The sequence below is a fragment of the Agelaius tricolor genome, unplaced genomic scaffold (genome assembly GCF_023055355.1).
Source record: "Agelaius tricolor isolate 1412-34295 unplaced genomic scaffold, bAgeTri1.0.p SCAF_7, whole genome shotgun sequence".
In the NCBI taxonomy this organism is placed as follows: domain Eukaryota; kingdom Metazoa; phylum Chordata; class Aves; order Passeriformes; family Icteridae; genus Agelaius; species Agelaius tricolor.
In genome coordinates, this window is record NW_027269267.1 from 13,987,091 (window position 1) to 14,108,986 (window position 121,896).

The 121,896-nt window shown below is 42.0% G+C and overlaps 4 protein-coding genes across 7 annotated transcripts in view; 1 reads left to right on the plus strand and 3 right to left on the minus strand.

The window, feature by feature from the left end:
- Positions 1-36,313, minus strand: part of PDK3 (pyruvate dehydrogenase kinase 3) — a 54,722-nt gene extending 18,409 nt beyond the window's left edge. The window contains exons 1-5 of the mRNA XM_071430370.1: positions 36,084-36,313; positions 17,602-17,743; positions 10,402-10,473; positions 2,689-2,873; positions 506-595 (exon numbers count right to left, since the gene is read on the minus strand). Of these exons, the coding sequence (XP_071286471.1) occupies positions 506-595; positions 2,689-2,873; positions 10,402-10,473; positions 17,602-17,743; positions 36,084-36,189 (595 nt within the window). The 5' untranslated portion in view covers positions 36,190-36,313. The remainder of the gene's footprint in view (positions 1-505; positions 596-2,688; positions 2,874-10,401; positions 10,474-17,601; positions 17,744-36,083) is intronic.
- Positions 36,314-60,337: 24,024 nt separating this feature from the next.
- On the minus strand, positions 60,338-71,846 carry LOC139591914 (organic solute transporter subunit alpha-like). Its single transcript, XM_071431139.1, has 8 exons — positions 71,630-71,846; positions 70,046-70,197; positions 69,853-69,926; positions 68,347-68,505; positions 65,647-65,758; positions 64,595-64,741; positions 63,151-63,256; positions 60,338-62,652 (listed from the first exon to the last, which is right to left on the minus strand). The coding sequence occupies exons 1-8, from the start codon at positions 71,706-71,708 to the stop codon at positions 62,465-62,467; spliced, it is 1,017 nt and encodes a 338-aa protein (XP_071287240.1). The 5' UTR covers positions 71,709-71,846; the 3' UTR covers positions 60,338-62,464.
- A 21,348-nt stretch (positions 71,847-93,194) lies between these two features.
- Positions 93,195-116,753, minus strand: ZFX (zinc finger protein X-linked). 4 transcript variants are annotated; one of them, XM_071430374.1, is made up of 8 exons: positions 116,616-116,753; positions 110,796-110,884; positions 109,786-110,352; positions 101,248-101,397; positions 100,911-101,054; positions 100,687-100,821; positions 98,344-98,484; positions 93,195-97,022 (listed from the first exon to the last, which is right to left on the minus strand). In XM_071430374.1, exons 2-8 carry the CDS (start codon positions 110,854-110,856, stop codon positions 95,836-95,838), a joined length of 2,385 nt encoding a protein of 794 aa, XP_071286475.1. In that variant the 5' UTR covers positions 110,857-110,884; positions 116,616-116,753; the 3' UTR covers positions 93,195-95,835. The 4 variants fall into 4 exon arrangements, with proteins under 4 accessions (XP_071286475.1, XP_071286476.1, XP_071286477.1 ...); XM_071430375.1 differs by lacking the exon at positions 116,616-116,753 and adding an exon at positions 116,407-116,544; XM_071430376.1 differs by lacking the exon at positions 116,616-116,753 and adding an exon at positions 115,949-116,055.
- LOC139591893 (spidroin-2-like) lies at positions 114,092-120,684 on the plus strand. The gene is made up of 3 exons (XM_071431119.1): positions 114,092-114,232; positions 115,980-117,646; positions 118,336-120,684. Exons 1-2 carry the CDS (start codon positions 114,092-114,094, stop codon positions 117,555-117,557), a joined length of 1,719 nt encoding a protein of 572 aa, XP_071287220.1. The 3' UTR covers positions 117,558-117,646; positions 118,336-120,684.
- The last annotated feature ends 1,212 nt before the right edge of the window (positions 120,685-121,896 follow it).

The window sequence follows — 121,896 nt, forward strand, 5'->3', positions numbered from 1 at the left end:
GGAGACAGAACAGGCTGTGTATGATCAGGTGACAGAGCAATGTGGAGCTTCACTGGGATAGCTGCACACCTGAGGACATTTTACTAAAAGGCCTAGCTAAACAAAATTGGAATTTCACTTACTCTTAGTTTCCTGTAGTACCTCATGTGATACAAAAGCAGCACATGAGAACCTGCTTCTAAGTATTTCAGGAAGAAAACACCTAAAGTTTAACAAAACATTTAGACACTTCATCTGATATTTCAAAGTACAGGTTAAAGCTATTAAAAATCAAATTGTGTTCTTAGTTCTGTTAACAAACTAAAAGTTTCTCTCTTTTCAATAATGAAAACATTAGAAAGGCTCAATAAGACCCAGGCTTTATTGTGAGCAGAACTTTCATTTAATAAAATAAGAAAAGAAGAAAAGGATTTAAATCACCTTCAGTTGCTTGTATGTCAATAAATTATTTCTGAATATTTTAAGTTAGGGGATTTCAGTAACAAAAATATTAACTTCATCTTACCTTTAACCACCTCTGCCACATCACAATTTGGATCAATACTTCCAATATGTTTGGGATGAGCAGGATTAATATCTCCACCAAACAGAAGTGCTAAAATAAAAAAGAAATGGTAGTAAATTATTTATTACCCTTGAGGCAGGCCAGAAAGTTGGAATCTGATGGTATCTGAGATTTACTGGATACTGCATCATTTTGTAAAAAGATACTCCAGCAAGTTGCCAGAATTCTCCTTTAAGGAGACTACTTGTCTAACTGCTCATCTTCCCTTCCTTTTCTTTATTTTCAGTTTTTACAGTCAAGACTAGTTAAAACAGAATTCATGATGTGGGAGGGTTAAGGTGAAAACCTACATTTCAAAGCAGATCACAAAAATTAGATAAAATTAAAATATAACACACTCCATTCATACTGTTATGTCAGAACAGAAGCACTCACAACAATGAAAACATTACAGTAAAAAGGACTGTGGAGCTGTAAGGCATCATTAGAAGCCTTTAACACTCACCTAAGCTGCAATTTCACAGCAGGCACAGAGGTCTCACTCACTCCACTCCCTGGATCTCAGCAGTATGATCCCCACTCCCTCTCTGTACAAGGGTCTGCTACTCACCAGACCCTGCACCAAGAGTTTAAAGACAACTCCCAAAGTAGAAAGGTTTTGTACTTTATTTCAGGAGTGATTTTCTGCCATTTTAGCAAGTTAGTGAGCTCTGACATGAAGCAGGTGCAGCATGAGGTGAGCAAAAGTCTAAATCTGAAAGCTTTTCCTACCCTGGGCACAGCAAGCTCACACCCTGGGCACTGTGTCCTGCAGAACAGTTCTGGAGGAAACAAACAGTCTGCCAGGAATGTAGGAACAGAAATGCAAACCATGCAAAAACCTGGATTTGCATTCTGCTTTCCAATTATCTTTTTCTTCAGTGCTTCAAGATTAATATTTGCCATTACAGACAGACCACACACTGCTAACACACAGACATTATACAAGGTTAACTAAACTTTAAGCATCTACAAGCAGTTCTAAGCTCTAAACAATTAAAGAGGAGGATCCATAGGAAAAGCTAGTTCATTTGAATGACTCAAGTTTAATATTTTAGGATTACTGCAAATTACAGTAGCACTCAGCCCAAGAATTATACTAGGACAATGTTTGTACTCTATTGCTAGAACTCTTCTTTGAAAGCCTTTTAACTTGGTTTTATGTCTGTCACTTCTCTGCCCAGGTGCAAGTAAAGAAAAAGCCGTACATTTCTCTCATTTTCTGTGCTTTGCCACACTCAAGTTATCTGTACACACACAGCAAGGCATTTGGTTAGTCACATGAAAGGTTACTGGAAAGACACACAACTTGTAGTAAAACACCTCATACTCCAGCATTTGCATTATCTGCAGCATACAACAACTTCTAAGAGCTCAGAAAAGCAAAACACTGAGCAGAGAATGAAGTTCTAGAGCTAAAAGGCACAAGACACACTACAGCAGATCAGAAGACTGTCCTTAACTTTACACAGATCACTTTCTGCATGGTTACACATACTGGTTAATAGGAGCTGTGCAAGTAACTCCCTTCACTCTGTAATATGAATATAAAAAGCAAGTTTATTAGTAACAACAAATGAAACAGAACCTAATGACAAAGGATGACTAATTCCAGCATTTATTCATAAATAGGAAATAGGAAGTAAGGGAAGACGAGATGTAATTTAAAACTTCAGTTAGAAATACTCAACCTTCTTTAGAAGGCAAGAAAGCCTAGATAACTTGCTGGAAAAAACAGGATGTATAGTACCTAACCTATTCAAAATGTATGGCATCTTTGCATTTCATTATGAAATAAATGAGCTCTACAAACTATGTTGAAAACTTTGTGAGCAGAAGATACAGCTACTCTACTACTACCTAAAAATACTTTATGTATCACTTCACAAGCCATCTCAGCCAGTAAGACTAAAAAGCAACAGCCACACTAACAAAGACTGACAATTCTAAAAGAAAGCAAACTGGTGTTTTGGATTCATTTCTGATCATTGCAAAGTACCAAATCAACAGCTGCCAGTATCTCTTTTGCCACAATTAGCACAGAACAGTCATGAGTAAGGAAAAAAAAAATATAAAACAAAGCTTCATCTTCAGGTTTACAAGCAATAACTGAGTTTCCAAGGAAGAGAAAAGCAATTACTTACTGTGTTGGTTAATAAGCATACGGAAAGAGATGCGGTTGGTGTAGAATCTATCTAGGAAATACTGGATGTTACTGCTAACAAATGGATCAAAGCCATATTTTTCCTTGTATTCAATCACCCCTTGTGCCATGGTTGGAACCACGTCATTGTGTCTGTTCCTAACTTTAATTAAAACATCTAAAAAGCTGGAGGAAACAAAATTAGAAACAGATTGTTAGAAATAAAATTAAACTCAACAACAGCATAATCATATTATCTGTTTACTATGCCTCCCAGTCAGTAACAAATATCAGAGGGAAAATACAAAAATATAGTACCTAAACAAGCCTATTTAAAGACAAGTATTTGATCAACCTCTCACTCACAAGACCTGTGAAGCATTTAGAGCTCTAAATAAGTTATTTCTCCCACAAATATTCATTGAAATTAAATTAATCTCTTTTCAACACTGATGGATAGCAGAAGATTCTCTTTCACCACAATCATATGTACTACCATAACTGTCATCCCCTGTAACTCCTAACAGTAGCTGAGAGACTGGAAAGGAAACTCAGGGAAAAAAACTGACCCCCCTTTATTATTTCCTTAGAAAAAATTGTGTTTTCTTCCCAACACCTCAACCCATGCAGTGAATTTTGAATGCATTTCCTTCACCTTCCATCTCGTGGGCTAAGTTAGAATCTCAGGACAGGTAATGGTGTGTGCGACTCGTGTTCAGTTTCCTCTGCCACCACTGGATGGCAGAGCGAATACAACGGAGCTCTCGTCCGGAGCTCGGCAGCTTTTAGACAAAACTCCCATTGCTTTTAACGAGCATTTCCTTTCAAACGGCTCAGAGGATTTCTGTTTCTCCTGCGAAGGCTGCTCAACACCTATGATCTTCAATGTGCTCATCCTTTATTCCCCCCCATGCAAACCCATACATACTTGAAATATCAATTAATAATAGCTTTCTAAAGAGGAAACATGGAAAATCAGTACTACTTAATCCTGCTACATTCTCCAATGTTAAATTAATGTTAATACCACAATGTTTATATAATGCTGTTATAGAAAGTACAAATGGTGAAATGCAGCTTTCCAAAGAAAGCAGAGCTGGAACACTTGTTCAACTATGCCTGCATCTGCAACTCTACAGATCCTTTTCCAAAAAACATCAATAGAACATTCTTGGTAGATTTATAACAAATACTGAAAATAAATGTATTTTATTTTTATCAAAAGCAGAATATACATTAGCTAATGAAAGAATCACAGAAATCATTGAAAGGTCATCTAGTCCAATCCCCCTGCAAATGAACAAGGGAAAGAACCAAGACCACAAAAAGTAAAAAAAACCCAGCCATTGGTCACCACATATAAATAAGATGTTTTCTTCCTTTTCAGTGCCACTTAGTCAAGACAGCAATTTTTTATACCATTTTTAACAAGTGATACACTTTTAAAATAATTGCTCCCACTCTACACTGCCATCTGCAAAGGAATGTAGGATCCCTTTTTACTACTTTTTTCCTGATCCTAAGTCTAGCTAGCAGTTTTTGCCTGTGTGTTAACAAACAGTTCAGCAGTCTTTCAACACTACTCTGTTGCATAAAAAAGGGGAAGTTTTAACTACCTAATTCCCCATTCTAAATACTATCACAGTACAGAATGACTGTTCTCTTACTTACCAGTCTTGCTGACTGGGCAGCTTAGAACATTTAATGCTTAAAAGGTTTATGGACCTGATGTGTTTATGGAGCCTTGGCTCTGTGGGATCTGTTACCTCAGAGAGGCGATGTCAGAGTGCCCAGCTGTACTTGTGCTGCTTCTCTGTTTCTGAGCACAAGGCCCTGGCAAAGAGCAGAGCTGGAAGCAATGTTTACAGTCACATCTGAAACACAACTGACAACACTCTCTCCTAGCTGTTGTTTGCTCTGCTATTTGTTTTTAAATACCTCCACTATCCAAAATATATACCTGATGCCAAGAGGGCAAATTGTTCACTGATATCCCACTACAAAAGTGCTTCAATGCACAGACCATGCCAAAGGGCAAAGGACTTAGGTTTATCTGCTGCAGACCAGCAAAATCATAGCTGAAGCTTAGTCAGCATAAACCTAAATATGTAATAAAGGAATGCCTGATTATTGCACTGATATGACAAAACTCCTGCTCCATCTTCCAAGATAACTGAGTTCACTCATGTGTTTCCATTAAGCAGATGTTTTTAAAGGAGCAAACACAAGAGGAATACAGGCACATTTCAAAGTAGCAGAGCAGAAATCAGAATACAACTCCTTAACCTTAACACTCATTCCTTACAGTCCCTCTACCTGTTACACCCCCGAAAGCCACAAAGCTTTAACTGTGCTCAAACTGTGGGAGACCATATCAAGGAATTTTTAAACTGTGTATGGGATTAACTAGGAATACTCCAGAACAGCTCTGAAAATTTTTTACCAGTTACATTTTTTTATCCACAAGTCTGTGTATTTTCAAAACCATGAAGAATAAATAATGCAGTTGGTTTGACAAATGAGAGATATTAATAAGAAGCTACTTTAGTTCACAGTGAGCTTCAATGGTTTCTGCATTAACAGAAGAATACTTAAGGCATTACCACAGGTGTTAAATAAATGAAGGCTAAAAAATTCTGCAAATACAAGAAATAACTTGTGTTGTGACAACCATTAATTAACTTCCTAATAACCTATATATATAACTCTGTTTTGATCCATCATTACAGTACAAGAAAACAAGCATAAGAAAGTCAATATAAAGACAAAGGGATTTTTTTAGTGTCTCTTATGGATATTATTACCTGAAACATGAAAAGCACAAAAGTGATGAGAAGAGTAAAAACCCTTTTAAATGCAACGGTCTGAGGTTTTTCTCAATGGCTGCTGCTTTTTGAATCAGTGCTAACTGGCAGCTGAATATCACAAGAAAGAGAGGTGAAAGTTCACACTCTGAAAGATTTCTCTACTAGAAAGTATATCTACTTCCAAAGTTCAAAACTAATTAAAGTAGCATTTCACTTTACGTAAAAGTAACAAAACGGCACCTTCTTAATCAGATGTACTCCAACATTTACTTAGCTCAAACTGCTTACAGAGCCACTATTTTAACTGCAACTCTGCAGAAAGGAAGGCTCTTGTTTACCAAGTTCCTTGTGCACCTTATCTCAGACATGCTGGCAGCTGACAGCCTCAGTGGCTGCCAGCTCCAGGACACTCCCCCACACCCTCCCTTGAGAGGGCCGCAAAGAGAAACTCGGGGGTGTAGAGGCTGCACTAAATGTCCTTTGAGAGCACATGTGAACAGCAGTTTTTACAAACCCTTCAATTTTGAAACACAGCTTAAACCCATGTGTTTACTGGATAGTGACATCTTGGGAAATTTCCAACACTTCTGCCCGTTGCACCCTTCACCGAGCGTGGACACCTTATCTTGGGGCTCCCTGTTATCACACTGTTTGGCAGAACTGCAGAAAAACTTCCACCTCACCCCTCTACAGCTAAAGAAGATATCTGTGTTATCAAAAAGGTAAAAGTAACCTACCATTTTACAAATGCCCATGCTACTGACAGTGACAGGAATGTGGCAATGCTGCACTGGGGCTTCATGAGGTCTGCTAACCAACAGAAGGCAACAGAGAAACTGAAACACTTCTGAAATGCTTCATTAGAACAATGCCAATGGAAAAAAATCTCTTCAAAGGATTTTGTCCAACATTCACAAAAAAGATAAAACTCACGAACATCCATCTTCCCAATTCATTCACTAGGAGCAGAGAGAAATTGGGCCACTCTGACAATCAGCTTTAGTTTAGTCTCTGCACCAACTCCTATAACCACTCACCCTCTCCACTGCAGGGGCACTACTGCCTTTGTTGGCCACACACTAACATTTTAGGGAGCACAGAGCTCAAAGTGGGCTACTCTTCCACTACATCCATTTCCCAGTTCACTTCACTGTGTGGCCTCACACAGAGCTGTGCCAGTACATGGATGACATCTACAGTACCATAACATTAATACAGAAAATGGTTTCCCCAGAAAGAGAGCCCAAACTCTGAGAACACTACAGCAGGCTCCCCAGACAAGCAGCAATAAAACCACAAATAGTCAGGGGACAGTCTTCTGTTCAACTGATAAAAGCATTGCACCATTTCAGAAAACAGTAATTGAAGAACTACTGCCAACATTGATAGAGGACATCTGTGGATATCCAACCTCCTTGAATGATCAGTTTAGCTCCCCTTCTCTCCTCTGCTACTGTTACCCTGATTAGCCACAACAGAAACGTTCACCTCAGCTGACAGAAAGTCCAACATGGCTCTTTAATTTCTAAAAATCAACTGCCCTGTTATTCTTCATGTTTTTTGAGTGCCTGAGGTGGACAGGCATGGACCATGCTCAGCTCCAAACAGAAGCTGCTAGGATGGTACTGGAACAAAGGCACTTCTACCCAGGCAAGATTCACATCCTGTGACACTAGTTAAGGGAGAAGGGATGGGGGCCATCATGAAATGCCTAAATCACCTGACATCCTTGGACAAGGATGGGCATTCAGTGACCAAAGGATGCAAGGCTGGGTCTTGTGCACGATGAGCCATATACCCTGTAACATTAACAAGTAAAGTGTGCATGTTCCACACAGGAACAGGACAGCAGAAAGGAGCCAAGAGATGAAGCTGCTCCAACCCCTCACAGGTTGGTAAGGTACTCAGAGATACCCCACAGCTACTGCCTGCAAAAAGGGCTTTGGTCCAAAGGACCAGACATACCTTATAATCTTCCAGGTTTTTCTTTAAGCAAATCAATCTGGTTAAAGAAAAGAACTATTTCTATTTATGCATCCCTAAAGACACTTAAACAAAGTGTCTTCTAGGACTTAAACAAAGTCCTAGATAAAGACTAAAATTCCACACGCAATGATACATGTAGTCAGAAGAGAACAGAAAACTTTTATGCAAACTTAAATTAACTCAGAAATGTGGAGGTTTTCCCCAGTGAAAAGCAGCATTCCTGATACTTCCTGACTATACTGATGGGCTTCTGACCACAAAACATGAAATTAGGATATGGCTAGGTAGCAGCAACATGGAATACTGACACAGGAGCTGAGAAATTTGTTAGATTATTCTGTATAATCCTAAGATAAATATGGACATAGTCAAGACTATTTTTGAAAGACATAGTTTGTAAAGAATATTTTAAAAGGTCTAATTACAGCTCAATATGCAATTAAATGGCATAGGCTTCAGTAAGTTAGGAATAGATGACATCCCAGAGCAGGAAAGTAAATCTGACTTTCTAATCTTAGACAGTCTATCCAATACTGCCAAAAAGAACAAATCTGCTTTTTAATCAGACAATACAGTTTTAATGTCTTTTCAAAGGTCAGATGTGGTATAGAAGACAGGTCTTACTGTCAAAGACCCCAGTTGAACTTCACCTCAACAGGTAGCAATAAATTCCATGCATACTTATTTTATCTACTTAATTACACAGAATACAATAAGTGCAAGATTTCAAAGCTTTTAACAAACAGTTATCCTGAATGATATTGATATTTGCTTCATTATGAAATATTTGTTCTCATACTCATTTAGAGCATCGCAAACAATATTTGCAGTTGCCATGAAACAGTATCAGGAATGCCGTACCCATATGGTAGAATCAGATAATTGATGTGTTAATTATGAGACTCTAAACTAGATCTCCAAGAGAACTACTCATCAGCCTTTATTTATTATACTGTGATCTACCTTGAACCTCTCAAGTTCATAAAAAGCTGAAATTCAGCTACCTAAATACTGAAAGATGGTTTCAGAAGTTACAAAACCACAACCTCAACCCACACATCCTGGACATGACAGGCTTAAAAGGACCTGTGTTTCATTTGCCAAGCTCACTCAGGTGCTTAGGACAGCTCATGCCATCTCAGAAGGCAACAGACACCTAAGTTTTGGTAACTTAACCCCATAAAGGAAAGCCTGCTGATAAACTAGTCACAAACAGAAATTCCTGTGTCATCAGCAAACATGCTGATGATGTAAATACAGAATCACAAAATGTGACAGCTAGAGGTGGTTGAAAAATTGATTTGATTTATCCTCTACAGAATAAGCACGCCTAGAATGTCACTAAATCTATCTAATCTACTTATAAAAGCTTTTAAAATGGATGCTCTACAGCCTCAGTCTGTTCTCATTAATATTACAATCTTTACTTTTTGCCCTGCACATTCTCAACTTTAATAAAAAAACAGACATTTTTTAATGCTCCAGTTCTTCAGTTAGAGCAACCCATTATTCCTTATTACAGTGACCTTACTTTTTGGCACATGCAGACTTCCAGTGTCTCCAGTATCTTTTTTTGCCAGTCTAGACAAATGCCTTCAGCATTATTCAGAGGTGGAAATATCCAAGGCTCTAAATCTTGTTCCCTTCACATCAGTATTGCCCGTGAGTGTTTTAATTTCTTAAAAGGCAGTACCCAGAACTGCAGGCAGCATTCCAGCATAGAACTCACTCTGTGTAAATGGTTACTTCCCACTTGTTCAATAGCACTCCAATTCAGTCAGTCTTTAATCCATATGGCTCCTTCTACAGCTCTGCCACGCAGGCAACTTTGTACTCCTGCACCTGAGTTTCTCCTACGTGTATTGGTTGAAACACAAAAGCTAAAGTGTCAAGATCTCAGGTAACATGCTCACAACCAAAAGTGCACAACACTTGAAATGCAGCACCTCCCAAAGCCCTTATTTAACCTAATGTAACAAGACAATGTATGTATATGAAGTTTGCTGAAGGCAAAACACCATTTTTGCACAACACAGGCTGCATGGTGCACAAACAGAGCAAGGCATTTGATGAAGCTCTCTTTAAAGCACTTCTTGATCATGCAGGATTTCAGAACTTAAAAAGGACTCCAAAAGACAAACTACCCTAAGAAAGCTAATTAATGGAACAAAATCCTGTAAGAAGTAATATCCTGAAACAAAGCTGACTGCTATAGGTACAGGGTAACAACAGACCCCAGTAATGGACAGCTGTCTGTATGAGTATGTGTGTGTTCGTGTTTTAGTTATTTTGTTTTCAAGTCTCTGATGCATATGTTGCACCTGCTGTTCTCACATGTGGGGTTCTTCTCTGTTTTATGCACACACATTTCAAGGAAACATTCTAATAGCAATTTCAATGTGATTTTGTTGATAAAGAAAACTGGCTAAGTTTTCCTTTCTTTTCAAGTAATGTTACTCATTAGGTAGGTGAACACCACTAATTGAAGTCCATTAAAAAAGCTTTTAGATAAAAACAATGACTGACACATCAGAATGCTTTCAAACTGAAAAAACCCCAAACTACGAATGTATTAACATACTTTATTTACAATAGAGCACTAAGCCCAATGTATACTAAAACAACACTTTAGTCTTAAGTATCTGATATGCAAGTATAGTCTCCCATCCATGTTGTTTTCTCAATACAGTCTTGAAGGAAGCATTTCATGCCATTTCTTAAACTACCAGTCTGCATAAATACAAAATAGACTGTTCAAAAGCACTTAAGATACCTACATTCTACTCCAGATTACAATTTTAGCTTTTGCCATATACATTCTAACTTACAATTAAGGTAACTGTTTTCCTAGAGTATAAAACCACTTGGTATTTGAGACAGATTAACTTATTTTTCCTAACAGTTCATTTTTAGATACTCACTCATCCAGAACATGAGGATCCTCAGGACTTTTATTTTCATATTCTAAAAGCTCAAGGAAACTCTGCATGTACCTGAAATAAGCAAAAATTATAAAAAGAGAATTAAAATACTTAAACATAAAATACTTTTTAATTTCTTTAGTTTTAAGACTACAGGGTCATGTAAAAGTAACAGATGCACAGTACACCGTTCTCTTCAAAGACTAAAAGTAGGTGGGATGCTGCAACAAAGGGAAAGAAAGCAACTACAATATATTATATTAATTGAAAAAGTATTACTTATGACCTTACAGTCTGCAATTCAGGAAAATTGCTATATAAATGAAACTGGAGTCAACAGGAGCAAAATCTCTCTATGGGTACACCTGTAATTTCAGGTAGTTTGTCCCTGTATTTTGATTTTTCCGCTCATCTACTCTGTACTAACTAACTAACTAACTCTGATGTTAGTTTTTTCCCATATTCCTCAAGAGCAATCCAAGCTTTCTTTCAAAAGAAAGCTCAGGGGAACACTCCATAAAAGGCACAATAACAGGACTGGACCAAGCTGGTCCTACCAGCGTCCTCCAGGAGAGCACAGCCATTCACACGCTCCAGAGCTCCTCTGTGTGACACAGCCCTCGGTTTCAAATAAACCCCTCTTGCACAACACAGCTCTCTCCTGCTCAGACTTTTGGTTCACAGGAGATTAACTGAGGCTCAGAGCCCCAGAGGTACCACAGAGGACCCAAACCAGAAGCCCTCAACATGAACATGGCCAGTCTGCTCTGTAGGACCTTGGCACCACCAGTACAAATGTGCCACTCATGCACAGCGCCGTGCCTCAGGACCAGCCATCACCCCTGGAGCAGACACATTCATCACACATGGAGCTTTAAGGACCACAGAACCAGGACCTATTTCCTGAGGTAAATAATCACACAAGCAATCAATCACACACATAAAAGGCAGGGTTTCAACATTACTCTCCCTTCATTCCTGGTTAAGTGTCACAGACATATTTTATGAAAAATCTTTTCCTTAGGATTTTTTCTCCTGAGAAGCTGAGAGGCCTCAGGAAAAAAATGTAAACAATGGTTATCTGCTGCTGTGGAATGCAACAGGTGGATCTGTGATTGGTCTCATGTGGTTGTTTCTAATTAATGGCCAATCACAGTCCAGCTGTCCAGACTGTCTCGGTTAGTCACAAGCCTTTGTTATTCATTCCTTTTCTATTCTTAGCTAGCCTTCTGATGAAATCCTTTCTTCTATTCTCTTAGTGTAGTTTTAATATAATATATATCATAACATAATAAATCAAGCCTTCTGAAACATGGAGTCAACATTCTCGTCTCTTCCCTCATCCTAAGACCCCTGCCAACACCACCACATTTAAGCACTACTGCTCAAACTACAGCATCAACACTAATCAGGTGTTAATCACAGGTGTGTGTCAACAGCTCCAACTCCCAGCAGCGGTGAAATAGACAGAAGAAAAACCAAACAAACCTTTTTCTTTTTTGCACATGAAAACAACTAATTGAAAGGTGTAAACAGCTAAAGCTAACACAAGAGAGAAGAGACAACCACAGAGCCTACACAAGGAAAAAGCAAAACACACAACCAAGCCTCTCCCTTTTCAGTAGCAGCTACCCAGTAGATTAGGTCAGCTCAACAAAATGACCTATGCACAAGCTCTTTTGGTAGCAATTCTATGTTAAGAGCAGCTTAATAAGGCTATGAAACTTCATCCTGCATCTTCAAGCAACAGTGAAGCTTGGGCCAGCACTGCTGTCTATGTGACTCGCTCCAGAACCACATGGCACCTGGTCCACCTCCTTTTCAAGCTTCAGCCACAGGTCACTGTGACATTCCTCAGGAACACTGACATTTTCACCATGTTCAGTACAGGAACAGCAGCTCCTGTCCCTCAGTGCATCTGTGCCCTCCTGTAAACATCAGGAACCATTACAGAAATCCCCCAAACATTTGTTACTTACAAGAAGGGCATGTAGCTCATACCTCTGGTAGTGCTTATTTTAAAAGATGTTATTTTATGCTGCTAAGAAATGTCACCAGTTCACAACCATCACACTCTGAACTTGGCTGATTCACATGCAACAATTAAATCATGATCATGCTCACTCATAGAGGTACATGTTCTTCAACCCCCACCTGTCATCATATAATACTATCAAAGTCCTGGTTCTGAAACTTCACCACACTTGAGAAGCAACACAAAGGTTGTTTTTAATACAGACCTCCTACCATGAATGTCAAACTACAGCAATCCAGTGCACACACAAAGATAAAACAGGAATGAAGGCTGCTGGTACTGAAGGCAGCTGATATCTGATTTTTGTACTGTGTGGATTTGACTGGTTGCCTGCCATTACTGGAGAAATTAGGGAAATAGGCAATGCTTTTCCTTTAGAGTTCTCTCCTTCTGATTCTAAAGTAAAGGAAATGCTACTCTAGAAGTCAAGTTCATTAGCAAAAGCATGCTATCCAGAAATTAGCTCGAGAAAAGGTGAACTTCAAACCAAAGTCACTCAAATTTCTTCCAAGCCCACAATTAAACCAAGCTAGAAAAAAGTCACTTACTGTCAAATGACCCTAACCCACTGCTCAGTGCCTACACTGTCCATCACCCAGTCTGGGGTGTTGTAATACCCTGTCTCTTAAGTCTCTGAACAGAAACTCAGCGGTGCAAATGCTGAACACCTTTTTCTTTTATGCAGGTGTGATTTCCAGTTTGTACACCAAATTCAGCCCCCCACCCCACTCCCTCTCTCCCAAACAGCTCAAAATTAGAAATTAAGAAAAAATATGTTTAAAAGGAAGCTCATAACTCTGGTCTTAATGACCACCACCACCATTACACTCTGAGGACTGGTGAGCAGCCAGCAATACAGTCCATTCCTGTAAAAGTGTGTGTGAAAATGTCATTCCCTTTTCATATAATCCATCTACTTCCTTGCATTTTGTTTTAATTTGAATTGTAGGTGCAGAGAGGGATAAATGAAGATGTTAACTACAGGATTTGTAAAGCAAAAAAAAGCAAGACCTTGTGATGTTTAAGCATAGTTCACATACAATTATCAGCCAGAAAGAACAAAAAAGTACCAGAATAATGCATGAATTACTGTATCATTAATAAATCAATACAACTATACAGAATACAAATCTAAAAGAAAAATTCCAGCATATGTGAGAAAAAGAATGTCAATTATATTTTGCTATATTTGGTGAGTCATCAAAAGCAGAAATCAAAATCCATGCCCTTCAAACATATTGTCTTTCTGGTGTTTAATTTTTTATCACAATACACTCCAATTCATTGGGCAAGCTCTTTGGTTTCAAGCACCTTTTTGCCTTGTTCTTCTGTTAATTACTGCTACATAGATTGAATTCTTCTTAGTCTGCCAAATGCAATAATTTTAGAATGGCACATTTCATACATGAAAGCACTGCAAAAGCCCATAATGGCAGCTCTGGGTTTTCTTTTCGTAAAAAAATTACGCAAGATACTTCTGCTTTTTTTCCTGATGTGTATTTCACTAAGATTTTCCTTTACAATCATTTTAATACCAAAGCACTAAAATGATAAAACAAATCTCCATGGTAACACAATCTTGCTAGCATAGTCTCAATGTAGAAAATAGGAAAAAAACCAATTATTAATCCCCAAACTGTACATATTTCTCTAATGCATCTTTCCCAAGAGAGAAATGGAAATTTATAGCATTTTCTAAGGAAAAGCCCTCGAAAAAAATAGAGAAATTTGTCTAGGGCTAAAAAAAAAAAAGTGAATTTTACATATAACTGAGTAATATACTGTGCAAACCTCATGCTTACTTTTGATATTTTATAAGCTCTAACCTTATCCATTGTAAGGTTTTATTGTAACTATTTTCCCTCATCACATTAGTGACCATATCCTTCATTAAACAATTCTGCTATATATTCAGTATCCTACCTGCAGTTTAGCTATAGTGCCCTCTCAAAGCTGGCCAAAAACAAGCCCACTTCTTTGGGCTGAGCAAGCTGCCCATTGATTTTAGAAGCTGAAAACAAGGTGCTGATTGTTGATCTGTGTGCTGTTTGGAATCATTGCAGTCCACAGCCAGAACATATTAACTCTGTTTCAGTCTAGAGTCACTTTATTCCTTCCCTACTCCTTGCAAAAGATACACACAAATTAAGCTATGACCTCAAACTGGAACAGAGCTGATGTTTTACCTTTACTGAAATGCAAAACTATTATTTTTGGTTTGTTCAGAGTTCACTCTCTGGCTAATTCCAGCTTTATTATTCAGGAAAGTGTAGCTGAGGAGTACAAAAGAAGGAGAGTGGTCTTGCTCAGTGCTGCACACATCAGGCTGAGGAGCCCAGAAAGGAAGGAGAAAAAAACCAACAGAGCACCTTTCCCAAGAGCAATCAAGCAATCAGTTGTAAAATCAGATAGGCAGCAAAGCACAGGAAGCAAAGTGCCTCCAGCATGGCCATGGAGATGGATGGGAGAAGGAGAGAACAGGCCTTGCCTGCAGCAGGGAGCAGCAAAACCAGGCTGCCTCCCAAGGGAACCTCAAGGGTGAGAAAACTGAGCAACCCAGAATGTTTGATGGCTGGAAGCAGAGGGGACTGATGGGAAAGGATCCATGCTGCACTGTAGGCAGGCCTGATTTCTTATTCCTCTATTTACAGAGACACTTGAAATTAGAAGTCTAATAAAACCCATCTTAAAGATTAGGACCGTTTTGTATTAATTTTTGGCATGCTGGCATTAATGAATAGATTGAGAACTTGAATGTTAAAGCTCCAGCTAATTTGGAGTCTCACCAAAAGCACACAAAAACATAGGTTTTCTAGAGTAAAATAATAGCAAAAATGAAACAAACATGCTTGTGACTAGATAAATTACTGAATATTAGCAAATAAATATATTAAAGTGAGTAGGGAATTAAATGTCTTTCTAACTTGTGGCAAATGTACAATAGATTTTTGCTTGCCTATTAATGAACTGACAAGCTTTCTGAACCTATGGCATAGCAAAAACAAAGGATTGTGAAATCTGACCCTCAAAAAATATTTTCTTGAAGTAGTTTTGAACTGCATTAAGAAGAGGGTTTTTTTTCATTTTACAAGCTCACAAAACAGCTGAAAAACTAAATTTATATTTATTTATTCTACTACATAAAACCCAGGAATCTCACTCTGATAGTATCTCTAAACTTTAGGTTAAGAAAGTATAAATGTGTTTCAAAACCTGTTATCAACAGAGCTACATAACACTCAAGGTCATTCACACTGAAGTTAATAAAACCTTTGGTTTGGTCTTTTTAAAAGATAAATTTAAAAGTAAATTTTTCCCAAGGGTTATCATCAGGACTTACAAACTACAGGTAAATGTTTAATTAAGCAATTTAAAACCTCTGAACAGAAAAATAAGGACTAAGCTCTTTAAAATCCACACCTATAATCAGGGGGGAAAAATGCTACAATTACTTTTATTATTTTGACATAAGATGATAATAGTATTATCACATAATCTCAATGAAGATACTCCTTTCCACAAAAACTCTTAGTTAACTACAGATCACAATCAGAAGAAAATTACAGAAAACATTTTGATTTCAAACTTCCATCTCTGGGCTTGATGTCCATTGCAACTTCTTCAGCACATTACATCTGGTGTTTTAGCCTGTCCAACAGACAACTACTGGTCTACAGCTGTGATGGTGCAAATCACATTGTCATATAACACATGCTGCTGCTTTTTCTCATTTGGAGTTTTGGGGTTTTTTTCCTTTTTTTTTAATCAGTAATTATCTATTGTGGCCATATAAATCATCATGAGTCCTCAAATCTCTTCAGCAAAAATTCTGAAGGGGCCTCCCGTCTGAACACCCACTCAGTTCCTTTGCCAGAGGGATCCAAATGGTGCTTAGCTCTGTAGAGGCAGGGCAGAAGCACAGCACAGACATTTGGACTAGAAATATTATGCTGCAGTCACTACAGAAAAATGATTTCCTTTTCTTCATTCACCTATGCGTCCACATTTCATTAAAGACAGCTCAGAAGCTCAACCAGATTAGAAAAGCCGAGAAGGCTTGCATATTATCTACTCTTTTCTACCAGCATAACAACTTCCTGTGACATCAGACAGACCGACAAGCCTTCAAACCTTGCAAGCTGCCACCTAACCACAAAGTGATTGTGTGGCTCCACAGCATTTACACTCACCTGAAGCACTTTATCACTGTACTTGAAGTGGTCATCAAGACATCCACTGTTACCTTGCAAAGACAAACACAATTCCATACTTCCTAATTTATATTTTCCAAGTCTGAAGCTTGATAAATAGGAGACCCAAGCCAGCAGTCCACATACAGTCAGCACAGAAGCTCTTGACTCAAGGGCTATGACTGAATTTAACACAAGCCTACAACATTAGCTGCTTTTACTGTTAAATAAGCTGCTACTCACAAAGAGACTTCTGTTGTATACTGCAAAAATATTTTTACAAAAAGTATTTGGAAAATATTAACAGGCAAATGAACAATAAATACCCCATGAACAACGATATTTTTGTGCTTATACATCCAAGGCAGCAGTCTCTAAATCTCACCAAACATGCAATTAGGCTAGAAATTAATTACTGTGGAAAAGAAGGCAGGACTTGGAATCACTTTAGATCCACGCTAGTTATTACAATGGAGAAGGTTGTTTACTAGATGACACCAGATTTTGACCCATTCCACACCAGATTTTTGACCCATTCCATAACTTCCACTGAATACCAGGTTGTTTTTAAAGATTTAGCAGTGAGAAAAACAGATGAGGTTTTAACTTTCTCTCAGTGTTTTTGACAAAGGAAGAATAAGGAGAAAAACCAGCTGTTTCAAGAAGCCATGAATGCAACACAGTAAGGAATGTTTAAAAAGCTTGTTCTTGGAAGTTATGGACTCATTTTAATTACCTGGGAGACAACAGCATGTTTTTACTAACTTACAAATCCTTAGCTAGGATCCAGATTAGGATATATACTCAACATCAGAAGAAAATGAAACTTCACTTGACAAGAAACACTATGAACAATTCAAGGCAGAAAACTGACCAATTCAGAAGAACTCAATGATTCTCTGTTGCAAGCAGAACAATACAAACAGTGTTAGCTTTACAATAACTTTCCAATCCACATTTTTTTTTAAAACTTACCAGCTCTGTACCAGCCCAACTGAAGGCCTGTTCAGTAAATTGTCAGGCAGCAAATTGACTTCCCTCATGGTGTTCGCCAGTCGCACAGGAAGCTCCTTCCGCAGGAACATGTACGAGGTCTTCTCACAGGCATTGTCACGACCTGGCAGAAGGAAGGAAAAACATTGCAGCAGATCCAATTTTAGACTTCTTAATGTTAGAAGCTTTAAAAAAAACACTTGTGAAAATAAAAAGTTTTAAAGCCATTTCAGTACTCACCTTTACTTTCTTCTCACTCATGAGACCTATTCTAAACTTTTACCTTCCTAAAGCTTAAACCTTTTTGTTTGACATTCTTCCACATTTCACATCATCTCATTTTCACTCCCATAAACAAAAATCCAAAAATCTCTCATCATATAAATAAAATTCATCAAATATCAAATACTTGATATTACCTGGAAATAAGACCCCAAAATACTAGCTTTTATCAATACAAGTTCAGTATAAAAGTGAGCTTTTAAAAAGTAAATGCTGCACACCTAAGAGAGGGTGAGCAGTGCAAACAAAAGGACAAAACAATGACAACAGTTTGCTGATGTTTCATGTCACAAGTTCTTCAACCTTTAGTACTTTAATATTTGAGCAGCACCTGGTGAGATCAGCACAGGCCATCATCCCTCCTAGCACTGTAAGATTATCACTAGAGACCTGGAAGGAAAGTCCAGTGCTTATCACCACACTCTCATTTGGAAAGGCCTCAGTTAAGATTATCTTTAACTTTCACTTTTTAAACACTTTTTTTTCAAGGCTAGTATTTTGAAAATAAAACATACAAAAAATCCCAACCATACAATCAGAAAGCAAATAAATGGATCCAGGAAAATAACAATACCTTCCTGCAGACCTAGAGGCAACAGCATTCATTCTCTGAAGCCATCCTATACAAATTGAAAGACTGACATGACTAATTGCAATCTTTAGCTAAAGTAGTTAATTAGGATACTGCAAATATTCAAAAGCACAAGATATTAAGTCATTTGCCCAAGATGGAAAATCAGACTTTACTTAACACAGACTTTTGTGTTTTGCATCCTTTAACAAGTGGAGAAAGTCCTATCATAACTAATCTCTAAAGATTACAGGTAAATTAATTTTTTTTAAAGTCCATGTTTTACTTGTAATGAACAGCCAGGATTCTGCTTTCATCTAGAAAGAGAGCAAAGGTCTTTTGTGATGATAACCAGATCAACCATCTGCAAAATTTCTGAGTGAAGGCATAATGTGAGAGATAGAAATTATGTTCAAGCAAACCAGAAAGTGTTAAAAGCACTGCTAGGCACATAATCACTGAGATTTACAATTTGCAAGATTCAAGTACAATGCAACCAGCACAATCAAGGAGATACTTTTTAAGACAGTCCCATTATAATCACAGAGTTTTCACCTTCTTTGCATAGGTAACGTGCATTGATGGATTAGTTCCCAAACCCTAACATTACCTTGGGGAATATGCAGGAAGGATTAGGATTTCCCTTTTTTCCTTGCTCATTTAGGTTTCATCAATCTGGGGTATCATCAATCATTAAATTCTGATAGTGCTACCAATTCCATTGTAGTTCTTCCAGTAAACATTTGGACCTATTTTACTTGCTCCCATTTTCACACCTCAATTACAAATACACACATCCTGTCAAAATTAGACAAAGGAAACAAGACATCATACTGTTTTATGTGAAGCACAGTAATGACTTCAGAGTTCAAGCTTTCAAATAACTAGATACCAATTCACCTTCAAGAGAGGACAGACACTTGTTTGTTCACAAGTCACTGTATACAGCAGGTCTTTAAAGACTGAGGCTGGACAGCAGGAAAGACTTTGACTCAGCTCAGCCTAAACCTTCTGAGCAGGAAAGGACAAAAACAACTGCTTCTTCCCAAGAGTGACTGAGAGCAAGTGCAGTGATTCTCTAGGTGATAAAAAGCAAAATGAATGAAAGACAGCCCATGCAGAAAATCAGAAAATTTTGAGCAAGAAGCCACAGCTCATGGGTTTGCGCAATGAAAACAAAAGCTGCTACAGGCAAGCTTGACTGGCTGAAGAGACCCACATCCTCTCTTCCCACATGCAAGGGCACATCTCTATTCAAACTATCCCACCCCAGCAGCTCTAAGCCATCTCTTTTTAAGGAGCTGCCTTGCCCGGTTGTACAGTTCCATTTTAGGTACCTACATTTAGAGCCCTTTGGGGTCCCTTTGCATCTTCAGTGCAGGAAGAGGAAAGGAAGCTCTGGTTTTTAAGACTTCCCTGCTTGCAAGCTTACTTCAGCCTAAGTTCAGCTCATCTGTTTGGTTTGGAGCACATGTCCTTGTATCAGCTCCTTAGGTGCACTCAGTTTACCTGAGAGCCTCCACAGAGCTGCTTCAGCACTGAGCACCAACAGCACGTGCATGGCCAGAGAGGACGGCTGCCCACTGGGAGCAGCAGTAACTAGAGACCCTCCAGCTTTCCAAGCAAAAGCAAACTGTGTCCTAACACTGCTCCTGGGCTGCTGGTCTCACAGCAACACCTGTACAACCACTGCCATCAAAAAAGGGACATCACACTAAGTAAGAAAATCCCTTAGTCTGTATGTTAGGTATTTTCTTAAGGTACATTATTATAAATTATATTATAATTACATGTATGATGACGTCAGTCTAAGTTCTAAAGATATTTCCAGAAACAGCATTCTAATAAGTTGCAATGAAACTTCTGCATGTTTTGCCATGGTCAGTTTAATTTTTTTTAAAGGCTGGCTTTAATTCTGATCTAGTCATTCCATCTATTTTTCAACATATACAGCAATCTTTCTTGATTTTGTTCTGACTCTAGCTGGGTCAATGCACATTGCCAGCATCAGGCTTTTGTCTGAAACAGCACAGGCTAAAGCCAGTCTAAATCTATCAGTTTCAAAGGAATTTTAAATCACTCTCTCAGGGTTAAAGTGCAAGTTAAATTTGTGAATAATCCCTCCTTGATTTACACCTCAATAAGTTATTTAAGAACATAAATATATGAAACAATGACCTGCTTACCTTTGTGTGAATTCAAATGAAAAAAGAAAAGTCATCCTATGCCCTAGTGGAAACTACACTGCACTAGGCATCAAGGGCTGTATTTAGCTTTATTTCAAAAAATTTAAACTCTTTAAAAGTATGCCTTTAAGAAACTGAAAATGGAAATACTAGAAGACTCAAATTGAAGCACTTCCTATCCACAAAGAAGGAAGTCAAGCAAGGCATCTCATGATATACAGGGTTCAGAATTTTGCACACACCACCACCATTTGTTTCCTCACGGTCTCTAAAACAGCAATACCTGATTGCAGTGGAACAATAATTCAGTTTTGTGGCTTCAAGTGGAATAATTGTGCAGACCAAAGTCAGGCATTGAAACAAGTTTCTTTCAACAAGAATCACATTAAGACTACAAAAAGAACAAACCAGACAGGATGCAACTTCTTTGTTACAGGTCTGCTCTACTGCAGGCAACAAAGCAATCCCATACTATTCTTCCTGGTAGAAAATAACCCTATAAAGTAATTATGCTTTCAAAGGGATTAGGTGTTAATTCAGGGTCAAGAGGCTAGATTATCTTCAGATTTTTACTCTTAATGAAGTTACACTTTCAAGCTGATTAAAAACTCTTACGATCATACCTACAGTGCCTGCAGCTTAACCCAGAATTTGATCCAATGGGATAAAGGAGAAGCACACATAAAATATCCCACTCTACTGGTAAATTACATGAATTTTTGAGTATCTTCTGAAAGCATAGATGGATGCAACAGAAAACAAGATAACAACAACAAAACAGTCTGTGACACAGGAATGAGTGAATCTGATGGATTTGCCTAAGAAGAAATAACTACAGAACACAGCAATGCTCTCCAAGGTCTCTCAGTTCACCACAGAGAAGGCAGCAGTAACCTTGTCCATCAAGCTTTGGACTCAAACTGCAGAAGATTCAACTTTTAATTAGCAGAAACTTCCTGATGGTAAGGAAGAGAGCAACCTGATCTGATTTATACATGCCTTTTACTAGTGAAGATAAACACCTGCCCAAAATCACACTAAGCTAGTTGATTCAGTGTCTGAAATGAGATTAGACTCAACATGGCCTAACATCCTTTGCAGCCCTAATTCTCTCATGACCCAAGAGGAAGAAAGTGATCACCTCACATTTTGTTAATCACTTGCAAAGAGAAAGCAGTGCAAATTTGCACAGGGAAACAAGCAAAAAGTGGAAACTCTAAAGAAGTCAGAGTTTGAAAAAACACAGCATAGACTGCATAAATTAAGTTATACAGTAATAGCGACTTCGACAGAAAAATGACAATAAAAAGCAAGATATTTGTGAAGGAACTAATCCTCAAGTTATTACTATTGCATGCATAGCTAGCACAAAAACTGAAAGAAATGTCAAGTATCACCACAGGTTTAAAAAAGGAACTGTTTAATAAATGTTCTACCACTTTCAATTTTCTGAACAATCTTACCTGTCTGGGCTCATCAGTTACCCTATGTAAAAGTGACACAGAAAAGCACATTCATGGCCTCCTCTCTGCCACTTTCAAACCTTCAGCTCAAAACTAGCACCAAGCAGAAACTGTGATGCCAATCTTGAGACTATTTTCTTTAAAAACAAGTCAGTGTAATGGACTGACAACAGACACAACCTTCAACATTGCTGTTTAGATCTTTGTTTGACTGATGTATTTTCTTACTTTCACAATCTCCTGGACTTGACATCAAACTAAGGTCACTGAAGAATTTTCTCATTTTCTATTTTTTCAGTGTGGCAGCTTTAGACATGACAGACAGAGGGTTTGTAAAAATACATTGGGAGTGGTACCTGTACAAACACTGCTGCATTTGGAATGGTCACTGCTCCCGAGAGTGAATGTTGGTGGATTTGCTTATGCAGTGAAATATGACACACCTGAAGAATGATGTGACTGCCACAGCAGAAGTTTAAGTTGAGAATATAAGTAAACTTACACATTAAAATTTAAAAAGTTCACCCAGAAGATGACATTTAATATTAAATCAATTTTTCCAGATATGAAAAAGTGTTACATGTTTCCACCAAAAATTAATCATGCCATTTATTCAACTAGACAGATAACAGAGGCAGAAAAAAACCTAAGAAAAACATAGCAATAAAACATGACCCAGAACCTCTGAGGCAGCACAGGTCACAAAAGCAGACTTGAATGCATTAGAATTTCTGAATGTAATGCCAACAGAAGGGAAAAGATAAAAAGCTGAATGTTTTGGGGTTACACATGAATGTTTCACTGGTGGACCTTCCATTCAAAGGAAACTCAGGAAACAGAGTTCTACTCTCAGTTTTCTCTGTTACTCTCTTTTCTCCTCTCTGGATTCAACTCTTCTCTAACATTTACTCCTCTCTTCTGTTTCTCACTTTTACTCCACAGTGCTGAGAAATGGAAAACAAATTAGACAACTCTTGCAAAGCTCCACTTAGACAAAACTTTTGTTCTGGTTCCTGCAACAAGAATCGTGAACAATGCAGAGGCTTTTCACACACATGCAGCAGGCCCTGATCCAATTCTGGCCAATTCTACCAACTGCCAGAGCAATGCTGTACTGTCCAAGATCCACATTACAAAAGGATTAGTTCCATACAGAAGGCCCTACACAAATCTCCATTTTGCTGCAGAAGGGGGCAGAAATGCAGAACGAGACCATGAACCCTGGTTCCAATGCTCTCAGTTCAGCTGCCAGATTCCCACATTCACGAATACCCCTTTGAGAACAGACTCCAGCAACAGTCCTTCACAATGATGCTCAAAGTCACCTAGTTCAAAAACCTAATACAATTGCCACATCCCCAGGCTGTCACTGGACTGCCAAGGTCACATCATAAAAGCATCAGTAATTTCTGAATATTAACTCATCTGTCAGAGGAGGCAGGAAAAGAAGTAAGAAAAAGAAGAAACAGTCTTTGCACTGCAGGCAGAGGTCTGGTTCTCTCCATTAATTATGTACTAACAGCAGAGACAGACACTGCACTCACTACTTTAAAACTCAAAAGCAAAGTCCCACCTGTTGTATACCAGAGACAAGGGATTCCATCCAGAATCTATAAAAACAAGATCAGAAACTACTACAGTTGCTTTTAGATAGAGCAAAATAAAGGAAGAAAGACAGGAAAGCAGGAGTGATCAGCCATATCTACTCTCTTCTCTTGAGCTTCCAGAATAATTCATAGCTCCTGTATCGGCAAACAAAACCAAGTGAAGCAGAAGGATAATTAAATCTTCAAAAGAATATGCAAAAATATCAGTGCATCAGAGGAGACTGAGCAAAAGCCAAAATTAATAACTTGCTGCTGAAGGTAGGAAAACAGAACTTAAGAATAATAGTTGAATTCCAATGATTACACACCATTTCAGGAACATGGGCTATTTATTAAAAGATAAACAAGCTATGCTTGCACAGTCCCAATAAATGTGGCTACAAAGCAAAACCCAGCAAAACACGTTTGAGTTTAAAATCATACCTATGCTCCAATGGAAATTATTGTATTTTCAGCATAGTCTCTAGATATTTATCTCACCAAGCACTAAAAATACAAAAAGTATACAGGGTTTGTTTGCCTGCTACCAGACAGGGCTTTGTAAAACCCAAAGAAGATGATGAAGCAAGTGGAAAAGGAGCACAGAGAATATAACAGCAGATTATATTGATGTTGATTCTTGCTGGCCCTCACTCCCTACCACAGACTGCATCTAAGAGATGTGTATTTTGAAACTGGACCTACACACTGTGCTACAGAATGGCAACCACAGCCTGCACAGCTGCTCCCACTCAGGTAGCCTGCAGACAGAGGATCTGAAATTTAAGGATCCAAACCTCGCTACCTCAGCCATTCAGATTCTTTTTAGATACCTCAGGATTAAGCTTTAGCCCAAGCTCCATCACTGCTCTCTAAGGCTACTTCCACCAAGCCTTGCAACTGTTTCATGCAAGTGTGTGTTGTAATGGCATGCTTTCACCTGGCACATTAAGAGATTGGTTCTATGCCAGTACAGAAATCAGAGAAATTCCAAAGTTTCAAAAATGAAACTTGAAGAATTAGAAACAAAAAATATTTTTATATCTAACCAAACTATAATAAACATATTAATTTTGTGAAGTCAGTTAAGTTCTGTCAAACAACTACTGCCAGAAAACCAGCCTAAAGCCAGAGGAACTGAAGTCTGCAAGTAATCTTTCCCAAATACTTGTTTGTCTTGTTCAGCCCAACTCCCACGACTAGCTGGGCCTTTTCAGCCTAGGGGAAAGCACACCAACAGGGGGGCTTGAGTCTTCTCAATCAACAAGGTTTGTGTTCACAATGAGAACTCAGTTATTACCACTGTATGGCCCTTGATCTGCACTCTGTGCCATTTCACTGCTAATGCAATCCAAACTAGGAGGCTCACATGTTTTTCACCTTTCCAGTTGAATTTTCCAACAGTCACATGACACAGCATATGGATAAAACAAGGGCTGAAGTACTGAAAGAGTTGAGCTTAATAAACAATTTCCAATTTATGCAATTCAAAGACCATATTCAAGAACTCTTTGACTGGCATGGCCACTGCAATGCTCACTTTCTGCTCCTAAGGAAAATTTCACTACAGCATTTACTCAGGAGAATACACTAGCCTATATCCTGTTGTCTGAATGACCAAATCTCATTCATAATCAAGGTCCAGACTTTTGAACTTAAGAAGTTAAAAATTAAATACAACTACTCTTGGAGTTGTATACAGAAAAAAAATACTTCTCTCCAGTTATTTCCACAAGCCCTAAGAGTGAGCTGGTTTATGTCTCATGTGTATTATTACTATGCCCATGTTAAGCAATACCACTGGCATAGAGAAAAAGTCAGTTCACACTTTCATATAAACACAGGTAAAGAAAAAATGCCAGCTAGCTGTCCTTAGCACAGCAGGACAGCTCAACACAGAGTGAATCATTACATTCACTATCATATTAGCTACACACTAATTTAATAATAAATAATAATAACAACAATATATAACTTGTCAACTCCCGTAAGCCTGTTTCAAGTAAATGGTGCTCTGTATGAAACTGTGCTGGAAAGCAGCTTAACTTACTGCTGATCTGAAACAGATCAACAGGAGGAATTAACAGATGCACAATACTCTAAAATCATTACATTTAACTCCAACAGCCACAGCCTTCCTGTCACAGAAAAGACCCAAGTGAAGACACATCTGTCCAGCACAGTCAGTTTCCCTCTCAAGAGGAATGGATCATCAGATAATCACTTGTCAAAGCTGTAAACCAGCACTGTGTACTGTCAAACAGAACAACCCAAATTAAAATAAAAGCATGAATTGTTAAAATAGGCTTCCCTGATCTAAAACTAATGTTTAGCTGCTTACCACTCAGTTCTAACAAAATCACTTTTTGAGTATTTTAATGCATTTGCCAAGAGACAACACAATAATCAAAAGCATCTATAAAGTTTAATGCAGAGGCACTCAACCAGTTACCAGTGTACTATTTTTAGACATATAGACCCAAGGCTGTATTTCCTTAGAGCAATTTGGGAGTAGGCTGAAAGTCAGGTGAATCATTTCAGCAGCAAAGCTCTGTCTCGCCATCATCACAGGCACTTCCCACAGATAATGACAGGCAAAGAGCCAAAATGTTCTCAGGAGAAACCATGGCCCTGATCAGGTTCTTGATCTTAGAATGACCTGTGCAAGCCAGACTCCTTCCCTAGGAAGGCACAAGGGGCTGCTTCTAAACCAGACAAACAGAACCAAACACCGTGGCCCTGCAGGCTGTACCAGCTCCAGAAAAGACTCAGTTGTGCTTCTTGGTCTTATAATCACCTTTTCCTCCCATAAGAAGTAAAAATGTATATCACATTGAAGATTATAATTAGATGTTCCAAATTTTTAACACTCTCCCTAAGCTCTCACAACTTTGACAACTTCCTTCCTAACCTTTATGAAAAAACTTCCATAATTCTCTCTAACCACTCCAGAAAAATACAAATCCCTGCTTTATCCTCTAGTTCCTGACAACCTGCCAAAGAAAAAGAGATTCCAAATCCCTGGCATAAATAAAATTAATGTTTATGAGCAAAGACTCACACAGTTAAAACCAATTACATAAAAATACTGCCAATACCACATGCTCCAGTTTCCCTTTAGTCTCACTGAAGTGAAATGTATTAGACTGTTAAACATCTTGCTTCAAAACACTTTTGATCATTAACAAACCACATTATAAAAAAGGTTAGAAGATTCTTCTATGTCATTGCTACTTATCAGTTTGAAGTTATTTTTGCAATCTATAAAAATATTTCAGAAAAGCAAAACAAGGACTAAAGCAAACAAGTAGCAGTTGAAATGTAGATTATTTTTAGCAAAAAAAAATTTGCCTTTCTCTCTATTCAGCCTTAAACCTAATTCTGAAAAATGCCAATTATTTGCACAAGCCTACTATTTTAGTGAATTAAGTCAGTGAAAATATTTATAATACTGTGTCCCTTTTTTTACATTGACTACAAACTAACAGAAAATTTAAACAGAACAAAGAAACATGGGAGAACGTCACATTTACATAGAAAGGTTTAAAAGGAAACAAGAGCCAATAAACTAGCCTCTTGTAACACACAAAGCATCAGAAAAAGGAGAACTATACCTTGAGTCACAGTTCAGTGCTCTAATTCATCCTTTCAATCTAATATTTCCAAAAAGAAAAATTACATTTAACTGACTCCAGAAAAACACAAAAACCCAAACATTTTTAAAAGGATAAGTAGCAGCCTGTAAAATATTTCAGCAGTTTTGAGAAAAAGGTGTTTTTTGAAAAAGGCCATTATATTAAGCATAACTGGCAACAACTAAGGCAATTCTAATATAGTAACTGTGGAATTAGATAAAACAATTCCTAAATCTATGCCTAATTTTATGATGGATTATGCTGATTTAAGGGGGACTGGAGACATACCATTCACTCTTCACATCACAGTCCTGTGGAGACCAAGGACTGCTAGTACAATGCAGAGTATTTATGCCACGCTCTCCACCAGCACCTGTGTGAGCTGGCTGCTGGGGCCAGATTTCCTCTCGGTGCCCAGAAGGGGCCATTTGTGCTGCGGCTGAACAGGACCTGCCCAGCTTCTGAAGGGTTTCTCTCTCTCCTGCAAGCAGGACTGGGGGTGGGTAACAGGCTGGAGGGGGACAGGGCCAGGAGAGCTGACCTGAGCTGGACAAAGGGATGTTCTACCTGACAGGATGCCATGCCCAGCAATAACAAAGTGCTTGGCTTTGTCCCCCAAGGTGTCCATCATACAGTGACTGGCTGTGCACAGCTCTCCTTCTGGGGGTGGTGACTGACTGCCTGTGCATCGCTTGTTTCCCTTCCTCTTTGCTTTACTTAAACTGTCTTGTTCTCAACCCGTAAGTTTTCTCATTTTTGCCCCTCCTTTTCTCTCCCATGCCAGTGGGGGTGGAAGGAGAGGAGCAAGCACCTGGATGGGTGCTCAGCTGCTGGATGGGGTCAACCCACCATAACACTGAACATCTGATATAACAACCTCACCTCGCAGTTATTCCATTATTTTGTACATTGAGCTTTGTTTGTTTGTTTTTAATTAAGAATGTCACACGGGGTGGTGCCAAACTCCACAAAAAGCCAGGTACAGCACCAATTGTTATTGCCTTAGCACACACCAAATTAACATGGAAATTAGACCAGGCCAACACAATCTATTGTCTCTTTACTACCTCACTATCTCTTGGTGCTTATCTACGTGTTACTTCATTATTAGCTCCATCTCTTTTTCAGCTACTTCAGACAACCTGATTTAACTCTAATGTCCTCCTCTTCCTTTTCTCTGAAAGACAAGCAGCGTATTTTCCCACTTCCAAAGCCCTGGGGCCATCACCATTCATTAACGAGCCGTGCTGCACCAGGCCACACACATTTGCAGAAGAAAGTGTTGAGCTACTCACAACACACAGAACTGATTTACTTCCACTGGAACCCACTAAGCCAGGAGAATCTAAACATATTGCAGCTTATCTAAAATTTGGGTCAGGGGAGAGTTGTGATTTCCTTTACGTTTCTAGATACAATTCTTCTTTTTCTGAAGACCAAAGCAAAGATTAATTCAACAGTCTTTATCATTATGTACTTACTTTCATCAAGTAAATGTTTCACTTCAGCATTCTCCGCAATTACTATAAATTATCTCAACATCTTTTTATCTGCTTTTCTATCCCATGACTTTTCACCTTGGCTGTTATTTGTACTGCAAACCAAGACAGGATGTCCTTGCTTCCAGCTTTCATAGGTTTTTTAATCAACATTGCTCGTACACTGCTCTGCTGCTTTCCTATCTTTTGTCTGCATCAGAATTGCTCTTTCTCAAACTGACACATCATCTTATCCTCCTCCTTATGTCTTAGGAGAGACCCCATCAGCCTGTTTTCTTGGCTTGTAGAAGTTTTGCTATTTTTAAATCACTGGCTGTCAGTTCTTCCAGTCCAGAGAAGGAATGCTACCAAATTCATGTTCATTTCAATCAAAATTTAATTTCAGATTTTCAAGTGCCTCCTTATTAGTTTAAATCTACTCTAAAGAAGGCATTTCAACAATTTCTTCAAGTTGCTAGAAGAAAAACATGTCCCAAACATTCATAGATCCTCGAGAGCTACAAATCCTATCTTTTTGTCCCTCTAGAAAGAAGCTTCCCAAGCCCTCAATTTCTGTCAAGCAGCATTCTCCACTGCTTCTGCTACTTGCTAAAAAGAAATAAACAAACCCACTGGCATTGTTTATTGCTTCATGCAGATGGGGAGTTCTTGTCCTCTCTCTTTCACCCAAGGCGTTCAGCTGTGTGCTTACACACCACACCATCTTCAGGGAATACAAAAAAAAGCTCAAGCACGCAGACACATCCGTGTGCAGGGAAAGATCATTCCCTTCCCAGCATCCCAAGGCAGAGCATTGCACAGCTCCACTGATCAGTGGGCAAACAGAAACAAACAGAACCCAGACTGAGAAATTTTCTGCTGCTATGGCAAACAAACATCAAGCAATTCCATCAGCTGAAGGATGCTCACTCGTAGACTACTAGTCTATGCTTACAGGCAAGAGTGGCCAGCCAAACCAGGTACTGAAGGCAGAATTTTCAATGCTTAGGCTCTATGAGGAAGAAAAAATAACCTTGGCGATCCAGGTTGATCATCTACAGCAATTTATGGAATTTGTACTGTAACTATACTAAAATACTGAATTCAGAATATATGAAGTCTCAATAACTCACAGACATTAAGTACTCCTTTATTGAATAAACAGCCTGTAAAAGTGACTGATAGAGAGAATTATGTGGATGAAATGCATCACAATCTAGTATTACACTATTATTAGCACTCCCACACACAAATATGTCTATCACACCACAGTTCAATAGTGACTGCTGAACAAAGTTACCTAACCACAATGACTCTTCCAGACCTTCCAAGCAATCAATACTAGGCCTTATAAAACCCCTCAATATTATATATAGTATTGGAACATCACTGCCTGCCAGCAACTGGCAGTTGTAAATAGGAACAGGTTATAAATAACAGTTATAACAGGTTATAAATAAATAGTTGCATCAAAAAGGCTTCCAGCTCACTTGCTGTGCTACAGCCCATTCAGAGGAAACCCTTTTTAATGCTCTGAGATGTAAACTTTATCCATGCCCAGATGTAGGGAATGAAGGACTGGACATGGAAAAGTGGTAACTGCAAAAGGATTCAAGAACAAAAGCAGGCAGACAATCCAGCCTGCACGTCCAACTGTCACTGGTAGCCTTTCAAGGTAAAAACTAAACAGCAGTAGAACAATTTTATCCCAGTGTTCCACAAAACTCCTAAAGGGATTCTATTTAAAGTTCTAAAAGACGTATTTGAAGAACAATACTGAAAATGCTGGGAAAGCCACAAAAGTTAATTCCATGGTATTTTTGTAAGGCTGCAATAGTTCGTTTAATGTATTTATCTTTATGAAATCAAGAAAGATAACTCCATCATAATGTACATATACCACATGGTACAAGTATTCCAGGCATCAAAGGATCCCAACCTACCAAGAAAAGCTCTAATGAAACTGCTGGATGGAAGCTGAAGCCAGTCAGATGAAAATAAAAGACAGTAATGTCTGACTAGCATTCATCTTCCTGATCCCATGCCGTGGCCAGCAAAGTAATGGTTAACATTCGTGCTAAGAGGACATTTTTGTTTTGAAGATGCATTTAAATCAAGTGTAAGGTTTTAAGAATAATGCACAGAGAGCAGCAGAAAAAGCACAGCTGCAACCAATAAATAGCAGGTAATTATTTAATATCTTTTAGCCCTAAACTTTGCAAGTGCTATAGATGCACAGTCTCTCCACTAATGTTCTATTAAATAAAACCCCAAAAAACCAATAGAAATCTTCCAATATCTTTTTGTGTAGAAAAATCTTCCAACAGCCATCTTCTATAGGAAGATTAATAATCATATTTGAAAACATGAGGCAGGTTTTGATCTCTACTTTCCTACCCCAACACATTGTTCAAATTTTATCTGCCAGCTACTGCTCCAGTGGCAGGCTTTCAGCTCAGATCCATGCCTCTACCAAGAAGGCAACGTGAGGGATAAATACTCTTTCAAAACCCCAATTTAATATTGTTCCTACAAATGGCAGCAACCAACAGCAATGCTGACACCTGGTTTGCTCTTTGTGTCATTTTGGAAGAGGCCTACATGTTTCCCCAAGATATGTAAGTTCAATAAGTATGACATAAACAAAACAATTCCGTACCAAAAATTGTATTTGAAAAATGAGAAGGATCTATTGATCATGTTTTCCTCCAGATATGCCCCAGGGCACAACAGTTCCATGCACTCATTGTGATTATCTGCTGCCTGCTCAGCTGTTCTCAGTACAGTAAAATTACTAAATTACAGCCTTTGTGATATTTTTCAGTACCACTAACTGCAGCAGCCACCACAAATATTTTGATTATAACCTGCAAAATCAGGATCTCCCAAGTCACATTCCACCACAAGAATTCATTGTGATTCACTATCTTCTGTCTTCAGCACAAGCACAGCTTTTTTATCCAAACTCATTAGTGGTATGTGAACAATAATATATAACATGTTCAAAGAGCTAACAAAACACCAAGTTTAACCCCTGAGGTACACAATTCATCCAATGCATTTTGTTTGAAACATGAAACAGAAAGGGCTGGAATAGAGCTAGGTCCAACTGGCCAAGAGAGCTTCAGTGGTAAACAAGCCCCAAAAGCAGATGGTTCATATTTCTGACAAAACACACCTCAGACTCAGGTCTCAGACATCTGGTCAGCTGAGCAGCAGCAATGAGAGGATTACATGAGTACAGTATCCTGGCACACATTCACAACACAGCCCTAACACAGCTCTAAATGACTCTTTCATGCATGATCAAAGGATTACACCATTTATACTTGCCTCATCTCTTCGTTTGTGCTTAGTTATATGTAACCTCTGCAGTACAACCATTCATTTGACAAAACATTTGTCAGTAACTTTACTGCCAACTGAGTACCCCGATGTGAAGGAGCAGCTGTGTGCTTGCTGCCAGCTGGGGCAGGGTTCAGCACTCTGCAGCTCTCTCCATGCCAAGGACAGGCTGCAGGGCAGGCAGCAGCAGCTCAGTCTCTGGGTGGCTTTTTAAAATGCTAAGACACTCCTAGAAAAGCAACTCTGCTTTCCTCAGACATGTTATTACTTCCCCAGGCAAGGGATTGACCAATTGGTTACCCGTGTGTGTGGTTGCTGATTAAGTATTGGGTATTTTGGATTAACCTGTCATTGTCTGGGGCCCACCTTACATGCTGAAGCAAGGCTAAATTGAGATGCTCCGTCAATATGAACCTCCAGAATGGGCGTTTTTATTTTTCTCAAACAGTCTAGTCCCAAAATGTACAAAGATCCTGGACCTGAATGTTAGATGAAATCTCCATTTACAAGTTCATTTCAGAAAAGATGTTTTAGTAATTAATTTAGTCTGGGTGGTTAAGGTATACCTGCACTTGGAAATCTACCAAAAAACAACTTCCAGAGGAACTACCGAAGTTTGGAAGTACACAGCTGAATCCAGTTGGTAGATTTTGTATTTTTTTCCAGAGCAGAATAATTATGGAGGCCTGGATAAACCTGGAGTGACATGCTAGCATTAAACAAGGTCAAAATTTGTTTATATTGAAACACACTTACAGAAGGTCATTCTTTTGCAAAGGAATGAAATTGTACAAGAACCTTGGGTTATGCACTTTGTAATAAAACAAACTGCCTGAACAGAATTCAGGAGTGTGCAAACAGAAAGTGTACACATAGAAAAAAAGGAAAATGCTGCACAGAGTGAACGCTCAGACTTTGTGACACAGCACAGTAACCCCTGACACACTCACAGCAGCTACAGAGACGGCTGCAAGCCCAACAGAACATGGACACTAACAGGACACAGCTGCAAAAACCAAGCAAGTGTCACTGCTTTAACTACTGCCTTCTGGTTTGCTTCACAGGCTTTTAGTACTTGCAAGCTACTTTAAACAAACTGTCTCTTATAGTGGTTTAAATAGCTGAATTAAGCAAGAAAGTTTTAAAATAAATGTCATTAATTTATATCACTGGAAAGAAATAGAGACTCTACAACCTCACTATGCACACAGCTGTGCTCCATACAACCCACACTGGTAGTCAGTAATTTAGAAAAGCCCAAGCTGTACCTCAATATACGTTGCCACCAATTATCTTTGAAGAGACTCTTCAGCTCACAAGAAATACAAAGTTTCTCTCCCCCAGCTCACCAGAATTTTACAAATTTCTAAGTCAACTTAGTCTAAACCAATACAACCAATACAAAAAAAGACATAAAGAACACATTGTAGTTTCACTATTGTCAGAAATTAAGTCAAAAAACTTTCTTCAAACAAATACGAATTACAGTAAGTGCAAATTCCATATGAGAAATGTGCATCAGACAACAAAATCAGAAGCCAGGAGAGGGTAATTCACACACATTTCCTTTGGGCTTACTCTTCTTCAACATTAGTTGAAAATTCAGCCATGTTTTTGTAAAACTAGCACTACATTCACGTAGCTCAATTAAAAAGACTATTTCTTTTGAAGTGAAACACTAAGCAGCCTCTATAAGCTGACCACAAAACAGTGTCTTCTTCCCATCAAACATTCTTACAAGTGAACAAACACAACTGAACTGCACCTTGAGTCCTGTGCTCCTTATGCCTGGCATATTTTCTCTCTTGAATACTCGTGTCCTGCAACACCAGTAAATTCTTCTTTGGCTACCTCAGATATAAATAACACAGTTCCCTGACATGGTACATATTGTCCAGGCATTCTACACCTCAAGTGGGAAAACTTTTGCACTATCACTTACATTTTGATGTCAATTTTTCCTCTAGGCCTATGAAGACCCCAGCTGAACTAGAAATTACCCAAAGCTGCAAACATTTAGGATCGCGTAAGTAAAGTAAAAAACTACATTGGGTTCCATTTATTTGCTTAAACTGCTGTAATTTTCCTACTTGAGTTTTCCCAAATAAATACAGGCACTAAAGAGTAAGTGGAGATGTTAAGTGGCCCATAAAACTTATTAAGATCAAGGTGATAGGTTTAGCAAGGTTGATACAACATAAGCCTACTAATTTTAGAAACTCCTGGTGACCTTTCAAGACTAAACCATAGACTTTTTTTTCTTCAGAGGTTTTAAATGTCAGTGACTAGATAGTTTCCCATCAGTCTTAAGACATGAAGACCCTTAAATACATAGCCACACACAGAGAAGATGCCAATGACACATCCAGTGACAACTGGAGCACGTCTAAAGACCAAGGCTGGCCAGGCTGTAACATCCTGTTCTCATTCTGTTCATTTCCAGTAACAGAAGCCAGACTTAAAATTGTAAAATAAAAATACTTCTTCTGAAGAATCACGAGACCATAAAGTAATACAGGAACTACAATGTCAAAGCAAATGCAGCATTATGAAAAGGCTGCCACAGAAGAGACGTCCAAAGGCAAACAGTAATGCAGGGCAACATAGAACTGTAGAAATCCTTACCAAAAAGCAAAGTTTAGTCCGAACATCCAAGGCATTAAAGCAAATCCTGAAATCTTTACACCTCTTTAGTCACAACTGAAAAGGCTCACAATCACCAATACTTCCCCAGCAACAATTTGCAAACCCAACTTTCAAACAGGCTAAGGTGACACAATGTGTTTAGTGCCTGGGCAAAAATAAAGATGTTCTAAGCTTTAGGCCATTGTTCTTGCCAGTACAGAAAAACGCAGCATAAGAAGCAGCAATGCTAGAGAAGAAGCCCAGCAGCACAGGAAGGGGTGGGGAAGAGGTAACAAACTCAGGTGAGTGGAGACCAGAGAAAGCATAGCTTCTAGTGAGATTCTCCTTTAAGTGGAGACAAGGGGTTTTGTTGGGTTTTTTTTTAATGGTACAAAATCCTGTTTCACTGAGACGATGTATCAAGCCCATTATTGGCTTTCTGTACTTACAGCATTCTTTCACTAATACCATTACCATAACTGTGCAATTGTATTCACTTTTAATCACTTTCTGGCTGAACATTAGCTTATTTTTGTCCTTTTGTACCCTTACTGTAAGAGTGGAATGAAGAAACACTCTGTTAAGCTTCAAGATGTTACACACGGCCTTGACATTGACTATGCCAGCAATATTTACGTGATAATAAAATCTCAACAACTTTCATGTCAGAGAGCAAGAGTCAAATAACCTCCGATACAGATACGGGTTTATCGTTATCTAGATGGAAGCATGTTTTTTAACAACAACACAAACCACTCCTGGATCTCATTCCAGGGCTTCTGAAAAGAAAAATGCTATTTATGATCAGCAACATCTCCTGAAGTACTCCTGAATTTTACACAAACAGGTCTCCTATACAAGCGCGGATAAGAGTTCATGCCCGAGCTTTAATTAAGCCGATCTCAGCATGGCAGATTCCAATTTTCATGCTAAGACCATTAACTTACTCTCTCCTTCACTCGCTAAGCTCACAAAAATCGTCAGATCAGGAGCCCTTATTTTGGTTCCCATCCCAATGGCACCGGTGTCAGGGGATAACGCTGGCGGAGGGGCAAGCCCGGCTCTCCCGGCCCTGGGCGAGGCGAGCAGCGGCTGTTTGCCGGCCACCGGCAGCCGCCACCGCGCCCGGGCCCGGGGGTGTCAGCGCGGGGCCTGCGGGGCCGGGCCCCGGCCGCGCTCCCGACGCGGGCCGAGGAGCCGCGGCCGGGGAGCGGGCCCTGCGCGCCGGCCGCCGCTGCCCGGGAGAGCCGCGGCGACCCCCGCGCCCCCCCACCCCGCGGCCCCGGCACTCACCGAAGTCGAGGAACTGCTTGATGGAGAGGGGCGAGGGGGAGAAGCGCGAGTAGTACTCGATCTGCTTGGGGATGGGGTTCTTGAGCAGCGCCCCGCACAGCCGCATGGCGCGGCCCGCCCGGCTCCGCTGCGCTCCCGCCGGCGGCGGCTCCTGCCCGGGCGCGGCCGCTCCGCGCTGCCCGTCGGCTCCGCGGCCCGGCCCGGCCCGGCGGGAGGGGCGAGCGCCGAGCCCGCTCCGCGCACGCGCACGTCGGCGCGCGGGGGACGGGGCGGGGCGGGCGCGTGAGGGGAGCGGGAGCGGAGCGGGACTCGTGGGGGCAGTGCCGGGTGGGTCAGGCCGCCCTGGGAGTGACAGGCACTGCCCTCAGCCGAAACGGCCCTCGGAGTCACAGCCACTGCCCTCAGCCGAAACGGCCCTCGGAGTCACAGCCACTGCCCTCAGCCGAAATGGCCCTCGGAGTCACAGCCACTGCCCTCAGCCGAAATGGCCCTTGGAGTCACAGCCACTGCCCTCAGCCAAAACGGCCCGCGGAGTCACAGCCACTGCCCTCAGTCAGGTTGGAAAAGACCTCTGGGACCATCGAGTCCAGCCTGTGCCTGACGACCACCGTGTCAGCCCCACCATGGCACTGAGTGACACATCCAGTCTTTCCTTAAGCACCTGCAAGGACAGTGACTCTGGCACCATGTTGTCCACAAAAATTGGATTCATGACCTGCAGTGTGAAAATCCAATAATAATACTCGAGAGAGAGATATTATTTTGTTTCAGGATTGGGCAAGCTTGAGTGCTCAGTGGTATTCTATGAATCAAACACACCAACTATCAAAACTTTTTACTAATTATAGATTTTAGCAAACAAAAGAATTAGTGGTCATTGGCTACAAGTTATATAGCTCTCTTATTAATCAGTGTTCTTCTATTGGCTAATGATTCTAATTAGACCTCTCATCTGGTACAGTGGCTTTGCAGGGTCGGTGGGCAGTGAGTCAGTGGTCCCAATCTCCCCCTGCCAGAATTACCTCTTACCCAGCTGGAGCTGACTTCAGCAGAATTGCTGAGTTAGCTTTATTAGTTTCTTCTTAATGTTGAGACTTCTGCCAGATGTCCTTGTGGCCTGTAAATTCTGCATTCTTTATCTCCACTATCAGAGGACATCCTTCTCCCCAAGCTTTGTTAACCTCCTTCTACATCTCAGATCATCACAGCGTGTCAAGCCCTAAATCTTAACAAGGCAATTCTACCAGTCGTTTTTCTAAAGTTGTTTTTCTGACAGCTGGACATCACTTAGAGCTTGCTTGCTAGCTGCTATCTCTTTCACAGATTAAATCTCCTGCTTCTTGATTAAGCTTGAACATATACAAAGATCAAACATCAAAGAACATCCTTTCTTGAGCAAATTTTTTATATTTCACATTTTGCAACACCTTGGCAGTCCACTCCATTATCTAATTCCCCCTTCTGAGGAGAAACTCCTCCTGATGTCCAACCTCACCCTCCCCTGGCAGTTTAGGGCTATGTCCTCATGTCCTGTTGCCTGGGAGAAGAGCCCAAGCCCCACCTGGCTATACAGCCTCTGTTCAGGTTTCATATGGACCAGTTAATATGTCCCAGCTGGTCCATCAGAGGGTGCTGCCCAGCTGCCTTCCAGCCAAAATACAGCCCTCAGGTATCCACTGAGTTGTACAGTGGATGGGAGGCTGGCAGAACAAAGTTCACTGCATGTGACAATAGTTGAAATTTTCTGAAAAAGTCCCATTTTTATCTAAGAAAGCATCTGAATACAATTAGAATTAATTTTGATGACTAGAATCAAAAATGAAGCGAGGTATTGGAGAATCAAAATGTATCACTGAATGCAGTCACTGACTGGTTTTTGCTATGATGTGGTTTAGGTACATTTAGGACAAATAAATTCTGATTCCTTTTTTTTTCTCCAGTGAATTCAATGTAAGCTTCAGCAGGTAGAAGATAGTATTACTCTAATTTTATAGCTGATTTGCAAAAGAAACCAGTACTCTTCGATTACTGGAAGTCTCTCTCCGTCCTTTCTGTCATGATTGTCCTTACAGAATTTGAGACTGAGAAATCTTGACCTAATGTACAAAATAAGTGGAAAGCATTTTAAAATCACTTCAATTGCAGCTAATAGGAGTGACTGGCTTGAAGAGGCATGTCATGTAATCAAGACTGACAAAATGAATCATCTACTGTAATTCTGAAGCTTTTTTGGCAGGTGGGAAAAAGTGTTTTAAAACTTTGTTATATACTCATCAGGATTTGATTGTGATTCATTTAGAGCATAACTCTGAAATCAGTTGTGGAATTATCTGGCAGAAAACAGTATCTTTTTTTGTTAAAGACAGAACAACATTTCCCAGATTAAGATGAAATTAGCAACTTCAAAGTATGATTCATTATCAGCATTTAAAACACTTGATTTTATGTATCTTTCAAATTTTAAAGTAATTCTAATGTGATTTCAGCTTCAAAAAGTAACAAGAAAAGAGTTAACTATTGAATTATCTTTTTAAACACAAAATCATTTTTGCAATATAAAGCATCACAGCATCTTTTTTTGGAAATTTCTTAATCCTATGTTAGCCGACCCATGTGAAAAATTTGAATTGTTTTTGTCTATGGTGATACAGACTAAAACCACAATGAGGACATGCACAAAGTCACTGCAAAACAGAGGTGTGCTCTTCTCATCAGACTACCAATAGCTTCTCTCAGCTCTGGAGAAATTGATGACATAACCAACTGATCAAATTCTCCAAAAACTGTTCAAACACACACTGCAGAGACATTCAAATCCCAGACCCACCCAGCAGCTCTTCATGGCCTTGTGCTTAAGAAGACTGCAGGACTTGCTTGAGAGAACATAAATGCACATGGGAAAAGCTATGGTTTTACCAATGCAAGACAGCAGGCATACAGATAAACCTGGTTCTTAAATGATCTACCTAAATAAAGAGAAGTTAATGGTATAAACCATGAAAAATACAAAATGTCACTGGGATCAATAGGATTAAATGATAAGCTGAGTTTTGCTTTTTGGACCAGCTGAATTTCTCATACCTCATACCTGCCTTCTTTATGTATTTCAGAACATATTTGGTGCAGAAAAGCTTCCTGAATTCATTCTCTGAGAGCCCCCCTCCATCTTTGTTTAAATGTTAAAAAATTTCTACAAGCATACAGGAAAAAAATTATTTACCCCTTAAGAAATTTTGATTTTAACATTGATAACATCTAACACTGCTGAACTTCTCTGGTGTTTTTATCATCTCTCTTTTACTGAGGGTATTATTTTCATATTTTCCAGTTAGATTCAAATCTGGAATAACTAGAATAACCAAGGGGTCAAAGATTACTCACGTTTACATGGCCATTTAGTAGCCAGAACAACTTAGTCACTTGTTCAGTTAGAATCTGTGAGCATACAGGAAACTGGAAGGCTCAGCACCTGTAAGGGAATTAGGGTCTGGGTATGGACACTGGCCAGAGCCCTGCTCTGAGGACAAGATGCCTGTGGTGTCCTGGCTTAGGGAGCACCACCCAGCCCCACTGCCCCTGCCTTGCTCCCAGGGAGCCCCAGACACATCATGGAATCTGTTTTTGTTGGGCCATCACTGTGACAAAGGAGATGGATAATTAAATCTGAGTAAACAATCTTGCCTTAATAATTTTTGTTGGTTTTCTGCATTGGAGTTGGTATAAAATCAATGATTCTAACTCACAAACCACAGAAATTCTGAGAGGGAAAAGCAGCAATATCAGGTTTTGCTGCAGAGTGATTCCCTAAAACAGAGGAACTGGTGTAGAGAATATTTGTTAAAACAAAGCTTTTAGGTGTTTCCTACCCTCAGAAATTTCAAACACTGACTGTTGACCACTGGATTTAGTAGCAGTACTTAAAAATTGGCCTCTCCTGGATTTGTGTTTTAGCTATGATGGGAGGGAGGGACTCTGTACCCTAATGACAGAGTGTACATGGGAGAGCCTTTGCTGTTCCTTTTATGGGACTTGTCTTTATATGTTAATTCATTGGAGCCAGGGAGGTAAATAAGAGACACTTCTATGACTAGTAACCAGAAAAATAAGTTACCAGAAAATAAGATGTTCTCTAAATTTGAGTTTTCTTAGCCCTTAAAGTGCTAAGAGAGGGAGTGCTTAAGAGTTAAAATTGGAAATTCACTCCTACATAAATTTGTAGCCAAACTTGGTATGGAGATTTTAAAAGATGCTTTTTTATTACATTTTCAGATCTTGCTCTTTCTGGACCTTTATATTACATGCACTTGTTTTCAGATTAAAGCTTTTGCATGTAGTATTTCACCCAAGTAACATTTATTTACAGTGAAAATTTCAGACCTTTAAAACACCAGAGCCATAATCTTCTTAACAAAGCTTGTTTTATTTCACTGCAGAATACATAGTAGGTCTATAAACTAGCTGCAGGGGATTCAGTATAATGAACTTCTTTGTATGGATGTCAGAGGAGGGGAAAAGTAATGCTAAACTGTAAATCAAGAAAACATGGTTATTAGTGTTTTCTAGACACATTGACTTCATGGAATTCATGGGGGTTTTTTTAATTTTTTTACCAAAAAAATAAACCTATATTGAAGTTAATATAACCCCTATTTCTTAAAGTTCAGAAGCACTCATTGAGAATGGGAATAATACAATTGAAACATGAACAATAATAATAACCAATAACAGTTATTTTGAAGAAATTTTCACAGAAAATTATACTCCCAAAGTACCTCTTACAAGATGACAGAAAAATCAGCACAGAACAGGAAAAACTAGTATAGAGGATGTTTCATACAAATTCCTGCTCTTCACAGTACTAATATTTGTCAATAACCCCACTGTATTTTCCTACCTGGCATTATGCTCTCAAGGGTAGATTCAAGTAGTGGATCAAGTAGTGGGAACACATGGAGTGAGAAAGGGATAAGGTTCTTTACTGAAGCTTCCCTGAACTTCAAAAAGGATCTGGTTTTATTTTTAATAATTTATCACTTCCTAGTATTTGTGCACTCCAGTGGGTAACTTTGGAAGGACTGTTACCCGCAATGTTCAGATGATTGATAGTTCTTGCATTTGGGAATGTGCATGTAGTATTATCTCTTGTTGCTAGCATAGTCTACATTTTCAGCCATTCTTGTCTAATACCCAAGAAAATAAAGGGTTTTTTTACCAAGTTTCTTGCCAGCAAAAGCTGGTAGTCACTGCATTTAGTGTTTCTCATCCTAGTTATTGACCAGCAGAGTTCAGCAGTTTTTCTAAAGGAACCATCTGAAACTACCAAAGATTGCACTCAGCAAATCTAAGAGCTGGCAATTTGAAGAAAATCTTGACTCTGTTTGCAACCAAAAATACCATGGCTTTTCAAATGGTTTATCTGGTTTAGAAGTCTTAGGTTTTTTTAGAGTATGCACTCCACAATTTCTTCAATTGCAGAGTTGTTCTCTGTAGTATGCTTTAAATTTTGCATAGAAGATTTGTTTTCCATGTACTCAAATCTTCAATGAGAAACTGCTCTTTTTGTTTGAAAAACACATAATCTCACAGGAAGTTGTTCCCATCTCTGCTGGTACTTGGCAGGGTATCTAGCAAGCTGGAAGATTGGATGAGCAGCTTTCCCAGGACTTTCACAGCTCTACCATACAGATCTGAAACTGAGGGTTTTTTTGGTTTCACTGCAACCCATGAGGTGAGAACTAAAGATTCCAGGAAACACCACAGTTTTTATAGAAACATCAAAACATTCTCCTTTGAGAATCCACCAATTTCATTGGGTTCCTTAAATAAAAAGCATAAAAGTTCAGCTCCTGTGAGAACTGGGAAGAAGAGCTGTAATGCTTGTCATTGTGGGGCTTTCTGAATGTTAAAATTCTTTCAGAATGTAATTCCTGCCCCTGAGCTGTGCTTTCCAGAGGAACCTGTGTGCCAAGAGACAAGTTAATAAAGAAAAATCTGAGTCCAAATACATATTTTGTAATGAATCATCAGCCATTTTCCTCTCAAAAACCAACCAACCAAACAATATTAGGGAAGCACAAGTGCATTTTCTGATTGCCTTCTCTTCCAGATCTTGGCAGTAGAAAATGGGTTGAGAAGAGCCCCTGTTCCAATAGAAGCTCTGCCCTTAGGGAGCAGGGATGCATCACTTTGTTGTTCTGCATTGATCAATCTACTTTTCACCCCATTATATTTCCTTATATCCCATGCTAGTTTTAAATTCAGTGTCATATCAAGTGCTTTTCTGAAATCAATAAGCTTTACATGCACTAGAATACTTTTATATAACACACAGGCAATTGCAGTGAGTTTGGGTAGCACGTTTATCTGACCTGATATGTTTTATTAACCTGCAGTTCTTACTGTTCATTGGGCTTTTTCACTCTATAGATTTACACAGGAATTGGTGGGTATTTTAGTCTTTATTTAAGACCATGTAAAGTTTAAACAAATTATTGTAGTTTCTCCAATTTTTCTGTTGAAAACATTTTCCTGCACTTGTCCAAACAATAACCTTTATTATTCCCGTTTTCATATACTCCTTTTATTTGGTACTGGTTTCAAAATGCACAGTAAGGAAACTTAACTTGTTTACAAGGCTCAAGTTAAACATCATATTTTTGTGACATGCTGGACTTCAAACCTCTTGCTGACACTGCTTTTTTTGCTGGATTTTGGGGTTTCTCTTCCGTGTAAACAGCAATACATATTTTGCTTGATTTTCTGTAATGGTGTCCACACTGTAACTTGTAGGCTGGTCTAGATGAGGACAAACACAGTGTTATGTCTGTGTACACTGACATAGCAAATGAGCCCTAAGCTAAACAGAAAACTTGTCAGGGTTATAATAGCACTTCAGTTTGGGGTTAGAGAGAAGCTTTTCTGGTAGGCAATGTACAGGAGCTCTTGCATCATTGACCCTAATTTCCAGTTCCTCTTAACAAGGTGGAGTCTCATCAGTCTGCAGTTGGAGTTGCACAAATCCATGCATATAGTGGAGCTCAACACTGATGCCAAACAAGAACCTATTTTAATTTGTCTTTAAATACACAGTCCAAGGGAGAATTAAATGCATCATGTTCATGTGGAATATCCATGCACCTGATTCTGGTAAATGTGGTAGCCTCCATTCAGACTTCTCCAAGCAGCCTTGAAGGCCTGCTGCCAACAGCTGGAGACTTCTCCAAGAGCACCATTTGGCAAAATATCTGTGTCTCTATACACAGCCTTCTCAAAGATAATAACTGGAAAAAACCTGTAATTAACAAGATAAACAAATAAATAGCTTTTTCAACTGTTCTACTTACAAAACATAACATGCATCTTATTATGCAAATTATTATGCAAATTATTTTGATGATCTGTGGAAAAGCATAGCACAACAGCTTCATGGGTGGGAAGAAAACTTTTGCTCTGGTGTTTGCTTGCAGATGAGTGCTTTGAGATAACAGGAGTAATAAAATGGCTTTCTTAGGTGAAAAATGGATTCCATGCAGATTCCTGACAACCTGGAAGTTTTACTTTCTCCATGTTGCAACATCACTCAGGCCTACAAGTTTGTTGTAGGATGGATTAGCTTTGAAAGATTAGATAAGGATACGGACATGGATGTGGATAAGAATGGAACTACTGATGATCCAAAGTCATCTTTTCGCTTCATTAAGCAACTGAATGCTAAACAAGAGAATGTCACACTTGAATGAGCAACAACATTACCACATTTGTGTAGTTCAGTGCCTTTCTTCTCAGCTGCAGCTTGGAGTGGCGTGTGATGGACACACTGAAAAGCAGAATGAAGAGCACAGATCATTCTTATTTTGAAGGCTGCTGAATGCTTGCCTTTAGAAGCCATTTCCAGTAGCGTTCAGCAGATGTTTGCCAGCTCTTAGCCACTTGATGAGTACTGACTTCTGGTAGTTTGATCTCACACATGCATAATGAATGGGAATTAAATACAAGGTAACTTTTCTAAGTGAGAAGAAAGGAAAAAAGTGCAGAGATTCCCCTTGAGGTGCACTCATAGCTGAACCTGCATCATAGTCAAACCCAGATATCTATACCCTCTACCTCAAAGGGACTCTCCTCAAAGGGACAGCTACAGCTGTTACCCATGGTGGAGCACAGCTGCTGAGTCTCACATTTCCAGATAAGATAAATTGTCAAATTTGGGCTGCACTTCTCTGCAGAAACACCTTCACCCCACACACACTCCTCTCTTGTTGGTATCATCTTTACTACCATCCTCCCCAAGGTGCAGAAGGTCAGGGAATGGGGGTTGCAGTCAGTTCATCACACCTTGTCTCTGTCACTCCTTCCTACTCACACTCTTTACCTTCTTCAGTTTAGGATCACTCCCACAGCAAACAATCCTTCATGAATTTCTCCAATGTGAGTCTTTCCCATGGGCTCCAGTTCCTCACCAGCTGCTCCAGCTTGGGTCCCTTCCACAGGATGCTGTCCATCAGGAACAGGCTGCTCCACTGTGGATCCCCCACGGGGTCACAAACCCTGCCAGCAAACCTGCTCCAGTGTGGGTTTTGCTCTTCACAGGTCCTGCCAGGAGCCTGCTCCAGGGCCAGCTTCCCACAGGGTCACAGCCTTCTTTGGGCATCCACCTGCTCCAGCAAGAGATCCTGCAGGTGGATCTCTGCTCCACCATGGTGTTCCATGGGCTGCAGGGGGATAGCTGACCTACCATGGTCTGCAGGGGAATCTCTGCCTAGAGCACTTCCTTTCCCTCCTTTGCTGACCTTGGTGTGTGTGCAGGGCTATTTCTCTCACTCCTTCCTCCATCTGCAATTGCTGCTGTTCCCAGAGCAGGTTTTTCCCCTGTTCTTGGAAATGTTACCTCAGTGACATGATCAGCGCTGCTGATGGGCTCAGCCTTGGCCAGCAGTGGGTCCATCCTGGAGCCTGCTGGCCTTGGCTCTGCTGGACATGGGGGAAGCTTCTCGAGCCTTTCGCAGCTCACAGGAGCCCTCCCACTACAAAATCCTCCCCATGCAAACCCAATACACTGGCCATATATATGATATCACAGAAGCTTCTTTTTCTTTTTAGTAAAATACAGACATTCCATTCAATCTTTATGACTTGATGTAGGTTCACATAGAGACAAAGACAAATGTGAGGCATGTCTGTGTAAGGATGTGTGCTTGCAGTGTGTGGGGGAATAGTGCACTTACAACTTGCAGCTCAATACAGCTCTGTATTCTGCCTTGCCACACTGAACAAATCAAAGGTAGCTCCTAAGAATAGCATTCATGATACATGAAAACAGATTAATACATCTCTTGGGAAACTATTTCAAGGAAGCTAAGAAGCTGAGACAGCTCTCAGGAAGATTCTACATCCTGACCCCAGCCAAAAGTCACTCAGCTGTCTTGCTAATGCTCAGGCTTAAGAATCCAAGGGCACCCAGCAGTTAATGGCTCTGGATAGGCCAGTCCTGAGCTGTCCTGTGTGCTGTCTGCAACGGCTGAACTTTGCAATGCCAGCTAATTTTGACCCTCAGGTCCAGCAAGTGGAAAGTACAGCTGATGTCTGTATCAGGCTCACACCTTGCCACAAGCACTTCAGCTGCTGCCCAACCTCCCCCCATCCCTTTCCCAGGTAAGTTTCCTTGCCCATCTGAGGGCACTAACCCAGCCTCAGGCTGTGCCACTTTAGGGAGGTAATCTGCAGAAACAGAAGTGGGCCGACTTCCTGCTCATTATCAAAACAATGGAGAGAAGTTACAGATCCTCTCTAGAGCTGCAAAGGAACCAGAGGAGTTGTAGAGCCACTCCTTTCAGCATGGGATTTGTTCAGCCATGCTTAGGATCTCATCTACTGTAAATACAGCAGAAGCTCTCTGATTCTCCATTAGACATTGAGTTCATTGAAATCAGCAAACAGTAAAGCTGATTAAGGAATGTGACACGAATTACTATCAAAGGACAGTCAGGGTGACTTCAACTGAAAAATGGCATGGTCTTTTCCACCAGCTACCACCTAAATTGCCTTCTCTTGAGAAGATTACAGGTGTCTTATGATAAATCCTTTTGGGAGACACTACATTTCAATACAAGGCAGCACCAACACCAGCCCTGTATGAATCAAGGTTTTCACTGAACTGCTTAGGAAACCTTTATTGCCCAGTAGAGCAATAAGACAAGTATACATCCACTTTAAAAACAAACAAAAATAAACAACCTTTGTAAACTTATGAGTGTAAACACTTGTTTTGTTGAGTGACTTACCTTCCCCCTGTGGAGCAAAACAGATATTGCATCAAAGAGTCAGTCATTTAGTCAGAAAGGCAAACACTGGCATTGCCAGCAGAAAGAAGAGTCTTACAGCCTTTAAAGCAGCCTGATATAACTGCACCTCCTGCTACCTTTCCAACTGGCAGTGCAGCACAAGTGGATGTTAGCCACCACTCTGATATTGCAGTAGGCACATCCAGTTGCTCCAGACCTCAGACTAGTGTTACTTCATAAGAGGAAGACAGCCATTACCCCCAAAAGATAAGAGAACTAAAACCAAAGCATCTCCATGTTATTGTCAAATACGGTGTTATGTTAAAAATAATATAAATATAACTGCAAATAAAAGCAGGCTGGGAGAGGCAGGGAACATCTTGCCAAGTGATATTTGCAGGACTTGGCTTGAGAGCAGCCCAGAGTGGTCCAGCTCTGGTGTTATTACTTACTGCAAGCTCCCTTCTTTGCTAACAGAAGCACTTAGAACCAGCTACAAAGGTTTTGCTTTGCTTTAATCATTAATCAGAAACAAGTCAAATGCAATGAAGGAAGGCAAATGTGCACTCTATCACACAAATACAAGCAGGTATTTGAAAAGCAGAGCATGTTACCATGGCTAATTTGGGGGAATGGAGGAGGGGAAGAGGAAGGAGGGGATCTTGGAAGGCAAAAATTTGCTTTCATTGGGGAACTTCAATCACAGCAGAGATTCCTGAGTTTTTACTTCTCATGAGCAAAAAATGTCATAGAGTCTGCTGAAGGTGGCTTGACTTATTGCAGTATGGGATCAGGCTGTTTGAGTTGTGAGATTTTAGTCATCCAGATGCTGGAAACATTCCTGAAATTACCTCCCCAAGTCTCTTCCCTTTAATTCTCCTGTGTCACTGCAGTCTAGCTTTGTCAGCAATATACTGCTGCAAACCCATCTTATTTGCAAGGAGTAAATCAGCACTGAAGGCAAACCACTCTGGCAGGGCTGACAGTGCAGTACAGAAAAAAAAAAGATTTGATGAGGAAGGAGAGAGTCCAGGCTGGTTTGCCATTCACATTCTTACTTTTGAAGTGTTTTCATAACCATCAGTCCTGAAAACTGAAAGTGAGATCCAAAAGAAGAATTAGGAAAGGGGAGAGAAAACAGGCTGTTTCATTGATTGCAAGATTTGTAGATTATGGCTATTAGTAAAAATGACAGCACCTCTATTCGATGGGGTACAGGCTCAAAGCCTATTAATGCACTACAAGTAACATGATTTGGGGCTCTGAGAAGGGAAAAATCACAGTGTGAGATTTAAATCCTACTTTGTACTTTGAAAGCCTCCATTTCAAGAGGGAGAAGTCCAATACTCCCCATTCACATGCTAATTCACTTGTTTCAACAAACTGGTATTCTCCTTCACCTCTTCGCATTAGCATAAAATGAGAAGCTTGAATCTGCATTTTTCAAAAGACAACCAGATTTCAAAATTTCCAAAATGCAACTATTCAATGATGGTTCATACATGCTAAATGCCAGAGTATTGTAAATGCAATACTCATTTGCCTCCTACATCCAGAATGTAATTTCCATTTTTATTTTAATCACTAGTGATCCATTGTTCCAAGTTTCTTTAAATAAATGTCCCCCCCTGCTGCCCGTAGCTTCTGCAGAAACAATTTTGAATATTTTGCAGGCAAAAATAGCAGATGTGTTGAAATTTATGCCATTCCTCTCCAAAGTAGATGGCTGATGAAATGCATATATCCAGGCCTGTGGAAATATGAGTCAGAAATAAATAGCAAATGAGATTATCCTTAAATTGATTTCTCTGCAGTACATTCTGATTAACCAACAAATCAAAGATTTTTTTTTTCCAGCTGCTCCACACAGATCTCACTCTTCAATCTCTGCATGTGTACCTTCTGGTATGTAAGTTATTCTCTCAGTTATCAGATATGTGAAGGCTTTTCTGCTCTGCTATCCAAAAAGCTTGGTCTTCTTCCTTTCTGTCTGAACTTTCCAAAGGTAGCCTCTAATAGTCTCTTTGTTCTCCTCAAAAGACACCACCACAAAATTTGTTGTTCAGATCTGTTACAGCCTGTTTCAAACCCAGCAGTCCTGCTGAATGCATTCTGGTGCATTTGGTCCTTCTTAAGGCGTTAACAAAACCCCCAGGACAATATCTCTGAGCCAGCGGGACACTTTATATCACTAGATTTTTCAGCAATCAAAACCAGTTTGTTTATCTGATAAACCACCTGTGATACAGTGAGTGGTTACTTCAAGGACTCTGCTGCTGGTGTCATGATGAGCTGTGCAGCCTGAACTTCATAATGGTACCAAAATATCCAGAGCCAGTGTTCTAATCTGCCCTAATGATAATTTGACCCTGCCCCTGAATCTGAATGATCAGTATAACATCAGTCTGGGTGTCACAACAAAGAGCAATATTATGCCTTTACCTTGGTTCTGGTGCAAACATGCTGCTAACTTTCAGATGCTAAACACCAGCCCAGATGTTGAGCTGCCTGTGACCCAAGGCTTGCTTTTGCTGTGGCACAGTGTGGTGCCTTGGCTGAGTCTTGCTTAGAGCATTCTTGTTCAGCTGCACGAAAGAGTGTAGGCTAACACCACATGAAAGTAAATTCACAGGCAGAAGTGAAATTGTAAAGGCAGTAACAGTTAGCTGGGAAATACTGAGGAGGGCAAAAGTTGCAACACCCTCAGAAAGAAGAGAGACTCAGCAAACAGCAACTTGGCCAGATGAGGGATCATGATCCTCTCCAAAGAGTCATGGAAATGAAAACTCCCCTCCAACCAACAGCTGCCTACCTGCTTGGTAATACTTGTAATAATTAGCTGAAGTGGCCTGTATTTAAGAGCTTAAGTCATAGTTGACACTTGAGTACTACTTAGCTGAGTAGCCTCTTAGTTGTACCTGTGTAATGTATGTCTTAGTTGATACAAATACTTGCTGTGTTTCTAAACCTTGCAATCCTTTAGCATAGGAGAAGGTGCCCAAGGGAAAATGACCCATTGAGGAAAGGTTGCAGGTGTGAGCTCTAGTCCTGCCTCTCCTCCACACAGTCACACTGCAAGGCCTAAAGTTAGCAGATACCATCAACTAAAACAGAGCTGGATAACAGGCATCTCTAGCTAGTGTTGCTATCTAACAGAAAGGATTGCTGTGAAGAACTTTTTTTCATGACTAAGTGGTGTCAACAGACCTTCTCTGTCCATATTTAGAGAGAGATTAAACCAGGGCATTAAATTCTGACAGGACTTCTTTAGTCAGAAGAAGGAAAGAATCAGCTCTCACTAGAGGGCACATTGAGCTTGGATTTTATACATCCTGTTACAAATCAGAATGATAAGGTGAAAGGTGAAAACCAGCAAGGTTGAAAACAGCTACCCTGTGTGACTGAATTCTCCTAAAGCCAGCTTGCAGCATGCCTTTAAAATGCTTCATCCCCTTGGCATCACAGACTATGGGGTAGGGCAGGGGTTGTGTTACTTCTCTATATGAAATAGAATTTGTCTTGTGCTTGGTACCATGTCCAGCAACACTGCAGAAGAACAAAACCCTGGGACAGTCCTGACTGGTACTTCATAGAGACCCAAGGAGAAAGGAGGGAAGAAAAGTATCCCACAGCAGGCATGTTCTTACTGATTGATGGGAAAATTCTCCACAAGGTTTAATTTAAAGGAAACAACATACAGTATAGAGATCACTGACAGAAATTCAAGAACTGCTCCTACATGAAGACTGGGAGAAATTTCACATATTAACTATCAGGAACAGTATCTCCACATGCATTTGACCACTTGAGTTGCACCAATGGCTGTATCTATACAGTGCAGGGGTTTGTTTTGTGGACAGGTATTTCCAATTGTTCACGTTTCAGGCTAGCTCTAGGCTAGTCCCGTGGGCACAGGCAGCCTGCTGGCAGCTGGGGGGAGCTCCAGGTGTTCTCCTAGACCACATCTCCCCCTGTAGTTGTCGGCATCCTGCTGGAGTGCTCGGAGGTCAGCCCCCCTGGGCAGCTCAAGGCATCATTAGAAACGCGATTAGGAGATTTGCTTCACACCCAGTAATCCAATTTAAACCGTTACTGTAGACACAATCAGACCGACAAGCTGTAAAAATGCATCCCTGAGGAGCTGTTTGCTTTGAGCCAGGCGGGGAGTGGACTTGAACACCAGCTGGAGAACCAGCGCAAGGTCCCAGCACGGTGTCTCCATGTGGAGAGCAGGGCTCAAAAGCTGCATGTGTTTATAGCCTTACATGCCATTAACTTGTGTTGACAAGGACGAAATTCAAAGCAAAAGGTACAATAGGAGTAATTTCACTGAAGTTGTGATTATTGCGACACAAAGGAGCACTGTGTGCTGAAGGAGATGGAGTGTCCACCTGGCAGGACTAATAGAGTAGGGTCTGAGCAAGAACTGAGAATGGCACCTATCACCTCCTTTGATTTACTTTTTTTGTCTCCAGGGATGGTTAAGAGGCAAACAAGCCTCGATTCTTACTGCTTATAATATTGATGATAGCAATCTTAAATCCTTGGGGGCTGCAAGTGAAAGGATGGAAATGACAAAAATATTCTGTAAAAATTGTTCTTTCAGTACCCGGGAGGGGCTGCACCATGCATTATTCCCCACGATAAATCACAGATCCCCTGAACCTTCCAGATGTGTGACTGCTGCTGGGGCGGCAGCCAGGCTCCTATCACTGCTTGCAGACAGGCATTCCTTAAAGGAGCTGAAACAATACATCCTCCAAAATCAAAGATGGCAATATAATATATATTTTTTATTATATTATATGTTTTATACATATTATATTATGTTTATTATGTTATATATTTATATATTATTATAATATTATTATATTTATATATTATTCATTTTATATATTTATATTATGTTTATTATATTATATATTTATATATTTTATATATGTATATATTTTAATACTATATATTACTTAAGGCAAAGAAATTAGTGCGCTAATAATAAATTGCAAGCCTGGCAGTGAAGGCAGGAACCAGCCATAAAAGCGCGATCCGAGCAGAGGCAGCCGCTGTCGGGAGATTCGCGTGTGCCGTGGGGCTGGCTGGGTGCCGCAGCGCAGGGCGCGTTCTCAGTGTGCCACCTAGTGCCCGCGGGCATCGGAGCCTCGCCTCTCCCATTGCACATCTGGGCCTGCCAGATGTTGGACCGAATGCCTCAGCCTCTGCTTGCTGGTAATCTGGTTATTGGAGAAGGTAAGAGGGAGTGGGCTCAGCCTGTAGGGACCACTTATCCTTAGGTGGAGTCCCTGAGCATTGCACAGGGAGATTTGCTCTGTAATCTGTGACATATCTTACCCTGTGGCTGCTGCAGTGAATTCCTCATCTGGGAAGAAATGTGGAAACCAAGGGGGATGTGTGTGTGTGTGTGACACAATTATTTTATCATATCCCCTTTTTTTTTTTTTTTTTTCCTCTTCTAACAGGGGCAGGGAATTATCTCAAATGCACTGATTTTGACTTCATTAGCAGAATTAAGTTTCTTCTCATGGTATGGTACTGAAACCCCTGGAGAGATTGTGGAATAAAAATAAATTAAATGGGGATGAACTGCTTTTTCCATCATGGCACAAACAAACTTCAGCCTCTTTTGCTATCCCGGTGACCTCAGAAGTTGATGATACTAATCATCTCTCACCGAAATTTATTTAGTGCAACACAGTTGCAGGGGTTTCTTAATCCAGCTTCAAGTGGCAGAAGAGTACAGAAAGAAGATAAGAAAACTTTAAAATAATTAATCACACAATTTTAAAGAAAAAACCAACAGCCAGCTGACACTTAGTCACACTTGTCTCACCGCTCTTTAGGAGAGAGTTTCAACAGGATTTCTTACTCACGTGGAGGAAGAGCACTGATAGCAAGTCTTAACTCAGCCACAACTGCTTACAGAGAGGATTTGCCATAGTGCCAGGGAAATCTGTTTAATCTGTTGGTGGAAATCCTGCTTGAGGATGGGATAAGGTCAGTAATATTAGCCAAATTCTATTAAACTAATAAAGGATTCAGATCACTTTCTCAAAAAGAGCCATTCAAAGAGTGAGTTTAAGTCTAGAAAATTAAGAATGATAAATCCAAATGAAATCCTTTTAATCTCTCTCTATTTATCAGCATTCTTTTCCTTCAGGGAGAGACAGGCTAAAATTGATGATGGGTTGCTGGCAAAAGACAAGCATTGTCTCTTTTTTAATGTTACAAAAGCAATTCAAAATCCCACTAAAATCATTACAAGAACAATTTTAATTCATTCCTTTGCAAAGGATGCATGAATGCAGAAGCTGCAGCAAAGGATGCATGAATGCAGAAGCTGCAGCACAGGGCAGCAGTGATGCTCACCTCAGGGCTGGCTCCTTGTGGCACCTGGCTGCTGCTGGTTGCTGCCTTGCAACACGAGGAGCCACTTTGGCTGTTCAGGATCTGAGCAAAACACACACCTCCCTGTGGCCTCCCAAGGGATGCTGTCTGCTGGGACAGCACCAAACAACAGAGCAATTTATATTAAAAGCAGAGAGTGGCTTGAGATTGCTACCAGCTTCCAGAAGCCATCTGGTTTTCTGACACAATTACACTGACAGCAAAGACCATCTTAAACTCTTAAACTCACAGTTACTTACCTGGGGCTCAGAGCTGCCTGGGCTCCCTGCAGGCAGCCAATCAAGGTAGCATCTCACAGGGGGACTTTGGCAGATATCTTCCATTTCAGTAAAGGCCATTTTCCCCAGGTGGTCTGGGGCAGGAGACTGCCATCTTTGGGTCTCCAATAAGAGAATTTCAATGGGAGGAAGGAGCATGAGAGAAGAGGTGGCCTGGTAGAAAGCAGCATGTAACCCAAAGGATAAGAGACAAAGAAAACTATTGGTTAAACTTCATCTCCTTAACATCATTTCCCTGGCTTCATCTGCCAGATGACCTAAAGGCTTTGATCCTCCTTTGCTTATACAGTGTGGGTTCTTCAGCAACTCCCAAGGCAGCTGGCACTGCAGGGAAAACTATTCCCAAGTGTGGGAACCCTGGATGCTGAGAATTTTAAACTTTCTGTGCTGAAAGGCACAGACCCACAAGACAACACTGCATTTGACCTGGGGCCGTGGAGAAGGCTTCCAAAATTGATCGATGGCACTGGGATTATGGGTGTGTAGTTTGAATAGGAGTGTGTAATATCACAGGGTGGAAAACTTAGAGTTTAAGATTTTAGAATATAGCAGTGTATATAAAGCAAGATGGAGGTTTTAGGATGGCGGCTGCTTGTTTTTCTTCACCTTCTTCTTCATGGCTTTGGGTGGTATTCTGTAATTGGACGGGAAAGTCCGTATTGCGGGACACGAGTTGGGTTAAAAGTGAAAATAATTTAGGTGTCATTTCTTAATTGGATAGTTTAGCCATAAAAGACTTTGTAGAGAAGGATAGCAAGCTATTTTGTACTTTGTCAGTAGAATTCTGTAGAACTCACCACTTGTAAGACTGTAATATAGACAGGAAATAACAATTTGAGCGCAAACATGGAATACCGTCTCCAGTGCTTCAATGCCAGCCTTGACAGAGGCAGAAAGGAAGCCAAAAGCCAGCACCCAAGTTGCCAGGTGAGTCTTTTGTAACACAATAGCTGCTCAGTAAGAATCAGAGTGACATGGGCAGCGTTACTTCACCAGAACTTGAAATTCAATCTTTTTTAAAACTAGAAGCTAAGGTACATAGGGCAAACAAATAGCTTCAGGAAAAGAAGCAATCATCTCCAATCTAAATCATGAGTGAGAATGTATTAGCCCCTCTCACTCACTTGACCATGCTCTCTTTACCACATTAAATACAAGCAGTGTGGGGGATGCTCGACACAAGAGGGGAAAAGAAGGTGGTCTCACAGCTCTGGGTGCTTGACTTAGGAGATATTGCCCATAACCAAAGCAACCACATCACAGGTGAACAATTTCTTTTGAAGCACAGAAGCCACAGCAGCTGATGTAATGAACAAAAGTAGGCAGTGAACAGAAAGAGAGCAATAGAGAAAGGGATGAGAATTGCAGTCCAGAATTTCACAAGCAATAGTAGTTCATAAGCAATGAGCTTTAAAAAGCAAAACTGACCAAGAAAGGGAGTCATCTGTTTGCATGAAAATACAAATCCCTACCACCTCTGTGTAGCAGTTCTGGCAGTGTGCATGGGCATGGACACACATCACAAATGCTTCCTCTGTGAAAGAAGAAAAGCAAACCCTATTTACATTCATCAAAAAAATGTGTGGAGAAGAGAAATCACCAAACCATTATGGTACTGGAAATGTTCAAAACACGTTACCTAAATGCCAGAGATACTGGTCCAGTTAGGGAATTCCTGAGAGCTGACTCACAACTACCTGGAACACAATTCCTATCTCGGTGCAAACAGTTGCCATAGATATCTGTGGACCAGCAAGAGGACAGAGCTGCCCAGAAAGAGCCACATTTCTGTCCCAGGGCTTCTTGAGGCAGCCTTTCTGGCTAAAGAATGCTGCTTGACAAAGCTTTGGGAGATCAGATGTCTTTTAAATCTTCCCTGCCTTTGATGGCTTTCTTTTTTGTGGGAGGCTCTGCTTGGAGGGCTTAGGAGTTTAAAGGCAATGCTGTGAGAAAAAGCAAAGCCCCACGTGCCAGTCGTAGACAAGCAGAGCTTAAGCACCACACTCTGTGCCACTGCTCCCCTGGCTGGAACTAGACCACTGCTAGGCTGCCTGCTCACATGGAGAGGGCTCTTCTCCTTGTCTGGACCTGTCAAGTCACACCCTGCTTGTCAAAAGCCACAGCACACTCACACCAGGACTAACTCTTGGGTGGAGTTGGCTACCAGAGATTAGTCTCTCCTTTTTGAGCCCTGTGGTGACAGGGCACTGATGCACTGAGTTGTCCTAGTGCCATGCTCTAAGCTATGAGGGCAGCACTGATTACCAGAAGAACTACCTGGTTTAGTAGCTGGTTTACCAGCTACTGTTATCCAATAACACAGAATCACAGAATATATTGAGTTGAAAGGGACCCACAAAGATCAAGTCCAACCCTCATGTGGATGGCCCATACAGGGATCAAAGCCACAACCTTGGCATTATTAGCACCATTCTCTGACCAGCTGAGCCATGTCAGGATGTTGGAATTCAGGGTTGCTGAAACTAAGGTAGAATGTTTGTTTGTGTTTTCCAATTACATTTGTTTCACTCATGTACACATCTGCTTTCCTAATTAATTGTCCTGCCTGGACATCCTTTCTTTCTAAGTACTACAACTACAGGGAATTCACATTTCTAGGAATGGTCTGAAGGATCAGAACATGGCTGTCTGGAGAAGGTGCATTTGAAAGTTTGCAGAACTCAGGCTAAAGCCCTAGTCAGTTTATTGTCTCCCTTTAGGGAAAATAGAAATGAGTAATTCTAGGAAAGTCTGCACTAACAGGAGGAAGAAGAAAGAAAGACAGCACTTTTCAAACTAAAAAAAAAAAAATACTCACAATCCTGGAAGATAATAGCTTAATTTTACAAAATTATCATTAAAAAGTATAACTCTGTGGAGAAACAGTCTAAGTAAATACAAGAACACCTTACACAGCAGATACCAAAACTGAAAGAAGAGCAATAGAATTCTGGGGAAACCAGGCACAACACTTTCATGCCAAGGAAAGTAGTCCTTCTCCCATTAGCCTTTACATAGGTTTTGATGTTATACCATGTGTTAATTATTTCCAAATCACAAGTGCAAACACTCACCCTGATTGCAAAATTAGCAGATTTCAAACTCAGGTAATTTCACCCTAATGAGGAACTTGTTGAACTGAATTTAACAATTAGCTCACACCCTTTGCTGGCTGGGTATGAGAGGCTACAGGGAGACAGTGAAACTCAAAACTCACCTTTTTCAGCAATTGGCAATAAAGGATTAATACAAATTTTAAAATTGTTGCCATGCTGCTTCTAGTTCCTGCTTTGGCTCTTAAGCCAGGCGTTTGCCAGGAATGATAGATGAGGATGTGCTGCTTATACTGAACAGCTCTCCCTTTTGTTAGGTACCAAGCCTCAGCAAAATGGATTTCACAGCTTAAAAGAGTTAAACTCCTGATTTATTGGTCAATATGCACAAGCCGTGGGCAGAGCTGACAAGCGAAGGTGCTCGCCGCCCTTGATAAGCACCGGAGCAGCCAAGAGGGGGAGGCTTGGCTTCTGTGCCTGCTTGGAGAGGGCTGAGCCTTGGCTTCTGTGCCTGCTTGGAGAGGGCTGAGCCTTGGCATTGCTCACTGCTATTATTGGGCTACTTGGTGTTGCTTCTACAGAGTTTTGAATGCTTTTTTTGTGTTGTTTTTTTCCTCATTGGGAACCCTTGAGCTGCTAATTGTCTCTATGTCAATACTCTGTCCCTTGGCAGCAACCTTCCCTTTCTCCCTGCAGCTCTGCTCTGCAGAATGTCTGGCAGCACTTTCTCAGAGCTTAGCAGTTCTCCAAAATGTCTGCACCATTTCAGCTTGTGTGGAAACTGTTCCTTAGTTTCTAGAAGACATCTGTGATCTGACGCCTGAATCTCTAGAGGGGAGACTGACACTTTTCAGATGCTAAATTGTATTAAAGGAAACAAAAGTAATTTTATCCTACTGCTAGTTCTCTACATATGCTGTGATCCTGCCTGCATCAGGGATGTTGGGCAGGTAGGTGTTAGAGAAGGGGCCTAGGTGTGGTTGTGAAGGGAAAAGACACCTGCAAATGGAAATTGCCTTAGGACAATTCTCTCTCCTTAGAACTGACCAAAACTGTCCAAAATATTGTCAAAATTTGTCTGATTTCTCCCACAAAATGTAAAGGCTGTTGAAGAAAATTTTCCTGTTTTTCAGTGCACTTTCCACAGCAGGGATTTCTTTTCCTTGTTTGAAGAACAATAAAGACTATTCTGAGACTTAAGCAGAACACCAACTGCTCAATTATTTCTCAGGAAGAGGCATCAGTATAGGTGTAACAAGCTTTTTTGCATGCAAAGAAATGGCAACAAATAGAGAAATGGGAGGGAAAGAAAGAAAAAGATGTTCTGCAAAAATAGGTTTTGAGCTCTTTCAATCTACTGTTGTGATTATCCTCCTATTGTCAACCAGTACAATGTGGAGACAGACCTCTAGATTTCCCTGCTTTTGCTGAAACGAAGATGCTCATGCTGATTCAGACAACTGCTAGAATCACCTAGCTAACATTTTGTAAGGCATCTAAAGCAGTTAAGAGATCAGTGTGTTATCTAACCCTCTTCCCCTAAAAACTGTCTTAAAAATAGTCATCCATTTTACCTGGGAGCTAAGAAGGTGCAAGTAGATTCATGAGCTGTCCTGAAGAGACACGTGAATGGCTGTCAGCAAAAGCAGCACTCAGACTGTTTCTGAAAGGGTAAGGAAGCCAAATGCCTCAAATTATTCAAATGATTGAATAGGTGGAGTTGTTGCAACAGACCCATTCTAGCATTTGCATTAGGTGTGTAGCAAATGACTGCTGTGTTCTCTGTTATCCATGAGTCTTCAGGGCTTCTTTACTGCTTGCACTAAATCCACCTATGCCCTAACTTGTCCAATTTACCACTGATTGTATTCCAACAGGATCACAGAATGTGCTGAGCTGAAGGGACCCATCAGGATCATCAAGTCCAGCTCCTGGCCCTGGACAGGACATCCCCAAGAATCACACCCTGTGCATGAGAGCATTGTCCAATGTCCAGACTTCTTCAACTCTGTCAGGCTTGGTGGTGTAAGCACTTCCCTGGGGAGCCTGTTCCAGTGCCCACCCACCTTCTGGTTGAGGAACTTTTTCCTGATATCCAACCTAAACCTCCCTTGACTCACCTTCAGGCCATTCCCTTGGGTCCTGTCACTGGTCACAGAGCAGAGATCAGTGCCTGCCCTTCCCCTCAGGAGGAAGCTGTCACTGCAGTGAGGTCTCCCCTCAGTCTCCTCCAGGCTGAACAGACCAAGTGCCCTCAGCTGCTCCTCACATGGCTTCCCCTCAGGGCCCTTCACCATCCTCATTACCCTTCTTTGAACACTCTCTAAGAGCTTCACAATGTTACCCAAATCCTTCCCCTGCTCCACTTCTGGGAACCATGGGATCACAATGATTGCTGTGGGTATTTTTTCTTGGCTTTTTCTTTGGAAGCAAACATTGCATAGAGGGTAGGTTCTAGTTGTCCTGGGTGTGCAGGCATGAGCCTACACCCTTGCACATCCTCCCTGATGGGTGCCCACATGATTTTTTCTAAAGCAAGGCAGAGGCCAGGGTGAGGGTGAGGGTGAAGGAGCAGACAGGACAATTGGAGGGTGGGATGTAGGGATAAGAGGATCTATAGCCAGCAGAGCACCCTCAACTCCTGAAACACATCCTTTGGGTATTAAGTCATGAGGCCCTGGTGAGAGGCCTGAGACATGAGAAACACGAAGGCATGGCAGAACTTGCCTTTCAAGGAGGTCTGCTGAGGGAACTTTTTCAAGGTTCCAGCACTGGCCACTCTGCAGCCAACAGGAGCCCACACCACAGTGTTCTGAAACAGGAGGGATTCAGCTAGTGTGGCTTTAAAGTTAATAGCTTGAAGGACAGGTGGAAAAGAAGAGCATGGAGCAGCTCCTGTTTACCACCCCACTCCTGCAGCACTACAAGGTGTTGAGAGATTCCCCCCTTTTGTGGGCTGCATTCCCCTGCATGGCCCTCCAGGAGATTTCATGGCCAGTGCTCACCCTCCTGCCTGCATCTTTAGCACATGGACACCCAAAGCATATGACTCATCTTCTCCCATGTTCTAATTAATTCCTTCCACGTGTCTGAAGCCTCTTAAGCCTCAATCACACACCTCTGTGTATGCTTATCTCTGTTTAATGCTGTTAATCACAGAAAACACTGATAATATTACCTTTACCCTTCCTCACACAATAATCCCAGGCAAACACAGCATAAAGGTTGTGCACTCACCCTAACAATCATTACTTTACTACAGCTGTATAAAACCAGTTGTGAAATTTATCTTCTAGCTCTTGTCAACTGTTTTCAAATACTTCAATCGCAAACACGTAGCTGAAAGTGATCTGAAAGGGATGGTTATCAGAACTGAGACTGAACGAATTCCTGGCACTCTGTTTTGTTTTTCCATCCCCAGACTGATTAAGATCCAGCTTGGAGGTGGTGACTTGCAATGTTTTCATTTCAGGAGTACCTGAATGCAGGCCCTGCAATGGAGTCCAGTTGTTTCCAGGCTCCTCCATTAGGCAGGACACAGCTATTGGTCTGAGCCAGAGGAGGGCAAGAGAGTCTTAGTTAAAAAAAAAAGGGAAACAAAATTTGTAACAATAAGGCCCACATATTCTGCCACAGCCACATAAACTGTAACTCAGGAAAGCTCTTGGGCATGTGTTAAAGAAAATATATGCCTAATATATTTCTATATCTATATGTATAAATATATATCTAATTTTATAGAGAATATATATTTATATAGAATATATGCCTAATTTTGGTCTGAAAAGGCTTCTGTGTAAGTAAGTGATGTCTGGAATGAGATCTCTATGACTGTACACAGTAAACAGATTTGCTGCCAAATCCAAAGTCTGCTTGGCAACCACCACAGTACATCTTATTGCTGAAATATGTCAGATGAAGGTCACAACAAGTGTTAAATACCTATCCAAAAGCAGAATAGCCAGTGATACCTGTGGCTAAATCAGGCCCACACTGATCTTTACAAGATACATTTAACAGACATGACAGACACCAGCCCAACAGCAATGAGTGAAGACTTTTGCAGCGCCCCAGCAGCCTCCTCTGGACCTACAGACACACTTCTTACACACTCCATCTGCTTTCAAAGGCACTCTCCAGCTACAGCACATGGATCTGCTTTTCCATGCCACAGATCCCACACATCAAAGCATTCCCTTGAACCACGACAGAAAACACAAAGATGCTTTACCAACTCAAAATATTTTATTTTCCAATTTTGAAGCTGATTGTACTTGCAGCCAACCATCCCCAATGCTGTTATGAAATTCAGTATTGCTCTTCAAGCCTGTGTATGGACTCATGGCCTAGATTGCACTGATATAAAGCAACATTAGGAATATGCTAATAGTCATAATGTTAAAATACATTAAGTAGATTTGTCATGTTAAGAATAAGTTAGCTGATCCCAGCTAACTCACTCTAATGCAGAGTAAAAATTTTCACATGAATTATTTTTTAAGGGAAAAGTGCAGATTCTCTCAAATTAATGCAGTCCAAGAGTCTATATTAATTTCCCAGACTGCCTACTTAGAAAAAAATATTAAATATAAAAATTGCATCAACCATTTCAAAACAAAAATAATTCAAGTTTTCTACTATAATGGAATCCTTCAGTTGTTAAAGAAAATATTGTTTCTGACCTCAATCGAAAAGAAAAAACCATTTTGAGTCAGCCCCAACTTCTACTTCAGGTGGTTCACTAGTTGTTTTTAGTATGTTTCATTTCCCACCAATTCCCAAACAGAATGCAATGTTTTAATTCAGTGTGAGCCATAAATAAAGCCCTGCTGTGTGTTGGAGTGTGTCCAGAGAAGGGCCACAGAAATGATGAGAGGGCTGGAGCACTTCAGCCTATGAGGACAGGCTGAGGGAGATGGGACTGCTCAGCCTAGAGAACAGAGGGCTCTGGGAAGAGGCCACTTTGTTGTGGCCTTCCAGTACCTAAAGGGGACTACAAGAAACACGGGGACACCCTTTTTAGCAGGGCCTGTTGCAATAGCACAAGGGATAAAGGTTAAAAAACTACAAGAGCATAGATTTAGCCAAGATATAAGGAAGACTTTTTTACAGAGAGAGGTGTCAAATAATGGAATGGGTGGCCCAGAGATGTGGCAGGTGCTCTGTCCCTGGAAACATTCAAGGTCAGGTTGGATGGGGCTCTGAGCAACCTGATCTAGGTGAAAATGTCCTGCTCACTGCAGGGGCTTGGACGAGAAGTCCTTTCAAGGTCTCTTCCAACCCAAAGTGTCCTGTGACTCCATCTGCCTATCTTTGCTCTCTTGCCCTTCCCTGGACACACTCCAGCACCTCAACGTCCTCTTTGTCATGAGGGGCCCAAACCTGAACAAAAGATTTGAGGTGTGGCCTCACCAGAGGGACAGCCCCGCCCTGGGCCTGCTGGCCACGCTCTCGCTGATCCAGGCCAGGTGCCAGGTCCTTCCTGGCTGCCTGGGCACACGCTGGCCCCTGCTCAGCTGGCTGGTGACCAGCACCCCAACAGCCCTTTCAATGACTGCCACCCTCACTGTTAGTGCAGGGATCCTGAGTGTCATTATCCCCATTTACCAAGCAGAGAACCAAAGCACCATGTAACACCACAGACCAGAAGATATCCCAGACTCTAACTCCTATCTTCCTTTTCCATTGACAGAGAACCTGCTGTCTGCAGGAAGAAAACCTGACATATTTACAAACAGTAACTGTGTATTTACCAATTTAGGCTGTGAATTGACTAGGAATGTAAAAAGTCTTGCCCTAGAGAGATCATTGTTTCTGTAGGTGAAGAGCCCATATGGGTTTGGGGATTTCAGAACAAACATGAGACTCTATTTACTGATCAGAATTAGCTATGGTGAGCTTGTGGTGTAGAGTGAGAGATGATCTATTGTAATGGAGGAAGCATGGAAAAATGCTGTGTTGGACATATGACAGCAATCCAGGGTCTTATCTTAAAAAATCTTAAGATTTTTTAAAAGTCAAAAAAGATGAAAAATAATTACTCTGAATTAACTCTAAATCATAGCCATTCTAATAGCTAAAATATAAAATAAAATCATATTGTAAGACAGTTTGGCACCATCAAGTGCTCAGTAACAGTAGAAAATGGTATAAAATCTTAGTAAATTACATGGTGTGAAAACCCTCACACCATGCACACATGGCTGGAGAATCAACAGGATTATCTTTACTGGTCTTTCAGTACTGCAGCTCACAGGCACTCATGCCATGTTCTGACATGGACAGTGGCTATTTTTGGTGCAAGAAGTTCCTGAAGCTGATCTTACAGCTCCTGCCTAACAGGAGCACTTCTAAACCTTTGGCAATGCATCCTCCACAGCTGCACCATTCAGGATAACCTCAGGAGTCTGCTTCTTGTCCCCAGGCTCTTCAGCCATGCACTCTGGAGGCTCCAGGTCGTGGTATTTCCTCCGATAGACCACCCTGGAGATCACAGTTATCAGAAACATTTCCATGATGAGCAGCTGCTGGGCAATGTCTGCCAAAAAAAAAAAAAAAAAAAAAAAAAAAGAAGGGAGATAAAGAAAAGCCCCCCAAAAGGGGAAATTACTATCAAACAACAAATGAATAATTGGCTTATTAATTTTCACCTGTGCAAAAGGAACAAACTCTCTCATCCTGTCCTTGTGTTTCTCAGACTCAGCAATGACATCTGTTACAGAATACCAGTACTGCCCATCAATAAGAATGCAATAAATTATGCATCCAAAACACAAGAGATTTAACAGTAATTATGCATGTTGATTTCTTTTCCTCTCATTTCTGATTCCAGCTCTTCTCATTATCAAGTTATTCTCTACAACCATGACAGCTATGAAACTTTTGTTATTGTTTTTAAACTAAAAAATGAGATTCTCCAAAAGCTAGTGATACCATGAAATTTGTATTTTGGGAAAACACCACAGATTGCCATCAGCAACACTGAACTGGTACTTTTATAAGTCAATGAAGAACATTCTTCCCCCAGAAAACTTACATGATCCTCTTGCTGTAGAGGAGAGTGGTGGAGCACAGGGAATGATTTTTTGTGTAGCAAATATGTTGATAATAGTGGTCTGCAGGTGGTTCAGAATGACAATAAACTGCACCAGAAACAGAAAACAAATGCCTTAGCTACCAGAAAGGGGTTTATAGTTCACACAACAATTCTGCTTTGATAACTAAACCTCCTTTGCCTCATTCCTCCTTGCTTGCCCTCCCTTTCCCCTCACCTACCAGCAGGATGCCTGCCATTCTGCAGAATTCATCTTAAGGTCAGGATGATACTGCTCTGAATAGGAGTATTAAATTAATCCAGGACTTGAAAAGCATTTCTTCTCAGGCCTTCATTTGGGAGGTACATTATACACAGACCTCACAGCAGGGATTTCAAATAATACTGAGTTCTGAATAATAGGTAACAATGTTTTAAAAATGACAGTTAATTTGACCTATGAGCTTATGTTCTTCCTTAATGGAAGAAAGACTCAAAGAACATTTTTCCTTGTTGTCTCCTCTTTTTGCCAAAGCAGAGATATTGTGGCTCCCAAATTATGAGACTGGCTTTGCCAGAAGGTATGAGGGACTCTTCACAGCTTGAGTTCAGCAGCCACCACTTGCTCATCCCATTCCATTGAGCCAGACCTTTGCTGCCATGGAGTTATCCAAGTGCCTCTGTGGCTCCCCCACATCCACAGAGTTTGCCATCCCAAACCTGCATTCACACTAACACAGCTTTGCAGGTGGGACCATCCTGTTTTCTGCCTTTATTAGTGCTTAATAATTTACCTAACTCAGTGCACCAGCCTTGATGCACGTGCTGTTCAAGGAGGAGACATTTCCAAGGATTCTGCTGGGCTCTATTCAGAGTGATGTGGAAGAGGGTGGCCTTGTCCCTGTGCTTTTTCAATCTAACCTATGTGGTTCTGTTCCTTACTGTTTAATGATTTTCAGCCAGTATTTTCACTATTATCTAATTCTGAAGTGCAGAATGGCCGAGAAAAATACTATTAAAACTGCGTATTGTGGAATGCTGGAACAGTTCAAACAACAGCTGCCTGCACAATGCAACATCTCCTCTCTGAGGTACACACCAGCATTTTAACATTGCATTTCAGGATACCACAGCTACAAAGCTTCCTTCAAGCCCCACAGAAACTGCTGTTGTGATTTCAGTGGTCTAAAGATGGACAGATTTTACATGGCTTTCACATCTCCAGCACTCCTGAGACTAGAGGTAAATTGGCTCAAAGTAAAACTGAACAGCAGCCAAGGAGAGTGCTTGAAAGGGATTCAGCTTTAATTAGGTAAAAATATGGCTTTGCACAGTGTATTTAATGGGAAAAAATACCATAAATTTTCAGCAAAGGAGCAAGAACAAGAAAGGCTGAGTAGTATCAGCAGTTAAGAGAAATACTTATCAGAAATATTAAAGTTCTCACCTGATAAAGAGCGAACTTTGGGATAATGTTCTTACACTTAAGGAGAATCCTAACTTTTCGAAACATGATTCCTACTGCCCACAGAGCACAAAGGGTGAGGGCACCAATGAAGCAGCTGATCCACAGTGCAGGTCCTTTGGGAGACACCTGAGAAGCAAATCACACCATCTTATACAACCTTACTTCAGTGTTTCCAGGAAGAAGTTGTGAACTGGATGATGTTAAAATGCTTTTTGCTATCTGCATGAAAGCTGGTGGCAGCAGCAGCTGCTGGGTTTTGCATGAGGAAGCTGCCCAGTACCAACTGGAGCATTGGCACAGGCTCTCTCCTGCAGGCACCAACACAGAGACGTGTCCAGCCTGGGGAGGTGCCAGTGACACAACCCCTCAGTGTTGCAATTGCCAGCCATGGAGTGTTTGCCTTTTCAGAGACCCCAGCAGCACGTGGCAATCCTCAACAGCTCATGAGAGCAGGTTCAGCCTGACATCTCAGGTGGGTCATTCATTTTATACCATGAAATGACAACAAAAATATTACTTTTAGTCTGAGTTATTCAAGAGGTGCCAAGTTATTATCAGATACAGATTTCTCCATCATCCTGCAGGTTACATGGTACAAAGCAGAAGTACAGTACTATCTTTTCATTTTGCACAGATATAAAAATCACCATGTCTTGCTGAAAAACACAGAATTAGGCTTCCTGTTAGCATGCCAGTACATACACTTATTTCTTAAGGCTGTACCTTACAAAACACAGGGCAGATACATCCCACAGGGCAACTTGCAGTCCTGCTATTCTAACCATACCAGCTGGGAAATGTATAATCTGATGCCCAACGCCCTCTGATGCCAAATTTCTTTCCAAGAGAGCTGAGGAAGGCAGAAATCAAGGATGTCAAGAAATTATATGCTTCAGGTGTCAAAAGAATACAGTAAAGACTCACTTGGAAATGGTCCCAGATTTCACAGTTAAGTTGTAGGTTAAGATAGTTACATCATCCCTGATACCTATGGATTTTGAGGACCTTCTCTGATTAAAATAGTTACTTACATTGTAAAGAACATAATTGCCATTAGTCCAAAGCACTATTGATAAAAATACGAGCACAGGCCGAAAGACAGCAAACTGAAAGGTGCCCAGCTTCAGCCAAAACAGGGTTTGCCTGGATGAAAAAAAAAAAAAAAGGCAACAAAAAAATTAGGCCAAGATATATTAGCAACCTTAATAACATTTTCTGGATACTGTCAACTGCAAAACTTTTCCACTCCTCTTGTAGCATGTGGCTAAAATCCGGGGAGGAATAGCTTCAAGATTAGAAAATATTTCCAAGAATTTCCCAGTGTTTATTTAATAAAGTCTCTACAGAAATAGTACTTTTCCTGCTCTGCAGCAAGTACATACTAACCAAGGCTGGGCAAAACATGATGTCTTTCTCTGCCCTGAAGCCAAGCAGGGAGACAGGAGCTGCATAACCAGTTCCTGAACAATGATGCCGTTTGCTCTTGCCTTGTTGCCTTATTATTGCAGTCCTCCCATGACATTGGACAAACCAGCCTGTTCAGCCACTTCCTAGTCCTGTGGTAGATCGAGAAGGGGGATCACACAGCCCTAGGTGAAAGGACTGGTGGTTTTTCAGTGCATTTTGAAGAGTACCATGTCAGATCTGGGCTTGCCCCTCTGCGGTCTAACAGAAGAAAGGAGCAGCCTCTCACTTGGCAAATTGCACAAGGCTGGCAGGAGAGCTCAGGATTCCTTCACTTCTGTCACTGTGAAGTGGGTCCAGAGCACACCTGTAACCTGGCCAGCCAGCTCTGCAGCCCACCAGGAGAGGGGCAGATGAACTTTCTGACAGAGGGCATGGAAGCTGGCTGACCTGAGCTCTCCTTCTGCTTTCACAGGGGAAGCTGCAGCTGCTACAGCTGCCTCATGTTTTGGTCTGTTACTGTGCATTATTTCTCATATCTTCAGTGTTGTTTTCACTGGAGTTCCTTGGACCCTGCCATCAGAGATGTCTCACAGACAGGAGGCTGCCATTTAGTGTGCTAAAAGATACAGGAACCAGGAATTACAGGAATTGCTCAATGAATATAGCTGGTAACCACAGGATTATCAACAGCACAAACCCATGTGGAAAGACCTGCAATGTTCCAGTGTGTACCTTCTCAAAGATTTATAATTCCCAGAGAGCTTTAAAGAATAATGCATATGACAAAGAGGGCAGTCCCTGCAAGGCCATGAGCTGTTTCCCTTGTTAACACAGGCCCACCTTTACTGATCACCAGACCTCTTCTGCCACATCTCTCCCTGTGCATGGATTGTTGCATTGCCTCATCTGTACCTTGTTGTTCTCCCCAGGACTGCAGATATATATGTTTGGTTTTTTTAAAGAATGAATCCCTCCCTTGGGGTAGCTCCCTGTTTCCCCATAAGATACCTATAGAAAGAATGTGTGACTGACTTTTCTCTCATATAGCTTGCCAATATCTTTTTTTTTTAAAGGTACCCTGCAATGGGGAAAGGCTGGAGGTTAGAAGCAGAGAGCAGATGGGTTTCCCAGTGGTACAGACACTGGAGAAGGAGGCCTAAGCCCTCTGCAGAGCAGAAAGCCTGGGTTTTTTTCCCAACAGAGAGCTGTCCTTCCTGCCAGCAGTAGCAGGCACTGTGTAGCTCCTGAGATGAGTCCATATGAGCTGACATCATCCTGCATAAGCTGCCACTGGGCTGAACAACAGCAAGGCAGAGGAGGGGATCCTCTCCCAAGCTCCCAGCTGCTACAACCTATACTCTATTGAAATAAAATTATGGAAACTAAAGTTTAAATTCTAATATCAAATGAGGCAGTTTAAAGAAAAATTATTGTAATAAAAGATTAGAATTTTTGAAAATGCATCAGAAACCACTATGCTGTGTTCTGTTTGCTGCTTTTCTTTAAACAGATTGTACAATCCCCTAGGACCCTCTGACACTCAAGTCCACACTCTCACAGCAAAGTCTCTTTTCAGTCCCTCAGGTTTTGCTTACAATGAGAGAAACAGTCTCATGCTCTATGCCAGTAGGAAAGCAGAGGGAAATGCAGGAGGCTTCCAGGCTGTGGAGAGGTGTGTGAGTGAGGGGGTGGCACTAACCAGAGGAGGAGCTCCACCAGGCAGTGCTCAAAGGGGGGCAGGTTTATGTTACAGTATATTGGCTCCTGGAGCTCTCCATCCTTACCCCCCTTCTCAAAGATGCTTTAATAATAAGTTTAGAAGAAGAAAACATCTGCTTTTGCCTCACCAGACAATGCCATTTCATTGAGAACAAAGCTTTACAAGAATTATATCTACTTTTTGTTCTAAAAATTATTTTAACCTCAAGTAGTTTTAAAGTTAAAATCAGGAGGAAACATTTCCATTTTATCAAAGTGAGAGAAACTTTCTATCAAGAGAGCCTCCATTTGACAATTCTGCTTGTGAAAAATACCCAATCTCAAGATATTTGTTCCTTTCTGGAATGAAAGGAAACTGAAATGTCAATTATTAGGTTTTCTAGGGTAGAAATTTCTCCTCCCACACACCTCTGCATTATAGAAACAAAATAAATTAGTGATGGTGTACAGACCCAGAGTGAGGATGCTGTTTAAAAGAAACAGTTTGAGATGTCTTGAGACTGACTTTTGGGATGCTTTGCTGTGAGCCTGGCCCTGCCAAGCTGGCTGAATTCCAGCAGCCGTTTTCAAGCTCCTCAAAGGGGAATCCTAAAGGGGTGACTCACCTGGTGATGGGCACACGAGGGAGGCAGAGGCAGCAGCAGCAACAGGGCCCGGTGGTGATGGTGAAGTGACCATTCTCAAACCGTCTGAGGAGCACCTTCTGCCCCCCACACTCTTTAATCATCATCATCAGGAACTTGTGGATAACTATGGCAAAAAATCTAGGAGAGGGAGAGAATTCCAGCTCAAACTTGCCTGTGTGTCTCGTATGCCTGTGCAGAGCAGGGCCGCCTCCTGCACAGGGTTTTTACAGCTTGTGCTTCCCAATCAACAAAAGTTCTGGCTGTGTCTTTGAGACACTTTCTGCTTTCCATCACTTTGAGGAGCAGAACTGCCCTACCCTCACTGAAAGAGGAATGAACTGAGGCACAGAGCAGGTGTGGAATTTCCCAAAGCTGCTCTGGGGGCTGGTGGCAGAGTTAAAGCACAGGCTTTCCTGGCCCCTTCATTCTGGCTGTGTTTGTCCATAAGTTATCTAGTTCTCACTAGTCTGAACCTTTTAGAACAAGTCCTCTTGCTCCTCAAACGTGGCTTTCAACCAACAAACATGGCTAAGTTCACATATTGAATTAGCTATTATTATATTATTAGCTATCATTGAATGTGCTGGCCCAGGCAGGGTGGGGTTCCTCTGCAGACAAAGCACCTACTGCTGCAGCTCCACCTCTCCCTCCTGCCCCAGCTGCACATTCCCAACCCTACCCAGGAACTGCAGATTATGCCACCAAACATGGAAACCCAATCCATAAAAGAGGTCCTCTGCTGCACTGCCTGCAGCTTGGGCAAGGCAGAAGAGGGAATTTAAACCTGCTTGAAGTGCCATTGGATTGTTGGAAGTTTCTGGCAATCTGCACTACCTGCACACACTGCCACATGCCAACAGTATTCCCTACTCCTGTGTTGTCCCTCCTCTTTTACTCATCTCCAGATGTGGAGTGCTCAGGGCCATGGCACAGCCCCACTCAGCCCTGCCCAGCAGGGCTGTGCCATCACCTCCAGAAAGCAGGAGCACATTTCTCCCTTCTTCTCTGCGTGTGCCAGAGCTGTCATGCTCACACAAAAAGTGCTTTCATCAGGACAACCGTGGAACGTTTTTGCACTGATGTGCTCACTGGGGGCTCACTTGGCACCATTAATAATAGACCTCCATGGCTCATCATTAGTAAAAGTGCAGGGAAGAAGTCACAGGCCAGACTCTCATCCCACATGGCATGCAGAGAGAGGAAAGACAGACTGCTGCTCCAAAGAGGCTGTCAGTCCAGGGAATCAATTACATGTGAGTCACAGATCCTTCACATTGACATTCCCACACTAGGGGACTGGAGCACTGGGAACTGTTTCAGCATTTTCCACCTCCCAGGAAAGAGCTGCCAAGAGATTTCAACTCAAACAAAGAAATTACTGAATTGTTAAATTTACAGAATGACTGTGTTACCAAGAGCAGCAGATGTTTAAAGGGAAGAAATTCAGGGTTTGGAGCAACACCTAGACACAAGCAGAATACTCACATTCCTGCTGTGAAATCTGTAAACATTGTTGAGCGAGGAACCCACATGCCAATGCATGAAGTAGAGGAGATCACCTACAAAGAAAAGGGAGGAAGGTTGTATGAAGGGCAGAGAGCTCATGTGGTTCCTGTGGATTTTCAGGGAAGCCTTATTTTCAGCATTGAACTTTATCTCGTTTCCATGTTTAACTTACTGGAGCTGCAGCATTAATCCAAATTATGATTGATCTCTTGGAGGAGGGGATTTTCCTGTAGATGTAGACAGCTTCCTCTATAAACACCAGAATGGCAATGAGCGTCATCAGAGTCAAGATTGCAAAGAGAAATCTCCCTGGAAGGTCAAGGCCTGCAGAGAGAGAAAAGCAAACTGACAGTTCTGATTTATTTCATAAACTTCTCAAATATTAATGTAACAACACCATCTCTGAGGGGCTTCCTTGCCTTATTCCTGCAGATACTTGCACTCATCCCTAGTTACACAGGCAGACACTGACTCCACAGAACCATTCAAATACTGAAGTTCATGACTAAATCTTTCCAGGATCCACAGACAGCAGGCAGGAAGAATACGCCCTCACCTTCTGAAAGCATTATGCAATAGTCCCTTTCAGAAAGGGGGAGTTCCAGGACAAATATCCTTAGATGACTGTAAATATGTAGCAGAAATAAATACATAATCTGGGAACTTTTCCAGGCAGGCTACAAGCAAACATGTATTCACTCAGTATTAGTTCTCTGCTTCCAGCATATGCTCATAGGCATGATACATGTCACTTCCTTAGGCAGGCAAGCTTACTAGGAGCTCAGTGGAATTTTGTAGGGCACACGAGCAATGTAAGGAAAAGTCCCTGATATCCCAAGCCCGAGATAAAACTTGGTGTCTTCACCAAAATCTTTTTTGCTTCTCCCTTAAACATTTCAACATTTACTCATAGATTATAGGTTTTATCATTGACACTGGGTATGGGTATGAACTTTGACCCACAACTGACAGCTGAAGTGTATTTTCTCCCAATGGATGTGTTTCCAGAGACAAAAAAAAGTGGAGTCATGCTCAATTCAGGAGAAGTTCATGCTCATCATCAGTACTAACTCCTGCCGGACCCGCCGCCTATCGGAAGGCAAAGCAGAGCCCCTGCCCCAGCCTCTTTAATCCAACCTGCTTCAAAAAAACCTGGCACTTCCAGACTTGGCTGCAGGCGGGGCAGTGCACGTCTCAGTGACACCTCCACTCCTTAAATCTCGCCGGAGGGAGCCCGAGACCCGGCGCGGCTCCAGGGGCCGGTTCAGCGCTTGGCTCCCGTTGTTCTGAGCCACCCCAGCCGAGCCCGGGCTGGGCCGTGCTGGGCTCCCGCCCTGCCCCGGAGCCCGCTCGGCCCCCAGACAGGCGGAGGATCGGCCGGGACAGGCGGGTGCCGGCCTCCGAACGGGGATTTCCTCGCCGGGGAAGAACGGCGAAGGGGCACGCAGGGACAGGGACAGGGACAGGGACAGGGACAGGGACAGGGACAGGGACAGGGGATGGGCAGGGACAGGGGCAGAGGGACGGACAGCGACAGGGGGACGGACAGGGAGGGGGAAGAGGGACCGACAGGGACAGAGGCACAGGCAGAGGCAGCAGCACGCACAGGGGCAGGGGCAGGGGCAGGGGATGGGCAGGGGCAGGGGCAGGGGCAGCCCCCGCCATCCCGCCGCGGGTAGGTGCCGAGGGCGCTGCCGCGCAGGGGCCGCCCCGGGTCTCCGGCGGGCAGCCCCCTCTCCTCCCGGCCCGCACTTACTCCGGAGAAGCTCCTCCGAGTAGGGCGGCTCGCTGGAGCCGCAGGACGGGTGCAGGGTCCCGTTCGCCTCGCCCTCCATGGCTGCGCGGAGCCCCGGCGGTGCCGGGGCCGGGGTCGGTGCGTGCCCGGCCGCGGGTCCCTGCCGAGTGCGGGCGGCGATGCGCGGCGCGGTGCCGGCGGCCGGGCCCGGTTAATGATTACCCCGAGCCGGGCGGGCAGGCACCGAGCCCGCGCTGCCTCCTGGCGCCCGGCACGGCGGCACGGGCAGCGCCGAGCCCGGGCAGTGCATAGCCCGGGACAGTGCATAGCCCGGACAGTGCATAGCCCGGACAGTGCATAGCCCGGGCAGTGCATAGCCCGGGACAGTGCATAGCCCGGACAGTGCCATAGCCCGGGACAGTGCATAGCCCGGACAGTGCATAGCCCGGGCAGTGCATAGCCCGGGACAGTGCATAGCCCGGACAGTGCCATAGCCCGGGCAGTGCATAGCCGGGACAGTGCATAGCCCGGACAGTGCCATAGCCCGGGCAGTGCATAGCCGGGACAGTGCATAGCCCGGACAGTGCATAGCCCGGGACAGTGCCATAGCCCGGGACAGTGCATAGCCCGGACAGTGCCATAGCCCGGGACAGCGCCGAGCCCGGGACAGCGCGGCCACCCCGCGGCCGCCCCGCCTGCCACGGGCCGCGGCTGTTCCCGGTGGTCCCCGTGTCTCTGCCCGGCTTCGGAGGAGCTGCTTGCGGCACCCAGGCGGCCCTGCCCGGGCCCACATTCCCAGCCCCGAGCCGGGTCTCGGCAGCCGAGGGGCGCTGGAGCCGGCCGGGGGACGGCAGGGATGGCCAGGGCCGTGTCCGCCTTCGCTCCAGCCCCAGGGCACGGGCAGAAGCTGCTCTGTCAGTAGGGCAGGTGTTTGAGGGACTCTTCATGGCACCCTTCACCAAAGGCTCCCCGATCCACTTGGCTGCAACGAGGTGAGACGCTGATGGGGAGCGCAGGGAGGGCAGGAATGTACCGAGAGATTCTCCGCTTTCCCCCTGCTGGAAGGATTCTTTCTGCAGCCTGAGCGCTTTCAGGCTGTTTCCAGGGAAAGGGAATGAGTACTGACATGATGGGATTTGGTGACCCACCACGTTGATCAGGATACTCAGTCTGAAAGCTGGCGAACCCTGATGGTTACTGCGCTGGGTGACAAAACGACAGGGACACGCTGTAACAATGAGCACAGAGGGTGTCCGGGGGAAGGAGGACAGTCCTCATCACCTATGCAGTGATAAACGATTGCCACTCACGAAAAAGATCCTGGGGGCACAGTGGACAGTCTTCAAAAATGACAGCAAGAATCAGCATGGGACAAAATGCAAAGCACTGTGAGAAATTTGTGGACAAAAAAATGAAGACACAAAACAGCTAAAATACATATGGAGGCCTCCCTGCACCATGGTGATGTTCTAGAAAATTTAACAAATTGAAGTGGGCAGGTGAGGAATTTAGGGACATTTTTAGCACGAAGGGCCCTTGTGCTGAGGGCTGTCATCTTACAGTTTTCACAGGGTTTCCAAAGGTTTTACAGGAAGGACAGGCTGGACACTGAAACACTGCCAGCAGGAACACAAGGACTGCTTACTATCTAACACAGCAGGTACCCAACTGAGGGAAGGCAGGCTCCTTCCAGAGTGGCAGGATTTGGGAGCAGGACAGATGAGGCTACTGACAGCCTGGTCTGTTGCTGTCAGGAGAGCTTGGTTACAGATCAAAGTAATTTACTTTGAGTATTCCTTGGCATTGCTGGCATTGTTTTCACTGCGTTGAGAGGTGAGGATGAAAGCCTTTCACCAGAAGGGATGTGACAGTAAGTGGCTGTTGGAATGTGGTATCTGCCCAATTCTCACAGTCTGCCCTGAGCATTCTCCACCCAGCACATCTGCTGCTGCCCAGCTGCAGAAACATACAGGCAAAATCCATGAAACACTGTTCCAGCTTATTTTCTATTTGAAAGTCTGTTTTCTCATCCTGAAAAAACAGTTGCTTGTAGAGAGGAAAATGACCTCAAAAGGCCATTCATTTTCTACACAGTTTGCTTGATTTTTTTTTACCAACTATTTTCAGGTGGTCACATATTCCAAAATGTGACCAAAAACTCATTAGGATTCCTGAGATTTAAAGACAGCCCAAGGCCTTTGAATGTTCTTCCTGAGCAGACACAACAGGATTGCCATCTGTTGCTCTTTTAGTTGCCTGCTCCTTGTATTCCCCAAAAGCTAAAAATATAACCCCCTTACCTGTGAATTCCTTTTTCTGAATGAGGCAGGTTTGGCAATGCTTGTGTTGAAGACATTCATAGACTAAGTGTAAAAGACTCAAGAATTCCCTGAACTCAATAACAGTTTTAATTTTATAATCATATTTAAGACATTCAGAAATACCAGTTTGGAACAAATACTGCAGCAGACACTAAACATGGCATTAAAGAGTTTCCTGTCTCAAACCTATAGAAAATTACCAGGCTGAAGTTTAGAGGTTAAGGATTAATTCCCACCCGGTGCTGTAGGGGTCCAACTCTCCAACTCTCTTCTTCTACTGGAGCATCTCATGCAAAATAGAGTCTAAAAAGAGACCTATTGTGATTCCTTTTTGTGTAGATACACCATTTGCCATTTTTGGGTCAAACATTGGACCCACTTCCTTAAAAGCTGCCATATGTCCTGGGGGGAGTGTGAATCACCTTTTCCTCACATTCTGGACTGTGTCTTGGCAACAATATTTGCCTGACAGTGTTTAAATGTAGTAAAGCAAACTGAAGAATGTGCCATGATTCCTCAGTTACCACACCAGAGGTCTGCTGCTCTGTGCTCATTTTCTTAGACCAGGCTTTTCAGCAGTGCCCTCTCTGCTCTGCCCTCTAAGCATTAACAATGAATCCTTTAAATTCCCATAAGCCTGAGTATGTTTTCCTCCCAGCTTCACTATTCAGTTTTTGGTTTAACCTTTTAGTTCAATATATTGTATTTTCCATGAAAAATCAGCCAACCAACCAAACCCCAAAGCCACCTTCTGCGCTGGATGAGTATTTATAAATGGATCACCTATCCATTTAGATGCATCAAGGGATTGTCACAGGTCCTCAGAATAAAAACCACCTCTGAACACAGTTCCCTTCCTCTGTTGACCAGGGGCTGTCGAGTGCTCTATGGTTCAGCCCTCCTCCAGACACTGCCAGCTCAGACTTGTTTCTTCTCAAGAAGAAACCTTGGCTTCTACTTTGCCCCTTTGCTTCTACTTTGCCCCTTTGCTTCTGCTTGTGTTCATCTTTTAAAGAGCACTGCAGGTGCTTATCTTTCTTCCATTTTTGTGATGGTTTTCATTTTCACCCACCTCACTGCAGGGATTACTGGGTCCTCTCAGCTCTGTGGAACAGGAACAGGATGCCTGTTGTAGTCATTGTCCCATGGTGTGTGGTCCAGAGGAGCTGATGCCATTGGTGGCATCTCCCTGGAGGAGCAATATTGGCCTTCAGAAGGTGACACAGCCCCTCTACCCCATGTTGGGGGGCCAAGCCTACAGATAAAATCCTGATGTCAGCCCTGGCTCAGAAACTGAACAGCAGAACATCCTGCAGGTTATCTCACAGGACAAACTCAAAGCTCCATTGCACAGGATACATAGGATAGGCTATTGCCTTTTGGTTTAGGAAGGGCAGCAGACATCAGCAACATCAGTGCAGATGGGAAAGATGGGAAAGATGGGAAATGCAGCCCCTTTCACAGAATCCTTCCGTCTGAGAAAAACCTTTAAGATTACTGAGTTCAGCCACAAACTTAACTGCAGTTCTGAGGCAAGGTTAACTCACCTCCTGGAGGGGTACAAACACTTCAAAACCCTTAGATTCCTTTAGTCAGTGAAAATGTACATCACCTGGAGAAGGTTCAGCTGATTCTGAAAGGGCCTCAACAACTGTGAACTCCAGGGACAGATACCAATATGTGGAACAGCTACCTTTGCTAAGTAAGGTTAAAAAACAAGGCAGACATTTCAGGTTCTGTTATACAAAGTAAAGGATTTGAGTTGTAGATGAACAAACTCCAGAGGTGTCAGAAGGAAAGATTACTATGCCTACCTGATTCTCCTCTGCTGAGAGCTCTGGTCATGTGTCACTATAGGACACAAAACAACATGACATGGACACAGTTCTTTCAAGAGTACTTTTAATTTTTGATTCTCACATTTATAGACTTCTAAAAGTGACAGTGGATTGGAGGATGACAGTCCCACTTCTCCAATGACACTGGATAAACCAACAGTTTATCAAATTTCTCTTCTTCTATAAAAGAATGCAAACAATAAGTTATTTACATAAAGTGTGTGAGAAAGTTTGTTAAAAGAATGTAAACATCAGGAGGCTTAGAAAAACTTAAAAAACCAGGGTGACAGTCATGGACCTCCAATCACATAGATAAATCAGTCCGTTTGACAGAGGCAAATTATTTAAGCTGTTTAACCCCCTCCCACTGCATTTGCTTAAGACAATTTGGAGGCTAACTGATGCAGGGTGGTAAACTGAATCATCCCAGAAAGAGCCTAACACTCCTCAATGGGAGACATAATTATCCTTTTAAGTGCTGTTGCTGGAGTTGAAATGCTGCATTTTTTTGTACACTAATTTCATGGAAAAGGAGGTAGAGCTTCAACAGCCCCTCTGCTAGAGTGTGGACCCAGAGAGCACTATAGAAGTACTTGCAACTATCTTATATGAAAGGATGTGATCTATACTGATGCAAGAAACTCACAATGTCAGTAAAAACTTGTGTAAAGGAATCTTTAAACTTGGGTTAATATTTCAATACAATGAAAGCAACTGGTTCTTCATTCATTTTCCCCTGTGATGGACAGAAAGCAAAAAGAAATAAATATAAAGAAAAGGAACATTCACAGAAAGGAAAGAAAAAATGAAATATGAGAGGAACAATAATACTGACTGACGATTTTAAATAATGCCCAAACCTAAATTTAGATTTCCTCTGTGTGCTCTGCCTAAACAAAGCTATGCTTTACTCAAACATGAAGGACTAGATGAAAATTCAGAGGAACTGGGTGAAATCACAGGGAAGGAAAACCAACTTTTTCAGTTTTTGAACTGTTCAGCAGAGTTCAAGCTAACAGGACAAATTTGTGTTAGAAAAATAAGTCTTCAATTTTCAGTGCTTAGGGGACTGTACATCACATTTCTCACAAGTTTGGATACCCAGATAGGAACCAGGAGAGTCAGTTAAAATTGTTCAGATTTCAAAGGAATGTGCATGTTTAATAATTAAATTAATTATTTTTTCAGCTATAGCATAATATACAGTTGGATGTACATGCAAGTCTGCCTTTTCCACTATAAATCTGTGGATTTTTCACCAACCACCAGTAATAAACTATTTCCCATTTCAGGAAAGGTGGGTCATTAATGTAAGAAAAGGAACATCTGTATCACTGTAAAAGAAATTAATAAGGGGATTTGCTTGTTCTCTGGATTATGACAGCAACTATAAAAAGAAATAAATACAGTCACGACAATGAAATAAAGATAACAAAACTGAATTGTAATTTTAGTGCTTATTCAGGTGGACAAATTTCTATGTTAAAAAGAACATTAGGTGTGCCAGGAGCTTTCACGCTCTTAAGAGGAAAGCTTAGACAAAGACTCTTATCAGTACAGAAGCAATAAAAGAGAAAAGAGAGAGGCTTTCATTAAATCTGAAGCTAACAAATGTGATTTTATCTGACTTCCAAAGCAGCAGATCAGTTTCTGGCAGCCAATAAAGGGCAGAAATACAGAGACAGAATCAAACTATTAATTTTTTAATGTATTGTTACACTTTCCTCCAGTTACAAGTAATCATTTACCCTGTCTTACCCTTTGAAAGTAACTTAGGAGCAATTGCCTGTGTCAGTAGAATAACAGAAAGGAAATTCACAGTACTTCATAGTAGAACAAAGAGCTGAAAGAACCTTGTAAAATTAGGACCCCAAACTGGTGGTAAGGGGGGTAGCCAACAATCAGCATCCTGAGGAAGAGTGGAGGCAGGGAGTGCATTTTCCCTCTGCTCTGATAAAGTACACATATTTGATTGCAGAGCTTTTCAGCACTGGGAGAAGTTTTTGCCCTGAGGAGTGTTGATGAGCAGTAAGACAAATATGCCTTAAGGACCAGGTAAACGCCACTCTGAGAGCATCTCACAGGTATCCAGGGCACTGATGGGCAAAGACAAACCTCACAGATCTTGAGCATCAAAAGAAATAGATAAGGATTAAGGAGTTCTGTCTCTAGGGTGAATTTCTGTGGATTTTTCCTTTGCAGTCCTGATTTATAACCCCCAGCTTCTAAAGCAGGGCTGTCAAGAATTTTGACGTTTTGTGTCAAAAATGCCAGTTCATCTGAAGGGAGGCTTCTGATAAGAGGGGTGATTTTTAAAAGATTTATTGTCAGGAAGCTATTTTGTAATTTTGGTTTATGTAAAAACATTTCAGCTTGACATTTCCTACAGGAATTATTTTGCATCTGCTGTTCAAAGCAAATTTTGAAATATGAAACATTTTGAAAATCATTAAAATAAAAAAGTAATGTAAATAAAAACATAATGCTTCAAAGTGAGGAAATTACACACAAGTCCATTGGGTTTTGTTTTGGTTTGGTTTGGTTTTTGTTTTGTTTTGGTTTTTTGTTGTTGTTGTTGTTTTGTTTTGTTTTGTTTTTTTATGGAAGTTTCTGCTTTTCAGCTTGATTCAGGACACCAGGAAAACCTGAGAATTCCTTATGGAACAGGGTTTTTTTTCCAGAGCCAAAACCATGCTGGGGATTATGGTTTACAGCAGTTTTCTAAGGGGGAGCAGGGATCTCCTCAGAAGTTCTGCTGTTAATCTGCCTGGGGCATCTCAGGCACTCTGCCCTCCATGACTCAGACTGCTCCTTTCACAACAGCCAGTGCTGGGCAGGACACATCATGCATTTCTTCAACAGGTCACAACATGACAGAAATGTTTTCTGCTCTCTCTGTGCTGCTATTACTGGGAAGGAAAAAAAAAAAAACCAAACTCAAAACCAGAGCATGCACACACAACTTCAAAACTATAATAAAATATAATATTATAATTAAAATATTGTACTATCATTTAAAACCCAAAACACAACATGCTCCAAAACTAGGGATGTACTGTTTTGTGGAGTGAGCAGAAAAGAGCACACATGTATGAATGCAAAATGTTGTCAGCATGGGCTTTAGTCACCATGGCACTGAGACTGCCTGTGCCAGCAGCCTGAGCACGGGTGAAATCCTGCACTGCCTACCTACAAAATCAGGGCCATAGCCTGAAATTCTACTGTTTACCTTTATATAAAGACAGCCTGTGAAAAAGCTGAAGCTCCTACTTGGTTTTTTTTCCCCTCTAAATAATTAATAGAAATTTTATTTTGAAAGTTACAGTCAGGAAAAAGATGTTTTCAGTTTCCTGCTGTTTGAAAGCTACCTCGGTGCTATAGTTCTTGCTACATGAATGGGAAATTAGTGGTTTATAAAACACTGAAAAGCCACAGGCACTGTCTGAGTTTGTAGTGAACTGTGAAGGTGAAAGAAGAGCACAAACATCCACATTCAATTTTGAACTTTTGTCCTGTGGTCTATGCACAAACAGAGCCAAATGGAGAGATGAATAGGTTTGGTAGAGAAGCAAGAGCATCTGGAGCAGAGTTTGGCTCTTTGGAAAGAAAACACAAAATTATGCTTCAAATAAACATTAGGTACACATTTGTAATATCTCAAAGATGCACTGCAGACTGCAGATGAAACTGGAAGTTGGGCTTCAGCCAAACACCTGAAGTGTGCAGGGATAGCTGCATGGTCTGGGATGCTATGAAACAATACACAGGTCACAGTAAACCAGAAAATTCTGAAACTTGTTAGCAAGAGCAAGGCTGCATGGCCTCTCTGGTGCATCTCCCTGTCTTTGGGCAAGTGGTGTCTGTGCCTCTGATCCATGTGCTGAGGAAATGTGCCCCAGACACAAAGCTGCAAATCCAGGGGCAGCTCTTGTCATGAGGCATGGGATGCCCCTCCTCAAGGATTCACAAACCTTGCTAAATTGTTTGTGGTTCTGCAGAAAAGGAAAAAAACACCCCGAAACAATAACTTGAAAAAGACCCTGTAGCCTTCTTCTGCACACCCCTGGAGGTTTTTGCAACTTCTGACAACCTGTGGTGACCATGAGGGGTTTTCCCTTTGGAATTGGTGTGTCTGGGGTACTTGCACTGTCACCCCAGGGGTTTCAGTGACTCTGCCCCAGCTCACAGAGACAGGCAGGGGCAGCTCAGGCTGCCAGAGGCAAACAAGGCATTGAAGAGAGAAATTGGGTCCTTCCAAAGGGAATGGCCATTTTTTGTGATTTCCAGGATAAAACAGCAAAATACTCACATTGTGCTGCTATTGCCTTGATAATGAATAACCAGCTCCATTCTGGGGTTTTATGATACTGCTCTCTTAAAATGTTTTGTTTCCATTGCATCTTCATTTGGACAGAAACAGGGGTCTTGTGAATACAGTGAAGGAGATTGACAATAGCTGTGGTATCTCTTTAGTTGTGGCAAGAACTGTTTTGGCAGTCAAGCACCCTGAGTCTGAGCTTTTTCATCTGTGCAATAGCAGAAGTGCACCTGTGTGGAGGAAAGGGTCCCTCCAGAGATGGATGCAGGAGGACAAGAAACATTAATGTGTCTTGATCATCACACAAATAGACAAAAGAATTCTTCTGGTGCTGGTCCTATTTGGAATTGTATAATTTTTCAATAACACTTTAAAAAGTGGCAACCAAATTCAAATGTTTGTCTTTGCTGGGCAGACTGTTGTGATTTATTCCAAAGTATAAGGTTAAAGGCTTCATGTGCAGAGGGAGTCTGGAGAGTTCTATTATCTGGCATTTGTGTTAGCCAAAAGACTGGTGCAGACCAGCTCATTCCTTGAGCACTATGAGCCATAAATTACTAAAAAAAATCACATCCTATCAGCATCTGTCACATCATCTTAGCAGCAGTACCTAATTACTGCTAAGGGGTAATACTGTACCCCTTAGCAGTATCAGGGGGTACAGCTAGAAATTTGTGACTGTCCAAAGAGCAAAAATGGAGTCTGGAGTAACACAAAAAGTCACCACCAAATAATTGTAAGAATAAGTACACATCAGCCTTAAAAAATAAACAAAGGGCATTATACAGTGAACATATATTTATGCTTAGAAGTTTCATTTTCTCTGCACTTCTGCCCCCTCAAACCTTTGAATGGAATCTGATAGCCATTCTTCATTTCTTATACTTCAAGCAATTATGCTGAAAAAATGCCACCTTCTCCTAATGCAGCTCTGCCTAAGCAGCCCTGACATACTCCTGACAGCAATAATTCTCATGATCCATTGATATGGAAGATTACAAATTAAGCAAATTTGCAAAGACCTGCCAGAGATAAAAAGCAATTTGAAGTGGAATAGGGTTCTAATGAGTATTGTCATCTACTATGTACATATCTTGATTTTATCTGAGTGCAGTTTTCTTCTATTCCTGGCACACATTCATCCTGAGTACTTCAAAGTGTTAATTTGTCATCCTCTTCCATCTTGAGCAAACAGGTAGGGACACACCACAGCCATTCTGAGTGGGGCACAGGCTCCTGGGTGGCTGGGGGTTTGGGCTCCAGTTTGCAGAAGTCTGCAGAGCAGGACTGGCAAGACATCCCACCTGGCATAGCTCAGGAGGGGTTTCTTTGGCAAAGGCTCCATGCCCATTTCATTAGGTGAAACTCAGAGCCTGTCTTCCCCTAAGGGAGCACAAGCAGTCTCTTTCAGTAAACAGCTTGGAAAGTCCTAATTGTGTCTGTCGAGCTGAAATAGAAATTCCAGCTCCAGATGTCAGATTTTTGGCACTCCTGCATTTCCAGAAGGTCCACACTGACCTGGTGGAAGACTGGGGCAACAAAGATCCATCGAGGTGACTCCCCTTTGGCTTGGGCACCCCTTGCACATCCCACTCCTGCTCCCTCTGTAGGGAAGGCTGGGGCTGAAGAAGGAGAGCTCTGTGGGATGCTCCTAGTGAGGACTGGGACCTTGAGCATGCAGGACTTGCTTTGGGCTCTCACCCACAGCCAGCAGCTGACATTTAGTAGGAGACCAGCCCCATCTCTGTGGGCTGCTCTGAAGGCAGCAAGCTGATTTCTGTGGTATTTCTGCTGGAATGAGGACAGATGCAGCAGCAGATCACAGATCCCACCCTGTCTGAGTACCAGCAAAACCTCTTTTCACCCCTGCCTCAGGACACTGCTCTCCCAATGCAAAGGCATGTACTGGATCAAGATGAATTCCATCAGCATTTGTTTCAGGAAGGAAGGAGCTGATTCAGAGCCACCAGGAACTGCATTGCTGGGCACTTTCTTCTTATTTCTTGAACCATTTTCAAAACAGCTGTTACTTATTCCTCTTACGTTTCATCATCTCAGGACATGGAATAAATATATTCCAGAGCTCCTGAGGGGACAAAAATCATTATACAGAGATTGTTAAAAAAGAAAGAGAAAGAGAAAGAGAAAGAGAAAGAGAAAGAGAAAGAGAAAGAGAAAGAGAAAGAGAAAGAGAAAGAGAAAGGGAAAGGGAAAGAGATGTTTTGCATGCTAGTGAGGCAAAGTTGTAGGAAGTGATAATTTTATTAGCCTGACTTGAGAAAACTGGGAAAAACCAGGAAAGCTTTCAGACGTAAGAACCATCAGAGGCAGTGGTGTGTCAGTGCCATGGCTCACACTGTAACCTTAGGCAGCAATTAAACTCAAAAGGCAGAAGCAATTTTAATGTACTATGAGCTAGACTATAGAGAGACTTTTTCAACACATCTTTCTCTTGTCTTGACAAATTCATTAAATATTCCCGGATAATTCTTGCATTCCTGACAGCCTGTTTCTCTCCTCCCCTCATCATTTTGTTATTTTCTCAGAATATATTTTTGTTTCACAGGATACATTGTTCATGTTAATGTGTAAGTTGCAGGGTGTGTGGTCTGTCTGAGACCCAAGCCAGCGTTTCTGCTCTTGCTTGGCAGTTCCCATGGCAGCATCTGTTATCTCTCCCTTAGTCTAACATCCCTCTGATTTATCTCTACTTGCCTCTTCTATTATCTCCTCTTGCCACCAATTTCCTCTTTTCTAGCATCTGACAATTTGACTAGCACCTTCATATAGGAACTAGCACAGCTCCCCCAGCATCCTTCAGCCCTTGCTGACAGCTGAATAATGTGGTACCTGTCCTGGTTCAGAACTGTCATTCCTGCATAATAATTTTCAGAGAAAAATTTCTCTGATACCCTTTGTTTCTTTTCCCTCTCTCTCTCTCAATTCTACCTAGTCAGTTTACAGTTTCTGATATTTACTCCCCACCAATTCATTCTGACTTTGTAAGTGGAAGCAAGAATTTGGACAAGTTCCACCCAAATGCTGAGCTGTGTATTTGGGGGTAAGGGGGAGGTGTTCAAGTCTCACGACAGAAAATTATTACCTTGTTTGACTGACAGGTAATACTTAGGGGCCAATTTCTGCAGAGCAAACATATGCATGTCCAGAAAGTAATTTGTATAAACATTTGTAAACAATTGCTTGGAGTTTACTATGACTGAAAACATTTATTTACAAGAGTAAATTCAGTGAAAAACAGCTAATTCAGTGAAATGCTTGCAAAAAGCTACACCATTATCTCTGTAGAAAAAACAGAAGCCTCAAAATACTTGGTATTTAAGTATTAAATTATTTTAATCATTCAAATTTTTCTTCAAGTCTTATTTTCTGCAAAAATCTCAGATTTGACTCAAAAGTCCAATTTTAAAAGATGTTTTTGTCCAAAAAATATTGAAAATGTGATCTATAGCCTAAAGAAAAAACAAACATGCACAACCAGAAAAATTAACAGCATACTGTAAAAGGAGTATATATACATATACATGCATGTATATGTGTATGTATTTAAATTTCACAGTTGTCTGAAGTAGGCTTTTATCAGCTTAGTCCAATAAATTAGAATAGTGTAGAAAATGTATTCAAACCAAAAGCATATTTTAAATAATTCTTGGCTATTTTTGCAACACTTGACAAACCTGTTTCCTTTTAAAAAGTCAGGTGTAATGCCTCATGTTTAAAAACAGACCTAGAGCACAGCATGGTGCCATACCCAGCATGGCTCCCAAATGCACACATGTACTCTGGCCCCTGCAGTTCTGGCAGAAGGGGGGGTCTCCCCTGCCTTCACTCACCTTTTTTCCTGCAGTTCCACTGCCATGGTGACCTTTGTGGAAGCTGTTTGAAGCTGTTTCTATCCCAGTGGAAGTCTATTGCCCTGTATAAAACTATGAGGAGCTGAGTGTCCCCTGAGAAAACAGAATCAGCAGCCACTTCAGGAGGTGGGACCAAGCCTGTGCCCAGGAAACTCACTGCTCTCATGTGCTCCTGCCCGTTCTGTACCCAGTCCTTATCACCCCATCACACCTCCTTGTCATGCTGCATTTCACTGAATTACAGACTGGCTGAGGACTTCTGAGCACAGACAGCACCCTCAGGGAGAATCTGCTCTGCTCCCCTGCTCCGGGCAGGGGCACTGAGAGCAGGCTGCTCCGGGTGTGTCCAGCAAGGCTGAAGACAGAAAAAGCAGAAGATAAATGTTAGAGAAGGGCAGGGTTCAGGCATTGCACCAACTGTGAGCTCCTCTGACACTGGAAGATGGGGTTGTTCTCATGAAAAGTTTTCATTTAAACAAATATGTGGCATTTATGATGACAAAATTATTAAGTAAAAAGTTCTAACAGCATGTACTCTCGATTCACTTCTAGAATTCTTCATTCCTTTAATTCCTCAGAATACCAGTATATTTTTCTTCTTGTTCTCCTTTTCTTTAAAAAAAAAGAACCAAACAAAACAACAGAATATCATTGATAATTTCATAAAGAAATTTACTTTTGATCCTATTCTCTTGCATATTATTTTTGTAAGGGCCAGCCATAAATCAACCTGCCACTTCATTTTTTCTTTTCAGTGAAGTGGTAAAAAGTGGAGTTTCTGAAGCTAGAAATGTAATTGTGTAGACATAAATAATTTTTATTTGTAAAAATAATCCTTAGCCATCCTAGGAATACTCACCTCAAGATGTGTCTCTGTGTCCTCCAGAGCAATAGCTGTAGCAACTGAGAATGGGATAGGGGAGCTTAAACGTGATGAGCAATCACTCATTTATTCCCAGCACATGCAATGCAGCTCAGAAAAACCACAAGGGTCATAACACAGGGGACAGTGTCATGTACTGGAGAACCTTTAAAGGCATTAAAATGAAAACACAAACCATTAAAGCTGTTCAGGTACATTTTAACTTCCTGTTTGAGGCACAGACATTGAGGATGGCAGTTGTGTTTTTCTGTCTGATGTCTAGCAAAGGGCTGTGCTTTCAGGCTGCCTCCTCCTAGGGATAAGGAAACACAAGCTGATTTTAGGAAAATCAACACAAGCTGAGCAGGCATCTTTCTGTGATGCTGTGACTTATAATATTCCTGCTAGGTAATTTGATCAGGATGTTAAACACCTGCTACACATGAAATAGTCTCTCTTCTGCAGCAAAAGGATTTTTGTTTGATACTGATGCCTTGTGTAGGCTGACCTAGAACAGAGACTAGATGGAGCTAAAGAATAAAGCAGGTATTTATTAGGAGGTCTCAACAGATTTACCTTGGGCAGCACAAGAGCCCAGCCAGGGCTACACCCAAGATAAACCCAAAATGGTCACAAAATGCACGACTGGTCACAAGGTCTCTCACTTTTATAAGTTCTGGTCCATTGGCATATTGGAGTTAATTGTCCAGTTATAGCTTCAGCCCATGAAGTCCCATCCTCCTTGTTTTCCTCTCTTCATTTCACTGTTGTTTATGCTCTTGGGCCTGAGATTTGGGTCTGTTGTCCTTGGTCCCCAGCTAGAGAAGGAATTGTTTTGTCTGCCTGCTCTGTGAAGAGAGCTTACCATCCCCTAATATAAAGCTCAGAAGTACACACCAAAGCAGTGCAGAATCTGAAAAATATAAGAGCCAAAACCTGAGCCATCAATACCAAAAAAAGACAAGCTGAACATGTGGGGTAGAGTTGAAGATCAGGAGGTGTTTGGTAAAGGAGGACCAGCCTGTGCCCTGTGCAGGAGGAAAGGGCCAGGCCCAGAGAGGAGGCAGAGCTGAGGCAGAGCAGGAGCGAAGGAGGAGCTGGCTGGACAGCCTGGCACTGGCACTGCAGCTGCCACACAGAGCTTGCAAATAAAGAGCTTTTGTTTTGCAGCCAGTTGAGGAACTGGATGTGATTTTTACAGGTGAGCTTTAAAAATCCTATACACAGGAGCGTATTTTCCCACAGAACAATATGGTTCATAAATGACTCCAGAGCCACAGGTAAAAAGAATGTGAGACATGCAAGGTGCACCATACACAGTATGTTTCTGAAAGATAAGCAGTAAATCTGGAGACAAAGGATCAGATGGATGCCCAGTAAAGTGATTTGTTCATACAAACTGTCTGGAGGAAATCAAGATTGTAAATCAGAGTCCTTTAGGATCAATATCTTTTCATGTGTATCTGCTGAGAAATGATGGCTTTTGCTTATGCAGCACTGCCCAAGTTTATCATGAAGACAAGAGTTTTCAAAGGCTGCTGAACTCCTTTGGCACATCACTTCTTTAAGTCTCTTAGGCTCACAATAAAAACTGTCACACAGCATGGAAAAAACTCCCTGCATCAGGTATTATTCTTCACAAGAAAGCTATACTGTAGTTTAAATTAGCTAGGTGCTTCTGACCCCCTATTTAAAATGTGTTTGCACTGACATCCCAAGAAAAGAGTTTTGTTATTTAATTGCACTGTCAGTGCCAATGCTTTCAGCTAAACCCATTTGGAGTTAGACCTTTTAATAGAAAGTGACAATTTAAATTGCCACGATAGCAGCATAAATGGTGCTTAAAGTCATTATTAACCTGATGCTGCAGTTGGCTCCAGACCAGTTTATTAAAGCAAAATCAAGGTGCAGGGAGGAGGGGAAGAGAAAATTAAGTGATGAATCATTAATTCCTTTGGTATTCGCTGTAACAACAGCAGCTGTGGTGAACGAATTTGCAAGGTGAGGGAGACAATGGATAATCCCGTCCCCGCTTTGCCTTGAGCAGCATCCCTCGGGGAAGAATTCGGGTGTGGGCTGGCTGTCCCACGGGATGCTGTCCTGCTCTCCTCGCCCACTGCCAGGGTGGGCATTCCGGGGTTTTGTCCGGGACACCGGTCACGCTGAGTCTGAGCACTGGGTTCGGGGCAGGTCCCGGTGCCCCGGCTGCCAGGGCAGATCCCCGCCTTTAGCTCCCTGCTAAGGGCAGCTGATGCCGGGAGGGGCCACTGCCCACGGGGCTCCCTCTGGGGCCCTCCGATCTGCCCGCGGCTCCGGCAGCCCTGGGCAGCGGCTTCTGGCAGGGTCCGGCCACTCCGGGGCTGAGGGGGCCCGGCCTTCTCTGCCCGAGGCCCCTTCGGCCCTCCCCGCCCCCGGGCCCGCCCCGGCCCTCACCGCCCCCGGCCGCTCTCTGCCCCCGGCCCCGGCCCTCCCGGCCCTCCCTGCCCTCGCCCCCGGGCCCGGCCTTATCCGGCACCGCCACCTGCCGACCGGGCCCGGGCCCGCCGGGGCGGCCGCGCCGGGGGCGAGGGAGGTGCCGGGGACAGGAGGGTTCTGCCATGGAGCAGCTCGGGGCTGCCGCAGAAGGGCCAGGACGGTGACTCTGGGGGAGCTGCAGCAGCCCGGCTTTTCTGCTCCGCCGGATCCCTGCCCTCCTGCCGCCCCGCCTGCCTCTTGCTGGCCTCAAAATGACGCCTTCGCCTCTGATCAAAAAACTTTCTCCCACAAAGACTCAGAAACCAAGTCATCTGCTTAGTCACCACTTAGAACCAAGTAGCATCCACTTAACTTTACAACTGGTTGCTGCTATCATAATGGGCAACGAACCTAGTTGCTCAAAGTGTGGACTTCAGCTACTAATTCAATCCCTATGCAAAGGCAACACTTCTCCCTTAGGTACGTCAAATCCCCCTATTTTTGGGACTGTCGGTGCCCTGCAAAAGGAAATGGTACAAGACACATTTCTCAGTACTACCAACCTCTCTATAAAAGAATTCAAGGAAAAGAAGCAAAAGTAACATCCACTAACTTAAATTTTGGATTTTCAGCGTAAGCCTATAACTCCCTTTACTCTATCTTGAATTACCATCTTTCCACAAACCTCCTGAAGCTGGCCACCACAGGTCAGGAACACCACAGGTCAGGAACACTGCAGGTCAGGAGCACCACAAGCTTTCTAAGCAGACACCAGCTGGGAAAGCTGCCCAGCATTCCTCTCATTTGGAGACATCCCTCACCACCTCTCCCCAAAGCTCTCCAAGTGTCGCTTTGGTGCTCAAAGCCGCTCTCTGCAGCATCAACGCTCATGGAGCCTCCTCCATGGTGACAGAGGGGGAGCAGCTGTTCACTCCTGAACCAGCCATCATTAGGTCAGTCATCAGAACTTGATCTTGGCTACACCAACCAAAAACCAAAAGGAAACGCTGTGATTTCTGCCCCTTGAACTTGGCAGCCCCAAGAAGGAACAGGACTCCTAATATTGGTTCCTAATATTGATCCCACTAATAGGATCAGTGATTTAAGACTCACAAGCCTCTTAGTACTAATAAGCTAAGCAGTGGCAGGTCTGATAAGGCTTTGGGCACAAGAATTTACTCCCTTGTGCAATGGGGAAGAAGGGGAAGAAAAGCCCTCGTGCAAGGAAGCAGTAGGATGTGCTGGCACAGGGCTCAGTGGTTGAGATGGCATCCCCAGCACTGCTGGGGTGATCTTGCACCACAGGAGGACCCTGGGCATCCAAACATGCAGAAGCCACCAGGGCAACTAAAGGATAGTTATGGTGCCCTCAGCATTGATTCTCTCCTTTAGAGGTGCTCTTCTGGTGTCCAGCCTCCTGATTACTACAGGCAGAGCTGTCAGCATAGTTACCTGCCATTTGCATTACATCTCATTGTGTGCTCTTGCAAAAATTATAAATAAATAAGAAGGGGAACAAATGTTATTTTTAGACGCTTAGAGCTCAACTCTAAGAGCCTTCTCTGTAATCTGGAATCACTTTCAAGTCAAGAACACATTAATTTTTGTTTTCTTTTATGTAAGAGCTGTGTCATACTGAAGAGACATCACTTGCCAAATGTTTTTGTCTTTCAAGCACAGGTGTATTTCACAGATGGATGTGTGTTCTGGGGGACATCACTTATTTGAACACAGATGGTAATTCAAGTCCTTCCCCTCCCTGAGGAGCCAGGGATGGTCCTGCATGTACAGGGCTTTCTCTTTGCTTTAATGGTCTTCCACATCAGGAAATGCAAGGCAGCTGGTGCTTAGCTGCTGGTGCACCCTTCCCAGCCTCCTTGTCTCCCTTGATGCAAGAGGGAAATCTCTTTTTATCCAGTCCTTTCTGTAACTGACCTCCTGCAAGTGGCCAGGCTGGTGCTTAGCTTTCATTCATTGTCTTCAGCTCATTTCAAAAGCTCTCAATGAAGAAAAGGAATATCTAGTCAGAAGAGGAGTTGCTGCTCAGCCACTCTTGGCAGCCCAGCAGCCATTCCCCCTTCCAGCCAGAGCCAGGGGAGGAGAGGGGCTGGTTCCATTTCTGTGTGCAATTGTCAGAGGCCCCCTTGACCCGGCACGTGTTGGGACTCCTGGGAAAGTGTCCAAACCAGGATCCTGCCTGCCAGCCTTGCCAGAGCAGGCACTTAATATCCAAGTTGTGGGGAAGGTTTTGGTCTGCACTTGCAGGTGAAGCTACCTGGCCTCAGTGGCAGGGATCCATCATCCCCAGCCTCACACAGGAGCCAACCCTGCACTCCTGCTGGGATTCTCTTCAGGCTCACACAGAAATCCTGGCACAGGACACTTGCAGCACAGGCTGTTTGTCTTTCTGCAGCAGTCAGCTTCTTCTGATCTTTCCCAGGCTCTGTGCCTGCACATGTGAAGTATCTGAATTTGTGGTGAGAGCCCAGAGCCCCAAGCTGCTCTAACAAGAGGAGGGTCAGGCTCCTGTTGCTCTGCAGTGACCATGAGATGGTATCACTGTCCTTGCTTGCTGGGGTCTTTTTGCAAAGTGTTTGTTGTATTACAGAAGATCTTTTCCATGGGAATATGGGGCTGTGGGGTGTTTTCTCCTGCATCCATGTTAGGTTTATTGTGATACTGGTCAACTGTCCAGTGTGGTGACAGCTTTGGGTACTGTTGCAAAGGAGCTCAGTGAGTCTGGACAAGTGCTGGCATTGCTCTGACTACCCACAGAGAATTCACATTGCTCCATGCCAGAAACTTTTCAGCACAACTGCTGCATTAAAAGCCTAAGTAGTAAGGAAACAAAAGTGCTCTCTTAGTAAGGCCATGATAGATAGGCAAAATGGTATTAATGATACCATAATGACATTTAAAAATAGAGTAAATATATAAAGTATATATTAATTCTCCTGGTTTCAAGCACTTCTTTATTCTTAGCATTCTCTGCCTCTGCCAGTCATTTGACTGGCTGTAACATCCCAGCTTCTGTACCTGTGAGTGCTTGTTAATTATGATTCATGCTTTCAAATGGATACAATCCTGGCATTCTTTGTTTTTCTGGGCTGTGTCAAACAAAATATGTCCTAGTTTTCTTTTGCAGTATCAGATTAACAAAAAAATTTTCTCATGCCAGTGCAAGAGAAAAATCAAGTCTGTGTTACATCCTTCTTTTGTCTGTCATGAAGTGTCCTTTCACCTGTACTTGTTTCTGGGCACACCATCATGTGTAGATTCCCCTCAGGACCTGTGTAGCACCTGGGAGTCCCAAGACAAACAATCACAGGTGGTTTTTGTGCCTGGATGGGAGCAACAACTGAGACCAAGAAATCTAAATAGGACAAGGCAGGACTTTCAGACCCTCTCTGACACTGTACCTCTGTGCTGTTCTTTGAGCTTCTAGCCAACTTCCTAGTCTTTAGTTTAAAAATCTCAAAATGTGGCTTTCTGCTTCCTAAGGCAGGAACACCTCTGTGCTCAAGGTTGGTGCTTTGTGTTGGGCTTTGATTACAGAGCACAAGTTTTTCCATCAAAAACTTGATTTCAAGCACTTGGCTCCTCAAAAGAGACTGACTCAGACTCCTCAGCCCCTGACCAGCACAGGAGCATTGGCTGTCTGTCTCTGACAGACATCCTCCAGGAGAACAAGCACCACCACAAGGGGAGTCACCTGTCTGAAGCTGCTGCCACCCCACCCTTGGCTCCACTGGAGCTGGTTACAGGGAACCTCCAGCACTGGTTAAACCACAGCAGAAAATCAGGTGAGAGGCAGAGCAGGGCTGAGCAGTGGTGGTTGGTAGGTGGGGCTTGGCTCTGCAGAGTTGTGCTGTCACACCAGGGACAGCCCAGCACATGACCCTGCACCACCACAGCACTGGAGGAGTCTGTTCAAAGCTAGGGCACACATGTTCTAAATATAATATAGGATGTGTTTGTTGTGTTTAAATCTTTCTATGTTTCCTTCTTTACTTGGTGCCAGCAGCTGTAATTCTTTATCCTGATTTTGCCCAGGCTTGTGCTGAGATGATTCTCAAATTTTTATCTTCAATGGAACAGTAACATTTTTTTCCAGATTTGCAGATTTCCAGTAAATATTACAAAAGTCTGTGTGGTACATGGCCTCTGAACCACCTGTGCTTGTAGTATTTAAATGCTCTTGGCCTATAGCATTGATTGTCACAGGTCTGGAAAAAACCATCCCCAGCCTTATTTGATACTTATGGTTTTTTTATAAAATAATAAACTATCAAAACACTTGCCTTTTCTGCATCAGCACTTACAGGAAACCAAATCAACTCATCCCCTCTTCAAACTTCACAAAAACCAAAGGAAAGGTTTTCGTTTGTGTGTATCAACAACCACTTCTTTTCCCCTGGCCTCTCTACTCCCTTATTGGTTCACTCCTTGGTCAGTTTTCTACCTAATTGTTAATGTATTCATTGTATTTCCTATTAACTATATATTATTTAATTTTAATTACTACTTTAACAAGCCAGGGAACAGCAGTTAGAAGCTATCCAGATGCTTATTTTCCTGACTAGTGACAAAGCCTTTGGCTTGCAAATAAGGCAGTCAAAGAAGTTTCAGGTTGGCATCCAGGCTCTGGGTGCCTTGGCTGCTGTGTCCCAGTGAGGGGGAAATCACCCACATGGGCTGCAGACACCTGGGCAAGTGGAGGATCCCTCAGCAGAGCAGTGAGGCTCCCACAGCTACAGAAACCCAAGAGGGAGAAGGGGAGATCCTAGAGGAGGGGGGGACTTGCTATGGTGCAGGAGCCTAGAGCTGGTAACTGCTCCTGGCCCTTGCTCACAGGTGAATGATGCAGCCAGAGTTGGGGGCATTTCTTCTCCAGGGCCCTGAATGTCTCTGGTACTCAATGTACAATTTCCTGATGAATGGTTGAAGAACATCAGGTAGATGGAGAAAACAGAAAACCAAACCAAATCAAAGGGAGATTGCTGGCTCTGCAGTGTGGCAGACTATTGCTGTGAAGCGTTGCCCAACGCCCCAGTTCAGTGGGGCTGAATCACTGAGATGAGGAGCGAGTCAGCATTTCCTAAAGGCACCGGTGAGAGTGAACTAAGAGGTATAAATGTCCTGAAGGTACCTGGGCCTCCTCCCTGGGAAAGCAGGTGCAGATAGAGGGCAGTGACCTCCAGCAGCACCTCTGCCAGCTGTGGCACCAGCGGGCTGGCACTGGGTGATGTGCTGTCAATGCAGGGCGGCCTGTGCCAGACCATTGCCAGAGGAGCTCCCGCTGCCCAGCTGATTTAACTGGGCTGAAGCATTCCGAGAGCAGTGGGGAAAAGAGCCACAAGCCCCCTGCACCCCCAGCCGGCCACTGCCGGCCCCGCACAGCGAGCAGCGGCTGGAGAAGCTGGGCAGGGCAGCGAGGACAGGCAGCAGCTCAGGCATCCCGCAGAGCTCATCCTGCTCACCCATCCCAGCGGGAAGGGCCAGCTGGGCTCCTGCTGAGGCTCACACGGCTGAAGAGGCACCAGGAAACATTTATTCAGCCCCAACAACAGCAGCGCCCCTCATTTGTTTCAAGGTCTGGTGGGGCGTTTTGGGACAGTGTAGTAGCACTTAGCAGGTAACCACCTTGCTGAAAAACACAAAGGCATCATCAGAAGTTGATCAGATGTGAATTCTTTAATATAAAACCAGGTGTTAAAATGGATTTCGAAGACCTGCCATCCCTTTCACTTCTGCAGACTTCCAGGTAAAGGAACGTTTCAGCCACAGCAGGGACTGAATGGCTCCTGCCCCAGTACTGCACAAAAGGAGCCGAGGATAGGGAGCAGAAGGGAAGGTAAAGTGCAGGAGAGCTGCAGGTGACCATGTCCCTCAGAACTGGCATCAAATAGACTAAACGTTCATTAAAAGGAAAATATTTTGAATTTTATTTTTTCACGTTATTATCAAGTACACAATTACAATAATGTCACACATCCCTATATGGTTCTATGTATTTTGTTTTTTTCTTTTGTCTTTTTTACAAAGTGTACAGAGGGAAGGACATATACAATATTTAACAGGGTATTTTCTACAGAACAATAATTTATATTATGTCCTTGTAAAAATCTGTACCTTTTTTAAACATTAAACTGAAACATCCATTTTATAGCATTTGCTAAGCAAATTATTTAAGAATTAAAACTAACCTGTAACTAATGTCAGTACATTAACAATAACTATAACTTCATTTTCTCTTTATACAGACAAATACATTTTACAAAATCCACTTGACCAAACCCTTAATTATTAAAAAAAAAGTTTCAACATTGTGCTTTAAAAAAAAAAAAAAAGTGGGTATGATTCCAGGCTACGTAAGAGAAAGAAAATGCGTAAAATTGTGTTCTTTGTCTTTCAGCTTATTTAAAAAAATAAAGTTCAAAATGGCTAAAATCCTCAGCACTACTATGGGATTTTCTGCAGATTTTGTACACTTTCCAGGTTTCCAGTTAGAAAATGCTTGAACATAAGAGAGGAAAAAAAAAGTAGTCACAGGCAAGTATTTTGCAAGAAGCGAGTGGGAATCTCTGCTGGGTTTTACTGCATCTGGTTTGGCATCAGCAGGCAACGGACACTACGGCCATGAGGAAATCCACTGGCTTCAGCGGGGATTTCAGGGAAGGCACAATGCAGCACAGCCAGGAATTACACACTACAGAGTCATGGAGTAGCAATATTACACAAGAGCACCCAGCAACTCTGGGGGCACTGCAAGCAGGCAAAGAAAGAAAAAACCATCCTACAACACAGGCAGTGACATGGCATTGGACTCTCCTGAACTGCACACTACGGACAAGAATTTCAGCTTACAGTGAGACAGGAGGGATGAGCAGTAGGGGCAGGGCTTGGTAACAAGACAAATTACAAAAGGCCTAGAAGATGCACATCCAGAAAGGAAACCTTTGTCCCTCTAACACCCCAGACTTGAAACTATCACTAAAATTCCTGTTTGAGTTCAACTGGAAGTTCACCTGCCTAGAAAGAGGAATTAACACTGGCCCAGCCTCTGAAGCCTTTCCATTAGGGAATTGTTGGTTACAAATCTAACCTAATCTGGCAGGCAGCTGGGACTGAATACTGCAATCCATCATCAGTGGCTGGGATGAGAATCTGAGCAAGGGGAGCAGGGCCATGTCCTAAAATCTGGCCTGTAATTAAAATGGTTTGGGGTTTTTGCTCCAAGGTTGTTGTTAAAGTACATGACTTTGTGCTTGGTACGTTTACACTGCAATTAGCAAATGATATGGAGCTACTTTATAATAGTCTTCAGGTGGCAAAATTGCATCTAATAATTGTAATATTCTCCCAGCTGTTTATAAACAGATGGAAAGAACTGGGTTAATTCTGGATACAGTACTAATTATTAAACAGCCACTGAACACAGCTACTAATGGCTCAGGAAAAACATTTAATTTAGTAACAGAACTGCATCTATCATAAGTTACTTTTCTTATTAAGGATATCTACGTTACAACATCTCTACTCCTTATGAACTCATCTGCTCCACTCCATTCCCTTCTTAACCTCTCATTGTAAATATCTGGTTTCCAAAATTGAGGCACCTCTTGGTCTTAAATTCTATTCTAAAACAACTAACAATAAAAATGTCACTTGAACCACAAACTGCTCTTTCAAAGAAATACCAACATACATAAAAGCATAAAGTTTGAGGTATGTTTACCGGCACATACAGACAGTTGTGAGCTATTGTTAACTCTGCAAATGGAACAAGAGTATTTTACGTTTCCAACATTTAAGACAGGAATAAAGTGGAAAAAAACCCAACTCTTGTAACACACAAAATCTTTCAAAGACAAAGAAGCACAGAACAATAAATGTAATATTTGTGCATATTTTGAATTTGCCCAGGAAAGATAAAAACCGCCCCAAACCATTTTTAAAGTATTTTTTCCTCTGAAACCAGAATGAAAACACAAAGTGAGACTTGTAACTCCTCAACCGGAAAATAGTTAACCTGCCACGAAGTCTGTATAGTTAAAACAGGACAATCAGGTGGGCCCTAGTGACTTTACTGTCAACATGACAATTCCCCATTTTATACACACCTCTGACAATTTTATCAAGAGAAATTTCGTATTTTTAAAATTCACGACAAAACTGCATTAACATGGACACTGTGAGTATCAACGAGATCAGTAAGATAAATATACTTAAATAAACTATTACGGTTGAAAAATTCAGTAAGAGACAGGGTTTACTTTATTAAATGCAACTTTATTGTTGCCATCTTTTCTTCATTTATTAAACAAACTGAATAGAATTCAGAACACGCTATTGAACAAAAGGTATAAAAGTCAACTACAAGCAATAATCCTATTTTTATACAGCAACAAATCAAATGCACAGTATTTTTTTTGTTTTTGTTTTTTTTGTATTTTTTTTTTTTGTGTGTGTGTGATCGCAGGTGATTGGCTTTAAAATAAGCTAACTGCCTGAAAGGCAAATTTCCTTTATAATTCCAGCCATAAGTCTGTGAAAGAGACTTTAAGGCAGCCCAACATCTTTATGATGTCGCATAATGTGCTGGTTCTTCTCTGAAGGCCTTCGGAAACCTTTCTTGCAATACTCACACCGGTGAGGGTAGTCTTTTGTGTGAATGGAAATCACGTGCCGTTTGAAGCCTGAGGCGTCTGTAGTGCTATACTCACAGTACTCACACTGATAAACTTTCCTGCCACTGTGTGTTTTCATGTGTTTTTTCAGCTCGTTTTGTTGCCTAAAGCCCTTTCTACATCTCTTGCACCTGAATGGAAGATCCTTTGTGTGAACTGAGAGTATGTGACGACTCAAAATGAATGGATCTGCAATTTTAAAGTCACAATGTCTGCATTGGTGCAACTTTTTACCTTTGTGAGCCGCCACATGTTTTTTCAGTTCCGAAGGCCTGTGAAAGCCTTTATCACACATATCACACTTATGAGGATAGTCTTTTGTGTGGACTGAAATAATGTGTCGTTTCAGATCACTCGAGTTTGAGCTCTTATGGTCACAATGCAAACACTGATGCGTTTTACTTTCTTGATGCATAAGCGTATGCTGCTGCAGCTCTTTGGTATCTGAAAAAGTCTGGAAACAAATGTCGCACTTGAGCGGCGTTTCCTTACTGTGTTTAGTCTTTACGTGGGTTTTCAAGTTGGAAGAGTCGGCAGATCGGTACTCGCAGTATTGGCACTGGTAGGGCTTCTCGCCAGTGTGGATCCGCATGTGCTTCTTCAGCTCCGACGGGTGGCGGAACCCTTTGCCACACTCCACGCAAATGTGAGGAAAGTTCTTGCTGTGGACAGCCAAAAGGTGGTGACTCAGTAACCCTTGTTCTGCTGTCTCATAATCGCAGAATTTGCACTTGTGCATTTTATTAACTCCTTTGTCCCTGTGCACCATCTTGTGAGTGAATAGAGTTCCTGCGTGAGAGAAGGTTTTCCCACACTCATCGCATTCAATGAGCTTCTCTGTTTTGTTGGTCAGCTTATGACTCTCCAAGTGGTTATGTAAACTTATTTTTTTATTCGTAGTGTAATCACAGTCTGTGCATCTGTATTTCTTCTTAGTAAGAAGGTGCTCCGGGTGGTTTTTCATGTGCCTTTTCAAGAAACCTCTGGATTTAAATTTCTTTCCACAAATCATGCAGGGATAGACTGTCAATGGATGACCATCGGGGCCAATGATTATTGCTGAAAAACAACAAAAAACCCCTTTATCAATATTATACAACGATACTACACTTCAGTAAATGTCAGATGTTAACAATAACATGAATTGTGGAGAAAGATGGGATACATATGTTTTACTATACAGATGTTCTTCACCTCAAATAATTCTATTTTGAAGAATTCTGACTGAATTCACATATAAAAAACATGCAGAAACCAATGGCTGGTGCAAAGAACAGCAGCCAACTTGTTAAACTGAGTATCATCTAGTAAGCAAAGTACACGATCTTCTCTTGACTCTCCACTAATCAGTAGAAAAAGTTTAATCTTGCAGTTTAATCACCTACCACTGACTACAATTCAGATGCCCTGAAACTAACACTTCCTTCTTACGCCATCTGTCACAGCTACAATCTGAAGAGGTACCAAGCAAGAATCAGTAAGAACATGTTTCACATAAACAAGAAAGCTCAAAGCTTTGGAAATTATTTGCACTCATCTATCACCCTGATTTCTTTACCCTGAATTTGCCTAGGCAAGTTAAAAAATCTGTCTTGTCCAAAAATGTTTTATAAGGAGAACTGACTAGCTGGAAATAGAAAAGGCCAACTTTAATTTGCACAGTTTACTAAATCAAGCTAAACAAAACAGAACTCCTACGGTTAAGTCACAATTTGGAAAGAAACTTTTAGTATTATTTAAGGCAAGGCTACTGAAATGAAAGTTGTGTTTGTTCAACTTTATCAAACCAAATAAATATTCTGACCATAACACAATAACAGCAGAAAACAAATTATGCCATAGAACACTTCTGGTTGCACAGATGACAGGAAAAAGATAGGCACAAATGTCAAGGCAATTTTATTTCACCATTAAAACAGGAAAGGGTATAGAAGTTACACTACTGAAAATTAATATACAGAGTTCAGACTTTCCAGTTACCTACTGAGCTGATATAACGAAATGCATTGTTCTACATATTTCCAATAAAGACCAAAAAAAGGGGGGTTTTAAAAGGCATGATTACAGAATACCATTTATCTAACATCGCCTTTTAAAGTTACATTAAACATTAAAATGGGTGTGGCAAGTTAAGTATATAGCTTTTTAACCTTTTGCTATAATACTTTTTCCTGTGTCAGATGGCTTCCTTTAAAACACCTGCCACAATCCAAATCACCCATGTATTTAAAATTTGTAAAATAAAATATGTACTTGTTTATAAAGCAGAAGTGTTGTCAACCAAGTAATTCCCCAAATCCCTCTTTTTACAAGACACTCCACATGGATCTGTTTATGGGCAAGTGCCTGGATGATCAAGAGCCAGGCACCACATACTCACCTGTCTGATACTGTCTGGACTCAGGTCTCCTCTTCTTCTTTGGTTTTTGCTTGGCCAGCCTCCCAAGTCCAGATGACTCATCTATGTGCAAAAGAGCACTTGCAGTGCCATTCCGACTTTCGATGCCATCGTTATTATTGCCTACCAAGGTAAGTTCAAAAGTTACCTACCAACACTGCAGGAGATCCAAGTACAAATTCTACAATGGCAGTAACAGAAATGATAAGCTATTATCTAGACATTTAATCAAACTGTAATCATGTACAGCATAAGCTGCAAAATGTCTCACCATTTAACTTAGGAATTATGTTTGGTATCATCAGTATTAGCTTTGTTAACCTAATTTTACAGGAGTACATAATGTACAGGAATTAATGGCTTTTCATTACACAGAGAATTCTCCTTCAAATGCAGCATTTTTTGAATCTCTTTGGTAGTTAATTATGCCCAAAATGTTTAACAGTAGTAAATAATAGCATGTCACAGTATCCACTGCCCAATTTTCTTCTCAGTCCTGAAATACATTTGTGTGTGAGTTCTCATTCAGTTCTGTCTGTCTGAATTCACCTTGCTAGAGTTTGTCACACACCAAGTTTCTGAACAGGAGCTGTGACCAAAGAACCTTTCTGAACAGCCTATAAAGTGGCAAACAAAGTACACTACTTACTATTTAAACACCTGATGCTTTAGCACTTACAAATTCTTTCTATTGGGAACAAAGAGCATACTCAGTATTGTGTAACAGAAAGAAGTAAAGAGTCTCTGCCTCACAGAGCTTTGTGTTTAATACACAAATGGTATCACTGTATGTAAAACAAACATGAAAATTACAAATACATTCAAGAAGGTATTTATTGGCAATCAGTTTAACATTGGTGATTTAAGAGAATAAGTGAACTTTCAATAATAAATGTGGTGAAGTATTTACTTGAATCAATAAAAGCCAACATTTCCTAGTGAAAGCCAAGAACACAAGTAAGACAGGAAGATTCAAGAAAGTGCAATATGCTCAACAGCTGTTCCTTTTGTAGGGTGCTGAGCATTAATATTCATGATTAATGTAAGGAGACTCAGAGGCAGGCACATGTGCAGAGCCTGAAGATTCTCACCTGTATGCTAGCTCCAGTGTTCCTCTGCCGTTTTCAGGCCTTCATGCTTAACTTCTCCCTGCCCCCACCATCTCTCACCCTGTATGCCAGGCAGCTTACTGCTGACAATGCAACCACTCCAGTGTTTCCCACATTCTTAAATTCTCCTTTCAATTCCATCTCACTGCTTTTAACACATTCTGCTCAATTTTCTCCCCCTCCTCCAAAACCACTGAATGTTTAGTATCCAACTTGTTTTAAGTTCACTCGATTTCATTTTTAATGCCCACTCAGAGTGGCTTATGTCATTTCCTTCTCACTCAAGCTGGGCACACCAGTATATGGCCTAAGAGAAGGATTTGGGTGCACTACCATCCATCCCCTAAGTAACTTTTAAACACACACTGCTCCCTGTAATCTTGCCCTTCCTGACTTATGTCCAAGATTCCAGCCCCCATTGTATTCCCAGCACAATTGTCTGCTGACACCATCACCACAATCCACATCATGCAGACATGTAAGCTTTGTCCTCTACTCCACTATTTCTTCTGTTTTGTTTAGAAGGAGAAAGGAGCAACACAGAAACATTTTTTCAGATGAAATTCTGGTCTTAAGCTTACAAAAGTTTGGGAAACCAGTCTGTGCACCAGTTGGTGTTCACATATCAACAATCAAGAAAAATGGTTCTGCATGCTGGAAATACTCTCAAGGTTCTGCTACAATTTAATATCTCCCTCCAATTTCTTTTTATTAATCCATTAGTTATTGCCATTAGTGAAGTCATGTGTTTATATGATCTTTCTAGAAAGCACTTAAATCAAGCTAGACCTCAGTGCTGCTTGTCACTGCTACACATAATCTTACATATTACCACTTGCTTTCCCTTTTTTGCCAACCCCCCCCCCCCAAAATATTCAGTTTTAGTCCGAAGCCAGCTCTCACTGTGTCCCAAAACTCTGAGGAACAGAGATACTTGAGATTCAATTTTTTAGCTGGAAGCTCATGTATTTCCCCTTTGACATCATGAAAATATGAAGGAGAATGCCTGTTAAATAGGAGCAAGAAGAAGCCCAGCCCACCTTACAACTTCCCTCTTCCTTTCTTTTAAAGGCTCATTATGCTAAGAAACCATTCTTAAACTAAAACTCTAGAAACAAACACAAAAGCACAAGTACTCCAGACTACCCTCCAAAAACCAATCCCTGGTACTTTGCTGCAGTGTCACTCAAGGATAATTCTTTCAAGTATTACTTACCATAAGCTGCTGCCCAAGCTATGGGCATGAAAGTTTTAATCTCGGAGTCATCGATTTGCTGTTCATGGGCGGCTGCCGCATCCTCCTCTCCTACAATCACCTCCATATAAACCTCATCAGCTATTTCTGCAACATCTAAGATAAAAAGAAGTTTAAAAAAAACTAGGAATGCTGCACTGCTGAAAGTGAAAATCCCTGCTCCCAAAGGAAAGCCACCTACTTACTTAAGTCTTCGTCTTCATGCTGAGAATCATTTACAGTCATGTAAACCATTTTCTCCCTTGGAATACGAATACTGCTGTTCTGATCGAGCAATCCGACTGCGTGGTCATTCTCTGGCTCGCTCTCCACAATGTCTACTGTGCCCCCTAATTAGGAAGACCAGAGCAAAATATTTTAAATACACTTCACCAAAATCTATGCTAAACCACAAAAAATTCAAAGTTTGTCAACTCTTTAGTATCAGACTCATAGGTTTTTACATACCACTTGAGAGAAACCACAGTCTCATGCAAAATTTCAAGTGTCAGGTTGGAGTATTCTCAAACATGTGTATTTTACCTAAATCGTCTTCTCCAGGATCTGCTTTGAATATATAGACCTTGATGACTTCTGGACAAATGCCATCCACTTTACAAGAGCCACTTTCAGACTCTGCTTCCATGGTAATTTCAGCAGAACCTTCGTGTTCTATCTTACCAGCATCATCCACTACAAAAACAAGTTATTACAATTACCCAGTCATATGCAGACAGACATATATGAAAGACATATTTATTAATTTATGACTGAAATTTGGAAACAGTTTAAAATTTAAAAGTTGTGATAAAGAACCTACCCATTAATATTTTTTTCATATCCTTGAAAATAGTGACAATAAACACAAAAATAAATTCTAGCTGTTATCTTGTAGTTAAGGTGGAAGTGCAAGAATGCTGCAATGACAGAACTAGAGGCACGAACACCGCACCAGGAAATGCTAATAAGGAAACTGTGATCTGCATCAAGATGATGGTAGGAAGAAAGTACACACAAATACTTCACTCTGTGGCATAATTTCACTAATAAGCTATTAATTGTTCTTTTCAAAAGCATTATCTGTTGCTCAACCCTGTCTCTGAGGCAAGTGGTACTACTGCTGGCTGTCAGACCTAGTTCCCTGCAAAGCACTGGTACTGATGCTTTTCCAGCTGCCAGGAGAGGAAACCTGAACTCCAGGAAGAAACTCCTCCCCTTTCCTCATGCCCTCCACAGCTGGGGAAGGAGTCGAGCACTGCCCTCCCATTGCAGGACTCCTTCCTGCAGGACCCTGCCCTGCATTCCTGCTGCAGCCCTGTGCACTGATGCCTTTCCTGCAGGACCCTGCATTCCCATTCCTGCTGCAGCCCTGTGCACTGGTGCCCTTCCTGCAGGACCCTGCCCTGCATTCCTGCTGCAGCCCTGTGCACTGGTGCCCTTCCTGCAGGACCCTGCATTCCCATCCTTGCTGCAGCTCTGTGCACTGGTGCCCTTCCTGCAGGACCCTGCACTGCTGCTGCAGCCCTGTGCACTCCCAAACTTGGCTCTCCTGCATCCAGAAGTGCACCCACTCCGCACTCCAGCCTGAGCTGCTGAAACTTGCCCAGAATCCCACATTATCCATGGCTGACAGCCAGCTTTACAAGAACACACTTGGATTTTTGAGGTATACTGTACATGAGCACCTCCCCCATCTTACTTTACCAAGAACAGGTTTTCAATAAAAAAATAGTAAGTATGCATTCACAAAAATCAAATCCAGCTCTCAAGACCTTTAAAGAATCCTCCAATTTTCACAAGCCCCAGATTTTTCCTCAGTACTGAAATTATTTAAGAATTCTTAACATGACAAAATACTTTTATAATTTGTGACTTTACTGTCACTCCCTCAGAGTCACGCATGACTTCAGTGCATGACAGAAAGACATGGAATTTATACTAATAGAAGTCTAAGAACTATCCTATAAATGGTGAATAATTTTTAACTACCATGCCTAGGACATACCAAATACTTCACAAAGTATGCTTACTTTACTAGCACTCATTGAACTACCCTCATAAATAAATCATAGCTTTACTACTCAGTAACTGCATTCTTAAATTTATTTTAATATGTACTTGAAAAAAAGCTCAAAATGTTATTACTATTATTTTCCTGCCATGAAGCCCATAAATTAGTCTTTGAATTAGATAAACTATCACATGTTCTGTCTCACGTATCAAACATGAGTGTATTTAAGTACAATTTCTCAATCAGGCATCATTACTCACAAAAAAATATGAATAACATTAAATTATAAAGCACTAATATAAATTAGTCTGTCTCTCTCCTTACCAAAAGAACAGCAGAAAAAACTCAATACTCAAATGCCAAGATCATGATCGGTGGCCATGGTACAGACTGTTTCAAGCAGTAGGATGTTTAAAAAATTACTTTGTGTCACAGGACAACATAACATCTTGTAGCTGAAGCCCAAAGGATTTAAAAGTAAAACCCTTAAGATGTTCTTTTGAATCACATTAACAATGTAGCTCCACAGTGTGTATATTCAGTTACTAACAGACTTCCACGACTTCTTTGTCATATCCGTGATATACCAAATGCCACTGAAACTCTGACAAAAAAGAGAACTTGCTTTTGTTCCTACACTGCATTTATGCAGCTGTTCTCCCTTAACTTGGCTGTTTCCAGTGTCAGGCACATTTACTTGGAAGGCTTTCAATCAGTGTAGACTGACATTACACCTCTGAAGCCAAAAGGGAAGTCTGCCACCAAGATCAACTGATGCTGGAACATACCCATGAGGAAGGAAAACCATGGCTGAGTCAATCAGAGAGAAAACAAACCTATGTGCATGATGTGAAACAGGCCCATTTCTTTTAACCAATCCAGAGGTTTTTACCTCCATTTATACATTGAAGTATCCATTAATAACTTTCACACAACAGAAGAATTCTAGGTCTTAAAAACATGCTCTATTCATGCTTTGAAATAAGTTCTCCAAGATTCTAAGTATTATTTTTTGCAACATAATTTAAAAAATTGTTATACAATTTAGAGTTTGTTTATCCCTGAATTCCCTTTATATTCAGCATTGTTTTAAAAATGTAACAACTGGTTTAAATATTTTTTAACAAGAGACATTAAACTGTAAGGAAATTGATGTGTAGGAGGTATGAGGCCAACTTTTCTCATCCAAAAGGAAAAAAAATTCACTCTTGACAGGTGGTAATACTTTAAAACCTGAAGTCCTGATGGGCTTGAAAAGCAGTAATATTTGCAGTATAGTAACAGGTAACAGGATGAAAAATAGTGTGGAAAAAAAAGGTAAAAATCAAAGGAAGTGACAAACAAGGTGAAAGAGAATGGGTATTATTACAGAAAGTACTATTTCCAAGGTATTTTATCCTATGGCTACACAAGCATTTATTTATACTGATTCACTGGCAGTGTTTTATGAAATTTGCTTTCTATTTAACACTTGTCCAAAGCTTCTGCATTCTCCGTGTATCTCAGTCTCACAATATGAGAAAATTATATTCAGAAATACTTGACTGATCAATGTTTCAAGTTGGAACTCTGATGATATTAATTTTTCATTTGAATTCATAGCCCATCAAGGGGTCCCACAAATTACCATCCATGGCTGATCTTCTTTCATATTGCTCCTCTTGGACATTAACAAAAAACCAAAAACAAACAAACAAACAAAAACCCTGTAAAAACCCAATAACAGCAACAACCCCCCCCCAAAAAACCCAACCAAACAAAAGAAAGTACTTAAAAGAATTAGTTAAACTTCTAGGAGACCACTTCCTTTTAAGTAGAGCCACTGAGCATTACTAAACTAATCACAAGTCACATGCTAGAAAAAAGTTCAGGCTAGCACTACTCCAGTGCTGTCATACCTCATGCCTCCCTTTTATCAGATATGAACTGGACACTAAAAACTTTAAATGTCTGATTTTTTTCCTCCCTATACTAGCTGGTAGCTTTCATTCAGTAAACAAGTGCATACAGACTAAATCTCAAGAGTTTAAAAAAATCCAAACAGTATCTCTACCCCTCTATTAAAACACATTCAATGGCATTTTTGGGAACAAAACAAGCTCCTAGGCATTGATAATAAACTCCATACTTAAAGCCCTGTTGAGGCCAGTTTCCCCACACAGAAGCATAAATTGTCAGGCCAAGATCCCGATTTGCTTCAATAGAACACCTTTTCTTTAACCATGATACATACACTTTCCCCTAGATGTTGCTTTTAGTTTTTTTCTATCAGATATTTAAGGGATAGGCAGATAAAGACTTTGTACCCTTACTGTGGTTTATTTCTAATTAAGAAATGCAAATATAACTGCATTTATTTTTAATAGCTTCCATAACTTTCTAAACTTTTTCTTTCCTACCATTTCTCCTCTATGTGGGATTAATGAGGAAAATAAAAAGGATTGTAAAAAATAAAATTCACTTAAGCACAGACACCTTCCACCATTTTCCAGTACCCACTGTTTATGGCTAAAAAGAACACCAAAACAAACAACCTAAGGAAAAGTCTACCTGCACCACTTATGCAGGTCTTAAAAATGTGTCAATGGAGCAATTAAACAAAAATCATCTATTTTGTCAGATTTTATGTTCCCAAATGGCTCCCTAAGCTGCTAAAAAATGTGTATCATGGGACACTTGTCTGTTTATAAAATAAACAACCCTATTTAAGCATTCTTAATGAAAAAAGCCGTTTTCTCTAAAGCAGATTAAAAGCATTGTTTTCCCCGACTTTGTTCAGTTATTTGTGGCAGCAACATCTACTTCACTCAACAGCAGACAATCTCTAGTCCTGAAGAAGCTATTTTTACCATACACTTACTTCTTGAATGGCAAAGCAGGTTTCCTAACCTTTGAGAAAAGAGAAATCTGCTCTATTTTCATTTTAATTCATTGCTTTTACACGTGAGGACATCCTATGCATCTAAAGGTCCCTCCAGGGTAGTAATCCAGCAGAGGTGTAATTCCTGAGCTCCCAGCTGGGATCTAACACTTGTCCTCCTTGTGCTCTGCCCCTAGCACACAAACCACTGAGCTCTGAGACATCCCTCAGCCCAAGGTAACTCTTATTTCCATCACCTCTCAGGGCAACCTCCTGAGCAGCCTGAGCTGCAACAGCTGCTGATGCCACTCCAGTGGTCAGACAGAGGCACGGCAAATTCAATCTCTGAAAAAAAAATGGGATTTCCTGCATCCTTAGCAACCTCCAGGGACAAAGAGGGAGATATTTATGCTAAAAAAGCAATTTAAAGCATTTTTGCTTTCTTGACTTGAAGTCTACTGGATGGCCCTAAGGAAAAGCATGAACCCTGGTACATTGGTTTGGTACAACAGATCCATTGCTTTCAACCTAAACATCCAACAAGGATGAAAAAATATTTATTTTCAGAGGCCTAGGTGAAACTTTTCTCTCTCAGTGAGTTACCCTGGGTTCAGACTCCTGTAATGGAAAGTGTTAATTCAGACAAAACAAACAAGAGACATGTCTAAGTCAAAGAAAAGCAAGGGGATGGATGGATGGATGGAACACAGCTCTCATTTTTGCAAATATTTCAATTCTTAAAGCTGCAGTTTAAGCCTTGTGAGGCTGCCCTTCACTCTTTTCAGACTCTTCTTGTCTAACTTTTGTCCCTCACTATTTTTACTGCAGTAAGAGTATATCAGGATACAATTTTTCATCTTACAGAATCAGTTAATGCCAGAGGATGTGTCTACCATTGCCAAACCGAATGAAATCAGACAGAAAAAAAAATTTCCATTTCCATCCTATTGCCAGGCACAGGGCACTGCTTTCCTGGGTTAGTAAATGTAGGGTGATTGTTTTGTTTTGACAAACACCAGTTCATCTCACCACTACTGCTTCACTTAGGGAGAAATGGTTTTCCAAGCTAACAAATAATTAGTACCAGTGTGAGTCACAGCACAATTTATACTTTCCTGACCCAACTCATGAACTGGCTTGTTATGGAACATGCAAAAGAAAAAAAAAATTATCAAACCTCCTTTCATCTTTTTCAAGCCACTAACTGGTAGGTTTGCATTCTTAGTTGAATGCATATCTGATTCTGCTCTGCTCTTAGTGCCCCGAATCTACCATGGAATAAAAATGAATCTTGAGGGCAAAGACAAAGTATCCAAGAAAAAAAATAAGTACATCAAAAAGTAACTGGTGATGTAAAGCTGTGCCAAGAAGCATTGCCTGGAAAATGAAGATAGCAAAGGCATATTAATGCCGAAGCTAAATTAAATCTAACTGGGAAAAGAAGTATTAAAATACTGAGCTTATTGAAGCAAAGTCACAGAATGAAACCCACAGGAACTGTACTCTTTGAAAAGACAAATCAGTCTGAAACTAACAAAGAAGGTATAAACACAATATTAAAAAAAAAATGTACACACAGATTAGACATTCCACATCACATGTATTCAGGATACAGCTAAGAAAATGACCTTAATATATGTATACTCAGCTCATTAGGAACAAAAATGGAAATGCTTATAGAGAGCTACAAAACAGGAAAAAGCAAAAAGATTTTGCCAATAGCTTCCACTGAAGAAAACAGATGGAGAAACCTACAACAGGAAGAACATGAAGTGTCATCGTCTGCTTTTCAAGTGCCTATCTAAAAGAAGACAGGGAAAGGCATTCTGAGGAACAGTCTAGCTCACAGATCTGGGAAGCAGAAACATTTGACTACTGTAATGGCAGACAAGATTACATTCCAACATCTGCCCCTGCAGTTCAGGGAGTTTTGCCAGAATCAAACACAAATTTACAAGTTAAAATGGAAAACCCAAAACTGGATTGGCTGATGTTACTACTTTTTGGAAACTAAGTTTAACTGAAGAACTGAGACAGGCATCAGATCAATGAACACATACACTGCTGATGCAAACAAAAAATTAATAAAAAATTAATTCAAATAATATTTTTCATTCAACAAAGAGACTGTTTGTTAAGACAGCCTTTACTTGATGGAAAAGCACTAGACTCTGCCTTCACAACCAGAAGAACTTGTTAAGCAGGCTTTAAACACAGTAGGTGGTAGTAGGGACTTCCCTTTAAAATGAACTGTAGAACATTAAACACAAGTAGAATGCATATTTTGTAGCATAATGATTATTTTAAATGCTGGCTTATTTAAGGTTCTGAATCTAAACAAAGTACATTGCAAGAGACATTTAATCATAAAGAAAGTATGAAACTGCAGAAATACGTGACTGAAGATGGAGAATACCCCAGCACAAGTGAACAACTGAATTTCTGTGCTTCCTGCCAGTCACCACCTGTTGACAACTGGTACATCTAAGAAGCCTTCCCAGTAAGGCAGGGATCATCCAAAGTGGCCTCTACCAAGACATTCTGTCCTTGTTCAGCCACTGCCAGCAATGAACAGGACACACATGCACCCACCCCTCTCTGTGCTTCTTGCACAGGCACGGCTTGCAAAGCGCCCCACGGCAGCAGCCCCAGAGGCCCTGCTCTGCTGCAGGAGGAAAACCTGCACAGGAGGGGGGAGCAGAGACCCCCTGAAGAGCTACAGCCAAGGACATAGAGGAGGGAAGGATCACCACCAGAATCAGGTCTCAGTTATCCATTGGCAGATTATCCAGTCTGTTGTCTAACTATGCACCAGGTTCGGAAGCATTTGAGCTGCTTTCATCAGATTTAACTTGGGTCCAGAATCAGAAAGTTTTATCTGTGCCACACCAGACAAGAGTGCATTTATCAGTCTGGATCAATACAATTTCAGAATAGATCCCCTGACCTATTTCACCTCAGTACAATCCTGCAGTTTAATTTACAATATTTTGTGTGATCCATATTTTGCATTATCCCATTTCATTGTTTTCCCAGATAATAGAGAATTAACTGTACCTCATATAAACTCAAAACATGGCTGCAACAAGGTTACTCAAGGAACTCAAGAGATGATAAATTAAGAAATGCAGTGATCCTAGGTAAGGAGAAGCAACATTAAAATTTGTAAGTACAGAATATAAAATTAAAACAAGTTATTATACATTTCAAAAATATGTCCAAAAGTAAAGAAGGGGGAAAAAAGGGGAAAAAAAAAAGAAAAAAGGTAACTGAAGCAAAGCACGAAGTACACCTCATAAATGAAATCATTTAACACCACACAAAACTGAAGTGCCTGAAATGGCCAATTAAACAAACCAACCTAACAAGGCTTTTCTATTTCTACAATAAATAAATGTTCAGTATGACACTGTGATGTTCCCAGGTGCTGCACTGAGTAATCACTATAATAAGTAACATACTTAGAGTAAACTCTAGTTCACACAAATGGATATCCTCAGTAGAAAAAGGATTGATGATATGCTCTATTTTTCTCCACCCTCTACTTAAGCCTTTTGAAATACAATTCAAAGGGATTGTGCCACTGCTACTAAGAGAGATTAAGATATTCACTTCCCCTATGAGCAGCAATAGCTACTCTTTTTGTTACCTGCATACCTCTGTCCTTTGTTTAATCAAGAGAAGAAATCACATCCTAACAGCAAAGAAAACCATATTGCTGTCTGTATCCACAATAAATGGAGTGCAAGAGGTGAGGGCTTAGCAAAAAAACAAGACAAGTATTGGATTTTCAGAAACCACGGTTTTTTACTCTTTCTTTTCCATGAAATATTTTTGTTTCCTAATGTCTTGATAGTTATCATAGTAACCTGCACATATAAGCATTTTTAAACATGGTCACATTAATTTTCTTTCAGTTCTTATTACGTATATGGCATTTAGTTTACTAGAAGTCTTTCTCTTTTGTTCATATGCTATAAATTGCTACAAAAATAACTTATAATCAGACATGCATTTGTCAGTAGTTCTCTCCATTAGCTTCACCAGAACTTTTAGCTGGTACACGCTCCTAAAAATCCCTCTGTGTGAGTACACTTGTGAGATCTACATTTTAATAAAAAATACTGAAACTCTGCATTGTCTTAAGCCCTCCCTCAGATATTTCAAGCCCATACCATAAGAACTTTGATGGCTTTACCCAAACACTTACAGGAAATCATAAGGTAATCATCACAGTTGCCTTTCTCATCTTGATGTTCCACAGGGATTCCATTGGCATCAATCACTGCCTCTGATGCACAGTCTGCCACCAAGACTTCCTCAGAAACAACATCTGTCCCCAAAGTATCAGTGACAATATCTGCTTCTTCAACGTTATCATGAACTACATGTTCTACGTGTCCCACTTCAGGCACATGCATTGACTCAGTTGTCAGCACATGCTCTGGTATAGACATTGTCTCTGCTGTTATGTCAGAAGCTAAAACATCATCCGGGACAGTGCAATGAGCCAAAGAAACCTCTTCAGCCACGTCTGTGTCCAGCACCTGCTCAGGAATAATGACTGTTTCAGACACATCTGGCTCGTCCATGATATCTGGGCACTGAACATCCTCGATAACAACATCCTCAATGACATCCTGGATCACTACAGAGTCTGGGTCATCAGGAACAAAATTATGCACAGTTATATCTGAGTCGACCACATCTGAAACAAACACTGTTTCCTGGACTTCCACAACAATCTGATCTCCATCCATATGTGCTGCATCAGCTCCTGAAAAACACAATTAAAACAGCACTTAAATTGTAAAACTGTCTCATATAGGTAGCTAATAATTGAAATTACTTCTGTTTCCCTTCAACTTTCACTCTATGCTGCACTTTAGTAAAACAAGCATAACAGCATATGAACTATTAAGACAGATAAAAGCAAGTCCTCAGTAGATGCTAACATAATTAAGATGAACAAGATTTTCTCTCCTGAAAAAGATTTGCAATTTTTAGACTCTCCCCCAACACCCAAACAACTATTACTTGACTGAAAGAACAGTAGCTCATTCATACTGCTGTGAGTAATAAAAAAAACCCAAACTCAAAAGCCACATCTCTATACAAAAGCATTGATGCAGCACAGCACTTCTAAGCAAAGGCAGAATAAACAAAAGTCAATTGCATCAAATGTGAACACTCTTATCTATGTATTATCTCCTTACAGACCTGTTGGATCAAAAAATGCATTTGGCTCATGTGGCTGCAATTCAAGCCCATCTTCATCCATGGCCTTTAACTCTCATCAGTCACAGTGTCTGTAGAAGATAAAGAAGAAAGGTTATTTCACTGTATTAGGTGAAGAAGGTTGCCTCTGTCTGTGCATGGAAAAGTTGACATTTTGGGTGCATGGAAGTTAACACACAGCACCTCATGACTTTAAGACCAATTGGATTTTATGTGAGGTCCCTCAGTGTGGGATTCCAGCAATAATACCCTGGATGACCAAACACCCACTGTTTGAACTAGAGTGTGAGGTCCAACACTTTGGGTCCATTTTTCTCAAAACCCTATGGCTTCACAAACACAGAAGCAGCTCATAAAGGAATGTGAAAATATTATTTTCTTATCATCTTTAAAAAAAAATTAAGACAAAGCCTAGAGATATTCCTGTGAGAACCTTAATCCAACATATTCCCACTCAAGGAACTCAAGTCCCTATTGGATGAGGAGGAATACAGAACTGTGAAATCATTAAGGCTCAATATGATAAGTTAAACACAGAGAGCTCATTATCTGAAATGCACACCAGTTCTGATGTCCTCATGTTCATTCTTAGACAGTCAGGAAGAGTTCACTCTTATGTCACTTCAGGAACTGAAATCATCACTGTAAACTGCTTCCAGAGCATAACATCAAACGTTTTAAAACCTAGATCTGCAAATATTTTCAAAACTCTTGCCCTAGACAAAGTACCCTAAGTATCACAAGTTAGTTCTCAAAAGTTACCAAATGTCATGTTCTACACCAAAACTTTTGAACAGCATGTCAACATTTCAATGCATATTGACTCAGGATTTCAGTCTTCTTAATGAAACAAGACCACAAAGTTAAAGTACTTGCAAAAATGTCAAACTGCAGTCTAAGTTCTGCTGCTTAGATATGTGCATTACAGGTAGGATCAGGCAAACCTAGTTAGGTAAAATGCAGTCTAACAGAAACTTGTACTACTCCCTTGCACTGAAGTCAAGGGAGAGAACGAGCAAAAGGCAACAGAATGTTGCTTCATGTTTCTGCTTGTATTTCTGTAGAAGTGGAAATGTTCTTTTGCTTCCTCCAAACATTTCTCACAGTCACAAGCAGAAAGCTCCCCATTTCTGTGATACTTTCACAAAAGACAGACAAAACATCAAGAGTCTACCCAAGGTTTCCGTAAAATTCATAACCTTTCCAAATTACATCAACTAACATTTACATTCATTAGGGCTTTATCAGGGAAACTGCTACACAAAAGAAAAAAATTAACTAGTCCAAAACACAAGTCTAAACCCATAATCTAGAAGAAGTATTTTCTAAACTTGCTCCACTTTTTAGCTCAAATTTTCTCAACTCTTCACCTCTGGGACTCTCTTTTGGAGTATTGTCCAGCCTCCAGTGCAGTCACTTGGGCCTTCTCTTTTACAGAAGCTGAGGGAGAAATATAGGCAGACATTGAACTGGAAGAAAAATAGTGGAACACTAATAATTTTCCAAGGTGTTCTGTATTTGTGTGATGCTCAGCTGGAAGGCCTCTGTATTCAAAAGACAGCTGTGCTAACAAGTTATTGTGGTATCCAACTGGACATAAATTGCCTTCCAGTAATTCTGTCAAGCACTGCCAACAGAAGTGCCCACCATGGAGAGGAACAGCTCTTCACCCAATGCTTTTTTTCAGAACCAAGAGCAGAAGAAAAGTGTTTCAGCCTCAGATGCAAGAAATAGCTTGACTGATGGCAATCAACTTCTGCCATGCCACAGAAACAAGAAGAGTAACAAAATCCCATACAGTAATTCCAGCAAGAATTATTCATACCCAAACTGCTTTCCTCCCATCTCTTTGGTATACACCCATCCAGTCTACTACCAATGTCCTTCCTATTCATCTTGTCGTATCTTCTGTGCTGCCTTCACTGTTTAGTTTCTTCTCTTCTGTTGCTTCTTTTCCAACTTTTGGTGTGCCTCCACCAATATCATGTTCATTACATCACCTGATCATTTCATCCCTCCATCTTCTAACTCCAGTGCCCTCCCATCACTCACACAAACCTCTGCTACTCATCAATTTGTAGCAAAGATTGTATTAGCAATTAGGAGGGGTTTTTTTGGTAGGAGGCAAAGGGGTACTAAGGGTTGGCAGAAATAAAACTGCCTCTCTCCTCAGACTACAGACACATAGGAAGATGGAGCTGTCTGTCCCGATCTCTGGGAAAAGTTCAGATGCCCTTTGTGCCTCTGCTTTTGAGGGCTGCATTATCATGCACATCAGCCTGCCATCTGCTGCGACCTGAGCAGCCTGAAGTGTCAGTTCACCACCTGAAGAACTGGCATTCATTTCCTCTGCTTCCTGCTTTCACCACCTACCTGACCACTGCACCACAAATTCCTACTCCTTATGATTCATGCCTGTACTTTCTCTATCCTATCTGCTCCCTAAATTCCTCACATCACTAAGTGAGACAGTCTTTCACTGGCCTTCTGTCTATCCTCTTCACCCATGAGATGCAGAGGTCTCCATCACTACTTCCCAGCTTCCTGTAAGTGCACACTGACACCATTTCTTCCCTGGTTTTCTTGTTTTCTGGATTCTGGGCAACAGATTCTAAACCCAAAATATCCCTGTGGTGTTCAGGAGCTGCAGTTTCACAGCAGTGATAGCCCAGCACACCACATAATTCCGGCCTCTCCTGCACTGGTCAGGTCTTCTCACCTACAATGGCAAAATGTGCTCAGAACAAAGGCTCAGGCTCCAACAAACCAAAGACACTTCCTGGCAAATGGCTTTCAAGTCTGAGTCTTAAAAAGGCAACCAACATTTGCTTTGGTGCTTGTTCCAGAGTAGAAAGAAATTTCAATGCTTTCTCCTTTTTTCTCTTTCTTTTTTTTTTTTCCTCTTACTAAATAATGTTTCTCAAAATGCACTTTAGCATACAGACCCAGCCAACTCTCACCCCTGAACAGGACCATAAAGAGTTTGGAAGTGCTCCACAAGGGCACAGACCCCACATCCACATAAATTTGCTGCAAGATGACCAAAAGAGGATGCCGGCACTTAAAACAGGAATTAACTGAACTATCTGAAATAATAAGTGTCCAAATCAGAATCTGCAATCCAAAAAGGCATAAAGTAACTTGTCTATGGCTGAGGCAAAAAAAATACAAAAAGATTCCTGAAAACACTTCAGGGTTTGAGCATTCTAACCACGAGATGAGAAAACACAGTTTCTTCCTGCTTGCTCTTCTGAGCAGAGCGTGAGGGTGAGCACAAGATGCAGCCACACAAAGGAAGGAACACCACAGGGCCCTGTACCTGTAACAGCAGCTCTGTGACACCAGAAATACCAGAGCTGCTTCTTGCAAGCACCACAGAGAACACCTTCAATGCCCTGGCAAGCACCCCAAGCTCTGTGGTACCATAAAGGCTAGGAAGCAATTCCAGCTGTTCACTTTTCTGCAAGATTTCAAGAAGGACAGAAACTCCTCTCAGTCCTCCAAAACATTCTAGATGACATTTACCTCAAGACCCAGTTCTGGCATCAAAGCCAACAGAATCAATTTTTCAGTTCCATCTTGGGAACCCAAATTCTCAAAGAAAAGCTGGTGCCCAGCCATGTCCCTACACTTGGTCCTTCTCAACTGTGTGTCTCTTTGTTCAAATCTCAGAAATTCTCATAACACTCTTCTACCACTGGGACAAAAAAAAACCAGAAGCATCCAAAATCAGGTTTTATAACCTCTGAAAAGAGCTAAACATCTACTAGGCTTGGGTCCATGCCAGCTTCACATGGATCAAGAACTAATACAACTCTGTAATACACTTAATTCTGTCCATACAGTTAGTTTTTACAAACTGATTTTTACCTATTTACTCAGAGACTTGGCTGGTTTTGGCTTTATGGTTCAAGGTAACATTTTCAAGTGGATGGACAGATGGAAAATTACATATTAATAGAAGAAATAGTATTACTATATACACAATAATCTTCCAAAATAAAAATTATAGTGAGAACAATCAGTCAAGAAAAGCAATGCAGACAGTGCACTGCTACATTAGAGATCCTTGACTCAATAGACCTACCAAGGTAATCAAGATGAAATAAAATGAAATAGACAAGCTGTCATGTTTTAAAGAAGGAGCAACTTTAAAAACAGAGCTCCTTAAAATAGGTTCAAATATACTGCAGAAACTGTTTCTCTGCTCTCACCAAAAAAAAAAAAAAAAAAAAAAAAAAAAAGGAAAACGGGGAAAAAGGAGAAAAAAGGGGAAACTTCAGAAAAGCCATCCTTGTGAAAAAGAAACACATAGCCTACTCCTAATTTTCAGTAAGGCCATACACCAAACATCCAAGCAGCAAAACTCTTACAAATCAAGCCATAAAGCAGCAAAATTCCCCACGTGCGAGTGCTGGCCCCTACCCACGCTGGGATGACTGAGTGTACAGCCACAGCCACGCTCCCGTCGTGCCTTGCTCCATCCCATTAGAAACTGCGGCACGCCTGGCATGTCCCATTTGGGTCAGAGCCCCGAGCCAGCGAGGCTCCGCCGAGCTCCTGAGGCGGCTCCGGGCTCAGTCCCCGCCGCCGCTGCAGTGTCACAACTCGCCTGACGTGACCCACTTGTGGCGAACGCAGGGCACACACACACACACGCTGTCCTCAGTCGCACACATAGGAATGGCAAAAAAAAAACCTACACTCCCTAGAGAACTTCATTCCTGCCTTGAAAATAACCCCCGTTATCGCTAAGTGAAGAAACAGAAGACTAAAAACGACGTGTAAAAACGACGTTGTAACAATGTGATCATTCAGCTGCTAATTTCTTGACGCATCTCCCTCAGTTTTGGCAGGGGAATCAGTGCTGATGTTCTCACTGCAGTTCCGTAAAAAAAACGAAACACCTCAAGTCATTCCCCTCTTTGTTGTAGTTCAGTGGTAGGGTATCTGCAGAAACCGGTTAAAGAAACGGGTTTTCTCCAGATTTCACTGGAATGTTGTGTGCCAGACGACAGTAATTCCAAAGGAAATAAGCTAATTCTTAACGAAACCTAAATTAGGGAAATGACCGATCCCAGGCGCACCTTTGAACCAGCACCAAGGGGGCCCCAAGGGATTAGGGGGCTGCTTACAGGGCGAGTGGGCGAAGGCGGCTGACGGGAGAGCTCCCGGCGCTGCCGAGCCCGCGCCGCCCGAATCCCCGGCAGGAGGAGAGGAAGGATATGGCGGGGCAGGAGAGGACCCGGCCGGCAGCCCCGGCGCGGCCGCGCAGGGAGCCGCGGCGAGCCGGAACGCGCCTCGCTCCGCTGCGCCTGGCACTGTGGCAGCGGGAGGCGGGGAGGGTGTGGAGGCTGCGGGCGGTCCCTGCCGGAGCCCCGAGGCTCCCCCGCCCCGCCCGGCCCAGCCCGGCCCGGCCCGCGCGGGGCCCCGGCTGTGCGAGCGATTAATTCAAGATGGCGCCGGCACCCTCCGCCCCCCCCCGCGCGCCGCCATTTTGTCTCCTCCTCCAGACACCTCCGAGCCCCCCCCGGCCGGGCCCGCGGCCCCTCACCGGCCCCACTCGCCTCCCCCCGGGCCCGCAGCCACCCACCTCCACTCCGCGTTCCTCACGCCACCTCCCCCGCCGCCCCGGGCCGCGCTGGGCGTGCGGGACCCGCCGGCGCAGAGCCCGCGGCCCGCTCCTGTGGCGGAGCCCTGGCGCGGCCTAGCTGCGGCCTCCTCGCGGCCTGCGCCGCGGCCTGTGCGGGCAGGGGGAGGCCCGGGCCGGGCGGGCGGCAGGGCCCGGCCCGCGGCTCTTACCGTGCGGGTGGCGGGCGGCGGCGCTCGCTTGGCGCGGCCTCTCTCAGCGCGACTGGGCCGAGCGCGGCGGCGGCGGCGGCGGCTGCGGCGGGGCGGGCGGGCGGGCGGGAGGGGAGGGAGGGGCCGAGCTCGGAGCTGAGTGGAAGCGGCCAAGCTCCCCGGGCCGGGCCCGCCGTCAGCACGTCACGTCACTGCCCGAGAGAGCCTAGGAGCAGGCGGAAGGGAGCGCGCCGCCACCGCCGCCTCGGGCCGTCCGCCCGCCCGCCCGCGGGGGCCGGTGCGGCCGAGCGGGCCGGGGGCCTGTGCGGGGCGGGCGAGGCGGCGGTCGGGGCGGCGGGGCGGGGGCGGCGCGGCGGCGCTCGGTTCCGCGGCTCCTCCTGCCGCCGCCTCCGCCGCGGCTCGGCCGCGCTGCGCTGCCCGGGGCTCGGCGTGCGTCCGCGGAGCGCAGCGGTGCCCCGGGACCCCCTCCCCGCCCGACCCCTCCATGCCGGGCGAGCCCCCCCGCGCGCCTCCAGGCCCGCGGCCCGGCCCGGCCCCGGAGCGCGGACCGGAGGCTCCGCGGCCTCGCCGCGGGCTTGGACTCGGGTGTGCACGGCGGGGACCACATTTTTGGGTGCGGGGACTCCGCGCTGGGATGGACGCGGGCCGAGGGCCGCGGGTGGAGCGGCCTCGGGTCACCCCGGCGCGGGGTGCGGCTGCCGGCGGGAATCGCCGGGACCAACAAGGACCGCGGAAAGCAGCGGGGTGCGGTGCCGGACCCCCGGTCCCCACGGAGAACACGGACGGCGCTCCGCGGGGGCCACTGGCACTCACGTAACAGCAGAATCGGGGCGGTGGAGGTGGTGGTTCGCATTTTGGGGACTATGGAAAATTGGACATAATTTGGCGTTGAAACCTAAGGCCTGTCTAGAGTTGTTTTCTCACCCTTATCGTAAAAGTTAATAAGAATTTTTTTTTTCTTTTTTTAAGGAAAGAGTTGTTGTTGATCCATGAAAGATGCAGCCTAAAGTTTTTGAGGCATTAGAAATTAGGTGGGTACCCTCATGGATATGAGGAGCTACCTTCAAATCGGTTGCAAAATTGTGGGGCCAGGCCTCAAGGAGGTTTCTTCAAGAGGCGTTTTTAACGTTTAAGGAAACTGGAAGGAAATTGGCTGTTGCACTTATCAAATGATGCAAATGTGACTTATCTGGCTGAGAACAGCGAATGTGTTGTGTTTATTTTGCCAATTAGCCTCTGGTTCAGCTTTTACTCCACTTTAATTTTATGCCCTAGTCTTTTCTATCTTAACACACAGGCATAAAATATAAATTGGAGTTTATTTCAGTACAGTGTTTGATAAACATGCATCCTGCAAACTTTAACGGTGTGTTGTGGGCTGACCCTGGCTGGATGCCAGGCACCCACCAAAGCTGATCTGTCATCCGCCTTCTCAGCTGGACAGGGAAGAGAAAATGTAACAAAGTTAATGAGTTGAGATAAGGACAGGGGGAGGTCACTCAAGAAATACCTAAGGGCAAACAGGCTCGATGTGGGGATGTTAATTTATTACCAACAAAATCAGGGCCAGGATAATGAGAAGTAAAATAAATCTTAAAAACCACATTCCCCCCACCTCTTTCTTCTTCTGAAGCTCTACCTCCTTTTCCCCCAGCAGGGAAGAGAGATGGGAATGGGGGTTATGATCAATTAATCACAGATTTTTCCTCCCACTGCTCAGGATGAGGAGTCCTTCCCACAGGAGACAGTTCTCAATTAACACCTCCTGCATGAGTTCATCCCACAGGCAACAGTTCTGCACAACATGCTACAAGGTGGGTTACACCAGAGATGGGGTGCAGTCCTTCAGGCACAGCCTGCTTCAGTGTGGGTCCCCCAAAGGGTCACAAGTCCCACCAGGAAGCCTCATGCCATGGGTCTGCAGGTCCCTGCCAGGAGCCTGTTCCTGCTTGGGCCTCCCATGGACTCACTGCCTTCTCTGAGTCATCCACAGGCTGCAGGGGAACCTTGGCTTTGGTGCCTGGAGCACCTCCTGCCCCTTCCTCTCCACTGACCTTGGTGTCAGAGTTGTTCCCACTCTGCTTTTCTCTGCCTGCAGTTACACCTGCACAAAAACTTTTTTTTTTTTTGCCTTCTCAAATAAGTTATCCCAGAGGTGTTCCCACCATTCCTGATGGACTCAGCCTTGGCCAGCTGTGGGTCCATCCTGGAGCTGGCATTGGCTCTGCTGCACATGAAGGAAGCTTCCGGCAGCTTCTCACAGAAGCCACCCCTGAAGCACCCCTGCTACCATGACCTACTTGGATAAACCCAACACACCATGGTACTGAGAACAGAAGGGGAACAGTAATACTTCAAAAATTTATTTTATTTAATTCCATTAAGGTAATAGTAAAACTTTTGTAGACTCAGCCCAGAACTGGGTTTCAGGAAGGCATCCTAAAATACTGACCGTCACAAGGTTTTCTGAGCTTGACCATACATGTGATATTAATGTAAAATAGTCTTAAGTAAATATTTTTGCCAGGATGGAAGAGGCTAAGGGAAAGAACAGAGAAGGATGATTGTTAGTTCATAATCAATAGCAAGGTAACTCTAGTATATATAAGTAAAATATTGGAAAATTTATTTCTTTGTCCTTATGTTAGAATTTAAGACTGTGAATTTCTTTGAAACAGTGGAACATGTTTCCCATAGAGATAGTGAAGCCTCTGGATTTGAAGATACTCAAAACCCAACTGGACACAGCCTTAAGCAACCTCCTGTAGGTGGCCCTGCTCTGAGCAGGAGGGTTGGGGAAGACAATCTGCAGAAATACCTTCTAACTTGAACAATTCTATGATTTCTAAACCAGTTTTCCAACAAACAAAGTGCATAGAAAATTCCAGTGAACAGTACAATATGCTCTAAGGTCTTTGGTTCCAAGGATGTTTTATTCAATTTCTTGTTCACCTAGGCAATGGAAATCCAGACTGCAGGGCATGTTGCACTCAAAGATTCAACATAGCCAGTTGTCATGTTATTGCAGGGGAAGAGCTTCAGAAAAGTAGAATGCCATTAAAAGGCAAATGGCTGGATGTCTTCTTTGCAAACTTATTTGCTAACTTCTTGACTGGCTGGCCATTCATCCTGTCTCTATGTAACTGTTTCACATTTACCCCCTAGTTCTTCACCACTCAGGAGCAGGATACGAGCATATTTTGAATGTTTTGTGTAATTTTTGTCTTGATGAAGGCATTACCTCAGTGTTTTCTCAACCACTCTGGTTTCCAATAGGCCACAGACACCCTGGTGTGATCAGAAACAGGGTAACTCCCATGGGTGCAGCTGCCAGGAAGGAAGCCGTGTTTGCAGCTGATATTCACAGCCCTTTCTGCTCCCACAGCCAGCAGAGGTATCCAAGGGCAGAACACACTTGGGAACTGCAGGTACCATGGGTGTGCTGGCACCACTCTGGAACAACATAGGTTAACTTACCTGCAGAAATGTTTTTGTAACTTGCACTGTCTGGAATTCAGTAGGCAAAGAGTAAAACTACATTGTAAGCAATAGATTTCTGACCTTCACTGGTGGTTAGGTTGTGTCAGATTTGTACAGCAGAGAGAGAATACAGCTTGTATATAAAAGTTTGTAGCTCAGTTGTTCTCACTTCTCAGTGAATAGACCCCTTGCAGTCCAACTCTAATTTTACTTGTGATCTACTGTTCCTTTGTGTTTTTCCCTAGAGTTTATTTTGGTGTCACTCAGAAGTAGGTACTGTGCTATATCTTTTTCCTCACAAAAGCAAACGAAGTCAGTGGCTTTTGCTCAGTGTCCTCTTAAAGTCATACTTGAATGTAGCAGTCATGGAGTTAGATCTGGAGATGCCTGCTGCTAATTTCATACTTGGACATTTATTTATCACAATGTCTATTAGAATGTTGTGATCAGGTTCCAGCTTGGTAATCTTAAAAGAAGTTACTTTGTTGAGTCATGAAAAATGGGTTACAGCTCCAGGTAAGTATGGCTGATGTTTTTATCCATCTTCCTGATAATTTTCTTGTCAATAAATGATAATAATTCATAATGAGCCATTTTCAGTCACAGTTCCTTCCTTTTTATCTTGTGTGTTAATTAGATCCTTCTCCAGGTACTGGCAACATGCATAGCAAACGCCATTGTGCTGAGTAACACTCACAGATTTCTCAAGCTGTAGCTCCTCTATTGCCAAGCTCCAGGTTATAAGAGAGTAACTTGAGTTTTGTCAGCTTTCTGGTGACTGATTTGAAGGTCTTTAAGTAGACATGTGTTTGTTTCTTCATCATATGAAATAGATAAAAGAGAGTTATTTTACCATCCAGTTACCTGATCATGTTTCAGTAACCATTTTTTGACCTTGACAAACCCCTCAGCTCGTGATGAGGGTTCATTGTGAGCTGGCTACGTCACTGTAGAGTAAACATGAGCCTGCTGAAATTATCTTTTCATGTTTTTCCTATGCAACCACAGTGATGAAGGTTGGGTAGGAAAGAAAGTGAAGGGGGGATTGTTCTAATTTCTCCCAGAATAGTCCTGTGTTAATATATTCTCATGGAAATTCTGGAATAATTTTTCTGTATTCTACCTTCTATTTGAAACTTGTTTATAAAAAGGAAATACTGCAATTTTACCCAAGGAGCTAATGTTCCATAATATTCTCTTTTGATAGTTAGTAATATTGCAAGTGCACCAATATTTACCTGCAGTCATTGGACTAAAAAGGAAGGAGTAAGGAGGATTGACAAGATTGCTCCTAGCAGTGGTATAAAGGTCTGCTGGATGATTGTAGTAGCTGCTTTCACCATAGTGTATTCAGGACAGTTACATTGAAAAGGAATCCTTGTAAAAGTATGTCCCAAAATGAAGGAAGTATGAGGGATAAGCTGTCTTTCTATTGATAGTTTAATCTGCAGGTCCAGATAATCCTGGAGACTTAAAATTGAGTGCAACAAAGGAGAAGCTGTCAATCCAAAAGTCTGTAAGACCTCATAAAGTGTTTCTGGTCACTAATCAGTAGGAGATGCCTAGTGAGAAGTAAAAGTATAGGGAAATGTGGAGTTATGTGCTTTGAAATGCACTCCTGTCTGCCTTTGTCAGCAGAGGAGGTAGCTGGTTCATTTATATCAATAGATCTCAAAAGGAAGGGTGATATCAGCCAGTGCCCATTTGTCTGAGTTGAGTAGTAAGCTGGCTGTCATGTTCAAGTCAGTTCTTTTAAAATAATTGAAAAGAAACATGGGATTTCTTTAATAAGGAATAAAAG

What these genes read in the sequence shown, in the direction of transcription:
- LOC139591914 (XM_071431139.1), bottom strand. Translation starts at nt 71,708, where the DNA reads ATGGAGGGCGAGGCGAACGGGACCCTGCACCCGTCCTGCGGCTCCAGC. An exon ending in ACAGATTTCACAGCAGGAAT is followed by an intron (nt 68,506 to 69,852) that starts GTGAGTATTCTG and finishes TCCCTCTCCTAG; the next exon opens with ATTTTTTGCCATAGTTATCC. An exon ending in GCAATTATGTTCTTTACAAT is followed by an intron (nt 64,742 to 65,646) that starts GTAAGTAACTAT and finishes TTTGCTTCTCAG; the next exon opens with GTGTCTCCCAAAGGACCTGC.
- ZFX (XM_071430374.1), bottom strand. Translation starts at nt 110,856, where the DNA reads ATGGATGAAGATGGGCTTGAATTGCAGCCACATGAGCCAAATGCATTT. An exon ending in TGATTACCTTATGATTTCCT is followed by an intron (nt 101,398 to 109,785) that starts GTAAGTGTTTGG and finishes TTGTTTTTGTAG; the next exon opens with TGGATGATGCTGGTAAGATA. An exon ending in GTCCAGACAGTATCAGACAG is followed by an intron (nt 97,023 to 98,343) that starts GTGAGTATGTGG and finishes GTTGTTTTTCAG; the next exon opens with CAATAATCATTGGCCCCGAT.
- LOC139591893 (XM_071431119.1), top strand. Translation starts at nt 114,092, where the DNA reads ATGCAGCCACACAAAGGAAGGAACACCACAGGGCCCTGTACCTGTAAC. An exon ending in CAAGCACCCCAAGCTCTGTG is followed by an intron (nt 114,233 to 115,979) that starts GTACCATAAAGG and finishes GGCTGACGGGAG; the next exon opens with AGCTCCCGGCGCTGCCGAGC.